This window comes from Rattus norvegicus, chromosome 15, assembly GCF_021556685.1.
Source record: "Rattus norvegicus strain SHRSP/BbbUtx chromosome 15, alternate assembly SHRSP_T2T, whole genome shotgun sequence".
NCBI classification, from domain to species: domain Eukaryota; kingdom Metazoa; phylum Chordata; class Mammalia; order Rodentia; family Muridae; genus Rattus; species Rattus norvegicus.
The window spans coordinates 77,436,164-77,580,342 of NC_141548.1; the positions used below are offsets into that span (position 1 = coordinate 77,436,164).

Below are 144,179 nucleotides of genomic sequence, written 5' to 3' on the forward strand. Positions count from 1 at the left end.
TAAACAAATTAAGATAAAAGCAAACATTAAAATAAAATAAACTGAACAGGTCAAATTATTTCAGTATCAAATTATATATATATATATATGTTTTGTTTTAAAGTATGTGATTTTCACTTTTATGGAATGAGTAAAATGAACTAAAATATGGTAGTTCTCTGGGTCACAAATTAGTTACTGGGCAAAGTAATGTCAAATCATGGGTACAAGTACAATGACATGTAAAGATTAAGAAAAAAAGTATACAATATACATTTTCATAAAAGCACCAAACATGGATTACACAACATGGTTGCCCAAACATGAGCCGAACTATGATGTCAAAAATGAACTTGCTAAGCTGCAGGGAGAAAAGCCAGCATAGCCTCAAACTTACACAAAGAACTATAGGCAAATGAGGAAAACTTGAAGCAAGAGAGGGGATATGGATAGATTGATTGTATGGACTGGAAAGTTAATTAGGAATGCATATGTATGCACATATATACATATATAACAATTATTGAGAAAAGAATCCATGAGTTGGAAGGAACATGGGGAGAGATTTTTGGGAGGGTTTAGATGGAGGAATGCAGGGTAATGTGTTGAAATTAAATTATAAGCTCAAAACAAAATAATTGTAAAAATGAATAAAATTTTAATATTTGAATTTTTAAAGAATTTAAAGAATAAATGCCTTTGGCAAAATATGAAAGAAATTCTGCCACTGAGAATAGTTTTTGTTTTGTTTGGCATTATTGCTAAGATTGTAAAGAACTGGTTAGAAATCTTACAAGACATAGAATAGAGAACAAAATAAGAAAAAGTAAGCAATAACAGAATATTATGGAAAAACTGTCAATATGCCTATAATATTATAATTTATTTGGATGGAATCTTTTTTGTCCTTTGAAAAAGAGATAATCTGTATGGTGGTGAGTGAAATTAAGACTTCCATTAATCAATCTTATTCTGAGTATACTAAATGTTTACAAACACGCAAATATGTGAAAAACATTGATTTTCTAACTCTCCTGTTTCATATAAAAGCAAACTGCTAGAGACGAAGGATATAGATCAAATATGTTTTGGGAAGATTCTAACAGAAAAAAATTGACTATTGAGCCTACAAAACAAACAAAAACTCAGAAATCTAAAACTTACAGTCTCTTATGAATAATCACAACAGATATATAATCATAAGTGCAAAGTTCTATTAGTCTTAGGAAGCACACATGGTAGTGAATGCCTTTAATCTCAACTCTTGAGAGGTAACATCAGATGGGATCACTGAGAATCATCAATTTAGACTACATGGGGAGTTCCAGGACAACAAGCACTACTTTCTAGAGAGAGCCTGCCCCCACCCTAAGTTATAGTGGAGGTATATAGAAAAACAAATAAAATTACAGGCTCTTTATTTCAATAATGAAGTGCCTGAGGAGGACCAGCAGTCTCAATTAACTTGGACTCCTGGGGTCTCTCAGACACTGAACCACCAACAAGGCAGCATACACCAACTTATAGAAGGCTCCCAACACATATACAGGAGAGGACTGCCAGGTCTGTGTTAGTCAGAGAAGATGTACTTAACCCTCAAGAGACTGGCGGCTCCAAGGAGTAGGGAGGTCTGCTGGAGTAGAAGTTGGGGGGAGGCATCCTCATGGAGAATGGGGAAGGAGGTGGATGTGGAACAGTCAGAGGGTGGACAAAGAGGAGGATAAAATCTGTAGTATAAGAAAGAACATTAAATAAAATTTAAAAAAATTTTCAAATGTAAAATAAAGGAGATAACTTGTTTAAATTATTAGTCTTTTTATCAATCATTTTATTTATTCCTGGTAAAAGAGTCAATTTCATAAAAAAACATAGATATCAAAATGTTTATTTGACAATTTTCTTAAATAGTGCTATTGTAAAAATGTTCTAAAATAGGAAATATGAATTATGAGTCTAGATAAGTCTAAAATTAATAGTGAATAAAATATTACAACTTTAAATTTTTGCATGTGATAAACATTCGGCAAATATTTTAAGAAGTATATTATCACTGCAATTTTTGCATGATTCTTAAGACTATAATGAGCTAATGAATATAAAATACGTTTTTATACATAAAATAAAAAAAAGAAGTCATTAAGATCATAAGGATTATACTTTCATTCCTTAGAAAAACCTAACCCAGCTAATTATTTGACCCAAAGTATTACAGTACCCATCATAGCGAATGCATGATTTCCAAAAACATACTGGATAGTTCACATTTCCCCATATTAAAGGGAGACCCAAAAGGCACCAATTAAAATAAAGATTAGAAAACAGAAATTTACATATAAATATTTATCAGCACCAGATGGCTCACAGGTGAAATACACATAACCTTGGATGATTTTATAACTCAAATGGCTTAAAATATTTCAGGTTTAAGAAAGAAAAAAAAATAACAACCATCTTTTACTTATCTTTGAACATTACTAAAACTTTGCAAGTATAATAAAAGTCAAATTAATAATTAAATTTTGGACTAATTAATGTAAAATATTTTTAAAAATTCTAAAAGTTGGTAAATGTGCCTATAACTCTACTGGGATCCCTGCCTGACTGCAGGATGTGGCCTCTTCAGGTTCCCTATCTCCAATACTGTGAGTAACAGCTGAAGTCACCCCCATTGATTCTTAGGCATCTCTCTTATCCCAGGATTCTTTCATATCCTGGAGAAGCCCACTCCTTTCAGTTGCAAATTTACATTCATTATCATGGCCATCTGTTCATCTCTTCTCTCCCCTCACTTGATCCTGAAGTCCCCATCCCATTCCCCTCCCCAGCCGCTCTCCCACCCAATTACATCTCTTCCTCCGACTCTTATGACTATTTTAGTTCAACTCGTAGGTGAGATTCAAGCATCCTTGCCTGTGTCTTCCTTCTTGTTGAGCTTCTTTGGGTCTGTGGAGTGTAGCATGGGTATCTTGTATTTTATGGCTAATATCCACTTATCAGTGAGTGTCTGCCATGTATGACCTTTTGGTACTTGGTATCTCACTCAGCATGATGTTCTCAAGTTCATTCCATTTGTCTTCAAAATTCATGATGTCTTTGTTTTTTAATAGATTATGTAGAGATACCGCATTTTCTTTATCCATTCTTCAGTTGAGAAGCCTCTAGTTTGTTTCCATTTTCTAACTATTAAGAATAAAGCTGCTAGGGTCACAGTTGAAGAACTGTCTTTGTGAGATGATAAAAGGTCTTTTGTGTATATGCCAAGGAGTGGTATAGCTGAATCTTGAGGTCGAACTATTTCCAGTAGTCTGAGAAACTGCCAAATTGATTTCCAAAGTGGTCGGGCATATTTGAATCCCCACCAGCAATGAAGGAGTGTTCTCTTTGCTCCACATCTTTACCAGCATGGGGTATCACTTAGGTTTTTGATATTAGTCATTCTGACCAGTGTCAGATAAAATAGAGTTGTTTTGATTAGGATTTCCTTGATGTCTAAGGACTTTCTTAGACATCTAAGCATTTCTTTCAGTGCTTCTTGGTCATTTGAAATGTCTCTGTTTAGCTCTGTATTAATTTTTAATTGGGTATTTTGAGTTCTTGATGTCCTTCTTGAGTTCCTTATAAATTTTGGATATTAGCCCTTTGTCAGATATAGGGTTGGTGAAGATCCTTTCCCAATTTGTAGGCTGCCATTTTGTCCTGTTGACACTATTGTCTTCATGTGGGACCTGTACAATGGGCTGGGACTATCCCAAAAGCTGTTACCTATATGTGAGATATGATTTTTTTTTCAGGCTTGGCTGCCTTGTCTGGCCTCTCTCCATTGAGAGGATGTGCTTAGCCCTGCAGACACTTGTTCCAGGATGAGATACTCACATAGACTCCCATCTTGTCAGAGGGGAAGGGGAAGGGTGATGGGAAAAGGAATGTGTGAAGGGTTGACCATGTGGGGGCAGGGAGGGAGTAAGTGCAATGTAAATTTTAAAAAAGAATGGTAAAAGTCATGTCTGTTCCTTGCAAGTATTCTATTACAGTTAGGAAAGTGTATTGTTATGCTATATTATAACTAGGAAATGGGATCATGTGTCCTGGTATAGTTGGTAAGTATGTCTTAGTGACCCATGTTTTAAAGCCTTTGTTCCCCCTTTATGCTGTTAATCTTTGGATGTTTAAACTTTAGGAAGAGGGAACTGGGAGTAAGAAGAGAGTTCATTTGAGGAATAGATATGAAGGAAATACTGGACAGCCATGTTTCCCTCTCTCCCTTCCCTTTCTCTGGGATCTCCACCTCCACCTCTTCTTTCATGTCTTTTACTCTCTATCTCTTCTCCATCTTATAACTATGAGGTAAGAAAGCAACAACAACAACAACGACAACGATGACAACAAAAAAATAAATAAATAAATAAATAAAAACAAACCAAAAAACAAAAACAAACAACCGATGGCTGAAATTTCAAAACCACTAAGTCAGCCATACTATTTTTTTCTTTTTTAATAAAGCATTTTCTCACAGCAACTGCTAACACATTGAAACTATTGCCAATCGATGTAAAAACACTCTTAAATCCATGACCCATGTCAAGATTACCCCTCAAGTAAGTTTGCAACAACATAAGGCACCAACAAAATGTATTTTTTTTAAAAAGTCCAATTTATCATGTTCTAATATTACATCACATGAAACTGCAATTTAGTCAAGGTTGAGCAAAATAGCTTTGAATCAGTAAGAGCCTTAACAGGTTCTAACCAGGAAGCAAAGATTATATACACAGAAAATCACACAGAAAATGCAAAGCATGTGAATACAGATGTACATTTGTGAATGGTTTGCTCTGTATTATAAATATGCCTCATTTTTGCACTAAGTTTTGTAGTTTAAGGTTTTCCACATGACGATGGAATATGCATAGACCTCTTAAAATAATTATGGCAATAGAGTTAATTCTTTTATAGTTAAAATTTATATGTAAAAAGGACAGTAAAGCTAACTTTTTCACAAGATTTAGATATGCATTTAAATGCATAATTTGAAATTTTATAAAATTAAAGTATTTGTGAAAAAAAAGTGTTGATATATTTTATGACAATGGCTGTCTGAAGATAGTGATACAAGTTACACCATTAAATCTACTTGGCCTTTGCTGTACCTTCTCTTCCTGGGAGCCTACAATGGTGTCCATGAAGAAGGCCATGTTGATGGTCTTGGTCTACGCTGTTGCAATCGAAGACCAAGCCAAAGTCCTTGGCAGGTGGTGATGCTGGAGACCATGTGGATGTCCCTGGTCAGTTCTGTTATCAAAGAACATTCAGAAGCCCAGGATCCAAGTTTCCAGTCACTATAAAGGTCAAGGAGAATATTTTTGCGATGGTATTGATGACTAGAGGCACACAATTGAGAAAGAAGGACATAGAATGCTTCTGTGATAACTCTTACCAATATCCTCTACAAAAAAAGTTACTACCTGAAAATGAAGTCATCAAAGAGAACTCTTTAAAAATTGTGATAAGGATAGAGAAGTGTAGCCCCCCACAACTGATGCCTAGTGATTGGTGGAGGTGAAGGTGGAGGTAGAAAAGGAATCAGTTTTCTACCAGTCAACTGGGAGTTTATATGGTGTAGTAAGTATATGTGCAACACAAATTGAACTACTTTTTCTGTCTTTCTTTCCTTAGGGGAATCTCAAATTTGTGGGGCAGATATAAAAGGACAGGAAAGTGAGTGTGATCAGTTTGCATAATGTGAAATTCACAAATAATAAAGAAATTATGAGGGCAATTATACTCAATGATAAAAATCATATATTTCAAAACAAATTTTTCTCCATGATATTATATGTATTATATCAGCTGGTTTTTGGAAAACACACACACACACACACGCACACATACACACACACACACACACACACACACACACACACACACACACACCTGTAAATATGTGACTTGCATCTCTCCACAATATCATAATTCAGTGAATAATGCCAAACTCACAAGATTTTAGCAGTTTGAGTGACACATTTGTCATAAAAATCAGCCTACCTTGGTAGCTTGGCCCAGACAAATGCAAGATAACTCATATTATACATCACAGAACACAAAACTAAATATATTTATATTTGTATGTACAGGTTTAAAAATGAAAGCAAATTAAAATAGTCTGCATAGAGCTCAAGAGAATTCAAGTATATTAGAATAATCCATACTGATAATGTGATAACAATAGTAGTGCCATTGCTGATGGGATTCAGGAAATGGCTGCAGGTAAGGACATTGTAGATCTACTCCTGGGGATTCTTGGCTGCTCATGGAGCTGCAGCTACTGGCCTGGCTGCTTGTGGGACTGTCTGTGGGAATGCTTTGGGGACTGCATGTGGGGCTGTAGGTAACATCGCAGGTAGGCACTACCAGGGACATTCATAGCACAGCAAGTAGTGAGGTGGTACACAGAGTTGAATGAAGGTCAAAGACTGATGGTTTATAGCCTTTTAACTCTCTTAATGTCCTAGAAGTTGACAGCCCTGGAAACTTAATTCTTAACTGTTCTGTTCCACTAAGAGCTGGTTTCTTTTAAACTCTTACTACTTTGTGTGAATTAAAGCTACTTTCTTTGCAGCCTAGGGAGAGAGGCTTGTACACATTAACTCCTTGTGAATCAGGAGGAAGAGAAGAGAAGGGAAGTGAAGGGAAGGGAAGGGAAGGAAAGGGAAGGGAAGAGAAGAGAATAGAGGAGAGGAGAGGAGAGGAGAGGAGAAGAGAAGAGCAGAGCAGAAGGGAAGAGAGGGGAAGAGAGGAGGAAAGGAAGGGAAGGGAAGTGAGAAGGGGAGAAAAGGGGAAGGAATGAAATTGGAGAGGAGGAAAGGGAAGGGAAGGAGAAAGAAGGTGAGGGTAGAAGAGAAAAGGAAAGGAAGGGAAAGAAAGGGGAGAGAAGAAAATTTCAGAGGAGAGAAGAAAATATTTTACATAGTTCGCAAAAGAGGAGTTACAGAAGAAGGTTGATAGGCAGCACAGTGTTTCAAAGTTTAAGCTCATTTTAAGTTCAAAACAACAGTTTCCTGTGGCCTAACTTTATCATAGCATACACCTGTAACTTCATCCTTGGATCTGACTTAGAATGAATATTTTTTGTTGAAGAAAAATTTTTCCCAAGCCTGCTTTCCTTTTAGTGTGATTATGAAAGTTCATTATATTTCTCATTAGTCAGATTTGATTTACTATTATGCTCATTCTATTCTTGATTCTATCTATTCTATTTATTATTTTTTCTGGCAAAAAACCCAAAACAAACAAATTACAAAAAATGGGGAAAAATCCTACAACCATTACTTAGAACTTTCTTCCTAAGGCTCTGCCAGAGCTTGATCAATACAGATGTGGATGCTCACTGCCAACCACTGGACTGAGCACAAGGACCTAAATGGAGGAGTTAGAGAGAGGAATGAAGGAGATGAAGAGGTTTGCAATCCCATCAGCAATAGTGACTGGGTTTGGTGGCTGCATATGGGATGTATCCCCAGGTAGGACAGTCTCTGGATGACCTTTCCTTCAGTACCTGCTCCATTCTTTGTCCCAATATTTCTTCCCGTGAGTATTTAATTCCCCCTTCTAAGAAGGACTCAAGCATCCAAATTTGTTCTTCCCTCTACCTGAACTTCATAGGGTCTGGGAATTGTTTCTTGGGTATTCTGAGCTTTTGAGGTAATATCCACTTATCAGTGAGCACATACCATGTGTGTTCTTTTGTGACTGGGTTACCTCTCTCAGGATAATATTTTCTAGTTCCATCCATTTGCCTATGAATTTCATGAAATCATTGCTTTTAATAGTTGAGTAGTACTCCTTTGTGTAGATGTACCACATTTTCTGCATCCATTCTTCTGTTGAAGGGTATCTGGGTTCTTTTCAGCTTCTGGCTATTATAATAAGGCTGCTATGAACATAGTGGAGCATGTGTCCTTGTTATATGTTGGAGCAACTTTTGGGTATATGCCCAGGAATGGTATAGCTATCAGGGATTCCTTAAATCATTAATTCATACAAACATAATTAACCCATGAAAGTTCATTTTTATGTTGATCTGCAGGAAGTCTACTCACTAGAGTAGGCAAATTCCAAGGAATCCTTAGGCTATGTAATAGTGACAGGAAAGGCATATCAGGAGCAAGAAGCAATCATGGAACAAAATCTCCAAGGACTCTGTATTTTTTTTTAAGTAATTAGTTTATTCTCAGTACTTTTCCCAGTACTCTCCTGTTCCTAAGAATCAGTCATTACTGAAGTTGTCAAACCAGACAGAACAAGAGGTTGTTTCTTCCAAAGGGAATAGTCATTCTCTATTGAAGTCCAGAATAGCCAAAAAACCACAGTTCTTTAGGCATCTGCCTGAAACCAACAGCCACTGTACAATTGCTGGTCTTCAGTGAGAGCCATAGGACTCTGCATTTTTTTTTTGTAGTGTTTCTTTCTTTTTTTTTTTTTTGTTTTTTTTTTAATTTATTTAATACTTAATAATAATTCTTTGGTTTCCGGGCAAACATCCCCCTCCCCCCTCCCCTTCCTTATGGGTGTTCCCCTCCCAACCCTCCCCCCATTGCCGCCCTCTCCCCAACAGTCTAGTTCACTGGGGGTTCAGTCTTAGCAGGACCCAGGGATTCCCCTTCCACTGGTGCTCTTACTAGGATATTCATTGCTACCTATGAGGTCAGAGTCCAGGGTCAGTCCATTATAGTCTTTAGGTAGTGGCTTAGTCCCTGGAAGCTCTGGTTGCTTGGCATTGTTGTACATATGGGGTCCCTAGCCCCTTCAAGCTCTTCCAGTTCTTTCTCTGATTCCTTCAACGGGGGTCCTATTCTCAGTTCAGCGGTTTGCTGCTGGCATTCGCCTCTGTATTTGCTGTACTCTGGCTGTGTCTCTCAGGAGCGATCTACATCCGGCTCCTGTTGGTCTGCACTTCTTTGCTTCATCCATCTTGTCTAATTGGGTGGCTGTATATGTATGGGCCACATGTGGGGCAGGCTCTGAATGGGTGTTCCTTCAGTCTCTTTTTTAATCTTTGCCTCTCTCTTCCCTCCCAAGGGTATTCTTGGTCCCCTTTTAGAGAAGGAGTGAAGCATTCAAATTTTGATCATCCGTCTTGAGTTTCATTTGTTCTAGGCATCTAGGGTAATTCAAGCATTTGGGCTAAAAGTCACATATCAGTGAGTGCATACAATGTATGTCTTCCTGTGATTGGGTTAGCTCACTCAAGATGATATTTTCCAGTTCCAACCATTTGCCTACGAATTTCATAAAGCCGTTGTTTTTGATAGCTGAGTAATATTCCATTGTGTAGATGTACCACATTTTCTGTATCCATTCCTCTGTTGAAGGGCATCTGGGTTCTTTCCAGCTTCTGGCTATTATAAATAAGGCTGCGATGAACATAGTGGAGCACGTGTCTTTTTTATATGTTGGGGCATCTTTTGGGTATATGCCCAAGAGAGGTATAGCTGGATCCTCAGGCAGTTCAATGTCTAATTTTCTGAGGAACCTCCAGACTGATTTCCAGAATGGTTGTACCAGTATGCAATCCCACCAACAATGGAGGAGTGTTCCTCTTTCTCTGCATCCTCGCCAGCATCTGCTGTCACCTGAGTTTTTGATCTTAGCCATTCTCACTGGTGTGAGGTGAAATCTCAGGGTTGTTTTGATTTGCATTTCCCTTATGACTAAAGATGTTGAACATTTCTTTAGGTGTTTCTCAGCCATTCGTCATTCCTCAGCTGTGAATTCTTTGTTTAGCTCTGAAGCCCATTTTTTAATAGGGTTATTTGTCTCCCTGCGGTATAACTTCTTGAGTTCTTTGTATATTTTGGATATAGGGCCTCTATCTGTTGTAGGATTGGTAAAGATCTTTTCCCAATCTGTTGGTTGCCGATTTGTCCTAACCACTGTGTCCTTTGCCTTACAGAAGCTTTGCAGTTTTATGAGATCCCATTTGTCGATTCTTGATCTTAGCGCATAAGCCATTGGTATTTTGTTCAGAAAATTTTTTCCAGTGCCCATGTGTTCTAGATGCTTCCCTAGTTATTCTTCTAATAGTTTGAATGTATCAGGTTTGATGTGGAGGTCCTTGATCCACTTGGACTTAAGCTTTGTACAGGGTGATAAGCATGGATCAATCTGCATTCTTCTACATGTTGACCTCCAGTTGAACCAGCACCATTTGCTGAAAATGCTATCTTTTTTCTATTGATTGGTTTCGGCACCTTTGTCAAAAATCAGGTGCCCATAGGTGTGTGGGTTCATTTCTGGGTCTTCATTTCTATTCCATTGGTCTATCTGTCTGTCTCTGTACCAATACCATGCAGTTTTTATCACTATTGCTCTGTAATACTGCTTGAGTTTAGGGATAGTGATTCCCCCTGCAGTCCTTTTATTGTTGAGGATAGTTTTAGCTATCCTGGGTTTTTTGTTATTCCAGATGAATTTGCAAATTGTTCTGTCTAACTCTTTGAAGAATTGGATTGGTATTTTGATGGGGATTGCATTGAATATGTAGATTGCTTTTGGTAAAATGGCCATTTTTACTATATTAATCCTGCCAATCCATGAGCATGGGAGATCTTTCTGAGGTCTTCTTCAGTTTCTTTCTTCAGTGTCTTGAAGTTCTTATTGTACAGATCTTTTACTTGCTTGGTTAAAGTCACACTGAGGTACTTTATATTATTTGGGTCTATTATGAATGGTGTCGTTTCCATAATTTCTTTCTCGGCTTGTTTCTCTTTTGTGTAGAGGAAGGCTACCGATTTATTTGAGTTAATTTTATACCCAGCCACTTTGCTGAAGTTGTTTATCAGCTTTAGTAGTTCTCTGGTGGAACTTTTGGGATCACTTAAATAAACTATCATATCATCTGCAAATAGTGATATTTTGACCTCTTCTTTTCCGATCTGTATCCCCTTGACCTCCTTTTGTTGTCTGATTGCTCTGGCTAGAACTTCAAGAACTATATTGAATAAGTAGGGAGAGAGTGGGCAGCCTTGTCTAGTCCCTGATTTTAGTGGGATTGCTTCAAGTTTCTCTCCATTTAGTTTAATGTTAGCAACTGGTTTGCTGTATATGGCTTTTACTATGTTTAGTTATGGGCCTTGAATTCCTATTCTTTCCAGGACTTTTATCATGAAGGGGGGTTGAATTTTGTCAAATGCTTTCTCAGCATCTAAAGAAATGATCATGTGGTTTTGTTCTTTCAGTTTGTTTATATAATGGATCACGTTGATGGTTTTCCATATATTAAACCATCCCTGCATGCCTGGGATGAAGCCTTGATCATGGTGGATGATTGTTTTGATGTGCTCTTGGATTCGGTTTGCCAGAATTTTATTGAGTATTTTTGCATCGATATTCATAAGGGAAATTCGTCTGAAGTTCTCTTTCTTTGTTGGGTCTTTGTGTGGTTTAGGTATAAGAGTAATTGTGGCTTCATAGAAGGAATTCGGGAGTGCTCCATCTGTTTCAATTTTGTGGAATAGTTTGGATAATATTGGTATGAGGTCTTCTATGAAGGTTTGATAGAATTCTGCACTATACCTGTCTGGACCTGGGCTCTTTTTGGTTGGGAGACCTTTAATGACTGCTTCTATTTCCTTAGGAGTTATGGGGTTGTTTAACTGGTTTATCTGTTCCTGATTTAACTTCGGTACCTGGTATTTGCCTAGGAAATTGTCCATTTCCTGTAGATTTTCAAGTTTTGTTGAATATAGGCTTTTATAGTAAGATCTGATGATGTTTTGAATTTCCTCTGAATCTGTAGTTATGTCTCCCTTTTCATTTCTGATTTTGTTAATTTGGACACACTCTCTGTGTCCTCTCATTAGTCTGGCTAAGGGTTTATCTATCTTGTTGATTTTCTCAAAAAACCAACTTTTGGTTCTGTTGATTCTTTCTATGGTCCTTTTTGTTTCTACTTGGTTGATTTCAGCTCTGAGTTTGATTATTTCCTGCCTTCTACTCCTCCTGGGTGTATTTGCTTCTTTTTGCTCTAGAGCTTTTAGGTGTGCTGTCAAGCTGCTGACATATGCTCTTTCCTGTTTCTTTCTGCAGGCACACAGCACTATGAGTTTTCCTCTTAGCACAGCTTTCATTGTGTCCCATACGTTTGGGTATGTTGTACCTTCATTTTCATTAAATTCTAAAAAGTTTTTAATTTCTTTCTTTATTTCTTCCTTGACTAGGTTATCATTGAGTAGAGCATTGTTCAATTTCCACGTATATGTGGGCATTCTTCCCTTATTGTTATTGAAGACCAGTTTTAGGCCGTGGTGGTCTGATAGCACGCGTGGGATTATTTCTATCTTTCTGTATCTGTTGAGGCCTGTTTTTTGACCAACTATATGGTCAATTTTAGAGAAAGTACCATGAGGAGCTGAGAAGAAGGTATATCCTTTTGCTTTAGGATAGAATGTTCTATAAGTATCTGTTAAGTCCATTTGGCTCATGACTTCTCTTAGTCTGTCTACGTCTCTGTTTAATGTCTGTTTCCATGATCTGTCCATTGATGAGAGTGGGGTGTTGAAATCTCCCACTATTATTGTGTGAGGTGCAATGTGTGTTTCGAGCTTTAGTGAGGTTTCTTTTATGTATGTAGATGCCCTTGTATTTGGGGCATAGATATTTAGGATTGAGAGTTCATCTTGGTGGATTTTTCCTTTGATGAATATGAAGTGTCCTTCCTTATATTTTTGATGACTTTTAATTGAAAATTGATTTTATTTGATATTAGAATGGCTACTCCAGCTTGCTTCTTCTGACCATTTGCTTGGAAAGTTGTTTTCCAGCCTTTCACTCTGAGGTAGTGTCTGTCTTTGTCTCTGAGGTGTGTTTCCTGTAGGCAGCAAAATGCAGGGTCCTCGTTGCATATCCAGTTTGTTAATCTATGTCTTTTTATTGGGGAGTTGAGGACTCTGCATTTTTATAGCTGCATTTTCATGCAAAAATATTGGAAAGCTCACCTCCTTGAATGTCACCTGTTATCATTAGCATTTCTAGATGGCTACTGACAGGGTTGCTAGAGGCGATGTTATGGGGCTGCAGGTGGGGCTGTTGTTAGGTTTGCACCTAGATTGGATCGAGTTTCTGGCAATTACTAATAAAACTGCTATGAACATAGTAAGTGCTCTTGTGATAGGATGAATGTCCTTTTGGTTATATGATAAGGAGTATTGTAGCTTAGCCTTGAGGTAGTAGACTCCTAGTTTTCTGAGAAATCACTCTTTTGATTCCAAAGTGGATTACATGTCCCTCTCATATGTAAACCACACAAAGAAAGAAAAATTCAGACCAATTTCTTTTATGATTATTGATGCAAAAATTCTCAGTAAAATACTTACAAACATGCAACACTGTAAGCCATCCTATTAAAAAAAATCCTGAAAGAAAAAATACCACATAATCATCCCATTAGTTGCTGAAAAGGTCATTGACAAAATTGAACACCTTTCATGCTAAAAGCCTTAGAAAGCAAAAATAAAATTATATAACTAAATAATTATAGTTGCATAACTATGTAATGAATGCAATATACAGCAAGCAAATAGCCAACTTTTAAATAAATGTAGAAAAACTTAGAGCAATTACATTAAAATCAGGGACAATGATAGTAGTTGAAGTTCTAGCTAAAACCATAAGGAAACAAAAGGATATAAAAATTGGAAAGGAAGAAGTCAATACTATTCACAGATGATATTAGAGTATACATAAGTGAGCCCCAAAATTCCACTAGAAAAATTCCTAGAGCTGATAAACATCTTCAGCAAAGTGTTCATATATAAAATTAGCTCAAAACAAGCAAACAAATGATAAACATGCAGAGAAATAGATAGGGAGACAATACCATTCATAATAGTCACAAATACTACAAAATATCTTGGTATACTTCCAACTGAATAAATGAAAGACTGGGATGACAAAAACTTCACATTTCTGAAGAAAGATATTTAGTAAGATATCAGAAGATAGAAAGATTTCCCATGTTCATGGATCAGTAGGATTAATATAGTGACAATGGCTGTCTTACCAAAGCAGTCTACAGAGTCAATGCAATTCCCATCAAAATTCCAACCAAAAATTTTACAGAATTTGAAAGAACAATTATCAACATCATATGGAAAAGCAAAAAAATAAAATCTAAGACAGTGAAAACATTCTTGAACAATAAAAGAACCTCTGGGGGCATTAGCACCCCTGACTTCAAGTAGTAGTACACAGCAATAATCATAAAACTGCATGGTATTGGTATAGAAACAGGCAGGTTTACCAATGGAATTGAATGAAAGACTCAGAAAGAAACCTACATACCATACCTAAATAAACTTTATATTTGATAAATAAGTCAAAACATATAATTAAAAATGGAGACTATAATCAACAAATATTGTTGATATAACTGGATGTCTGCATGTAGATGAATGCAAATAGATCTATATTTTTCACCCTGCACACAATTCAAGTCCAAATGGATCAAACATCTCATCCTAAAAATAAGTACACTAGATCTAATACAACAGAAACCTTCCAAAGGTCAAGGAAGAACCTTGACTAAAAATAAAATGCCAGCCTACAGATTGCAAAATGTTCTTCACCTTCATCTGAAAGAAGGCTAATCTCCAAAATATAATAAAAATTCAAGAAGTTAGATACCAACAAACCAAATAATCCAACTGAAAAATGTTGCACAGACATAAACAGAGAATTGTTATCAGAGGAGTCTTGAATGGCAGGTAAACAGTTAAAGAAATGTTCAACATCCTTGGTCATCATAAAAATTCTAATCAAAATGACTCTGACAGTCCACGCTATACCCATGAGTAAGATCCAAAGCTCAAGGGACAGCAGGCTGGTGAAGATGTGAAACAAGGGGAGAACTCCTCCACTGCTGGCGGGATTGTAAACTTACACCTCACTGGAAACCATTTTGACAGTGTCTCAGAGCATTGAGAATAGTTCTACCTCAAGACCATCCTGAGTGTATTACTCTAAAGGTGATCCACCACAGCCCAAGGAAGTATGTTGAACTTTGTTCAAGGCAGCTTTACTCACAATAGCTAGAAACTTGAATCAACCAAATGTCCCTCAATTGAAGAATGGATAAAGAAAATGTGTTCCATTTACGCAATGAAATACTATTCAGCCACTTAAAACAAGGACATTTTGAATTTTACCAGACAATGGATGGAACTAGAAATATTCTGACTAAGGTAACCTGGACCCAAAGCCCATGCTTGGTATGTACTCACTTATAAGTGCATATTAGACATAAAGTACAAGATAACTATGTTATAATCAACAAGATCCAAAAGAACCAAATAACAAGGAGAGTCCAAGGGAATATGGTTGAATATCCTACATACAGGGAAATAAAATAGTTATTGGAAGTAGAAGGAGAGAGGGAACAGGGTGGGAGAGGAGATGAGGAGAAGAGCAGAGAAGGGGGCAGATCAAATGTAGGGTGATCAAGAAAGTGTGGATGAAATTTGGAGCAGGGGCCAATCTCTAGATTGTGCTAGAGATCTGAGATAGAAGGAGGCTCCTCAGGGGCTATGGAGACAACTCTAGATGAGATTTGAAATCTGAAGTGGCCATTTCCTCTAGCCAAGAAGGAATCCCAGAGGAGGGATAAAGACAGCAACTCCCCTCCCCCCCCCCAAAATCTGTCTGATCCAAAGAGTTTTTTTCCTACAAGGTGTACAGGGGCAAAGATAAAACAGAGACGGAGGGAATGGCCAACAAATGACTGCCAGAAACTGAGACTCATCCCATGAGTAAGGACCAATCCCTAACACTATTAATAATACTCTCTTATGTTTGCAGACAACCTCGCATACCTATCATCTGAGAGACTCCATCCAGCAGCTGTTGGATGCAGAGATCTACAATGAAACATTGGACAGAGGTCAGGGAGGCTTGTGGAAGAGTTGGAGAAAGGATTGAGGGATTGGAGGGGATAAGGATAGGCATGCCAAAAGAAGATGGAGTCAAGTAACCTTGACTCTTGGTCATTCCTAGAGACTGAGCAATCAACCTAAGAACAAGCACAGGTTGGACCTATGTAGCAGAAGTACATCTTTGTCTTCGTGAACAGTTATGAACTATTTTAACACGGATTAAGAAAAGAGAAAATTAATCTGTTCGTGAAAGGAATATTGGCCTACATTGACAGAGCATTTTTGCCTGTTAATTATACAAACTAAAATTGGATTCCCTCTGTCCCAGACTCTGAAAGCTTGAAATTTTTATTTTCTTGTTCAAAAACTATGTTTGGCTATGACTATTTTATGTTTTAAAAGTAATATGTGCTTATCTTACACATAAAATTAGAGAATTGTATGCAGTTGAATTCTGTCATAAAGGTTAAGCAGAATGTGTCAATGATCCCAGAAAAAGTCTATGATCATAAGAACCCCAGGAATGAAAGTAGATTCTCTTGAAGGCATGTGGTGGCAAAAGGAGGAATAATTTTCTCCTTAATTAGATAATATAATCGTCCTTCACTATAACCTCTCCCTCCAAGGACCTCTTCAGAGGGCCTAAGCCTGTTTGCTCTTGGAGTTGTAGCTCATAAAACTCTAACTCTTCCCTGCCTTATTTTCCATTCTGATAATGAACAAAACTGACAAACTTTTCAACAAACTCTATGCTTCTTCATTATTTCTCCACTGACCATATCCATTGATACATATCCATTGCCAACTTCCATTGCCGAATGTGCCATCTTTTAAGACACTGAATCAAACATGTGTTTCACTTTTTCATCATTATCTCCTTCATTCCAACAGTTGCCAAAATGTACAGCTTGCCTATGCTGTTGAATTTTTTTCCTTCTCAAATTCCTGTAAATTTTTTGTAAAGTTTCTTCCAGAGACATTTTCTAAGTTGTCTTGTTAAAAATGTGAAGACGTCCAAATGTAAGCCCAATTTCCTCAACCTTGATTTTGTTCACCATTGATCCAAGACTTTGGAAGAAGATATCCTATGTTTTCATACAGTCCATATGCACATGTTAACAGAATCCTGATGCTGGGTCTATTTGGTTATTGTTATCAGTGCTGCAATAAAAATAAATATGTAGGAATCTTTAAAGTCTGATGTCTTAGATTTCTTTTGGTACCTAGCCAGAAAACAGTAATGAACTGATGATGCTAACTTTGCCACTTTTATTAAATATAGTTCATAATATACTAATAAAACAAAAATAAAGATAGTAAAAGTTATAAACATGGGAGAAATAAGTCATGTTATGCATATTTGCAAAAAATATAATCTTTGCATGAGGCACAGATGATTCTGCTAGTAAAGTATTACAAGTAATAAACAATTCCAGCCAGGTAGCAGGATCTGAACTTAATGCAGTCATGCTTTTCATGAATCATCGATATATCAGTGTGTTTGTGAGTTTCACATTTCACTGTAGTGCTATGTATTTACCATTGACACAAAGGGGGAAGGAAGAATAGTGTTTTGGAGACAAATGTGGAAAAATGGCACAATATTTACTGAACTACAGAACACATCTTATTAAAATAATAGGTCACAAATTCGATAACAATAATGAAAACAACAAAAAAGCAAAAACGTATCAGTGTAATGAACCCTAACGTGGTCAGTGTTAATATTGTCAAACTGCTCTTTCTGTGAACCTTTCTCATTTACAATATGAAATAAATGGAAAAAAATGCTCAACCATAAAAACATATAAAAATATAATAAACATCTAATTATTAGAGCAAATAATAATTATACTGTCACTTAATTGTGTTCAAATGTGTACTTTATTTCATGAATAGACTTTCTATATTTGTTTGTGGACATACATGTAACATTTTTTATTAGGAGTATCAAACAGCAAAATAAAGCCTTTCTATTTGATGATATTGAATTAAGATACATTTAGCAGAAAAATAAAGAGGTAATTATACCAAATACAAAAATAACCTATCTAAACAATATTATATTTACTATTCACGGTAATTACCAAAACAAATTAAACTGAAGGAAAACATTAGCAGTGTATGAACCTTAAAAGTGCAATTTTCCTTCAGGATTTCACACTTAAGAGATAAATAATAATTAAAGAGAAAAGTCAAAGATAAAATAACAAAGCCATTCAAAATAAATATGAGACTAGAAGTTAAATGCTTTTATTTTTATGAGTATACAAATATCAAATTTCCAAGGCTCAATTCATGTAGAGATCATATTTAAAGAATCTTAATGAAATGAAAGTGAAATGTGCGTCATTTGCATGTACTTTGTGATCCTTAAAAATTCTGTATGTAAAAAAGTTCATATTTGTTTTATTAAAATCACACTATTTTTACTAAATTTGCTCATTTAAAATACCATTTATTTTCTTAAAAATGGCACAATCTTTTCAAACCATTACTCAAAACACTTTATTGGAAATTAAATTTATACCACATTCGCATTATATATTTTTCATTTATAGTTCTCTAAATTGATCCCCTAAACATGTGACCATAGGAGTACTAAAGTTATACATGAGAATGAATTCACTTGATAGTTAAATGAGTTTGATTCTTTTGAATAGATTCCATGAGATGGTGTATATTATAATTTTGATTTCTTGTTGAGGAATGGCCATATGACTTCTTTTTCCTCTAAATTATTGGCAACCTTTACTCTTTATTGTTTATTATAGCCATTTCACCTGTGATGAGATAGAATCTTAATTTTTCTGACAGACAAGGACATGAAATATTTGTTTAGCAGAATTTGTTGTCTTTTCATTTTTATTTGAAAATATTTTTGAATTTTTGTTAGGACATATTTTATTAAACTATTGATTCAGTTTTTGAATTATTTAGTTTTTCTTACTGTTAATTCCCTCTTTCAGATAAATAGATGACTCAATTACTTGCCTCTTTTTCAACTTCTTTTTTTTTTTTTATTAACTTGAGTATTTCATATATACCTTTCGAGTGTTATTCCCTTACCCGGTTTCCGGGTAAACATCCCCCAAACCCCTACCCTTCCTTATGGGTTTTCCCCTCCCCACCCTCCCCCCATTGCCACCCACCCCCAGCAGACTAGTTCACTGGGGGTTCAGTCTTAGCAGGACCCAGGGCTTCCCCTTCCACTGGTGCTCTTACTAGGATATTCATTGCTACCTATGAGGTCAGAGTCCAGGGTCAGTCCATTATAGTCTTTAGGTAGTGGCTTAGTCCCTGGAAGCTCTGGTTGCTTGGCATTGTTGTACATATGGGGTCTCGAGCCCTTTCAAGCTCTTCCAGTTCTTCCTCTGATTCCTTCAACGGGGGTCCTATTCTCAGTTCAGCGGTTTGCTGCTGGCATTCGCCTCTGTATTTGCTGTAATATGGCTGTGTCTCTCAGGAGCGATCTACATCCAGCTCCTGTCCGTCTGCACTTCTTTGCTTCATCCATCTTGTCTAATTGGGTGGCTGTATATGTATGGTCCACATGTAGGGCAGGCGATTAATGGGTGTTCCTTCAGTCTCTTTTTTTATCTTTGCCTCTCTCTTCCCTGCCAAGGGTATTCTTGTTCCCCTTTTAAAGAAGGAGTGAAGCATTCACATTTTGATCATCCGTCTTGAGTTTCATTTGTTCTAGGCATCTAGGGTAATTCAAACATTTGGGCTAATAGCCACTTATCAATAAGTGCATACCATGTATGTCTTTCTGTGATTAGGTTAGCTCACTCAGGATGAAATTTTCCAGTTCCAACCATTTGCCCACGAATTTCATAAAGTCATTGTTTTGATAGATGAATAATATTGCATTGTGTAGATGTACCACATTTTCTGTATCCATTCCTCTGTTGAAGGGCATCTGGGTTCTTTCCAGCTTCTGGCTATTATAAATAAGGCTGCGATGAACATAGTGGAGCACGTGTCTTTTATATATGTTGGGGAATCTTTTGGGTATATACCCAAGAGAGGTATAGCTGGATCCTCAGGCAGTTCAATGTCCAATTTTCTGAGGAAACTCCAGACTGATTTCCAGAATGGTTTTACCAGTCTGCAATCCTACCAACAACGGAGGAGTGTTCCTCTTTCTCCACATCCTCGCCAGCATGTGCTGTCACCTGAGTTTTTGATCTTAGCCATTCTCATTGGTGAAAGGTGAAATCTCAGTGTTGTTTTGATTTGCATTTCCCTTATTACTAAAGATGTTGAACATTTCTTTAGGTGTTTCTCAGCCATTTGGCATTCCTCAGCTGTGAATTGTTTGTTTAGCTCTGAACCCCATTTTTTAATAGGGTTATTTGTCTCCCTGCGGTCTAACTTCTTGAGTTCTTTGTATATTTTGGATATAAGGCCTCTATCTGTTGTAGGATTGGTAAAGATCTTTTCCCAATCTGTTGGTTGCCCTTTTATCCTAACCACAGTGTCCTTTGCCTTACAGAAGCTTTGCATTTTTATGAGATCCCATTTGTCGATTCTTGATCTTAGAACGCAAGACATTGGTGTTTTGTTCAGGAAAATTTTTCCAGTGCCCATGTATTCCAGATGCTTCCCTAGTTTTTCTTCTATTAGTTTGAGTGTGTCTGGTGTGATGTGGAAGTCCTTGATCCACTTGGACTTAAGCTTTCTACAGGGTGATAAGCATGGATCGATCTGCAGTCTTCTACATGTTCACCTCCAGTTGACCTAGCACCATTTGCTGAAAATGCTATCTTTTTTCCATTGGATGGTTTTGGCTCCTCTGTCAAAAATCAAGTGACCATAGGTGCGTGAGTTCATTTCTGGGTCTTCAATTCTATTCCATTGGTCTATCTGTCTGTCTCTGTACCAATACCATGCAGTTTTTATCACTATTGTTCTGTAATACTGCTTGAGTTCAGGGATAGTGATTCCCCCTGAAGTCCTTTTGTTGTTGAGGATAGTTTTAGCTATCCTGGGTTTTTTTGTTATTCCAGATGAATTTGCAAATTGTTCTGTCTAACTCTTTGAAGAATTGGATTGGTATTTTGATGGGGATTGCATTGAATCTGTAGATCGCTTTTGGTAAAATGGCCATTTTTACTATATTAATCCTGCCAATCCATGAGCATGGGAGATCTTTCCATCTTCTGAGGTCTTCTTCAATTTCTTCTTCAGTGTCTTGAAGTTCTTATTGTACAGATCTTTTACTTGCTTGGTTATTGTCACACCGAGGTACTTTATATTATTTGGGTCTATTATGAAGGGTGTCGTTTCCCTAATTTCTTTCTCGGCTTGTTTCTCTTTTGTGTAGAGGAAGGCTACTGATTTATTTGAGTTAATTTTATACCCAGCCACTTTGCTGAAGTTGTTTATCAGCTTTAGTAGTTCTCTGGTGGAACTTTTGGGATCACTTAAATAAACTATCATATCATTTGCAAATAGTGATATTTTGACCTCTTCTTTTCCGATCTGTATCCCCTTGACCTCCTTTTGTTGTCTGATTGCTCTGGCTAGAACTTCAAGAACTATATTGAATAAGTAGGGAGAGAGTGGGCAGCATTGTCTAGTCCATGATTTTAGTGGGATTGCTTCAAGTTTCTCTCCATTTAGTTTAATGTTAGCAACTGGTTTGCTGTATATGGCTTTTACTATGTTTAGGTATGGGCTTTGAATTCCTATTCTTTCCAGGACTTGTATCATGAAGGGGTGTTGAATTTTGTCAAATGCTTTCTCAGCATCTAAAGAAATGATCATGTGGTTTTGTTCTTTCAGTTTGTTTATATAATGGATCACGTTGATGGTTTTCCATATATTAAACCATCCCTGCATGCCTGGGATGAAGCATACTTGATCATGGTGGATGATTTTTTTGATGTGCTCTTGGATTTGGTTTGCCAGAATTTTATTGAGTATTTTTGTGTCGATATTCATAAGGGAAATTTGTCTGAAGTTCTCTTTCTTTGTTGTGTTTTTGTGTGGTTTAGGTATAAGAGTAATTGTGGCTTCATAGAAGGAATTCGGTAGGGCTCCATCTGTTTCAATTTTGTTTAATAGTTTGGATAATATTGGTATGAGGTCTTCTATGAAGGTCTGATAGAATTCTGCACTAAACCCGTCTGGACCTGGGTTCTTTTTGGTTGGGAGACCTTAGTGACTGCTTCTATTTCCTTAGGAGTTATGGGGTTGTTTAACTGGTTTATCTGTTCCTGCTTTAACCTCGGTACCTGGTATCTGTCTAGGAAATTGTCCATTTCCTGTAGATTTTCAAGTTTTGTTGAATATAGGCTTTTATAGTAAGATTTGATGATTTTTTTAATTTCCTCTGAATCTGTTGTTATGTCTCCCTTCTCATTTCTGCTTTTGTTAATTTGGACACACTCTCTCTGTGTCCTCTCGTTAGTCTGACTAAGGGTTTATCTATCTTGTTGATTTTCTCAAAAAACCAACTTTTGGTTCTGTTGATTCTTTCTATAGTCCTTTTTGTTTCTACTTGGTTGATTTCAGCTCTGAGTTTGATTATTTCCTGCCTTCTACTCCTCCTGGGTGTATTTGCTTCTTTTTGCTCTAGAGCTTTTAGGTGTGCTGTCAAGCTGCTGACATATGCTCTTTCCTGTTTCTTTCTGCAGGCACTCAGGGCTATGAGTTTTCCTCTTAGCACAGCTTTCATTGTGTCCCATAAGTTTGGGTTTGTTGTACCTTCATTTTCATTAAATTCTAAAAAGTCTTTAATTTCTTTCTTTATTTCTTCCTTGTCTAGGTTATCATTGAGTAGAGCATTGTTCAATTTCCACGTGTATGTGGGCATTCTTCCCTTATTGTTATTGAAGACCAGTTTTAGGCCGAGGTGGTCCGATAGCACACATGGGATTATTTCTATCTTTCTGTACCTGTTGAGGCCCGTTTTTTGACCAATTATATGGTCAATTTTGGAGAAAGTACCATGAGGATCTGAGAAGAAGGTATATCCTTTTGCTTTAGGATAGAATGTTCTATAAGTATCTGTTAAGTCCATTTGGTTCATGACTTCTCTTAGTCTGTCTAGGTCTCCGTTTAATTTCTGTTTCCATGATCTGTCCATTGAAGATAGTGGGGTGTTGAAATCTCCTACTATTATTGTGTGAGGTGCAATGTGTGTTTTGAGCTTTAGTAAGGTTTCTTTTACGTATGTAGGTGCCCTTGTATTTGGGGCATAGATATTTAAGATTGAGGGTTCATCTTGGTGGATTTTTCCTTTGATGAATATGAAGTGTCCTTCCTTATCTTTTTTGATGACTTTTAGTTGAAAATTGATTTTATTTGATATTAGAATGGCTACTCCAGCTTGCTTCTTCCGATCATTTGCTTGTAAAGCTGTTTTCCAGCCTTTCACTCTGAGGTAGTGTCTGTCTTTGTCTCTGAGGTGTGTTTCCTGTAGGTAGCAGAATGCAGGGTCCTCATTGCGTATCCAGTTTGTTAATCTATATCTTTTTATTGGGGAGTTGAGGCCATTGATGTTGAGAGATATTAAGTAATAGTGACTATTCCTTCCCGTTATATTCATATTTGGATGTGAGGTTATGTTTGTGTGCTTTTCTTCTCTTTGTTTTGTTGCCAAGATGATTAGTTTCTTGTGTCTTCTAGGGTATAGCTTGCCTCCTTATGTTGGGCTTTACCATTTATTATCCTTTGTAGTGCTGGATTTGTAGAAAGATATTGTGTAAATTTGGTTTTGTCATGGAATATCTTGGTTTCTCCATCTATGTTAATTGAGAGTTTTGCAGGATACAGTAACCTGGGCTGGCATTTGTGTTCTCTTAGGGTCTGTATGACATCAGTCCAGGATCTTCTGGCCTTCATAGTTTCTGTCGAAAAGTCTGGTGTGATTCTGATAGGTCTGCCTTTATATGTTACTTGACCTTTTTCCCTTACTGCTTTTAATATTCTTTCTTTATTTTGTGCGTTTGGTGTTTTGTCTATTTTGTGACGGGAGGTGTTTCTTTTCTGGTCCAATCAATTTGGAATTCTGTAGGCTTCTTGTATGCCTATGGGTATCTCTTTTTTTAGGTTAGGGAAGTTTTCTTCTATGATTTTGTTGAAGATATTTACTGGTCCTTTGAGCTGGGAGTCTTCACTCTCCTCTATACCTATTATCCTTAGGTTTGATCTTCTCATTGAGTCCTGGATTTCCTGTATGTTTTGGACCAGTAGCTTTTTCCGCTTTACATTATCTTTGACAGTTGAGTCAATGATTTCTATGGAATCTTCTGCTCCTGAGATTCTCTCTTCCATCTCTTGTATTCTGTTGGTGAAGCTTGTATCTACAGCTTCTTGTCTCTTCTTTTGGTTTTCTATATCCAGGGTTGTTTCCATGTGTTCTTTCTTGATTGCTTCTATTTCCATTTTTAATTCCTTAAACTGTTTGATTGTGTTTTCCTGGAATTCTTTCAGGGATTTTTGTGTCTCCTCTCTATGGGCTTCTACTTGTTTATGTTTTCCTGGAATTCTTTCAGGGATTTTTGCGATTCCTCTCTGTAGGCTTCTACTTGTTCTCTAAGTGAGTTCTTCATGTCTTTCTTGAAGTCCTCCAGCATCATGTTCAAATATGATTTTGAAACTATATCTTGCTTTTCTGGTGTGTTTGGATATTCCATGTTTGTTTTGATATTGGAATTGGGCTCCGATGGTGCCATGTAGTCTTGGTTTCTGTTGCTTGGGTTCTTGCACTTGCCTCTCGCCATTAGATTATCTCTAGTGTTACTTTGTTATGCTATTTCTGACAGTGGCTAGACTGTCCTATAAGCCTGTGTGTCAGGAGTGCTGTAGACCTGTTTTCCTGTTTTCTTTCAGCTTGTTATGGGGACAGAGTGTTCTGCTTTCGGGCGTGTAGTTTTTCCTCTCTACAGGTCTTCAGCTGTTCCTTTGGGCCTGTGTCTTGAGTTCACCAGGCAGCTTTCTTGCAGCAGAAAAGTTGGTCTTACCTGTGGTCCCGAGGCTCAAGTTTGCTCGCAGGCTGCTGCCCAGGAGCTCTCTGCGGCGGCAGCAACCAGTAAGATCTGTGCCGCCGTTTCCGGGAGCTTCAGTGCACCAGGGTTCCAGATGGCGTTTGGTGTTTTCCTCTGGAATCCCTTTTTCAACTTCTTAATTGACTCTTTCTGAGTTCAACACCATGTGCCATTTTATTGCATACTTTTCCTTACATTTGTTTTGCTTTCCATTACAAGATCAGACATCTGTTATGTTAGCACAATTAAAATTGATAATATTGCTTCCATTTCTGGAACTACATGAGTCTTCTTAAAATCATCTCCCGTGCTTCCATCTGGAATGACCATCAGAAATTAGAGTAGGGTACATGTTCTCCACGATGCATGTGATACTCTGCAGCAAAAACTACCAGGGTTCACAGCCCTGTTTTACCTTCCTATTTCTCACTTAAAATTTAATAGTAACATCCATTCATTTAGTATCTTCCCTGAGACTTCAGAAGGCTGGGATGTATAATTTTATAGTTCCCATGGAAACTGTAATCTAGACATCCATCAACAGATCTAACAATGCTGTAAGCCCTTTGTTTCCAGGGTTTGGAGAACATTGAGTCTCAACTACAATCTGCATTACTGTGGCTTGCTGCTTTGGATTCCTGTCAGCAGAGAAGCCATCTTGAATTGCTTCCTTGGTATTTTAAACTAGTAGTCTCAAGAATTTTGCGTACAGAATTTTGTAAAGACTAAAAGATAGGCCCCTGAAGTCTGAGTCGTTAACTGACAAGCATACAGTTTTCTACACGTTCATTTGTTAGAGAATCTGTACTTTTTAAAATAAATTCAACTTTACAAAAAAATACGGTGGCTTTAGCTACTTATATTGTCTCTGAAGCTTATATTAACTTTTATTAGTCTACATTTGATTTTTTCTTTATATCGTGTAATCAAGCTTTTCCTAGGAAAATGTTAAAAAATACACATTTATGTACAATATGACACTAATAGTACACCAAAAAAGTAATCCTGTCAAGTATAGCTTAGCAAACCAAGTTGTACATCCAGATACTCAATGGGACCATCAATGAGATATTTCCAGCAATGGTCAATGGTTCGAAGGCATAATACTTCAATGAAAAGCCATTCACAGCCCTGATGTTCCCAACTCTACTGTCAGCTCCATCAGCAAAATTAATTTCCCTGGTAATATTTCTTGCTTTTTTAAATTTGAGAGGGACCATTTTAATCTAATAACTTTCCAAACTTCTTTTTTTTTTTTTTGGTTCCTTTTTTTTTTTAGAGCTGGGGACCGAACCCAGGGCCTTGCGCTTCCTAGGCAAGCGCTCTACCACTGAGCTAAATCCCCAACCCCATCTTTCCAAACTTCTTGACTCCTTCAGGTTCATGAGATCCTTTGACTTTTATGTGACTCCTTTCTACTTCCAATGTGAGGATGTTTCAATTTAGAGGAAGTAGATTAAACAGATTTCTTGGATGAACCTGTGTGGAATAACATGAAAATACATACTGAGCTATTGACAGCATATCTGCAGAGTGCTTTTTACTTTGATTTTTTTTTCTGTGTCTATATAAAATGCCATTTCCATTTCTAGGAAAAATAAATTTAACATAAACATGGGTATAGCATTCCTTTAGGTAGCATGAACACTGTAATAGTATTATTTCTGCCAAATCATAAACATGTAAGTTCTTGCCATTGTCTGTTTTCTTCAACAATCTCTTTCAAGTTTGTTTTTAAACTTTTCATCATAGATGCCTTTAATTTATTCTTTATTTTGTACTTTATTGCTTAAGCTTAGTATTTTATTTGCTTTGAGGCTAATAATATTAAATTTATTTTTACAACATGTTTTCGTGAAGTCTGTCATTCATGTAGAGAAACACTACTAATAGTTTTTTTTGTACCATGCTACTTTGTTAAGTTTGTTATGCAAATGTAGCTTCCTACTTTGGAGGTGGACATTTTTCTTTCTTTTTTCTTCAATTATGGATCAAATAATTTGTATAAGTACAGGATTTAAATTTTTTCCTGTGTTCTTTGTATATCTTTATTTCTTATGGAAAAGGAGGTTGAAAGAGTGCAACAGCTAGAGAGACTGGAGGACACTGAAGAACGTGGTTCCAAGAATAAACTTACTATTTAAAAAATGAATGAAAAAAAACTTGGTTTGGTTAGTCTTCTGACAAAAGCTTGAAGAGTTGATATAAAAAGAAACCTGAATTTACTCAGATCATAGAAGATGGGAAAGATCTCCCATACACATTTATTGGCAGGATTGGTATAATAAAAAAGGCCATTTTGCTAAAAGCAATCTATAGATTCACTGCAATTCCCATCAAAATTCCACCTCAATTCTCCACACAGGTAGAAAAAACAATTTGCAAATTCATTTGCGATAACAACCCAGGATAATGAAAATTATTTTCAACAATAAAAGAACTGCTGTGGGAATTACAATACCTAACCTCAAGCTGTATTACAGAGCAATAGTGTAAAAACTGTATGGTATTGGTATTGAAACAGGTAAGTGGATCAGTGGACTACAATTGAAGACCCAGAAATGAACTCACACACATATGTTCACTTCATCTTTGACAAAGGACCTAAAACCATCCAGATAAGTGGATATTAGGATATATTAGGATATAAAGGAGCTAAAACTCACAGATAAGTGGACATTAGCCCAAAATCTCAGATTACCCAAGATACAATCCATAGACCACATGAAGCTTAAGAAGTAAGAAGACTAAAGAGTGGATGCTTCAGTCCTTCTTAGAGGGTGAACAAAATATTCACAGGAGGAAATAGAGTGACAGAGAGTGGAGCAGGGACTATGTGAAAGATCATCAAGAGATGGCCCCACCTGGGGATCCATCCCATATACTGTCACCAAACCCATACAGTCTTGTGGATGCCAAGACGTTCATGTTGACATGACCCTGATATAACTGTCTCCTGAGATGCTCTGCAAGAGCCTTACTGATATAAAGGCAGGTGCTTGCAACAAACTATTGAATTTGGAATGGGGTCCCTAATGGAGTAGTTAGAGAAAGGACCCCAAAGGAAGAACAACAGTATCAACCAAGCAGCCCCCCAAGACACTAAACCAACAATCAAAGAGTATCCCCATGTGTACTTCATTGGTGTTGGTTTAATCCCTGGGAGTATTGGAAGGTCTGGTTGGAGGCTATTATTGTTCTTTCTATGAGGTTTCAAAGCCTTCAGTTCCTACATTCCTTGCCCTAACTCCTCCATTGTGGTCCCCACACTCAGTCCAATGTTTGGCTGCATGCATCTGCCTCTGAATTTGTCAGGCTCTGGCAGAGCCTCTTGGGGGATGGCTATATCAGGCTCCTGTCAGTAAGTACTTCTTGGCATCAGCAGTAGTGTCTGGGATTGGTGTATGCATATGGGATGGATTCCTAGGTGGGGCAGTTTAACACATTGGCGAATATTTTATTTTAATTATTCTTCCCAATTAAATGAAAACAACTTAGATGTCAAATAAGCACACACATATACACAGGCACACAAATACACAAGACAGAACCCATAAAAACATAAAGTCAGAAACCATAGTATACAAGCAAAAGGAAAAAAATAAATAAATTGCCCAAACTAAGTACTATGAGACTTCCTACTCACCTTCTTAAATCTACAGAAATGCCGTTAATTTTTATGCAGGTTATCTACTGCTGAGCATGGGTCCTGCCCTTAAAAATTATATATATATATACATATATATATATATATATGTATATATATATGTATATAAAATGTTTCATTGCAGAAAACTATTTTTCCTTCGTAAACACTTGTCAGTTGGAGATAGTCTCTTGGTTGAGGTGGAAACATGGGTTATAATCCAATTTCATCCTCAAAGCTGAGACCTCATCTGACTTGCTGCCCTGAATAGACTGCCACAATCACAGTGAGTTCATTTGCACATTAGTCCTGTTGAGTCTGGAACACATGGTTACCTTGATGTGATTCATCCACTCTGTATCTTACAGTCGCCTGCCTCCTGTTTCATATGGCTCCCTGATCCCTGAGGGAAGGGGATTGACAAAGACATCCAGTTTTCTTCTGAGTACTCTGAAGTCTTTTGCTCTTTGCACATTGCTGAAATGTGGGTTTCTATATTACTTCCCACCTACTGTAGAAGGAAGTTTCTCTGCTGGAGAGTGTACAAGATACTCATTCATGGACATAGCTGAACATCATTAGAAGTCTTTTATTACTGTGTTCCTTCAGTAGAATCATAGCCTATGGAATCTCAGGATTTTGACCTCCCTAGCATAAATTCCAACTCATGGGGTGGCACTTAAATCCAATCAGATGTTTCTGTACAATTATTAGCTTTATTTGAAACAATATCCCTGTTTAGCATGTTCAAATGTGAAATCTTTATTTCTTTATTTTATTTGCATGTTTCAGTCATTATTGTGGATTCACCATCTTACCTAAGTGGCAGGATAGAGGAGTGGATATTTTATCCCTTTAATGTAGAAATAGCAAAATCGCTCTTCAGTTTATGTACATTCTTGATCTTGAATATGTAAACCAAGAATATGCCACATTGATCTTTCATCAAGAACATACAGTTTATCCAAAATCTTTGCACATTTTACTCTCTATAACATTTGTTCTCCTGATTATATTTTGTTATAAATGTCTGAATGACAAATATTCCCTGATAACGTTTTTATTTTATTGCTATACATCTAAATCTAATTGTCCCACAACATCAGCTATTACCTTATCAAAATATCACTGCCTTCCAAAATGAGCTAAATATCTTTAAGAGCAGCCTATTGAGCTTCAAAAATATTTCATCAAAAATGCATCATTCATTGATTTACAAGTTCATATTAATTTTAAAATCAATTTCTTTGTGTTTTGAATCGCATGTATTTTACAATACATAATGTAATATTCAAGTGAAAATGCTACATTCATTTTACTTAGAAATGACAGTGAATTGCAATATATAATTGATTTAATGACAGACTTATTATGTTCAGTATCTCAATTAGATTGATTCAAAAGATTTTTGCATTATAACTGATTTATTTGAAAGTCAAACAATACCTTCACTGAATACTTAAACTGTTAGACTTTGTAATCTTTATAGAATACTATTATATTAATTGTCTGAGATCAACTTTTCTGTTTGATATGTGCACTTATTATGGTAGTTACATTATTGTTGTAGTGGTACTTCACTCAGTTCAAGTTAAAATATTATATTTGACAAAAATATATATTTATTACATATTGATCTATTTTAAAGCATAACCTTTCTCTGTTTGTAAATGATCCATATATAATACTGACATACTTCAGTTAAAACTTACCATCGTATTAGAGTCTAGAAGACAGGAACTGAAAAGATGAGATCCTGGATAAAAATTCTTGCTGGCTTTCACAGGACCATAGTTTACTTCCTAGTACCTGTTTGATACAACTGCCAACTGTCAAGCCAACTGCAGAGAATCTGACACCTACTTTTAGTTTCATCAGTCATAATCACACACACACACACTCACACACACACACACACACACATACACACACACACACACAAACACACACATACCACAGTGCATGTACACATATTCAAACACATTCATACTATACATCTTTTTATTAATATTATTTTTATTTTTTCACCATCTTTATTAAATTGGGTATTTCTTATTTACATTTCAATTGTCATTCCCTTTCCCGGTTTCCAGGCCAACATCCTCATAACTCCTCCCCCTCCCCTTCTCTATGGGTGTTCCCCTCCCCATCCTCCCCCCATTACCGCCCTCCCCGCAACAATCACATTCACTGGGGGTTCAGTCATAGCAGGACCAAGGGCTTCCCCTTCCACTGGTGATCTTACTAGGATATTCATTGCTACCTATGGGGTCAGAGTCCAGGGTCAGTCCATGTATAGTCCTTGGGTAGTGGCTTAGTCCCTGGAAGCTCTGGTTGGATTCAGAGAAAGGATTGAAAGAGCTTGAAGGGGCTTGAGATCCCATATGAACAACAATGCTATACATCTTTTAAATTACTAAAAATATAGACAGACAACTCATGAACATTGTCATATTGTTCTTTGTAGACAACGACAGATCTTACTCTGTATACTTTTATTTAGGAAGTAAAGGTTTCTTTATATCCATGCATACAGCTATTTACCGAAGGCAACTACCATATCTTAATAATTCAAAAGTTATGTAAATGCCCATATCCATAAATAATTCGGTAGTGGATTTTGACCGAGGACTCTTCTGTTTTTGTTATCTGCTTTTAGTCATGCTTGACCAAACATTTCAGAATTGTTGACTAGGTTTCTTACTCTTATTACAAGATCACTCACTCCTTTTGATCGTCCCTTAGTTTGTACTTTCCCCACATTCTCTAACCAATTTTTATCAACCTTCCCTATTTTAATTTCCACTGCTTATCACATGAATCTGTGCTATGATTTTTGAATCCCAGTCATAGTTCGTTTTAGCCTGCATTGTTGGTGGTGTGTAAGGGAGTGTGCTTAATTTCTTCATATGTATTACAATGTTTATTAGTATCGCCTGATTCCACATACAAAGTGAAAGTAGCAAATCCAGGCCTCCGTGGAGAGTCAGAAATATCTCTAGATATTACTAACTGCTACTTGAGGGAAAATCACATTGAAAACCACTGATCTACGTTTCTATGACAATGATTCAATCGTAACTTTTCTTGGTTTCATTATGTTTAGTGCCTGGAAAGTTTCCTTTGTGCAGAACAGACTCATTGTGTGCTTTAAAAAAAATGGAGCTGGTGAAAGAAAACATGGGCACTCCACAAGTTATGTAAAAAGTGAGCCTGTTAGTTCTAGGTAACTTTGAGAGATAAATTTTATCAATAATTTCCTGCAAACTAGACTTCATGCCTCAAGATTTATGTGGTTGAGTTTTCTGTCTCGGTATAACATCCTATTTTTATCCTGTGCCTATGAAGCTCAAATGACATTCACCTCAGCTTGTCTTTCTTAGAATCATAGCTCACAGAGAATGCTTTGAAACAAAGCCTTCTTCAAGCAAAAAGAGAAATACAATCGAAACCGTACATATTGTTCTAATATATCTAGATATATTACAATCCAAAACAGTATTTTTAAAAAGGACTAGCAACAAAGTAAAGTAGAGATAGTTCTGGGCTGACTATGTATGTGATACAGATTGTACCCCCTTCCCTGTCCAACCTTTGACTGTTCCACATCATGCACCTTCTTCCCCCATCTCCACAAGAATATCCCCACCCCAATCCCCCACTACAGGAGACCTCCCCAATTCCTGGGGTCTCTAGTCTCTTGAAGATTAGGTGCATCTACTTTGACTGAGTCCAGTCCTGGCAGTCCTCTGTGGTACATGTGTTGGAGCATCACATCAGCTGGTGTATGCTGCTTGGTTGGTGGTCCAGTGTCTGAGAGATGTTGGGGGTCCATGTTAGTTGAGACTGTTGGTTCTCCTACAGAATCACCCTCCTCAGCTTCTTCCAGCTTTTCAATAATTCAAGCTCAGGAGTCAACAGCTTCTGTCCATTGGTTGGGTGTAAATATCTTCTGACTTGTTCAGCTGCTTGTTAGGTCTTTCAGAAGGGAGTCATGATACTCCCCCAAATCTTTGAGTACATCATAGCCTCAGTAATAGCATCAGGCCTTAGGGCCTACACTTGGGGTGGAAGCCACCTTGGACTTCCTACTGGATCTCCTTTTCCTCAGGCTCTTCTCCATTTTTGTCCCTGCAGTTCTTTCAGGCAAGAAAAATTATGGGTTAGAGTTTTTGACCCATCCCTCACTTGATGCCCTGTCTTTCTTTCTTTTTTTACTTTTTTAAATATTTATTTTACACCACAGATTTTCCCCCTCCTGGTCCACCCACCCTCCAACTGTTCCACATCCCATACCAACTCCCTACCACCCCACCAGACCTCTAAATTTCTTGGGGCCTCCAGTTTCTTGAAGATTAGGTGTATTTTCTCTGACTGGACCAAGTCCCAGGAGTCCTCTGCTATTTACATGTTGGAGGGCTCATCTTAGCTGGTGTTTGTTGCCTGGTTGATGATCTAGTGTCTGACAGATCCAGAGGTCCAGGTTAATTGAGACTGCTCTTCCTCCTACAGGTGGCCTTCCTCCTCAGCTTCCTCCAGCTTTTCCCTAATTGAACGGAGAGCTCAGCAGCTTCTGTTCATGGTTGGGCACACATATCTGCATCTGACTCTTTCAGTTGCTTCTCGGGTCTTTTGAAGGGCAGTCATGCTAGGTTCCCTTTGTGAGCACCCCTTGAACTAGATTCCACTTTGGGCCTATTGCTGGACCCTCCTTTCCTCAGGCTCTTCTCAATTTGCAACCCTGCATTTCTTCCAGACAGGAAAAATTGTGTGTAAGTTTTGACTGTGAGATAGCAAGTCCATCTTTCACTTGATGCACTCTCTTTCTGCTGGTTGTGGGCTCAACAAATTCCCTCTCCCCACAGTAGGGCATTTCATCTAAGGTACCTCCCCACTTTGAGTCTTGAAAGTCTCTCACTTCCCAGGTCTGTAGTATATTCTGGACGGTCCTCCCAACCTCCTTCCTCTGCCCGTTTCCATTCTTTCTGCTGGCCTCCAGGGCTTCTGTCCTGTTCCCACACCTGATACCTGATCATGTTCCCTTTTACCATGCACTGTCCCCTTTCCCACCCAGGTCACTCCCTCTCCCTACTCTGATTGTTTACTTCTCCCTTCCAAATGGGAATAAGGCATCTTCACGTGTGCTCTTCCATTTGCTAACCTTTCTGATTTCTGTGGATTATATCCTAGGTATTCTTTTTTATGGCTAATATCTACTTATTAGTGAGTACATACCTTTCATGTTTTTTGGGTCTGAGTTACCTCTCTCAGAATATTTTCTAGTTCAATCAATTTGCCTAAAACTTTCATATCATCATTGTCTTTAATAGCTAAGTAGTACTCCATTGTGTAAATGCAACACACTTTCCATATTCATTCCTCTGTTGAAGGACATCTGGGTTCTTTCCAGCTTCTTCTTTATAAATAAGACTGGTGTGAACGTAGTGGAGCATGTGTCCTTCCTTAGTTCACAACAAAGAACTCTACAGAGAAGCAGGCAGATAATACTCCATTTTGAAGGCCCCCAGGTCTTTAGCCTTCACAGAACCAAATGATTCTCCTTCATTTGTTGCCAGATAATCTCATCCTCTGCTACATATGCTGCTGAAGCCATGGGTCCCTCCATGTGTACTCTTAGGTTGCTGGTTTAATCTCTGGGAGCTCTTGGGTATCTAACTGGTTAATACTGTTGTTCGTCCTATGGGGTTGCAACCCCCTTCAGCTCCTCTAGTCCTTTCTCTAAATCCTCCATTGGGGTCTCTATTTTAAGTCTAGTGGTTAGCTGCAAGCATCCTCATCTTTACTGGTTCTATGTGTAAATAAACCACATTTTCTATATCCATTCTATTGTGGGACATCTGGATTGTTTCTAGCTTCTGGCTATCACAAACAAGACCCTCATGAACATTTTAGAACATATGCCCCTGTGGCAAGGTGGGGCATTTTGGGTATATGCCCAAGTGTGAAATAGCCCGATCTTGAGGTAGATCTATATCCAATTTTATGAGGAACCTCCAGTTTGATTTCCAGAGTAGTCGTACCAGTCTGCAATCCCACCAACAATGGAGGAGTGGTCCCTTCTCCACCTCCTCACCAACATGTGCCATGACCTGAGGTTTTGATCTCAACCATTCTAATTGATGTAAAGTAGAATCTCAGGGTCATTTTGACTTGCATGTCCCTGATCAGTGAGGCCTTCATACATTTCTTTAAGTGATTCTCAGCCATTTGAGATCTCTTTGTTGTGAATTCTCTGTTTACTTCTATGCCCCGTTTTTTGACTGTGTTGTTTGATTTTTTGGTAGTTTAGCTTCTTGAGTTCTTTAATATTTTGAATATTAACCCTCTTTCAGATGTGGAGTTAGTGAAAATTTTTCCCAATCTGTAGTTTGCCTATTTGTCCTATTAACTATATCCTTTGCCTTACAGAAGCTTTCCAGTTTCGTGAGGTCCCACTTATCAATTTTTATGCTTAGGGAATATACTATTGGAGTTCTGTTTAGGAAGTGGCCCATTATGCCAATGAGTTCAAGGCTCTTTCCCACTTTCTATTCTATTAGATTCAGTGTATCTGATTTTATTGTGAGTTGCTTGATCCCATTGGTCTTGAGCTTTGTGCAAGGTGACAAATATGAATCTATTTTTATTTTTCTACATACAGACTGTCCGTTAGACCAGCACCATTTATTGAAGATTCTTTCTTTTTTCCATTGTATATTTTTGGCTTCTTTGTCAAAGATCAAGTGTCTGTAAGTGTGTGGTTTTATTTCTGGGTCTTCAGTTATACTCCATTGATCAACCTGTCTGTCTCTCTACTGATACCATACTGTTTTTATCACTATTGCTCTGTAGTAGAGCTTGAGGTCAGGGATGGTAATTCCCTCAGAAGTTCTTTCCTTGTTAAGAATTGTTTTCACTATTCTAGGTGTTTTGATTTTCCAGATAAATTATTCTTTCTCCATTTTCTGAGATTGTCAATTTCTTTCTTGAAATTATAGTCATACTGATCTTTCAGTTGTTTTGTTAGAGTTACCGTAAGATATTTTATATTATCTGCAGCTATTGTGAAGGAAGTTATCTCTGTAATTTCTTTCTCAGCCTGTTCATCATTTGTGTAAAGGAAGGCTACTGGTTTATTTGAATTAATTTTATATGCAGACACTTTGCTGAAATTGTTTATCAGCTGTAGAAGTTCTCTGGTAGAATTTCTGGGGTCGCTTAGGTATAATATCATATTCTGTATGTGCCTTTATGCAACAGATGTTTAAGGAATACTTCTCGTTTTAACCTCTTTCATTAAAATCTTGTTGATATGAGTGATTGTATTTATGAGTTATATAGAAATGTTTACCAAAATAGAAGAGATATTTTCTCTAGATTTACCTTCTGTCATTCATTACTCTAGTCAAGCATACATTAGATGACCATCTGGCCCAAAATTTAAAACAAAACAGAAAACACTACTATAATGAAGCAGTTCTCTTTATTTTTGTTACTGTATTATTTTGAGATTATAATCACAATATTTCTATTTTCTCTTCCTTCCATCTAAATCTTCCCATATACCATCCTATATTCTCCTTCAAAGCCATAAGCTCTTTTTCTCCTGATTGTTATTGCATGCAGAGATGAATATGCATATACATATATATTGCATAATATATAACCTGTTTATTTGTATGCAGATTTTCAGGGCTGAACATTTGGTTCTGCGTAAGCAACTGCTGCTTTTTCTTTTGTTATTTTGTTTTTTTCTTGATAAGCTAGTGAGCTAATAGATGACTCAGGATGAAGCCAGAGTCAATGAAAAGGTCTACAAGATTCTCCTTTTGCATCTTAACAATATAGTGAGTTTGATGCAGATTTCCTTAATTAAAATGTTTGATTCAATATTATAAAACATATTATAAAATATATAAAGAACACTGGAATTGGGGTGTAATATGTGAGAGGATAATAAATGAAAGACAAAAAGAAAGAAAGAAAGAAAGAAAGAAAGAAAGAGAGAAGGAAAAAGATGATTGAAGGAGGAAGAAAGAAAGGAAGGAAGGAAGGAAGGAAGGAAGGAGGGAGGGAAGGAAGGAGGGATGAAACTACACAACTGGCTAAGATCAAGATTCTAGTCTAATTTTTAGGGGTTGTTAGAAGCTGAACATTCTGTCATGGTGAACCAAAGTGCCTACCTTCCTGAATTTGTCTTGCTGTTAAATAAACTAGCATGTTTAAACTCCAAAAAGAAACAGTCTTATACAATTCATTCACACCATAAATAAATTCAAACCATCTATTCTTTGCACAAATGAGTGCTATAATCAAATTTCACTGTGAAGATTTCTGCCCAATACTTTAAAATTTAAGACAGTTTGACAACTGGTGAAATAACCAAGGTATGTGATACAGCATAATACCTGATGAGTGCAACATAGTACGAGGTTACCAAAGAAAGCTGAGAATTCAAGGTCATAAAGCAATATGAAGAGCAAGCTCTAATAAATATGTTTGTCAAATTCACAGTAATGAGACATAAAAAGCAAATGAGGAAAATGATGTAAGGAAATGTCCACCGTGGGCAACATTTAGAAAATTCTTTATTCCTATTTCAGTTCAGTTCATAATTATCAGCTTTCCAGAAAAGTGACTTTTTTCCCTTTGAGGCAAACAATTATAGGACTCAGACTAGCACCCTGTGGTGCCATGTCTGAGGCAAGCCTGTGATCATATCTTGAGATTATTGTGGAAACACATTGCAGTCATATCTCATTTGCATCCTTGAACTAAGTGACCCATCCTAAAATAGCTCCATGGAGATACACTGTCAAGTTCAGTGGCATCTGTCTTGTACATTGGTCCTTACAATTCTTTTCCTTTAGAATCCATGTTTAGTCCTATGCCTAACCATTGTAGTAAATAATAGAGAGATGTGGTTATGTGAATGAGAGATCCTCTCTTTTGTGCTTTTATATAGTCTGTTATTTTACCACTGTCATTTAAAACTTTTGACATAACTGCTCATCACATCCTCATTTCATCCTCACATTTATTCTGCAGCCCATATCAGATAAATAATCTTCTACCCTTTCAAATATTTATCTCCTTTTATTTTGATTATTAAATGTTTTGAGTAATTTAAGAGTCAATGTGACTCAACACGTGAGAATAAGAATATATAAGACCTAGAAGTGTCAAAGAGGTTTATATTCATTTCTGATCTCTCTGTTTCTCTGCCTCTGTCTTTGTGTCTCTATTGCTGTCTTTCTGTCTCTGTCTCTGCTTCTCTCTCTCTCTCTCTCTCTCTCTCTCTCTCTCTGTGTATGTGTGTGTGTGTGTGTGTGTGTGTGTGTGTGTTTGTGTGTGTGCATCCATTTGTAGATTGGTGCTGCATGTGTATACATATGCAAGTACTAACCTGGGGTTAATTTTAAAGTCTTCCTCAAATACATTCCTATTTCATTTTTGAGACAGTATCTGGTTCTCACCATTTGGCATAAGTAACTGGTATCCTATAGGCACCCACCTTCCTTTATCCCTTTTGATTGGTATTATTGTGCCCCAACTTCTGTGACATAGTTTATACTTGCATCCTCATACATTAGCATCATACATTTTACCAACTTAGATTTCTCCATTGTCTAATTGTTGATCATGATTGTTGCAGAATAATTGATCACACTGTGTTGTTACCTGGAAAAACATATTTCTAGTTGTGGTGTGCCTCATCCTTAGTATACCTTTAAATCCTCTGCCAGGAATACAGACAAACACTTAATACACATCCTTAATCCCAAACAATGAAGGAAAAATTAGTTTATAGAAATAAGTACCCATGTTCGAAAGTGATGTCTAACTGACTGACAAAGTGACAAATCAGAGAAAGATTTGACAGGATATTTCCAATGTTCATGCGAAGAGAGAAGAAAGGAAAGCTACTTGAGGGGCAATGGGGGGGAGAGAAAGAGAGAGAGAGAGAGAGAGAGAGAGAGAAACAGAGAGAGAAACAGAGAGAGACAGAGAGAAGAGGAAGATGGAGGGGGTAGGGAGAGAGGGAGGGAGGGATTTACCAGGACAGTGATAGAGAGAGAGAGGTTGCAGAGTGTTAACACACTAGTATAGCTAGAGAAGACAGAATGATCCAGAAAATTATAAGGAGCCAGAAGACTGGAACATATTGCCAAAGTTAGTATGAGGCCAAGGAGAACAATTTAGTGAGAAGCTGAGAGAAGCCAGACTGAATCAGGCAGCTTGGAGAGGAGTTTGAGCCAGAACAGCTGAGTTAAATCAGCTAGCCAGAGTTCTGAAAGAACTAGAAAGGGTGAGCTTATTCAGCAGTAAGTCTCAGAGGCTGAAACATTTTGGACTTGTTTAGATAGAACAGATGCTAGAAGCTTCCAGGACTAGGCCTAAATTAGCAGAGAAGGCAGTAAGCCTCCAGTTACATCAGGTGAATACATGTTACTTTAATACATGATAAGAATAAATATACTATCTCTCCCATGCTCAGTATCCAGCATCCCTGAACCCCTGACAAGAGTCAGCTCTTTTGTCTTGACATGTGGAGCTTCAAGGCTCAGCGTCACCTGGTGGTAGCACAGGCCATGGACCTAGGAGGAATCACTGGCTACTCCATTGTGCCCACATCCTTCTGTTTCTTTTTAGCTTCAATTGCTCTATCATTTATTTGTTCCTGTATTGATGCTCAGGGTCTCTGAGTGCCTGTGGCCATCTCAGGAGTGATCTAAGGGTGCTATGCCCTGACTGAGCATCTGGCATTTAGCAGGAATCCTCTCAGGCATGGTCTGCCCTTGGTCCAGGCCTGTGCAGCACCTGGCTGTGGTTTACCTCAAGCTAGCTCCCACACGAATCTCATGGCACTGGTGTAGTAGTCAGCTCACTCTGACTATTACTTTGACTATCTAGCTCACTCTTCTGAGGTCTCACAGCGCTAGGTGGTTTGTCTCTGCTCTAACTTGTTCTCTTCCCCTACAGTAGAAGCCTTTCCAGGCTAGCGCAGAACTGGACTGGTGCCTGTTTCAGGCTAGCTTCCTGCCCAGGCCCCCGGCACTGCACTGGTGGTAGTTTCAGACTAGCTCTCTGCACATTGATCTCTGATCTCTGGTGCTGGAATGGTGATAGTCTCAGGGTCACTTTTATTTTTTTCAGAGAGCCAGGCTCGTCCCTTGTCTGCCGTGTGGTGTCATGGTTGAGGGAGAGATGTCTTACTGTCCACCAGCAACAAGGGAGAGTGGAGCTTACAGCTGGACTGGGCTAGAGCTGACCCTGGTTGCAGGTGTGACGCCTCATAGCAGCCAGACTAACTACTCATTGCAATGAGTATTTAGGAGCAGAGAGGTGTGGATGAAAGGGTATGTTGTGTAACACACTGTGACACATGACGACTTTCACAATGAGATTTTTTTTTTCTGGTGTTCCGGGGGGGGGTCACAAAAGTGGCGCAGGTGTGAGGAGAAGAGGATATGAGTGGGACTGAGTGAATGTTCTAAAAGTCACAAGCAACCAATAAAAAAGTTTAAATAAATCATTGAATAAACAAACAAAACAAAGTCGACTGAATTGATATGGAATTTTTATAACAAAATGCTAATCATTTCTAATATAGCTTCAGCCTTAAGCCTAAAACAGTGTTCATTCCTAATTAAGACCCACTTTTAGATTTCCACTGCAATGGAAGTAGACGTTAAATTAAATCTATTTAGCTTTGATTTTAATAAGACTGAATTTTGTACGCATATGAAAATTGTCAAAGAAAATACATTAATCTTTAAGGACAAAAATAATATGCATTTATACCAAGAATAAAATAAAAATATCTGTATAGAAAATCGCATGTGTGAGTAAACTAATAAAATAAATTGGCAAAATAAAAGCCAACAAAAATATGGGGGCTTGGAAAATTCCCAAAAGAATATAGTTTATTTTTTAGCCCTTAACTACCCAAGCTGCACAGGGTCATCCAACAAAGGAGAGTATGGTAATTTGCTCTATCTTTGAAGCATACTGTGAAAGACAAGTATTCACTCGTCCTTTATTAAATGTGTCATGTTGTAATACCCTGAAATTTAGGGGAACAAAAAGGAGTTGTTTTTAATTGATGGTGGTTTAAAATCCTAGAATAATTTATGGCAATATGTACAGTATAAGTTCTAAAAATTTGACCAACATCTAATTATAGTGTTCAGGATTATTATTGAGCTGCAATTCTCATAAACAAGACAATCATGCAACTGTACAATACAGATTAAAAACATGCAAGTTTACTATTTGTCCTGATGTATAAATTCCACTGTGGCTGGATCCTAATACAACCCCTAAACTACCAACAACTCCCTAAAGAGAACACATGTATGAGACCATGTATGACAGACAAATGTGGTGGATTTATGTTCTTAAACTACTTTCTCAACTGTATTTTCTTTTGTGGTACAGAAAACTCTTAGTCTGATGTAGTCCCGTTTGTCGTAGTTCCAGGCTTCTTGTATGTAGTCATACAATGTAGAGGCTTCTTTGGCTGCAATCTTTACTAAAGATGTTAAATGTAAAAACAACTTCAGACCATCAATATTTGTCAAATTTCTTAAAGCAATTAGACAATTATACATTCTAATGAAATGCCTTAGTTTTGAATACAAAACATTTATTTAGTACTGCATGATACACAACATTACCTTAAAATATTTATTGTGCTTAGGTATAAACAGAACCATGGGCAAAAGAGAATCACAAGGATAACTTTATATTCTAATAAATCAACAAATGGAAACCTATAAGAGAATACTGATGAATAACATATTGATCTTTTATAAAAGTTATGTATAAAGCTACACTTACTGCAGCTTATATTTCATTTTGACAATTTATCACCTGTAACAAAATAGACCACATTTAGGTATAGTCTAAAGACTTCTGGGGCTGGATAAACAGCTCAGTGGTTAAGAGCACTGACTGCTCTTCCAGTGGTCCTGAGTTCAATTCCCAGCAACCACATGGTGGCTCAAAACTATCTGTAATGGGATCCACTGCCTTCTTCTGGTGTGTCTGAAGACAGCTACAGTGTACTTATATTAATAAAAATAAATCTCCAAACAAAAAGACTTCCAAGTTGTTTCAAAGGAAATTTGAGCTTTTACTCAAAATTAAAACATAATTTAAGTAAATTCATACAAGAAATGCACTGGACTCCTTAGTATGTTAATAAAAAGCATAACATCAGGTTTATATCCAGTTATTACATATATTACATTTTATCTTATTTTGATGTGGTCTTGTGTGTTACACTTTCTTAATTGATTAACAAATGTACACAGCAGGGAGTCAATGCTAGGAAGTTATCAAGGACGTTGAGAAACTGGTAATAAATAGCATCTACCTTTAACTAAAATAGGATTGCTTCCTAAATACGGGACTGAATATTAACTTATGAATTAAACTTCAAAACTTACCAAAAGTATAAATAAATAAATATTTTATCAGTAATCATCTATTTTGATACTGAGTTTAGAACTACATTTATAAAGGGAGAAACATTCTATGGGTCAGATCACATGAAGTTAGGCTTGGTGAACAAGCAAATATGATGTCAATTCTGGAGTCCATACATGACAGGCAAATGTGGTGGCTTTCTATTCTTGAACTATTTTTCCATATGATTTTCTTTTGTTATCCAGAAGACTGTCAGTCTCAGTAGTCTTGCTTGTTTGCTTGTATTTTTGTACCGTGTATTTTTGGTGAGAGATCAAAAATTTTCAAGCCGTATTAGGCTACATAGAAGCTAAAACAACAAAAACACTGAAGAAAAGTTTACATAAAAGTATAGTAGAAATTTGGTTTTGAAAAAAAGGATACCTAGGATGATGGTAATGGAGAGATAACAAAGTATTGCAAAATTTCTTTTCCAGGATAGCTGAGTTTCAAAGTCTATTTCTTGAGGGCTAATGACACTAGTCCAGGTCCATATTCTAGAAATTTGATGATAGAAATTTCATAAACTTAAACCAGACACAGAAAAGGTATCACATATGAAAAACTGTACATGGGGAAAATTATTCAAGAAATAGCACAAAAATACAAGAATGATTTTTTTCTCTTCTCATCAGAGTAAGTTATAGAAATTGAGGATATACACATGTGTTTCACAGAGAAATATATGCAGCTTATATTATTTGAAAATGTGTTTGAGATAATCTTAAAGTCTTTACAAGGGAGCCAATAACAGCTCTATGTACCATCATATAGAAATAGGCTATTGTTAAAGCAATGAATTGCTTATATATTTAGAAGTTATGAGGATTAAACTAAAACATGTATACATGCTTGGCCAGAACTGTACGACGAGGTTACCTTCCAAGGCACAGCTACTGATTTTGTACATGAATTCATTAGAGAAGAGTGTTGACTCTTAGGTTTTCTCAAAGGTGAACATGAGACTAATGTTTTAGTAACTGGAGCAAAGTACAGAAACTTTACAGAGTGAATGGCTTTGAACAAGACAGCTCTGCTAGTTTTGGGTACATCTCAATTTCTGTGAATTTTTTTTTACTATTTTTCTAAATAATATATTCTATAGATATTGATTTGTATGCTGCATTGTCCTTAAATCATATAATCAGGCTATTATAGTTTTCTTTTGAAGGCTACAGTAAATTGTAGGAACCACTCACAATCTTTACTTCCATAGAAGAGTTGTAAATTAATAAAAACAAAATGACCAAAAGAAGATATCAGGATCAAGAAGACAGCAAAGATGGCAAAGTGGGCAGCCTCCGAACAAACGGTGTAAACTGAACGCACAAACTTCATGAATGTAGAATGAATTAATACTTGAAGCAATTCAAAATGTCCACGAGAATAAAAAGGTTGAAACTTCAATGAGGCTCTTGGCACTGTTGATAAAAATCCATTAACTAAAAATAACAGAATTGAAATTGTAGTCTATGGAGGTATCATCCCTGAGTGATCTGATTCCTAAAACATCTGATGTCTACATAGAAAATTGTGAATGAGAGGAATGTATTTATGAGCAACTACAACAAATATGTTTTACTTCATCACCAATAATTGCAAGTTTTAGAAATACAACATTGAGAGCCCCTTACAGAAGCACACAATGTGTGAATTCAGAGAATGGAAAATAAAAGTTTAAAGATAAATCTTAATGCTAATCAAGAATTTAGTAAAAAAAAAAGAATTTAGTAATAAGCCACAATTCTGAGAGTAAACATGAAATAAATCTGGCACAATGACAACTTTTCTCAAAAAAAGCCACAGAAGGAACAAGTCCCTACGTGGATGAGCATGAAGCATATTCATTTGCAGACTGCTCACTTAAAACTTGCAAAGCAATATGTCATCATTTGTTTATGCCTTGAGATAGTAGACATTTACATGGCATGCTGACAGCAGTATGAATTAGACTGATTTAAAATTTGGAATGTTCGGAGAGACAAGAGAAAAGCAAGAAAGATCATGGTTAAGTGTGTCTAAGAGTACAAGTCTTCAAATATATGAATCAAATACAATAAAATGTTTATTCTGTTAGCTTATATTGAATATTAAACTATTATTTGTATAGGTGAATAGCAGGACTCTGAATTATATTGTTATTTCTTTTTCTGGGTCTTTTTTTAGATCTTTTATAAATGCAAGAAAGTAATGCTTACAGTTCATTTAGTAACAAAAGTTGCTAAATGTTGTTCTTTCATGAAGAGTCTGGTATTTATCATTTTGGTTCTTTGGGCTTTACTTGAATATGTTCAGAGATCCTGGTCTTACTTTTCAGTTAAACTCTAAGGCACCGCAGGAGCCTGTTTCTGTGGTATGCTCTTCCTCTACACTTTCTATGTAGAGACCAACCATTTCTTTTTCTAATTTGCAAATCTGCACTTACATTTATAATGCTTATCTTATGGAATCTCATTATAATCTTGTGGAACAATATTTTTTTTCAAGGATGCTCAGAACAGAACAGATACTCTTCCAATGAATGAGAGTTTGATCTTTCAGACTGAAATTCCTAATGTTCTGGGTCACTGTAGCTATAAGCACAGGAAGACAATTACTCAAAACCAAGAAATGAAAACAACATATATAATTAATACTTTATTTAGTTTATGTACTATTTTATACTTGTGACTTATGTCTACATAGATCTATTTGTAACACATGTGTGGTTAGATCCTGTAAAGATTACAATAGGACCTCAAATCCCCTGGAAATCAAGTTATGGACTGTTGTGAAACCCCAAGTGTATGCTTCATAGCAAACCCAGGTTCTTGGGCAGAGTAACACCTGCTCACAAGCACTGCGCCATCTTTCTACTCCACAACTAATTCAATTGATCTGTGAAGCAAACCTTAAAAATATTTCATGTTAGTCCTTGAGGTTATAATAAATTACACAATTCACTTTCTTTCCTTTCCTTTTCTAGACTCTCTCATACACCCTTCTTTGCTCTCCTTCAAATTTATTGCCTCAATTTCATTAGTTATTCACATACATGTGAACATACATTATATTAAATATTTAACTTTCTCTGAATCCTACTAGGTATACTGTTCAAATTTGGATGTATTTCTTGAAATAAGAATATATTTGACGTCTACAATCGATGGGATAAGAGAGGGTAGGAGCACAGAAGAAACAATATACGAAACTTGAACAGATTGGGATAGTATAGTGAATTAATCCATGGAATTAGAAACCTGTCCCATGGCATTTACCTAAGGATCATTAAGATATTTCTTTTTGTTGCCAAAAAGCACACTGAGGTAAAAGAAGTCCAGTATAAGTTACAGTATGCAAGTTACACATATGTAAGTTACAATAGACAATAGGACTAGCTAGAATTTGATTGCAATGTTTTTGAATGGGAATTCCTCAAAATGTTATTAGGAGACTTACTACATCCTCTTGCGCATCTACTCCCTCGAGTATTCAAATTATGAAAACTTGGAACTTTAAACCTTGTTTGTATGTTCATAGCATTATTATTCACAATGATCAAACAGAAAACAGAATCCAAGTGCCCAAAATCACTGTTAGTATAGACAAAATGATAGAACGAGATGGGGGAGGGAGGGAGATGGAAGGAATATAAGGGAGTGAGGAAAAGGGAGGATGGAGAAGGAGGAATGGAGGCAAAGAAAGATTCAGGATTTAAAACTGCTTACCATTATAATTGGAAAGCATTTATGATAGTTAAGTCAATACAGATGAACCATAAGGATATCATTTGAATTCAAATAAACCATACATAAAAGAAAATATGCTGTACTGTTAATCACATATGAAGTGAAATATTGTGATTTGATTTGACAGAGGTGGAATGTTTAAGAGGAGCTCGAGGGAGTGTAGAATTAGAGTTAATTGATGCAGAGTCTTAGGTATATAAGGTGAATGGCATTCTGGTGATGAGTCTCAAAGGGTGTACAATGAGTGAACTTAATGACAATAAATTAGACACCAAAAGTATTTCAAATATAAAGTTTAAAAAGTTAGAAAGCCAAATGCAAATAAACAAAAAGTTTATTAAATTACCTCTCCTAACTAGTAACGGTTAATAGAGGTTGGATGATCAAAAAGACAGTGAAACAATAAACCTCTCTTTTGTCTGAGTCCCCATAAAAGTAAGATGTTCTACAAAAGAAAAGATGATTTCAATTTAAAGGTATTTATAGAATGGGCTCCAACTTCATCGCAAGATAACTTATCTTGTTCTAAAACCCATTCACTTAAATGTCAATATGTCCCAAAATAATACATATGATAGAAAATGTATAAAGTTTGAAACATGTTTTAAAAATCTCCAGATGGTGCACAGATGATGTGCAGGTGTCCAGAAGCTCATTCTCTTTCCTTATGGAACAGCACAACACTACAGAATACTATTAGAGAGTCTTTCTATGTCATGAGAGACAGAATCCATGAATACTGAACATTTTGTTGTACAGAGACATGAAGATGGTCAAAAGCAAGGAGTACTTGCTTAATTAATGATAGCAACAGATGTGTAGACAAAGAAGGTCATGTTCATAGACATTAATAACAGATTTTAACACACCACCTGTGAAAAATACGCATTGCATTCTCATACCATTGATTATTAATATGATATTTTATATGATACTATGGAATTTTTATTGGATATTTTCTTTATTATATTGCAAATGTTATTCCCTTTCCCAGCTTCCCCTTCGGAAACCACCTACCCCATCCCTTCTCCCCCTGCTTCTATGAGGGTGAGCCATGGAGCCATGGGTTCCTCCCTGTGTACTATTTGGTTGATGGTTTACTCCCTGGGAGCTTAGGGTGGTTAATATTGTTGTTCTTCCTATGGGGTTGCTAACTACTTCTGCTCCTGCAGTCCTTTCTCTAACTACTCCATTGGGGACCCTGTTCTCAGTCCTCTGTATTTGTCAGGCTCAGGCAGAGCCTCTCAGGAGACAGTTATATTGTGTTCCTGTCAGCATGCACTTCTTGGCACCCACAAATAGGGTCTGGGTTTAGAGTCTGTATATTGGATGGATCCCCAGGAAGGGGGGGCAGTCTCTGGATGGCCTTTCTTTCAGTCTCTGCTCCATACTTTGTCTCCATATTCTTTCCCACATTTTGTTCCCCCTTCTAAGAAGGACTGAAGTATCTACACTTTGGTCTTCCTTCTTCTTGAGCTTCATGTAGTCTGTGAATTGTATCTTGGGTATTCCCAGCTTTTGGGCATATCATCTATGTATTCTGCTAAACTAATTCATTGTATTTATCAAATATATAAGAGGTTTATTAACCTACATTGACATATCTATATTTAAATAGCTAAACCAGTATCTGGCAAATTTCAAATTAAGAAAAACAATATACTATACATTTATGCTTGCAGTCTGAAAGTACATTTAGTTTAGTAAAATTCAATTAAAATACAATTTTCTGGGTTGAATATGCTCCCGAAAAATAGTTATATTATATGTGCAATTAGATAGAAAAGGGTGTTAGTGAATCATAGGCTAATTCCCTGGTGCTCACCAGTTCCCACTAAAATTTGGGTGAAAATAGAGTTAGATTCTGAAATAAGAAACAGAGGAGCAAATATTTAACTTGATGGTATTGTTTATGTGAAATGTCAATGTTTTTCCAGGGATACAACTAGAAGACCGAGTACAGAACTTTATTATTTTTTTTTTCTGGACAGTAACTCCACAGTAATAAACTCTTTAACACGTTTCCTTACTTTGCCCTTTGGTGAGAACTCATTTTTAGAGTGTAGTCCAACTTCACCTTTGCTGGTGAATGCTAATGCTGTCCTGAGAAGCAAGGAACTTTGATCCTCTGGGATTACTGCTCTCTTCTGGTTTCATTAGAGTTGAAAAATTCTCAGTGGGCACAGTGAATCCCAGGTCATTCTTTGAAGATCATTTATGAACAAAGTGAACCTAGGCACTCCCTGGGAACTCTTCAATATAATATTGGATTTTGATGTCTGGCAGATAATTGATGATGAATCTTACTGGATTAGTAATCTGTAATATATTTTGTTTTCAGATGGCATAGTTCTTTTTAAGGGTATACACTTTCACACTGACTATAAATTCAAATAATTTCTCTCATATTTTCAAAGACAGCTTATATTTATGTTCTTCATTTTAGCAAAATGTATACATGCAGTAAGTCATTTAATTATCATAAGAGGGAGCAATAAATATTAAAAAGTGATTAAGAGTAATACTAAAATATACTTCCAAGTTTTCAAAATAATGAATATCTAAGATTTAAAGCCAGGTTATTTGACTTAAGTGATCTTAGCTTTCTGCTGTATATCATAGCATTCCTATTTACATGAGTTTGATGATAAATCTGAAAGTAATTCAGAAATCCGATTACACACAATTAATTAAACATGTTACTTAAAGTTTTAATCTTGACGTACTCAATAAGATATGAGTAGAAGCCTAATTGCCTTTGCGTGATTTATAATTTGTCGCCTTGGAACTCTCTTAGTAAGTGCTTGTCCTTAGGGGTAATTTAACTAGAAATGATCTTCAGAATTTGGCTAAAGTTCTCTCTTGATGCTCTTGTAATAGTGACACTGGCAAACACACATTTGAATCCATCTCTTTCAAGTGTGTCAACAAATTATCACTAGTTAATAGAGCAAGTCTACATGTATATTGTTAACATGTAGAGAGCTTTTAGATTACTGAGACTGAATCCAAGGCATCTGAAATGTAGGAGGGCAGAAGAGTCCATGATTTTGTTTTTGCTTCTTATTTACTAGGGGAAACACTAATTACTCTCTGTTTGAAATTGGCTATGAAAGGCAGCAATCCCATGAATAAATACCTCTGCACAATTTTGCCATCAGTTCCCTTTTCAGTGAAGGCGAATGTCCCTCTGTTAATATAGTATTCATTGGACCTGAAAAAGAAGTAAATTTGAGAACTACAGACTTGAAGTTGGAAATATGTTTTTTAAAAATGTTATGTTTGGGGAGACCTGGTGGGGTGGATTTGGGGTGGGGACAACCTCTTGGAGACAGAATGAGGAATCAAATGAGAAACTGTAGAGGCTAGACGTGGGGTTGGGGGGAATAACGACAGGACTGTTAACAAAATAAAGATAATTAAAAATAAGAATATGATAAGATTTATTGTATGAAAAATTAATGAAAGTATTGTAAAATAAAAATGTTATTTTTACTACAAGGATACTTTTGTGGGAGATGTACAAGTGTATATATTTTATTTGGGGGAGCTATTATTTGTATTAAAAGCTCTGATGAAGAAGAGTTAAATAATAAATCATTCTAGCCAAGTATTTCATTTCTAGTGAACAGTGATTCCTTTAATATAAGTAAGGTAGTAAATAGAACAAAGTGATACTGTATCAACTAACATTATCCATGATATTTTTAAGATACAGTACTAAATAAAAAATGAACAACAAATAAGAGGTACAAAATTACAATAAGTATATTGTACTAAAGAGCACAGAAGTAGAGTATTTATATTTAGATGAATGCATTTGAGAGGCACATGAATGACCTCAGGTACACAGAAATATCCTGGAGAAGATACAGTACCAGATTTTTTAATTGTAATTATTTTTCATTAAGTAGTTTATCTATTTAGTTTACATCCCATATTGCACCTTCCACTCCCTCCCTGCTCCCATCTACCCTTCCTTTTGTTCTCACAGCACAGGAGGTCTACCATGGACATCAACACTCCTCCCCCTATATAGTTGCCAGGACACAGGAGCCAAGCATACTTTCTACTGTTAATCTTGTTTGTTGTTTACTAAAATAGTGTTAATGGATGTCCTTACCAGCATACCTGTACAGAAATACCAATTCTGCCTTGTTAGCGCACCTCATATATGGTCTCTCCTGTTAAAGCATATGAAAAAACAATAAAGCAAAACCAGAACACCAGCAGCAACAGCACACCAAAAACAAAATAAAACAAAGAGGAGGTAACAAGAAAGAACCTGTAAATACAGACACTGGTCAGTGACAGGCAGGCAGCAAGGAAGACAGGCTCTGGGAAGGCAGCCTTAAAGAATTAGTTTTTATTTCTTTTTTATATATAAAATTTTATTCCCTCTTCTGGTTTCCTGTCCATAAACCCCCTATCACTTCTCGCTCCCCCTTTTTCTGTGAGGGTGCCCCTACCAACCATCCATCCCTTCCCACCTCCATGCCCTGATGTTCCCCTACACTGGGAGATCCAGCCTTGGCAGTACCAAGGGCTTCTCCTCCCAATGGTGTTCAACAAGGCCATCCTCTGCTACATATGCAGTTGGAGGATGGGTCTGTCCATGTGTACTCTTTGTATGGTGGTTTAGTCCCTGGGAGCTTTGGTTTGTTGGTATTGTGCTTGTGGGGTTGTAAACCCCTTCAGCTCCTTCGATTTTTTCTCTAACTGCAATGTGTACCCGTTCTCAGAATTAGTCTCTTTTTTCCTTCCATTTTTATTAAGTTGGGTATTTCTTATTTACATTTCAAATGTTATTCCCTTTCCCAGTTTCCTGTCCTTCAGCCTCCTAACCCCTCTCCCTTCCTTTCTATATGGTCTCTTAATCAATTGTCCTGTAAGGTTTGAATTGGTTTCTCTTCCAGACAGGCCTTTGAAAAATAGATCTTGGATGAGAAATTTAGACAGAAAGCTAATTCAGCAAAATTATGCATAAGCCCACAAACCAGAAAATAATGTGCTTTGACAAATTTTAAGAGGATGATTGTTTCCAGAAAGACTTCAGAAGTTAAAGTTTAATTTCAATTGTAATTTAATAACAAAAGCAAAACATAAGAATTATGATGTTTTTATTTGGTCTCTGGCAAATAATTAGGATCCCTATTGGATTGGCTCAGCTTCGTAAAGAATAGAAAAACCAAGGTCAAATACTCCCTGTCTCTATCTGCAGCATGCCACGTACTATCTGTAGACTGTCAGCAACAAAGCATCATCAGACAGTGTGTGCTTTATGACACATACCTTTATATTCATAACAGTAAATCAGATTTCAAAATGAAGAACTATTCTAAACAGAAAGAAATGTGAGAAACATTACTAGGTACCTCTTTTTTGTATTTTCTCTTTTATAATATGTGGAAACATTTGTTCAAATTTTATTTATTACATTCCCTTTGTTTCCTTAAGAATTATGGAAATAACAAATATTGAGTCCAAGTAAGTCATTGAATTGAGTATTTATGTCACTAGTTTGTGACTTCACATGAAAATGTGTGCTTCACATAAAGTGTCCAAAGGATGGATTAACCAATATCTGGGAACTTTCACACAGTTTCAGGTTCTTTCTAGCACGAATATGCAGAAAAGTCCCAAATGCCTATAATTCAAGCTTCAAAGTTTCTCATGCCAACTAACTTTGCAGACACTGGACACAAGGGTAGATAGATAAACACACAGAGGATATAAATATATATATTCTTAAGAAAACAATTGCAAACGTTGTTTTCAAACACCTGCTAATACAATGATCCATTCTTATTTTTTATTATATTATATAATATTTTTATTATAAATCCTTCATAAGCTCTTACACAGATATCCCAGATATGTGGGGAAATTGGTGAGATGATAAATACATTAGTTAGTTTTGTTCGGTAATAATTATATATGTGTGTGTGTATGTGTGAGTGTGTATGTATAAGTTTTCGAAGAAATCACAATAAAGCTATAAGAGCATACCACAGATGTTTCTCCTTGCAAACAGGAGTGGGAACATTAACACATTTGTTGTTCTGTTAACCTGCTTTACATTTTGATTCTTGCTGCGGGCAAAACAATTAAAGAGCAAAGAACAAGACAATGAAAGGAAGAAAGAATTTTTATAAAACAACAGTAAACCGTTTTCGTGCAGAAATTGCTTAAGTTTTAGTTGCACAGTTTAATATTTCTCAGTGACAGTCCCTGACCAGCAGTGACCATGATGAGTTGTGAACTTGGGATGGTGAGAGAAACCTGATTAAGCCCTTCTTGCTGTACCCAGTGAGGCTTCATCATATACTTCCCAACAGAGCTGAAATGAGGAAACCGAGATGAAAAGTTTCTAACATGGAACAAAAGGCAGACAAAAGAAAATAGACAAAGGGAATTGACAAAAGGCCTTTTATGAATAAGGATATGCTATCAGGTAGCAGAGGTATGAACCTGTTCAAGCTTCATTCTCTCTCACTTGGTGCATAATGCTTGGGAGAAGAAAAAGATTTACATGTAAACTAAATAAACACCTTGAAAGAAACAAGAAAAGATACCAGGAGAATGAAAAGACCAGATATGAGAAAATGTATAGAGCGAAATAAAGTTTCATGGATGTATCTAATAACAAAACTGATTCTGCCAAAGGATAATTTGATAAACTTAAAAATGCAGGTCAAAGTTTATTTCCCAAAACTCCTTAGAAATATATTAGAAATGAGTCTTTTATGAGAAAACTCACATATAAAATATAGAAGAAAAAAGTGCCAGCATTCATATTAAAGGAATCCCAGCCTAGAACAGAAAGTTTGATACAGTGAGAAATTCTTTTTCAGTCTAGCTGAAGACAATCATGGATGGATGCCTTTATGAACAAATTTGTAGAATGTGCAAAATTTTAATAAATAGATATCAATGAAGAATATACATAATTGCAGTAGACAATAGAAAATATGTTTTTGAAACCATCATGGGCATTAAAAAATTAAACTCCTAGTTGGGAGCCATGTTGAACCATAAGTAAATTAAAAAAATAGCTTCAAATTTCTAGAAGGTGGGTAATCTTCCTTACCTCTATTATATATCTACCAGACTATCAGTCAACCTATTAAATGTCTTTAACAAGTTCACATTCATATGAAAAATCTACAAAGTAGACATATGACAGAATAAGTGTGCTTCATTTACATGTTACAAACAAAATCTTAAAAAAGTAAAATAAAACCCTTTTGAATAAACTGAGCATAAAAATATGATTCATGTATAGGACAGACAATGCCAGTCAGTACTATTATGTACTGTTGGAAACATTGTAGATGTGCTAATAAATCCTGAATATAGGAACACTAATCGTCATGCGATAACATAGCACACTTGCATTCAGATAAAATTCATCTACTAATTAAGGGACCAAATAATCCACTCTATTAATTGTCTTATGAAAGTTTTCTTTTATAGTGAACATTTGCACAGAGAAACAGAACAGAAAAATCATATAATAAGAAATATTTTGAGAGCATAGGAGAATTACAGAAAATATGTTTTGCACATGTGTGATGTTACAAAGATTGCAAAATGACTTTAAAATCACTTAATCACTTTCATATTTATATATAGACTGTAGCATAGGCTTATACTTATATAAGAAACTATAAATAAAGAAACTATAAATAAAGAGAAATATAATTTACTATATTGGAAATAGTTTTATTGAATTTTTATTATTTTTGAAGATACTACTGTCCTTAGGATAAACGTTTAAGTGTTAGGTAATTTCACCAACTGTCTACAAACAGAGTAAGTAAAGTTATTGTCCTATTTTGGTTTCATTGCTGAAAACTCTAGGGAAGAAAGAGATTTTTGTTTGTTTTATTTGTTTTGTTTTGTTTTGTTTTGTTGGCTCACAAATTATACTCGATTATCTTGCAAAGGCAAGGCTGAAGCTTGAAAAGACTGTTTCTCTCAGCTTGCTTTTCATACCTCCTAGGAGCTGTCCAAGCTGACCATGATGGGCTTGTCCCTCCTACATCAATCACTCAGAGAAAGGACTGAAAGAGCTTGAAGGGGCTTGAGACCCCATATGAACAACAATGTCAACCATTCTGTCTGTTTTGCTTCCAGGGACTAAGCCACTACCCAAAGACTAAACATGGACTGACCCTGGGCTCCAACTGCATTGGTAGCAATGAATAGCCTAGTAAGAGCACCAGTGGAAGGGGAAGCCCTTGGTTCTGCCAAGACTTTAACCCCAGTGAAAGTGATTGTTGTGGGGAGGGCGGTAATAGGGGGAGGATGGAGAGGGGGACACCAATATAGAAGGGGAGGAGGAGGGGTTGGGGGGATGTTTTCCTGGAAACTGGAAAAAGGAATAACAATCGAAATGTAAATAAGAAATACCCAATTTAATAAAGATGGAGAAAAAAAAGAAATCTCTCAAATCTCTCTCTCTCTCTCTCTCTCTCTCTCTCTCTCTCTCTCTCTCTCTCTCTCACACACACACACACACACACACACACACACACACACACACACACACACACAATTGTCTGCTGATAACAACTATTACTGAGATTCTTAACAGCTGCCAGCAGCAAGGCTAATACTTTCCTTCTGTACTGCTTCTGTCTGTTTTACTTAAATGAAATCTACTCTTTTTAATGGACTGATTAAACACAGGGGACATCAGTTTTCCTTTTCAAGGCATGCAACCTTCTTTGAAGATTTAATGACCTAACCAATGTATTTCTTAAACAGTGTGTTTCTTACTTGATAAATCTTTCAGATGTAAACTTCTTCTCCATCGAACTGTCCTCTTCCTTCATATTCCGACGTCTAGATTGAAACCTTGACCTGGCTTTCTTTTAAAACAGGAACCATTTCATGTCGCCCTCAAAGTAGATGAGTAAAGCTGTTTATATACACTTCTATTAACTTCAAAGTGATAATATTACAGGTATGTTAAATAATAAAATGCACTGAACCCTACCTATATAAAACATATGCTGTTGGTTGAATAAAAGTTAGTACCCAGTACAATGTCCTAACAATTAACTTAGAGAAAAGAATATGCTAGGCAACTAATCATGATACATGTCATGTCAAAGTGTAATAAGGTCAAAAATCATAACTGATTAAGATGTAATATAGTTTGCTAAATGAAAGTATGACTGGCGATGCCCTCATATTTCTCTTCTGAGTTATGAAATTATGATAGGATATCATAAATAATCTTTAAATTTCTCCTCATTAGAACTTGGAATCTTTCATGTAGATTTACAATGGCCTCCAAAGACTTGCTGTTTTATGCCTGAACATCATGAAATATTCACGGGTCAGCATATTTCACATTGAACTGAAATTCTGGTATTGTCTAAAATAATCATCTAATGCCTCCTTAGACGTAGATTTTGTGTCTGACTTTTCTTTTTTTTTAATTTTTTTTCTTTTTTTTATTATTAACTTGAGTATTTCTTATATACATTTCGAATGTTATTCCCTTTCCCGGTTTCCGGGCAAACATCCCCCTCCCCCCTCCCCTTCCTTATGGGTGTTCCCCTCCCAACCCTCCCCCGATTGTCGCCCTCCCCCCACCAGTCTAGTTCACTGGGGGTTCAGTCTTAGCAGGACCCAGGGCTTCCCCTTCCACTGGTGCTCTTACTAGGATATTCATTGCTACCTATGGGGTCAGAGTCCAGGGTCAGTCCATGTATAGTCTTTAGGTAGTGGCTTAGGTGTCTGACTTTTCAACATCACTTCTTTGATGTCTGTAACATGTCCATCACCCTGAGATGTGACCTAAGAGTTGTAAACTAAAGAAAACATAATACTGTCGAGGTTGTTTACAGTCATGGTGACTCATGACAACAACAGAAACCAAAGGCAATGCTACATATTAACTTATTTATCGCAGGTTAATTTTTTTATAGTTAATTTGGAAGCATCTAGCTTGAGGTCATAGCTGACTAATTTGAATGGTTGATATTGCCGTGAAGCATTTCTTAAGTATGGAGATGTTCTTTTCTCTTCCATACATACTCAAAAGTAGAATGGTTAGATTCATGGCATAATAACACTATCAAATTGTTGTTACAGATTTTTTGTTATAATTGATTTTTAAATATATCAATAATAAATGTTTTTGTTTGATAAAATTAAGAAGTATCACTATATACCATATTTTGTATGAAACTAAAATATTCCATACTTCCATTTATAAAGGAGAATCTCTTCTCAAGAATACCGGATAACTTATAATAATATCTACTGTTTCAGCTACATCTTTCCACCTCAAGATACTGTGTGCATCTGCAAAAAATTACTTCAGTACTAATTGCAGTAGGCATTTTAGTATGGAGAGTCTCTTCATTTTGATATTTATTTTTTGTGAAATGTGTATGCAGCAAATCTGAGAAGTAAATGATAAAATTAACAGAAGTCAAAGCAATGGTTGATAAAATTTCCTTGTCATGATGCAATAGATCCTGTTCAGGATGGATGAACACTCACGTGTTATCTGGCTACGATTTGCAAATGAAGCCAACACACTAATATTTGCAGGAGGAAAAGCATGCAGGGCTTTGATGAATTCCCTGAGTTAGTGAGGGAGCTTGAAGGTCACTGAGTCTCAGGAGTTGTTCAGGGAAATAATATATTTTCCTTACAGTTTAAATAAGTTCATATAATGGTTGTTTATCTTTTCTTCTGCTAAAATATTGCTACTCATTCAATAGGAAGACATAATAAAGAACAAAAATTTATCAGAAAATTTCGAAAAGGGGATAAATATGAACATGATAAGGAGGTCTGCAACAGAAATACAAAAACATAAAATGGAAAGGGAAATGATTATATATATATATATATATATATATATATATATATATATATATATATGAATGGCACATGTATGGAATGGCACAAACAAATCGAAATACCCAAAATAACAATGAAGTACTGACCACATTTCACTTAGTGGTATATTGTGTTCTGTTTCCTTAGAATTATCAGGGGAAAAATGTATACTTATTCAGTTGTAGCAAAATATAAAAATAAATAATTTGTCATTTTACTCAGAATAGCAAGAATATAAGTTTAACAACTTTAATTAGTGATACAAATGTTGCTATTATAAGCACTTTATGAAAAGGAAGGAGTCAAATACCTTTAAAGTGAAAATGATTATATTTTGATAAAAGATATTTGATATAAATACCAACAATTTCAGTATAAAACTACTGGAATACAAAATTTAAAAAAATATAAGTCACATGAACAAAAGCAACCACAACTTATGGCCTAGCCTAGACCATCTTTGTAGTATTGTGTTTCTGCCAAATGGTAGGTTTAGAACATGATTTACTGAAGATATTAAAGGCCAAGCCCACGTGAACAGTTTTCATGCTGTGTCCTAGCGATTTTTCCATGTTAAAATGTCCCACTCATTCTTCAGTTTTGATATATTAAGTATCATATATATATATATGTATATGTATATATATATATATATTTGTTATCCTTTTGGGACTTAGTAATTACATTAAAAGAACACTGTGTTAAATTGCAGAATTTTGAGTAGAGGAAGGCTAATAGTACTATGAAACAAACAGGAACCAGTTGTAGAGATTGTCCCCTGTACATCTGAAGTCACTTGGAATTATTTAAACTACCAAACGTATAATGTCCATTCTTCCTCTACCTTCTTTGCCTATGGAAATACCAACATAGTTAATAAACCCCATTCGATTTAAATGTGGTCCACAGTCCTGTATTCTGCATACTGAGCATTTGTTTGCTTCTCCAGAAGCACTATGTACTGTATTATTACCCATTATTCTAGAAGACAGCAATGACATATTACTTTAAGTGGTGATAACGTTCATGTGTAAACACTGAGTTATATTTTCATAAATTAATACCAGGTATAATTTTAGCACACATAGCACGGATCTTAAACGTGATAAAATGTATTTTATCATTCAAAGATGACAGACTTTGGTTGAAGGTTATGTAAATGTCAAGACTATGGATGGCTGTTTGCTTCACCTCTTCTTTGTTGGTTTTACTAAAATCAGTAACAATCAGATTCACATGACCCCTTGCACTCAGGCCTGACATGTTTGACAAGTTCAAATGTGATAGAAATCATGACCTAAGAACTTGGAGGCAGGATTGAGAAAGACATAGAAAATGATTGCCAATATATTTTGTCTCTCCAGGATGATTTTGATAATAAAAAGCAAGAAGTAACAAAGGATTCTCGGTTTCAGCAGGGAAAACTCAATTTATAAGGAGGCAAGAGTTTTGACTAAACTACTGGAAATGTGGCAGATTAGAAACTGAATCAGAACACTCTAAAATTAAAACATTAAAGTGGATTTTTCGATGTAATATTGTAATAATTTTTAGTTGTACAATGCTTGGTTAATCACAATTCAAATGATAATGAGTTTTTAAAAGCACCTGTTTATTTTATAATTTCTAAAACTTTAACATGAAACTTTGTTTAATTTTTATTTATATCCATGATATACTTTTTTGCATCATAGTCCCAATAAATGCAGAAATTACTATAATGTTTTTCAAGAATTCCTCATGACAATTGGCAATGATAAAATGCTTAACTTCAAAGATTAAAAGATATTTCAATGAAACCCTACTGGCCAGATTTTAACTGAGGAATTCTGTTGCCACAGTGTTTTCAAGCATTTGATAAATAATAAAGCATCAGATAGGAATGTCAGGATGAACCATTGTCTCTGTGTGGAGGAGCTGTGAACAACCTTTTTCCCCACACTTCCTTACAGCACAAGAAAAGAATAATTTCTCTAACATCCCATGCACAGGCCTCCTGGCTTTAATGTGTTATTCTTTTCTATATCTGTGATATGTCAGGGAAGAAACCACCGGGCATCAGGTCTACAAAATGGAAAGAAGGCCACTTTATGTATATTGACTTAACAACAGAATGTACTGTCCTCTGTCACTTAAAAACCTGACATGCTTGGAGCTAGGGAAAGACAAAGATACAAGAGTTTGAGAAATTTGTAGAGCAACCTCTGTTGCCCTTCAAGGTGAGACAATATATTACCGAGCTCTGTTTCCAGCACAGATCTCATAATTCAATGGATATTTAGTAGAAGTTGGAAGTAAAAGTTTAGCTCTACAACCCACACCTTAGTTTTTCCTTTTAAAATAAGGAAAACATCACTCTTTAAAATTTAAAATCTAAACAAAAATTGTTGACTAGCTGAGACAGTCAAACACCCTAGTGTTTCCTCCCTTCTGAGTAAATTATGGATGTCTGAAATTCTATTCTTAGCTCATGATCACATATCAAGGCTGTCTTGGGCACAAAATAATTGACCTTTTTTAAATCTATATTTAAGTTTTCTTCTCCTTTATTGATGTCACAGTTTTATATTTTTCATTTGTTTATTCTATTATCATTCACAACTTTCACTGGAATTCCTTTTAGATCTAACTGGAACTAAGGTTTAGGAGCAAAATTTTCAGTTCTGTTTTTGTCGTGCATGAAGAAGAACCTTTTAGGAACTTAGAAGCATTGGATTCTTACCTCCCTTGGAAACCAGCAATGTGCCATCTAGTACCTGAACATATATCCACAAGAAAGAAGCTTTTTAACATAGGTGAAAATATGTACTCATCTTCAACTTCTGAAAGGCAATCAAGAGTAAAGACATTTGGGAAGTCTTTTGTTTTCCCTTCACCAATAACTCATCTGTGACATTCTCATCCCCAACACTTGGATTTTTTTTTCAGATAATATATTGGGATTGGGTGGAACATTGTCAACCGAGTTAGAAAAAATTTATTAAAACTATTTACAGTTACGTATATACAAACACATACACTTATACATGGGAATACACATACATATACAATGTGTATATATATGCAGATATATTTACATGTTACTTATTACATACACACAGGCATATATACAGCTATTAAAGAAAAAATAGTACAGTGGCATAAAGAGTATATATAGTAGTTGTTTGAGTAAGGAAAGGGAAATATCATAATTAGTTTCAAGGCTAACAAAATGCCTATAGTGATGGTTTATTGGTAAAGATATCTGCTTTCTCCTAGGAACTCAACACAGCACCACCATGTCGACTAACAACTAGGTGTCACTAGACTTTCAGGGGGTTTAGTAATCAATTTCCTTTGGTGTCTGCAGCCACCAGGCATGCACAGAGTTAAATTTAAGTGAAACCTATACAAATGAAAACATAACAATATAAATAATTAAATGAACAAGTAAAATAACTTTAAAAGAGGTAGAAGTATCTGAAAGCATACAATTTCAACTGCATGAAGGTTTATGGCGTTACATATTTCTAAATCACTTTTGAAGATGGATACCAGGCTTTATAAACATCTCTCTAGAAATTTGCATCTACATAGTTATTAGATAAAGTATGTAGTTAGAATTATATGACCAAACTCAAACATATATTCAGAATTCTGTACACTTACATTACAAAGTCTTTATGAACGACTACTGTCTCAGCCTAATGTGTCACTTATTAAGCTTTTGGATTTCTTCTTCTCTTCTTCAAATATGCTTTTCTAAGAACACATAATATTCATGTCATTTTACTATCATTACGGCATATTGCCAAAAGGTAGATTTTACATATTTCATTTTCTATTCAAATAAATCTCAGGTGGAGTAATATTATAAAACACAGTCTGTACCAATAATTCCTCCCTACTTTACAGGAACTAAAGAGAAGATGGAAACTTATATTTAAAGCTGAAGATAAGCATTAGATGTTTATAATATTATAAGGAATAAAAACAGGAACATGGGAGAAGTCCATAAATTAAGGCTTTTTCTCTAGGTTTGAGTACTTGTTTTTAATAGAATAGTTCAGAACAGGCTAGTAGGAAATAAGAAATGAGTCTTAGTTTTGTGGAAACTTGATTATAGATTTCTTTTTCTTGTTAGAAGCACAATTTACTGTGATCTTGATTCATAGTAAAGAATCAAGTTCTTTAAATTAAAAAAACAATGTTCAAAGGTTGAGCATAAAAATCTGACATATCGAGGATGAGAAATTTAGATAACATTTCACAAGAAATATTTTTAGAGTGGATTTTCTGAATTATAATCTTTTATGCAGGCATTTTTAAGACACGTTTTCTTGCCTCTGCTAGACTGAATCCCCAAATACATAAATCAATAGCACCAAAACACAAATCATAGAAAATTTATTTGGTATCTTAAGTAGTAAGAATAGACAGGGTATGGTGTACAAAAATGTATGTGTAAAAGTTAATAATGAACAAGTAAAAATATATTAATGGCAAAATGCAGTAATATATTTTAAAATATTTTTAGATAATAAAATTAAATATTTCCCAAGAGGAGATTTAGAGAAAATCCAATTAATAGCAAGGTTTTATTTATAGCATTATACATTAGGTTCTTTTGCAATTAATGAACATTTGTTTATCTTTAATCCATATAATCTATGACATATGATTTGTCTGTGAGACATTGAGTGGATGTTTATAGCAGGAAAGGAATGCGTCAGGCACAGCGATTGGGGAGATTTTGCATCCTGACTAGTCATCAGAGTGCTTCTTTACCTATACAGAACTCAGTAGTCAATGATAGATTCATGTTTTTCCAAAACATAAATTATACCATTTCTCCGAGACACTTGTTTTAACTTCCTCTTGGTCATAAGTTTAACCATCATTGATAAACCGTGACAGAACAGAGTTATTTTTTATAATCATTTTCCCACAGCTTGCCCATAGCACAATATGTGAGAATCTTGTGTTTGCAAGGGCACTAGACAGAAAGAAAATCTCCAAGCCAGACTGGGCCTATTGCCAATGTCCTAGGCAGTGCATTATTAAGTCTTAATGATCAGACAGTATATAGTAAGAAGAGGCTTTTAATCTGATATGCTGCCAAATTCCCACCAAATCTTTTTTACCTTTTTAAGTTTATTTTGTTCTAATTATCTTGTTCCTTAGTAAGTAAGGGGCAGATGTTCATAGAGTTTCTTGGAGTCATTGCCTCAGAGGGAGCTCTCCTGCATCTTTATTTGAGTCCTGAACTCTCAGGCATAAGGAAAACCTTCAAGTAGGGTAAATGAGAGGATCTCCCTAAGAACTTGAGGGTTAATGTTCTCACAACATTCCTGGGGATGCTTAGAAGCAGCCTGGGGAAAGGAGTAAGTGATTCATAGGAAATTTCCCATCAATACAATATCCCAAATTGAACAATTATTAAAAACCTTCCCCCAAGCATGAGACATGTAGAGATCTTGATAAAAAGTAGAAGCTCTACAATAGCAATTACATCAGTTCACTGGGCTTGGCTTTATGACTTTCGCTGTTCCCGTTATTTATTGATTTAAGATACATTTTACAGTTCTAGGCTCAACAAACAAATTTGTACTGCTATTTTTCAAAAAAATTGAAACTAGTATTTGTATCTCCAAAATAACTCATCGACTAAGGTAAATTTAGATTCATCCAATCTAAGTTTTTTCTGAGTTTAGGATATCTTTTTGTCAGACCTCACGGTGTAACACATTTACAAATTTAAATTTTTGTAAAATGTATACAAAAAGTTTAAAATTAAATAACTTTTTTCTTCTTTCTGCATATTCTGAACATTTTTAGACTTAGTGGAATTCATGATCTAAGTAGGTATATGACAAATAATTGTTAAAGCGTTTAAAGGGATATCAAAACTATCAGCGAGTACCAAAATACTTAATTTTGTTATGCATAGGGTATGTACTCATGTTACAATCCAAATGCTACAGTATAATTTCTCCTAAGTTTATCCCATCACTCAGTGATTTTATTTGAAAAAGTTTAATTTATAAACTTTGTCTGGACCATCTTATTTTGTTTCAGAAAGTTGGACTGTATTTCTAGCATCATCAAACATTTCATTCAGCATTATATTAATCATTCCCAATGAATTGTTCTGCATTTTTAATGTGTTATATCTTTGTCTACTTGTGATCTGAATTATTAAATAATAAGATTCAGTGTCTTAGTCAGTGTTCTATTGCTGTGAAGAGACACCATGACCACAGCAAGTCTTAGAAAGGAAAGCATTTAATTGGGACTTCTTTATGCTTTCAGCGTACTAGTTCATTGTTGGTATAATAGAAGGCTTGGAAAGATGCAAACAGATACCACGGTGCAGGAGCTATTCAAATTTCTACGTCCTGATCCTCAGGCAACAAGAAGACGAGACACTGGGCCTGACCTGAACTATAAAATACCCCAAAGACTACCCACAGTGAAACACTTCCTCCATCAAGGTTATGCCTAGCCCAACAAGGCATACCTCCTAATTCATCTCATACAGCCCTACTCCTTAAGAAATAAAGACTCAAGTCTCTGAGCTGATGGATGCCATTCCTATTCAAATTCCAACAAGAAAGTCTATGCATATATATATATATATATATACATATATATATATATATATGCTTTCTATTTCATTTCATTTTTTTAAACTTTTGCTACATTTGTCCCTTAGCTTTTGTGCCACTGGAATATAGTATTATCTTTCAAAAGAAGTAAAAGTAAGAAATATATTCTATTTAAGAGCACCTCTATGGTATGGTTTAAGTGTAACATTCTGCAATGTTAGACAAGAGTCACATAGACTGATGAAAGAGCTTTTGTTTTTAAAATAATGAATTGTTATTTTATATTAAAAGTTAGAAATATTGGAGTAAAAACATCTATGTGGCATGTGAGATATCATTGGCAGGTTTAATGTATAATTTGTTTTACGTACTGCAGACACTGCTTGGAATGTAGAGCATGATATAAAGATTAAAAATCTTCTTTGATACCCCTAATATCTAAAGGTTTTAGTATTTGACAAATGGGGATATGGTAAGTATTACATTAACAGGGCTAATATCTACATTCTGAGGGAAGATTTCCAGCAGCTTAAGTAGTGTGATGGTTCAGTAGATAAGTTATTTGGATGCTCTAATACATGATGATGCTTGCCGTTACTAAAGCTTAAAGATATGCTAAATTTAAATTAATCTAATATAATTTTCATGCTCAATTTAGAATATCTCCTTGCTATACCTCTTGGTATATCATATTAATTCATTTGAAAATTGTATAATAATTAAGAATATGTAAAAGTTCAGAGAGGAAAATATAAAAATTACTTTTTATGGGCTTTTAATGACCATTTAATTAAGTAAATGGAAAGGGCATCCAATTGATAATATTTATATAATTTATATCCATTAATGCCATGGTTGATATCATGCACACATCAAAAACACTTGCGTACAACCCAAACTTTTTTAAGGTTTTTTTTAAGCAATATTAATTTTGGTCTTTTTGAAACATCTGTATACCTCAAAGTAAAAGACAAAAAATGTGTATGTCGGATTGTAGAAAAACAGTCAAAAGAATTAACTAATAATATAATTTAAATTTACTCTCAAGGTAGCCTCAATATAAGTTTCCTCTGTTTTAAAGACAGGTATTAGGTCAATACAAGCTCCTGAGACTTTGCCAGTAGTTACTTTGTAGTGTATATCTGACTTCATACTATCAAAATCCAAGAGATAATAAGTCTGTCTGCCTCACTTGGATGAATAGTGACTAAAGTTAGTATCATAAAAGATTGAGGGTTGTGGTTTACACATACTGCCTTCAATGATTTGTGCTATGGTGATGATATTAAGTTCCTACTTACAGTTTTCAGTACTGGGAAGGAAAATGACAAAACAGGCCATGGAATTGTCCTGATTTCGTTAAAAGTCTATTAGAGACAGCATTTTATTGCATAAAGTAAAAAGTTCCAATGACTTGAAAAGAAAGATGACACAAGAAAGAATTAAAGAAGTGAAAAAAGCAAGATAATTGAGTAAGCGAAGCTAATTGTGGTAGTCGGGTTTCTGTTACATCATTGCTTTGTGAAGACAAAGGGATTGTTTGGATCAAAGTTTCAGAGATTGTAGTCCTTGAGAGGTTGCTATTTTCTCTGTGTCTGTGATGAAGTGGGGTATCAAAGACCAATCATGAGGTACAGCAAAACTAATCACTTGTTGTTTTGGTCATACACTGTAGTAAGCTATAGCTGTAATTATCTATCTCTTAATCCCCTGCAGTGGATTGTGTGAGAAATGCTCCACTCACAGATGCATATATTCGATTATCTGTTCCTCAGTGGTGACAATTTGGTATGTTGTGGAACCTGAATAGTCTTGATGGAGAATGCTTCTAACCTTGACTCTAAACCAATTCTTTCATTGGGAAGTTGTCTTTGGATTTGGCTTCTAGTCACAGCAACAAAGGGGAAGTCATGTTTACACTCCCAGCCCAGATTGTCTCCACCAGTCATCCCTCTGAAGGGTCAAAAACCCTCACAGTACAGTGGAGATTGGCTTTACACATGGATTTACAAAGAGACATTTAGTAGGAAATTATAGCAGAATGTAATTTTTGACAAAATTATGGTGAATGCTTTTGTAGACACACTTAGAATTTAGAAAACATATCGTGACAAGTATTTGGAGTGTAGCCTCAGTTTGAGGGACATATACAAGTTGATTGGGGACCACAGATGTTGCCTTCTAGCATTTCATTTCTATCTGACTCACAAGACTATATCTTTGGTATAAATCTAAGATGTAGTTTAAATAATGCACTAAACACCTTACATAATAATAGCACAGAGATTGAAATAGTGAGGATAAAAAGTAAAAGTAGAGAAATAGTCTAGGAAGTTTAGTTGCGCACCAACAAACAGGAACCTAAGTTAATCATAAACTTATGATATCCTAATTCATGTTATATTACATCATTTTGTTTTATATATATATATATATATATATATATATATATATATATATACACATATGATGTCATTATGCAGAAAGGCAGGTCCAGGATAAGGCAAAGTCTATCATTGGATGAGAAGGAACAGTTGGTGGGGGAAAAAGTCTAGGAAGGGAGAGGAGGAGGAAGAGAAGTGACGGAGAATCGAGATGGATACAGAGAAGGATGATATCTGGCTAGTCTTGGGTTGCCAAGGCAGTTAGGATATATTTCTGTAGGCAAGTTTATCATATCTAGGTGGGTGGTTCTTATTAATTAGTTGGATATATTGTGGGTTGAGTGTTTAACATATAAATCTGAATGGTAAATTACAAGTTTCTAGAACTTTGATTTTACCGGGCTACAGGGGATTTGAGCAAAGTTCCCAGCAGGAAGAGAGACAGCCTGGAGAGGGCAGCTATAGAGTCCCTGGGGCTAGTGCAGCATGGTGCTACACTAGAACGACTGCGGGACAAAATGTATGTGTCAGGCATGGTAACAACTCACCAAGGGGACAGTGTGAGAAAGTGGCTGACAGAGAGATAGCCAGAGCGTGTGGTTCCCACAGACCCACCAGATCTATTTTTTTCTTTTTTACCACAACATATATTTCTATGGGTTCAGTCATAAAGCAGTCTTAAACCCGGTACAATTAAAAAGAAATTGAAATGTAAAGAGAATGGAAGGGTTGCTGTTGTTGTTTTTTTGTTTTGTTTTCTGTTTTTTGTTTTCTGTTTTTTCCCCCCTTTACCCTCTTAGGAATAAGAGTAAGATTACAAGATCTTTTAAATCCTCCTCAGGGCTGTACGAGTACTGGGGATTATTGAAAACGTGACTGAAAACCGGTCATGCTCTTTCAAGTTCTGTAGGAAATTCTAAGGATAAGGATATTGTCAGTTGTCACGGGTACTGGGTCAAGCGTTTATCTGAGGCAACTCTTTCTGAGTAACCTGGACTTTCTTAAGGGTTCTCCCATCATTCATATATATATATCCCTATAATTTCAATAAATGTGGGTGTTTTCATTTTTTTTTCAGTCTATATTAGTATTTTGTCTGGTGTGAATGGACACTTGTTCACGGTTGCCCTAAAAAAATTCACACAGCACAAGCCAAATCTTCATGGCCAAATTAATTAAAGCTAACAGCTAATTAAAGCAAGCTTTGTTTATCCATGAACACAGGCTTTCTGTATGTAAATATGGGGACCAAAATTTAACCAATGGACTTGCAGAAAACAAGGTTTTTATATGTCAGGGCTAGGAATTTTGGCCGGCAAAATAGGCAGGGTTACAGGAGCAGAAGCATAAGAAGAGCAAGTTAGCCATAATGGCTTCCTGAACATGACTGCAAGGTAGTTGGAACGAGATAGTCATAACAACAGGTACTCATAATGAAGAAGTCATAACTTCATTTGAAACAGACATAGAGTTGCAAGATGATTATAATAACTTTTGAAACAAAGATATAGTGGGTAGTTCCTGAAATGGTCAGTACAGAAAACTTTGTACTTAAGGTTACAACTTGGGTATATCCCAACATTTGAGAAACAGAAGTTTAATCATAAACAGGACCGAACCCTGTTTGTCTTTACTGTAAGATCGCTTTTAGCTCTAAAGTGGAGGCAGACTGCTCTATCACATGTCCAAGGTTCTGGGATGTAATAAATTTGAGAATCTCACATGACAAATTAAATAACCAACTTAAACATTATGCAGACATACACATGCTCAGAATTTAAATCCTGAGTTGTTATTTTATAAGGAAGGGATGCAGTCGCAAGTGTGTGAAGAAGTAAAAAGAATAACAAAACACACAGTGAGCCAACAAACCAAAACAAAGAAGACAAAATATTTCTAATATTATTTACACGACTAATATCAATATTGAAATGAAGCTCCGGTTTCTCAAATTCTCATGAGTCCACAAATCCAGCATTCCTCAGGAACTCACGAATCCTGTTCACCTCTACCATAGGAGCCACGTCTTTATTATTAGCAAGAGGAACAAATAGCATTGTGTGTTGCTTATTCACATACTAAAGCACATCCTAAAACACATCTGGCCTCTAAGCTGTCTCAGTATCATCCCAAGTACCTGTTCTACTTTCCACAGTCCAGAGTAGCATCCTGGTTCTCCTCAGTTCATCTGACCTCTCTTTCTCTAAACTTTCCTAGATCCCAAGCTTCCCTTCCCTGGCTATTCATTCTTCTAAATAACTCTGGTATATTGGATATGCTCTCTCTCTCTCTCTCTCTCTCTCTCTCTCTCTCTCTCTCTCTCTCTCTCTGTTTGCCCAACCACACTTTATCTTTCTTAATCCTTCTCCTTCTCCCTCTCCTTCTTCCTCTCCCTCTCCCTCCCCTCCCCCTTTTCCTCAGCCTCTGCCTCTCTTCCCCTTCCCCTCCCCCACCCCGCATGTCTCATGGCCAAGTCCATTCTGTGGACCATACCCCGACTTTCCATGCTGATTTCTTCTAGATGCCTCTGGGTGATCTCCCTTTGATATCTACATTAATTACAACACGGAATAGTCATGTATTTCATTTATACAAAAGTTGTGTTATAAGTGTTATACTGCTCATACAACTCAGAATTTTCTACATATATGGACATATGCATGTTAATAGAATAAGATTATATATATGGGTGTGTGTAAGTATAATTAATTAAGAATATATTTCTGAACTGCACTGTCTTCCTGTCAATACACTAAATTCTCTGTGTACTATAATATACATTTGCTTATTTTCCATAGTTATGCCATTAATAAGTAAAATTTTAAAAATCACTAGAAATAATGTGTCACTATCTCATAGTTCTTACTGGAATCTGAATAGAAGTTAATTTTCCTGGTTTACTAGCTATTTCAGATGACTTTTCTTCACAGAATGTGTTATAATTATTCAAGTAGTATTCTAAAGTGATGGAACCATAGGTACATAAAAAATCATAAATGAGAAATCATCCATAGAACCTAGTTTAGATTTCATTCATAGTCTCCCTGTATTAATGAATGTATTTTTAAATATTATCATTAGAAATTGTTGTTTTTTCCTGTAGATTTTTCAATTTATGCATATCATCCAGTTCCAGCATTCTAAACAATTTTTAGATAAAAGTTTTGGGAAAATAAATAAGAGCATGGAAATGACATTACTGCTTAGAGTTCTTTGTTCAAGTTTTGAATTTCTTTGGATACTTTTTGCCCTTGTGCATTTTTCATAGTCTTTGCAGAATTGATCTGAGAAATTCATCCAAAAGGTTGAATTCTAGGCTGTGGGGAAATTAATCCCTAATGGGTTTACATCACCTTGCAGCACCAGAATTTCAAGATACAATAATTTAATCAAAAACGAAAATTTGCATTACATAAAAGGAAAATATTGCTGCCAATATTGGAATGTTAGACTAGAATTATTTAGAAATAAATGCTGACAAAGAAAATTTGTAATATATATTGAATATCATCTCTGTGTCTAATAAAATCTTCAGTATATTATTTGTATTGCATTATTTGAGTATTTTAATGTGTAAACTTATTTAAATATATAATTAGTATTCAGTTTGAATCCTCATAATATATTAGAAACTCAGTAAATAAATAAAAATAAAATAATATAAGTAACATTTCTATTAAAAAAGGATGTGCTGGGCAATGATGTCACTGCCTTTAATCCCAGAACTTAGGAGGCAGAAGGATACAGATTCCCAAGTTCTAGGGTAGCCTGCGCTATAAAGCAATATCCAGGGCACTCAGTATTACACAGAGATATCTTATTTGGCAAACCAAAAATCAAACAGAAAAGAAAGAAAAAAGACAGAAAGACAGACAGACGGATAGAAAGAAAGAAAGGAAGGAAGGAAGGAAGAAAGAAAGAGAAAAAATCAAACGGATAAAGGGAGGAAAGAAACAATAATATAATAACAAGTAATAACTGGATAGTATTAAGAAAATCTTGAAATGATCTAAGAAAAAAAGATATGTCATATTTTACATTTATGAAATAAAGTATTTTTATGTTTTGTACATAAATAATTATGTATATTTATAACCTTGTAAATATTTATGTATTTAACAAGATAATTATATAATGTTTGATTGTTATATTACAAGTAGCCAATTTAAATAAAAATATCCAACACTGAATATTAATTGTATAATGTCTATTTAAACTGTACTAAGAATAGGGTATGAAATGTTCTCTTTCTGTGTAAGGTTGTGTCTCTGCATGCATTAAAGTTAACTAACTTAATGTTTCAATAAAAAGGGCCACATACATGAGCCAAAGACAAACAGTACACTGACAACATCTCTGTGCTAGTGAATGTCCTATTTACCTTGGCTGCAGCATCCCATTAAAAGCCATATAAATTATTATCCAGTTTTGCTCCAGTGATTCAAAATATATTACTTACACATCTCTTAAGGATTAACTTATCTCAGCATATACCTATAAGTCACGCAGAAAAATCAAATTATCCTCAAATGCCCATAGACTCAAATTCTTCATTTATAATGACACACATTTCATGTACAGACATTTAATGGTGTAGCACAGTTAATATGTTTCCAAGATGACCCTATAACACTCAGGATTATTAACTACAAGAACCGAGCAGCAATTCAAGGCTGGTAGTTACTTGACAGTATAATAGATCATTTTAATACAAAGTATACCTGATAAATTTCTGCTACTCTACACATCAAAATACTCTTTCTTTTGCCTTCTCCCTTTAGAAACAATAAAAGAAAAATTTTAATTTTCCTTTACTTATTCTAGATCAATACTGCTAAAATCTACCCTGCTCCATAGATATTTTTCAGCTTTCTAAATGTATTCCCAAAGTACATATTACCAACTTATAAAAAACAAAACAAAACAAAAAAAAAAACGCAAAGCTGTTACTTTTGAAAACACATTGCATTTTTATTTTACTTTAAAATAATCTCGTGGTAGTATTTCTGTCAGAGCCATCAAAGTAAACTTGAGAACCATACTGAAACAAATAGAAATGTAATTAACATGATCTGTTCACTTAAACTTACATTAGATAAAATGTATATGAATTAAAATTACAAATATACACTAGAACTTCATTCAGAGGTATATATGTGGTACATAAGTTCTTAATTTCCTAATTCTTAGGAACTAGCTATAAAGAAAAATAAACACAAAAATTGTCAATGAAAGTATTATGGATTTATCTCTGATAAAATGTTTATCCTGCTGGGGATCAACTGTATACTGTAGACATTGAAAACAAGTACTCCGAAACTGAGAGATCTACCATTTTGTTTCAACATGAATTGTAAGCATTCTATGTATTTCTCATTTTAAAAAACCATTTATTTCGTTAGTTTTATATGTTTTAGTACATAAATGGGTATGTGTATTCATGTGTGGGTGTGACTGTGTGTGTGAGTACTTGCTTGCTTGCTTGCTGTCAGCGTTAGCATGTGTGCATGGGCATGCCTCTGTGTGTGTGTGTGTGTGTGTGTGTGTGTGTGTGTGTGTGTGTTGTATGAGTTCCTGCTGTATGTATGTGTACCTTATGCGGTGCCTGTTTGGTGGACCTGGAGCTCTGAAAGGCTGTCAGAAACTTTGAGCTCTGGTTACAATCTGCAATGATAGCCATGGAGGGGCTAGGAATCAAATCACAGTTAACATGTAATACTCATTTCCAGCATCTTGATTCATGATTAACAGATGTTTAGATTTCTGCATAGCTCTAAAAATAATACAATATTCTTCAAAATTATTTTCAACCTTAAGAATTAATTATATAATGAGAAGAACGGTAAATGTTAAATGAGATTCAAACATGTATCATAGAATGTATAGAACATTAGGAAAATGCAATAGCAATGGCTAAAGGGATTCACTAATAATAAACAAAATATTCTTCTTAATTTCCAAGAACATAAGACACCCCAATGAAATTTTGATCCTGAGCCTTGATCATATTTTTAATCAAGAAGCAAATTGTTTCATTAGCAGATATTCTACTAATAGCTAATTTAAAAGTCATTATATTATTTTTCCCTTTAAAAGTCACATGCACATTTTAATATTTTGGTGTAACATTTAGATAAATACTAATAGATTGACTTCAGCATGATTTTATTATACTAAAAGCAAGTATTTAGTCTGCTAAAGTGTGATAACTTTACTAAACACATAGATTTATTCCGAACAAAATTAGTGGATAAATGAAAGAGTCAAAAAATGGGTAATAAAGATAATTTGAAAGAAAGACTTTTATAAGAGGCAATAAAAAAGTGAGTAATAAATGTTTCATTATATCTATGATCAACATACTAGTAGCATACTGGTTCATGTTTAGTACTTCTTAGCATGGTGAACAAAATATTCAGGAGGAAATACAGAGACAAAGAATGAAGCAGAAACTGAAGGAAAGGCCATCCAGACACTGCTACACATGAGAATCCATCCCACATGCAGTCCTCAAACCCAGTCACTATTGTGGATGCCAAGAGAAGCATGCTGACAGCAGCCTGATATAGCTGTCTCCTGAGAAGCTATGCCAGAGCCTGACCAATACAGAGGCGATGCTCACAGACAATCATTAGACTGAGAACAGGGTCCTCAATGGAGTAGTTAGAGAAAGGACTGAGGTAGTTGAGGGGGTTTGCAACCCCATAGAAAGTACAATATCAACCAACCAGACACCCCAGAGCTCCCATGGACTAAACCACCATCCAAAGAGTACACAGGGAACTACCCATTGCTCCAGCCACATATATAGCAAAGCATCATGTGAAGAGAGGCCCTGGGTACTGTGAAACCTTGATGTCTCAGTGTAGGGGAGTGCCAGGGTAAGAAGGCAGGAAGTAGTGGGTGAGTATGTAGGTGGGGGAGCACCCTCATGGAGGCTGGGATGGGGTAGTGGGAGTCCCTATCTCTGAACTCAAGCAGTATTACACAGCAATAGTGATAAAGACTGTATGGTATTAGTACAGAGACAGGCAGATAGACCAGTGGAATAGAACTGAAGACCCAAAAATGAACCCACACACCTATGGTCACTTGATTTTTGACAAAGGAGCCAAAACCATCCAATGGAAAAAAGATAGCATTTTCAGCAAATGGTGCTGGTTCAACTGGAGGTCAGCATATAGAAGAATGCAGATCGATCCATGCTTATCACCCTGTACAAAGCTTAAGTCCAAGTGGATCAAGGACCTCCACATCAAACCATATACACTCAAACTAATAGAAGAACAACTGGGGAAGCATCTGGAACACATGGGCACTGGAAAAAATTTCCTAAACAAAACACCAATGGCTTACGCTCTAAGATCAAGAATCGACAAATGGGATCTCATAAAACTGCAAAGCTTCTGTAAGGCAAAAAACACTGTTGTTAGGACAAAATGTCAACCAACAGATTGGGTAAAGATCGTTACCAATCCTACAACTAATAGAGGACTCATATCCAAAATATACAAGGATCTCACGAAGTTAGACCGCAGGGAGACAAATAACCCTATTAAAAATGGGGTTCAGAGCTAAACAAGAATTCACAGCTGAGAAATGCCGTATGGCTGGGAAGCACCTAAAGAAATGTTCAACATCTTTAGTCATAAGGGAAATGCAAATCAAAACAACCCTGAGATTCCACCTCACACTAGTCAGAATGGCTAAAATAAAAAACTCTGGTGACAGCAGGTACTGGCGAGGATGTGGAGAAAGAGGAACACTCCTCCATTGTTGGTGGGATTGCAGAGTGGTACAACCACTCTGGAAATCAGTCTGGAGGTTCCTCAGAAAATTGGACATTGCATTACCTGAGGACTCAGCTATATCTCTTTGGGCATATACCCAAAAATGGTCCAACAAATAACAAAGACATGTGCTCCACTATGTTCATAGCAGCCTTATTTATAATAGCCAGAACTTGGAAAGAACCCAGATACCCTTCAAAAGAGGAATGGATATCGAAAATGTGGTACATTTACACAATAGAATACTACTCTGCTATCAAAAACAATGACTTTATGAAATTCATAGGCAAATGGATGCAACTTGAAAATATCATCTTAAGTGAGGTAACCCAATCACAGAAAAATATATATGGTATGCCCTCTTTGATAAGTCGATATTAGCCCAAATGCTCGAATTACCCTAGAACATATGAAACTCAAGAAGGATGACCAAAATGCAAATGCTCCACTCCTTCTTTAAAAAGGCAACAAGAATACCCTTGGGAGGTAATAGGGAGGCAAACTTTAGAACAGAGGCTGAACAAACACCCATTCAGAGCCTGCCCCACATGTGGCCCATATATATACAGCCACCAAACTAGGTAAGATGGATGAAGCAAAGAAGTGCAGGCTGACAGGAACCAGATGTAGATCTCTCCTGAGAGACACAGCCAGAATACAGCAAATACAGAGGCGAATGCCAGCAGCAAACCACTGAACTGAGAACAGCACCCCCCAGTTGAAGGTGTCAGAGAAAGGACTGAAAGAGCTTGAAGGTGTTTGAGACACCATATGAACAACAATTCCCACCAACCAGAGCTTCCAGGGACTAAGCCACTACCTAAAGACTATACATGGACTGTCCCTGGACTCTGACCTCATAGGTAGCAATGAATAGCCTAGTAAGAGCACCAGTGGAAGGGGAAGCCCTTTGTCCTGCCAAGACTGAGCCTCCAGTGAATGTGATTGTTGGGGGGAGGGTGGTAATAGAGGGAGGATGGGGAGGGGAACACCCATGTAGAAGGGAAGGGGGAGGGGTTAGGGAGATGTTGGCCCAGAAACTGGTAAATGTAATAACAATTGAAATATACATAAGAAATATCCAATTTAATAAAGATTGAGCAAAAAATACAAATAAAAATAAAAAATAAAAATAAATAAAAACACTTTCATAAAAAGAAAAAAAAAAAGGAGCCTCTCTTGCAGTTTTCCATTGCCTGCACATTTTGACGGTTTTACCAGCTATTTCCCCATCTGTAAGGGGATTCCAGTAAACCCAATATTGGGCAGGACTCCAATACTAATTACAGCAACTGGATGTTCAAACTGCACATTCCTCAATTCTACCTATTCATTGAGCTGGGCAAATTTCCAGAAGAATTCATGATTTGATGACTCGAACTCAATTTACAGAGACATTTAAACACTATTTACACATAATAATCTATGTACCTATAAATTAATTTAAGGAAATATTCCTAAATTTATACATTTGCATTGTTGCCTTGGCTCATTTTTTCTTCTTAATGTTTCTCTGAAGAAATTGAAATTATTCACACTATTTTATAAAATAAGATCTCACTAATGCAATACTTTGTAAATGGCAATCTTGTAATCTCTTAAGTATATGAATATATGCTATTGATATCCACATATCTGCTGCATAGATGAGTGAAAATGTATTTAATGTGAGGCACACTGATACTCCCTTGGATCTGGCTTGCCATTGGTAGGCCTTCTTGAGATACAAAATTTTACTTACAAATTTAACAAACTAATAATATTTCAATCAACTTGTATACTTACAACCAGCCTGAGAAGTGGGTGGAGTAAAAGACAAAGGAGCCAGTCATCTATGATGTTATAGAACATGTAGGGTTTAATATTTAATGAATGAAAAATGGAAATAATTAATTCAGTTACAGCCCAGTGAGCTGATCTTCACCCTGTGAAAGTAATGCCGTCTATGGAAAGCTAATGGATGAGAAAAGTGAGCCTCAGAGGAATAGTTTGTGTTGTTCCAAGTTGTAGTTAACTACAACGATAAAGTTGTCACACATCTATTTTTATCTTAGGAAAAGAAAAACAAAAAACTATAATCTGCCAAAATACTAGCCAGTAACACCTTACTATAAAATAACAGTTTATTACTAGAAAGCTTCGAATACAAACTTTATGATTTAGGAGTCATATGATCTCATTACAGATAATTATATAGAGAATATTTTCTCTGTGTCATTATGGGACATTATTAAAAGTGCTGAGCCACATTTATTTAAAAGATTTCAGGATTTTATACTGTAAAAATTTCTTTTGGGGGGTTAGAGGAATTCTTTTTTTTTTGGAAAAAGATCTCAGTATAATAAAGCTGAGGAAAGCAATATTTTGCTGCAATTTTTTTCTTCAGATTGATTTCTTATACTCTACAAGAACCCAGCAAATGATAAACAGACTGTTGGATAAATTCCCCATAAAAAAAGCAGTATCATTTACAAGATCGCTGCAGTGACTAGCAAGATATCGTCCAGTCCTGTGAATGGTGAGTGGTTACTTTGTAGGCTGCTTGGGTACACTGTTTTGTGGGATATAGCAACGATTTTGAACATTGTTCAATTGCACTATTTCTTACACATATAGGTAACAATGGTTCAATATTTGCTATACTATTTTTATTTGCTATATTTTCTTTTGTAAAATTCAAAATATTTTCTCACTTTGGAAACAGTTTTAACTTTTCTTTGAGAAATGTTCTTATTTCTTCTAGTGCTTGGCCATACTCTGCATAGGAGGCAGAAGCAAACCAAAGGACAGATAACAGTGTGCAGAGAAATGTTGTTTTTAAATGTACAAGGTCATGCCAGTCCCTTTAAAAGAGGACACTCTCCTTTCTAAAACATAATTCACTTTTTCTTTCATGAAAACCCACATAATCCACATATAAAAGCATGTATTTCTCATGTAAAATTGCTTCTCCCATGATGCACGTATTGTTCCTCGGCTTCATTCTTTTTGTCTATTTTATCCTGCATTTTGCCAACTTCTGGAAAACTGTGAATTGATTCCTTTGAGACAGCTGAGATTCATTTTTAGACTATTAATAAAGCATACATAAATTTTTGGCACTATATCAATTTTGGTCAATGTTTTTGAAAAACGCATTTGTGATAAATAAAACCATTTTAGTTTAAAAAGGGCTTTCAGCAAAGTTTTCAGCTTACATCGAACTTTTTAAATTTACATTCCAGTTGTAACATCCTGTCCTCCCTCCCACAATTCCTCACCCCATTCCTCCTCCCCCTTGCCTCCAAGAGGGTGCCCCCCCAGTCCATTTGAGCAGGAATCTCCCTTCCCCGGGGTTTCAAATTTCTCAAGGATTAAGCTCATTTTTCTCCCACTGAGGACAGACTAGGCAATCCTCTGCTTATATATGTGCCAAGGGCCTCTGACCAGGTCTTAAGTGCTGCCTGGTTGGTGCCTTGGTTGGTATCTGATAGCCCCTCCCCCATGCAACCCCACTCCAGTGCTAACTCCTGTTCCCCAAGCCTACATAATTCCATTCATTCTCTTGGCCCTCTGTTCTTCTCTCCTGTTTTCCCCATAACTAACCCTGTTCCCCCTTTGGCTTTCCTCTCCCTTCTCCTACCCAGGTCCCTCCGACCCTCTGCCTCCTATGATTATGTTCTTTTCCCTTCAAGTAAGTGGAATTGAAGCATCCTTACTTTAGGTTTTCTGCTTCTTAAATTTCTTATGTTGTGTGGGTTATATCCTAGGTATTTTGTACATTTTGGCTATTATTCAGTTAGAAATGAGTACAAACCGTGTATGCCAGCTTGAGGCTGTTACATTACACAGGATATCTTCTAGTTCCATCCATTTGCCTAAGAATTTTATGTAGTCATTGTTTTCAATAGCTGAGTAGTACTCCATTGTGTAGATGTACCATATTTTCTGTATCCATTCCTCTGTTGAAGGGCATCTGGGTTCTTTCCAGCTTCTGACTATTATAAATAAGTCTGCTAAGAACATAGTAGAACATGTGCCCTTGTTTTATGTTAGAACATGATTTGGGCATATGCCCAGGAGTGGTATAACTGGGTCCTCAGGTACTATTATGTCCAATTTTCAGAGGAACCTCCTGACTGATTTCCAGAATGGTTGTACCAGCTTGCAAATACCACCAACAATGGAAGAGTGTTCCTCTTTCTCCACATCCTCGCCAGCATCTTTTGCTGCCTGAGTTTTTCAATTTAGTCATGCTTACTGGTATGAGTTAGAATCTCAAGGTTGTTTTGATTTTCATTTGCTTGATGGCTAAGGATGTTGAACATATTTTAGGTTATTCTCAGCCATTCAGTATTCCTCAGTTGAGAATTCTGCATCGTATTGGTTCAGAGATAGGCAGGTAGATCAATGCAATAGAATTGAAGACCCAGAAATGTATTCACACACCAATGGTCACTTTATCTTTGACAAAGGATCTAAACCCATCCATTCGGGAAAATATAGCATTTTCAACAAATATTGCTGGTTCAACTGGAGGTCAGCATGTAGAAGAATGCAAATGGACCCATTTTTATATTCTTGTACAATGTGCAAGTCCAAGTGGATCAAAGACTTCCACATAATACCAGATACACTCAAACTAATAGAAATAAGGGGACTGTGGAGAACCTTGAACACGTAGGCACAGGGGAAACTTTCCTGAACAGAACACCAATTACTTATGCTCTAAGATCAAAAATTGACAAATGGGACTACATAAAACTGCAAAGCTTTTGTAAGGCAAAAGACACTGGTCAATAGAACAAAACAGCAGCCAACAGATTGGAAAAAGATCTTTACCAAGACTACATCTGATAGAGCGCTAATATCTAATTTATACAAAGAACTCAAGAAGTTATACTTCAGGGAACCAAATAATACTATTAAAACATGGGGTACAGATCTAAGCAAAGCTTCTTGCACCTTTATTGTCATCTTCTTTATGTTAGGACATTTTTTATTTGCTTTAAATTATTTTCTGGTCCTTTGAGCTTGGAATTATTTCTTTCTCTTAGTTTTATTATTCTTAGGTTTGGATTTCTCATAGCATCCCAGAATTCCTCAATTTTTTTGGGTCAGGAATTTCTTTTAGATTTAATATTTTCTTTGACAATAAATCAAAGTCTTTGTGAATGTGTGTGTGTATGTGTGTGTGTGTGTGCGTGTGTGTGCGTGTGTGTGTGGATGTGTGTGTGTAGTGTTTATACTTTTTATTGGTTATTTATTTATTTACAATTCAAATGTTATCCCCCTTCCCAGTTTCCTCTCCACAAACCCCCTATCCTATCCCCCTTTGTCATTTCTTTGATGGTGCTCCCCACCCATCCATCCACTTCTGCCTAGTACCTTCTCTGCCTGTGATTCTCTCTGCTATCTCTTCTACTGCATTGGAGATTCTTGTGTCTGTCGTTCCTTTGCTTGGGTTCAGCTTTGTTGGAATACCCAGGCCTTGCTGTAATAGTGGAGTTGGGCTCTGGTGCTGTCTTATTGCCCTGGCTCTTGTTGCCTGTTTTTTTATGCATGCCTTCAGTCATCTGATTTGTAATGATTGTAGGTGTTGGTACTGATATCTGAGATAGTCTTTTCTGGATGGATTTGGGGGAGTGTTAATTCCCTTGCTTTCTATTTTGTTTCTGGATTCTGGTCTGAGTGATTTATTGTTCTGGGGACCGGAGTCTTCAGAAAGTAGCATGTCTTTATTGAGGTTTGACTAGCATGACCTCTGGGATTCTGAAGTGCTAGGGTTAGATATAGCCTCTGTGGTTCTAGATAATAGAGTGAGTTCTTGTGCTCCAGGTACCCATATGGTTTCTGGAGTTCTGAGTAACAGATTTGCCTCTGGGATTCCTAACGCTTGGGCTACTGTAGAGCACTCTTCTTTTGCCAGATTTGTGAGCAGGGTTATGAAGCATTGAGGTGGTATCACCAAGAGTTATTTTATTTGATGTACTGTGATAAAGAAAGAAAAGCAAGACCATTTAATGAGAAAATAGATTACAGAAAGGGGATACAAATAGATTACAGTGAAACGAGGGAAGACACCTATATTTTCAGCTCTGAGTTTATAAAGTGTTAGAGGTCCTATTAAAAGTATAATAGTAACAGTGTCATAATATATTAAATCTCAAGGGTAACCTCTGGTTTTACCACTGAACCAAGAATCTTTCCATTTCTATGTTTCTCTCTCTCTCTCTCTCTCTCTCTCTCTCTCTCTCTCTCTCTCTCTCTCTCTCAGTGTGTGTGGGGGTGTGTGTGGGGGTGTGTGTGTGTGTGGGTGTGTTGCTCTTTCTGCAAATTTTTTCAGAAGATACCATAAGAAAATTTAAAAGACAGGTTAGGCAAATTCATAGGCGAATGCCAGCAGCAAACCACTGATCTGAGAATGGGACACCCGTTGAAGGAATCAGAGAAAGGACTGAAAGAGCTGAAGGAGCTTGAGACCCCATATGAACAACAATGCCAACCAACCAGAGCTTCCAGGGACTAAGCCACTAGTCAAAGGCTATACATGGAACTACCCTAGCTCCAACTGCATAGGTGGCAATGAATAGCCTGGTAAGGGCACCAGGAGAAGGGGAAGCCCTTGGTCCTGCCAAGGCTGGAACCCAGTGAATGGGATTCTTGGGGAGAGGGCAGTAATGGGGGGAGGATGGGGAGGGGAACACCTACATAGAAGGGGAGGGGGAGGGATTAGGGAGATGTTGGCCTGAAAACTGGGAAAGGGAATAACAAGTGTAAATAAGGAATAACCAATTTAATAAAGATGGAAAAAATTAAATTAAAAGAAAAAGAAAGAAATGGCTAATAAAAAGACAGGTTAGTGATTGAGATAAGATATTTATAACTCATTTAAGAAGCAAAGGATTAAGATTAGGAACTTATATACAAAAATAAAATTTCTGTAAAACTAAGGGACAAAAACCAGTCAAGAAGAAAACAACCATAACCTACAAGCCTATGCAAATATGCCTACTAATGCCTAAAGCTGAAGCAGTGATAAGATATTCCAACAATGCTGCCATCATTTTAGAGTTAATTTTTTAAAGAGAAGGTCTTGTTTTTCCACCTATAGTGGGATAATTTAACTTTTTGGCTGCAGTGATCCTCTGTCTCAACATTGTAAATGGCTGGAACTATGAGTGTATGCCACCCTTACTCTAACCACGTGATATATATAGTTTTAACTTCACATTGTAATGATGGATGACAAATATTTTAGTATTAATATATAAATTAGTTTATAATTTTGAGAGCAATTTGCAGAATCTGCCTGATATTCAGACACTTTTACGAGGAATGTAGACTTTCAGAAAAATTTTTGTCTAGAAGTTTTGGATCAATGGATTGGTATAGGACAGAATGGGTCCTCGTGCAGTTGTGTTCATATAGATATACGTAAGGTTAACTGAAAACAGTGTCATAACAGTTGGGAAAATTAGAAGTCCAGTTTTAGGCAAGTTGGGTGTAGATGCTACACCCATATTCCTCAGTAATTAAAAAGAATCAAGTAGGCCAGATATGAACACCTAAAGAAATGAACAGCTTGCTAGGTTTGCATAATTAAAGCTGCAGGAGTAAAGTCCACAACATCAGCACATTAAAGCAACAGCTGATTATATTTTTGTTTACAGTTTCTAGAAAGTTCTAGATGCTGACAGAATGTACTGTGCAAATATAAAGGGTCTCAGAATCAAAAGCCAGCTGTATGGTCTCTGGTTCATGCTGGTTGGTGATAATCAGATAATCTTAATGCACTTACTTGAAGCAGTTAAATATCAAGAAAGAGCCTTTTTGTTTTTTTTCAAAATAAAATTTTTTTATGATATAACAAAATTTTGTCATTTCTGTCTTCCCTTTCTTTTTTCTAGAACCCTTTATCATTGTCAGTACCATGCCTTTGTGGTAAAAGGCCTTGTGTCTTCAAAGCCTACAATTTTTTTTGTTTAAATAAAGACAAAACAACAAAAAACAAACAAAATCGTTGAGTATTTCCACAACTTCACATATCTGATCACTCGAGTCTTAATTTTACTAATTGTAGAATTGCCTTCTTGGCAAGAATAAATAGAGAAAAAATAAAGTATTTCTTTATAAAACCACAAATAAATCTGAATGTGTATTTATTGATCTAATGTAGTTAAAATACTACCATGGTATAATAGATACTGTATATGCTGGTTAGCTTAATATCAACTTGACACAAGTTAGTCTTATCTGACAAGATGGACCCTCAATGGAAAAAAAAGTCTTCATAAAATCAGGCTGGAGGCAAGCTTATAAGACATTTTCATAATTAGTCATTGATGGGTAAGTGTCCAGTACATTATGGGTGAAGGCATCCCTGATTTTATGATCCTGGAGTCAACAAGAGTACACACTAAACAAGCCATAATGAATGAGTCAGTAAACGGCACTCCTCCACGGCCTCTGCATCACATCTTGCCTCCAAATTACTTCCCCGTTTGAGTTCATGTCCTGATATTTGCAATAATGAACAGTGACATAGAGTGTAAGCCAAATAAACCCTTTCTCACTTAAATTGCTTTCATCATTGTGTTTCTTCACAATAATAGGAGACCTAAGTAAGAAACTGGTCATGTTTTCATTTCAATGTCCTTTAGCTTACTTGAAGTCCTATGGCTATGAATTATTTATCAATAATCTTTTTAAAGTAGTGTTTGAAAATGTAAAGACCCCTAAAATGCATTTTGCCTTAATATAACAAAGAAATCTTGCCAAGATGCAAATGACATGGCATATTCTTATTGAACAATACTTTTCTGGACACAATAATTAGGAAGGTTATTCAGCAATTTTTCTTTTTAATTTGGATTGTTTTTAGCCCTTGTTATTTAACAACAGAAACTGAGGAATTCAAAAAATCATCAGATCCTACTACAAAAGCCTATACTCAACAGAACTGAAAAATCTGGATAAAATTGACAATTTTCTAGACAGATACCAGATACCAAAGTTAAATCAGGATCAGATAAATCATCTATACAGTCCCATAACTCCTACAGGGACAGAAGCAGTCATTGAAAGTCTTCCAACAACAGCAACAAGACACCCAGTCTTGGAGGGGAATAAAATCTGGAGTATAAAAATAAGTAAATAAATACAGAAAGAAAGGAAGAAAGAAAGAAAGAATAAAAGAAAGGAAGAAAAAAAGAAAGAAAGAAAGGAAGGAAGGAAGGAAGAAAGAAAGAAAGAGAGAAAGAAAGAAAGAAAGGAAGGAAGGAAGAAAGAAAGAACAACCCTGAGAATCCTCCTCACACCAGTCAGAATGGCTAAGATAAAAAAACATCTCATGTGACAATAGATGCAGCCCAGGATGTGGAGAAAGAACAACACTCCTCCTTTGATGGTGGGATTACAAGCTGGTACAACCACTCTGGAAATCAGTCTGGATGCTCCTCAGAAAATTGGACCCAGCAATACCACTCCTGGGCATATACCCAAAATATGCTCCAACATATAACAAGGACACATGCTCCACTGTGTTCATAACAGCCTTATTTATATTAGTCAGAAACCGGAAAGATCCCAGATGTCCCTCAACAGAGAAATGGATACAGAAAATGTGGTACATCTACACAATGAAGTACTACTCAGCTATCAAAAACAATGACTTCATGAAATTCTTAGGCAAATGGACTGAACTATAAAATACCATCCTGAGTGAGGTAACCCAAACACACAAAAAATAATCATACATGATATGCAGTCACTGATAAGTGGATATTAGCCCAAAAGATTGGATTACTCAAAATAAAATCCACAGACTATATGATGCTCAAGAAGATGTATGACCAGAGTCCAGATGCTCAGCCCTCCTCAAAAGGGGGAAACAAAATATTCACAGGAGAAAATACAAAGTTTGGAGCAGAGACTGAAGAAAAGGCCGTCCAGAGACTGTCCCACCTGGGAATCCAGCCCATAACAGCCACCAAACCCAGACACTATTATTGATGCCAAGAAGTACATGCTGACAGGAACCTGATACAGCTGTCTCCTGAGAGGCTCTGCCAGGGCAACACAAATACAGAGGCACATGCTTGCAGCCAACAATTGAACTGAGTATGGGGTCCCAGTAGAGGAGTTAGGGAAAGGATTGAAGGAGCTTTAAAAGGGTTTGCAACCCCATAAGAACAGCAATACCAACAAACCAGAGCTCCCAGAGACTAAACCACCATCCAAAGGATACACATGGACAGACCCATGACTTCAGCTGCATATGTAGCAGAGGATGGCCTTGTGAAGTAACAGTGGGAGGAGAAGCCCTTGGTCCTGCCAAGGCTGGATCCCCAAGTGTAAGGGAATGTCAGGTCAGGGAGGCAGGTCATGGGGGAACGTACTCATATAAGAAGGGTAAGGGTGGGAAGGGATAGGCAGTTTATAGATGGGAAGCTGAGAAAGCAGGTAACATTTGAAATGTAAATAAAAAATTCCAATAAAAAAGTCGATTTCACTCAATGATTTCATATACATTTCTCTTATTCACACTAATACTTTCAATTTTCTTCACACACACACACAAAAGCACATACAGACACACACATGCACATACAGACACACCTACACACACACACACACATGCACTGGTATGCATACAGGGGTTTAAGAAAAAGAAATGGAATAAGTAAAAGAAACAAGAAGTACTATATTACCCAGAAATATTATTCTATGATACACTTTGTATCAATATAACATATATTACTGGCCCATCTACTTCTCTTACTGTTATCATTAAGAATTATAGCAAATTATGAAATCATGAAATCAACCTAGGAATCCATAAAATCCAATAAATTGAAAAGAAAAATATATGCTGAGAACCTAGTGGTTGCCTCTGTGATTGCTGCTTTGGTCACTGTGACCCTTTATGATACCTTCTTAGTTGATTCTGTGGGATGTGTTTTTCTGTTGTTTTCAGCCCCTCTACCCCCTACATTTATTTCTCACCCTCTCCTAAGAGGTTCCAGGCACTCTAAGAGGAAGGACACTGTGAAGAGTGCTTCAATTTCAGATCTGTCTTCCCCTACTGAATGGCTTTGGGTTTCTACTTCTGCTCCAATAGCTAGTACAGGAAGCCTCTCTGATGACGATTCAGCTATGCACTAGATTTATTTGTACAGCAGAATGGCCTCAGGAGCCATCTTACTGGTTAATTTTCTTCCCTGTTTCTCTAGCTTCCGGTTCCTTGTCATCATGGTGGTGTCAGACATGGCTCCATCTGGTGATATGGGCCTCAAATTACGTGATACATGGAGTGACCACTCTCACAAGTTTTGTGCCTCTATTTTCCCAGCGCATCTTTATAAGAAAGATTGAAGGTTTGGGGCTTTGATGATGTCCTTATCCCAATAGTGGAAATCGCTAGATTACAGAAGATAACCCAGTTCAAATTCTGCACTCCATTACTTGAAGTCATAGTAAAAGTCACACTCATAGAATCCTGGGAATTTCAACTGCACTAGGTTTTGACATTGCCTCCAAATGCCCTCCAATTTCAGTTGAGTAGGTGACATCATGTTTGGTAAGAGAAAATAAATTTTCCCCTTTTATTTTTTGAGATTACAATAAAATTACATCATCCCCCTTTATCTTTCTTCCCTCTGAAACTTCTCATAAAGTTTTCCTTGAACATTTTCAAAGTAATGGATTTTTTACATACACATATGTATTCCTCATATATTTAACATATATTAATTATACATATATTAATTATACACAATTGGCAAATGAATGTGTTTATATATAATTAAATATAATTAGTATTATACATTCCTAATATATATTTCTAAATACAGTCTTCTCTGTCAGTATAATTTTACTGCAAAGTATGTTTGTAGAGCTGACCCTAGATACCATTTGTTATGCTCAAACTTCTTAGAATTCTTTTAGGGTCTTAGAAATTAAAATGATTGATCCTTCTTACTAGGGTGCAAGTATTATGCATTAGTCCTCTTTAGTAATGGATCAGGGATGCTAATGTGAAGATGACTATCAGTTTAGTCTTCACACATCAGGGACTCTTCCTGTAGTCTTCCTTCAAACTCTCTAATAGTGGACACATACTGCCTATTTTCCTGGAAAAGAGAATTATGTTTTTGAATCACAGACAGTGAAATGAAAAGGAGCTTTATCATTAATTAGGAACTTTGTATTATGAGCACAGTTCTATTCTTTGTAGCAGCCTGCCTTCAGTGTCTAATACTTTTCATGTCTGAAAAGATTATTTCAAAGTTGAAATGATACTTGTACTGATTAGAAGGGAACAGATTTGTAATGAAAGGCCATTGATTCAATGGAGAAGCCTCCTCTCTTTAAATATATATCACCATCTCATTTTTGTATTCACTGAAACACAATGTCAAATTATTATTGTTCAAAATCCCAGCAGGTCTATATTATACAAGGGAATAAAAGTTTTCACAAATACATTTGTGGAATGTTGAGTGAAATCTCTGTGTTTTTATTAATTTTTTTTATAAAACACCTTCAACATATCTGCTTAATGTAGTTTCCCAAAGTAAATGAATGCTCAAAAAATAATGAAATTATTAAATATGAATGAAAAATATACAAAATGTGAAAAAATACATGAATAACCCTGTCACAGAAACTCATCCTTGAAAGAAAAATTTTAGTATGACTATTTCTTCTTATCCTTCTTTCATTTATTCTTCTCTTCCTCTCTTTGGGATATATACAAAATCCTATATTATGTGCTATATATTACATGATAAAAATTACCATAAAAGTAATCTAGTTTGCTAAATACATGTATTATTCACAATTCTCTAAAGTAATAGAACTGAAAGAATGAAGATATTTGTTGAACTTATTACAATGATTTATAGGGTGTTGTCCATCTGGAGGTCTCAGAATTCCTAGTGTTGGAATCCCAGAGAATTACACTTAAATAAAAATGACCCACATAAATAGAAAAAGAAATGATTTTAGGTCATTTAGTTAAATACTAAAAATAACTAAAGAGGAAAATTTTGGAAATGTAAACTTACATTCAACTCTTGGAAAAGCCATAAAATACATAAATTATAAAGTAATGCAATTAAATAAAGATTAAGTCAAATGTAGTAGTCATAGAGCCCAGTTTCCACAAAAAGCAATGGATAGAGAACCTGTACAATGGGATCTGCAAAAGCATAGGAGATTTGAATTCCAATGTTCCTGAGCTTAGCTTCGGTCAGGTAATGGGTAAGTTCACATCTCTTCTATTTGCAGACCCTTACACTGTTTCTAAGACTCTTCCACAAAGTTTTCTGAGTATTAGAGATGTTGACATTTAGAACATTCCACACAGTCTGTATTTTCAGGACCTTAAGCATCCATAGATAAGCATTCATCCCTAGTGAGTAATATGATACATGTCTCTGATTAAAGTTAACATAGTATTCTATTATACATATATCAAATTAGATATTAGATGCTAGTTTGAAACTATGACAAAAAATAATTAGTATGTTGCCGCTGGAACCTATGTATTTACAATATTAGTCATAGATTCCATAGTTTGGTCAGAACTCAAATCTAAGCATAGAGCTGGTAGTTAATCTTTAGGTTTATCATGGGTTTATCTTGATCTAGAAGTAGGAATTGTAGTTAGCATCTTTGATGACAATTTATGATTTACCTACCCTAGTAGTCTGCATAGAAATACAAAGCTAGCAAGGAAGATGATGTCTCAAAATTAGTTCCAACTTGATTTGTCATTGTGATCAATGATTATTAGCAAACAGGCCTAATCAACTAGTTCTGATGGGAAATCAAGAAGAGTGTTATAATCAGCAACCTGTAGCAGCTGGGGTTACCTAAACTGGGTTTGCATAAGACTGGCCCTGTCAATTGTCATTCATAGATGGAGGAGATATCCATATAACCATGCCCCTCACTGTTGAACTATAGGGTCATGAAGTTTTATATTTTGTTTTATGTGTATTAGGTCAGTGTCTTGTCTATATGTATATCTATACACTAAAATTATGGTATGTCTATGGAAGCCAAATGAGGGCATTGGATATGAAATGGAGTTAGAGAAAGTTCTAATCGACCATATGGATACTGGAATTGAACCAAGATACTTTCCAAGTTAATCCCATACTTTTAATTGCTGGGTCATGTTTTCTACCTTAGAAGTGTGTCCTTGTTTTCTGTTACATGGCTATTTGTAATACTACTGGGCTACAACAGATATTGTAAAACTATAGTTGCACAAATAGCCCTTGTTAAACTCAGTGAAACACAAGCAAATAGATAGGAATGTGAAAACCAGAATTTTTGAAGGTGAAGGGGATTTGATAAAAGTGGGCTGGAGATAGAAGTGGTTATCACAATAATCAGAATGAATTATCTACATACATTAAATTGTCAATGAACAAATTCAACTAATAAAACAATAAAAACAGGTATATCACACACTCACAGTAGTTTGATAATTTCTTGAGGCACCTGTTAAAAATCATAATATCATATACATAATAATCAAGGGAGCTAATAATAGACACAATACACAGACCACATGAAGCTCAAGAAGAAAGGTGACCAAAGTGTCTTCAGTCCTTTATAGAAGTGGGACAAAAATTTCCATAGGAGGAAATATGGTGACAACGTTTGGAGCAGGCCATCCAGAGACTGCTCCACCTGGGGATCCAGCCCATATACATATAGCTGCCAAACCGAGACAATATTGCTGATGCCAAGAAGTGCATGCTGACAGGAGCCTGATATATCTGTCTACTGAGAGGCTCTGCCAGGGCCTTACAAATAGAGAGACAGATGCTTGCAGCCAACCATTGAACTGAGAATGTGGTCCCCAGTGGACGAGTTAAAGAAAGGATTGAAGGAGCTCAAGGGGTTTGCAACCACAAAAACAATACTGACCAACCATAGCTCCCAGGGACTGAACCACCATCCAAAGAGTATACATGGGCAGACCCATGGCTCCAGCTGCAAATGTAGCAGAGGATGGCCTTGTTGGACACCAGTGTGTAGAGAAGTCCTTGGTCCTTCCAAGGCTCAATGCCCCATTGTAGGGGAATATCATGGCAAGGAGGTAGGAATGGCTAGGTGCATGGGTAGGGGAACACCCTCATAGAAGAAGGGGGAAGGCGATGGGATAGGGGATATATGACAGGATACTGGGAAAGGGCATAACATTTGAACTGCAAATAAAAATATATCCAATAAAAATAAGATAAAAAGGAGAGCTAATGACAATAAAGAGTTTAAGTAATATTAAGAAATAATAATGCTGTTATTTAGCAACATGTGTTTGTCAATAAGGTGTAAAAATAAAACTAATGTTCAAAGTTTCAAGGAAAATTTGATTAGATTAATGAAATAATCTCACCCCTGGAGGTGAGAGACTCAAAGGGAAGAACCTTAGATGATCTGCCCAATAGGGCAGAGAGGGAACTTGTTAAGTTTACCTGAAGTAGAAAGACGGGACATCATGTAGGGAATGGAGTTGCCATCCCTCACTCAAAAACTCTGGCCCAGAATTATTCCTGTCTAAAAGAACTGCAGGGACAAAAATGAAGATGAGACTGAAGGAAAGGAGGTCCAATGACAGGCCCAACTTAGAAAACCCGTCTCAAAGGGATGCCCCAAGGCCTGATACTATTGCTGATGTTGTGGTGTGTTTACAGACACGAGTCTATCATGGTTGCCCATAGAAGGGCCCAACAAGCAGCTGACTAAGACAGAAGCAAGTACTTAAATCCAACCAACTGAACTCACAAAGATCTCTGTAGTGGAATTAGGGAAAGGCCTGAAGAAGCTGAGGAGGAGGGCTACCTCATAGGAAGACCAGCAATTTCAACTAATCCTGTCCCCCAAGATCTCTCAGACACTCAACCACCAACCAGGCAGTATACACTAACTGGTCAGAGCCCCCACCACCACCCTTGATACGTTTGCAGCAGAGGATTTCCTAGATCGGTTTCAATAGGAGAAGATATGACCAACCCACGGGATACTTGAGGTCCCAGGGAGTGTGGGAGGTCTGACAGAGGTAGACGGAGGGACATCTTCTTGCAGACAGGGGAGGGGGAATGGGATGAGAAACTGTTCTAGGGCAGAACGAAAGAGGAAAAAGGCTGTTCTGTAAAAAAAGATTAAAGATAAAAAAGCAGAAAAGAGGACTGAAAGTGAACCCAAATTTCTCTACTATGTAGCTGTACAGCATTTTCTACTTGAAATATTTTTTTTGAAAACTGAAAACAAATGATAGATTGTGGAAAAGAAAATTGTTGGTGAAAATATATAGAAAGAGAATATATGTACTGTTGTTCAAAGAGCGAATCAGCATGGGTTCTTAATTATTTTTAAACAGAAATGCCATGATTTAATATTTAGATATATACGAAGTAGAAAAATCCTCATTTGAAATTTTTTTAACCTTTTAGTGAGAACTACGACTGTCCTTGAAATTGATTTGTGGGGTTTGACAATGGTTCAATTGGTAGCAGTTGAGGCTACCAAGCCTGACAAGCGAGGTTTGATCCTGTTGGCCATGGAATACAAGGAGAGATCCAACTCAGGCAAGTTTTTTTCTGACCTCCACATGCATACCATGGCAAGTACACACATGCAAAGACCCAAATAAATGTGTATTTAAAAATTGGATACTTTGGTGGATTTAGTTGCACATATTTTATATTCAATAACATTTCTGAGTTCTTGCTTACCGAGGTGAGAGGTTTCTGCATAGCATTGGACGGTCCAAACTCAGGGTCCTCACCGATGACTGGAGTGCAGCATATCAAACATACTGTGTCTTAATCAGGGTTTCTATCCCTGCACCATCATGACCAACAAGCAAGCTGTGGAGGAAAAGGTTTATTCAGCTTACCCTTCCATGGTGTTGTTTGTCACCAAAGGAAGTCAGGACTGGAACTCAAGGTCAGGAAGCAGGAGCTGATGCAGAGACCATTGAAGGATGTTTCTTACTACCTTGCTTCCCCTGGCTTGCTCAGCTTGCTCTCTTATAGAACCCAAGACCATCAGCCCCAGGATGGCACCACCCACAATGGGCTGGGTCCTCCCGACTTGATCACTAGTTGAGAAAATGCCTGACAGCTGGGTCTCCTGGAGGTATTTCCTCAATTAAGCTTCCTTTCTCTGTGATAACTCCAGCTCCTGTCAAGTTGGCACATAAACCAGCCATTACACTCTGCATTCACTATGTACTTGTGTTCTGTTTTGTTAATTTCTGTCTTTAAAATTTTATATATTATGTCAGCTACTGAAAAGCTTTGCTCTACCATGCAATCCCTTCACTATATCATTAATTGCTTGTAAAAATTACTTTCATGTATTTTCTACTTGGGGGAATCTAAAGCTACATATGTATAGTCTGCTTAAGTATTTGCTTTGCCCCAAATTTTCACCCATGTAGCTTGATGAAGAACATTTAGTCAATTTACCTCTCTAATCTTAAGAAAATTCTTAAGTCAACTTATAGATTTACTTTAGTGAGCAAATATAATATATCCAAAAATATGAATACTTATTATTTAGACACATGGAATTAAATTTGTAGAAAATTTTTTTCTTTCTTTGATGCATCTTCAGAACTGTGATTTTAATTTGAAGGTTCTTATTCCCCAAGACCTTCCATTAGAAAATTAAATATATGTATATAGGTAAGAGAATAGGCAGATTGATAGATTTGAATATAACAAATCATCATTCTTATTTTGAAACCAATTCATGCATAAGTATAATTCACCATTAATCTAATTATCATGAATTTAATAATCAAAACATAATTAAAATGATTATGAATGTTAACAGACTTCTTTACCATATAATAAGAAACAATTTTAGTTTTCTTTTCCATTTGGTTACTAATGTTAGTGATTCATTTATTTTTAATTTATACAGCTTTTCCCATTTGGCTTTGGCATTTTAGTCTCTAATTAGGAATTAATGTACGGTATGTGGGGAATTAATAAGTGTTTTCATGATGCTAATGAATACACATTTGCTAGGGAATTAGTTTCATATTATCCCAGCTGCAGAGTGGATACATACAATCTGCATAATCCACAGAGTCCTGAAAACTAGGAATAAGGTTTCTTATTATTATTCCCTTTAAAAACATAAAAATTGTATTACTTTATAATAATATAACATTTTATGTTACAAAATTATGACTATCTTCTAATGTTTCTGTGACTAAGGATAATTTATGACTTAGTTCAAAATTTATGAGATTACAATATCTTTTGGAAAAACATGTTTGATGTGGTCAGAGTGAACAAAAATTTCTGACTATATTTTTGCTGAATTTATTTAGTTTTGTATTGCATATAAATTCTATGTTAATTTATTAGATTTTGATTTGTTTTTGCTTGCTAGGAATGAAAGCCAATGCTTTGAGAAGAGAGTGCAATTGTTTAAGACTGGTACACATCTCAGTCCTGATTCATTGTTCTTTAAAACAAAAATAGTTTTGATTTTTAATTAAGAACAGCTCAGTCTCCATATGGGTGCCCCAATAACTGTATTTGGAATCTTTCCCCAACAGAGCTGCATTGTCTGGCCTCAGGTTGCACCTAACCCTGTAGAGACAATGCTCCAGGGAGGGGTGGTATGCAGGGTGGGGTGGGTTCCCTCACATTGAAGAAGGGGAGGGACTATATGACAAGGTAGGCAGCAGACCAGGAGGGGGTGGTGGTGATTGGGATGGAAAGAAAGAAAGAAAGAAAGAAAGGCAGGCAAGGAGGAAGGAAGAAGGAAAGAAAGGAAGGAAGAAGGAAAGAGTTGTCTGGACCCAATAAATCACTGAAAATTACTGAGTAATTTAATTTGATAAGGATAATTAATAAACATTTTGGAGAATGCAAGCATTGTACTTATTTTTATATGCAGCACTTCTTGATTTAAATTCTGTAATACTGTTTAAACTTATGAAATGTTCTATCACTGATGGACCATTGTTCCAGACAATGAATATATCATAAGAACATATCTATCAGAAAAGTCTAACATCTAGTGCTTACAATATTATAAAACACCATTCCAGGTTTCAAATATTTTGAAAAGAACAGTACTTCAATGAAAATATGGATCATTCACATAAAAGTTCATATATATATACATATATACATACACATGTATTCTATATTAGTTTGTGTATACATACATAAATATTCAATAATATCACTTAGTAGGACTACATATGTGTGTATGTTGTGTCATAACTGTTGTTAAGTAGGTAGTAAAAAGTTATTAAAAACAACTATAAATGTGTCTTAATAAATATTAGATAGTATTTAATGTTTGTAAACAAGTAAAATTCACTGACAACTAAGCTCCAATGAAAATAGTAAGTTAAAAAAGTACCAAAGGAACTTCTAAATTTTAAATTGTGTTAAGAGTAATAATGATATTTAGAAATAAAATTAAAACGACATAATAACAATAATAACAACAACAACAATAACAACACAATGGATTAATGATACAGAGTTGATTCTTTGAGAAAATGAATGATTTAGAAAAAATCTTATCCAAGTTACCAAAAAGGCTGAGAAAGCATAACTGAGAAAACAGAATTAGAAATGAATGTGGAGACTTAAGAACCGTATGAAAAAATTTAAAGAAAAGGAAATTGTTCTGAATCTACCTACAAAAGTTAAATCAAGATCATATAAGTAAATCTACCAGACCCGTAATCAATACTGAAACAAAAGCAGCCATTAAAAGCCTCCCATCCATAAAAACCCATGTGCCAGACGGTTGTACCACAGAATTTCTGCAGACTTTCAAGTATGTACTTAATGCCACTATTCCTCAAAGATTATTCCACAAAATAGAAGGAACACTGAAACAGAAGAAACATTGCCACAGTTAATTTTATGAAGTCACAGTTACCCTGATTCTGAAAAGACATAGTGACCAAAGGAAGAAATTTACACGCCATGTTGTCGTGTGAGCATAGATGCAAAAATTATCAATAAAATACTTGCAAAGTAAGTCCAAGAACACCCCTTGCCCTAAAAATGTACTATGAAGAAATAGATTTCATCAGAGATGCAGGGAAGATAAAATATATGCAACTCAATAAATGTAATTTAATACACATACACACACACACTCACACACACACACACACACACACACACACTCTTTAAAAAATTTAATCGTCCCATGAGATGTAGAGAAGACCCTTGAAAAAATCTTACATTCCTTTATGATAAATTTGCTACAGGGATGAGGACTACAAGGACCATACCTCAGTATAATAAAGTTAATTTCCAGCCAGGCATAACCAACATGAATAAACTTTTGTGAAGAGAAACTCAAAAGTAATTCCACTAAACTCTGAAACATAATGAGGTTTTCAACTCTTTACATACTATTCAATACAGAACTTGAGGTCTTAATTAATCAATAAAACAAATGAAGCAGGTCGAAAGGCAGACAGATTGAAAGGAAGAAATCAAAGTTTATTTTTGCAGATGATATGATGGTATATATACATGACCTGAAAAATTGTCCTTATAGCTGATAAAAACTTTCAATAAAACAGCTGGATACAAAATGAACTCTCAAAAGAATCAGAAGACTTTCTTTCTTTTTTTTTTTCTTTTTTAAATTCAGACTTATTTATTGTTTAAATTCTGTCAGTTTTTTTTTCTTTATTAACTTGAGTATTTCTTATTTACATTTCGAAAGTTATTCCCTTTCCCGGTTTCTGGGCCAACATCCCCCTAACCCCTCCCCCTGCCCTTCTATATGGCTGTTCCCCTCCCCATTCTCCCCCATTACCACCCTCCCCCCAACAATCACTTTCACTGGGGGTTCAGTCTTAGCAGGACCAAGGGCTTCCCCTTCCACTGGTGCTCTTACTAGGCTATTCATTGCTACCTATGAGGTCAGAGTCCAGGGTCAGTCCATGTATAGTCTTTGGGTAGTGGCTTAGTCCCTGGAAGCTCTGGTTGGTTGGCGTTGTTGTTCATATGGGGTCTCGAGCCCCTTCAAGCTCTTCCAGTCCTTTCTCTGATTCCTTCAACGGGGGTCCTGTTCTCAGTTCAGTGGTTTCCTGCTGGCATTCGCCTCTGTATTTGCTGAATTCTGATTGTGTGTCTCAGGAGAGATCTACATCCGGTTCCTGTCGGCCTGCACTTCTTTGCTTCATCCATCTTGTCTAATTGGGTGGCTGTATATGTATGGGCCACGTGTGGGGCAGGCTCTGAACGGGTGATCAGAAGACTTTCTACTTACTAATGACAAATAGACTGAGAAAGAAATCAGAGAAAAACACTTACCACAATACCATCAAATAATATAATATATCTCAGGATAGAAAGATGCTTTCCATAAAATCTTCAAGGCTTTGAAGAGAAATTGAAGAAAATAAAAGAATATCTCTCATATTCATGTATAGATAGGATTACCATAGAACAAAACAGCCATCCTGCCAAATACTATCAACAGATTTAATGTAATCCCAGTAAAAATTCTAACATAATTCTTTACAGTTTTTCAGAGTATGGTTTTTTTTAATTTTGTTTCAAAAACTTATAATAGGTACTATATTTATAAATAATAAATTAATTCTTGGCAGTATCTCCAACTCTCTCCTCAGATTGTACTACAGAGCTATAATAATAAAAACAGTAGTAGCACAAAAACAGACATGTTAAAAATGGGATAGGATTCAGAACCAGATATAAAATGAAGCACCTATGGATATTTGAATTATTTATTGGACATTTTCTTTATTTACATTTGAAATGTTATCCCCTTTTCAGATTTCTTCTCCAGAAATCGCCTATGCTATTGCCGCCTTGCTTCTATGAGAGTGCTTCTGCACCCACTCCTTCTTACCTCCCTGTGCTAGCATTCCCCTACACTGGGGTATCTAGTCTTCACAGGACCAAGAGCCCCTTCCCCCATTGATGCACAACAAAGCCGTCTTCTGCTACATATATGGCTGGAGCCATAGGTTGCTCCAGGTACAATCTTTGGTTGATGATTTAGTCTCTGGGATATCTGGAGTGTCTGGTTGCTTGATATTGTTCTCCAAAGGTGTTACAAATCCCCTCTTCTACTTCATACCTTTCTCTAACTAGTCCATTGTAGCCCCATTATCAGTCTAACGGTTTGCTACAAGTGTCCACCTCTGTGTTTGTCAGGCTCTAGCAGAGACTCTCAGAGACAGCTATATCAGGCTTCTGTCAGCATGCACTTCATGGCATCAGCAATAGTGTCTGAATTTGGTGACTATACCTAGTATGGATTCACTGGTGTGGCAGTCTCTGGATGGGCTTTCCTTCAGTCTGTTTCACATTTTGTCTCCATATTCCCTCCTGTGAGTATTTTGCTCTGCCTTTTAAGAAGGACTAAAACATCCACACTTTGGTCTTCTTTCTTCTTGAGTTTCAAGTGGTCTGTAAATTGTATCTTGGGTATTCTGAGCTTTGCGGCTAATATTCACTTATCTGTGAGTGCATACAATAGGTGTTGTTCTGTGATTGGGTTATCACACTCAGGATGATATTTTCTAGTTCCACCCATTTACCTAATAATTTCATGAAGTCATTGTTTTAACGAATTGGGTACTCCACTGTGTAATGTACAACATTTTCTGTATCCATTTTTCTCTTGAAGGACATCTAGGTTCTTTCCAGGTTCTGTCTATTACAAAATGTAAATGAAAGGGGGAAGGCGGTAATGGGGGGAGGATGGAAAGGGGGAACACCCAAAGAGAAGGGGAGGGGGAGTGGTTAGGGGGATGTTGACCTGGAAACCGGGAAAGGGAATAACAATAGAAATGTAAATAAGAAATACCCAAGTTAATAAAGATGAAGAAAAGAAAGAAAGAAAAAAAGGAGCTTGCAAATAAATAAATAAATAAATAAATAAATAATACATACATACATACATACATACATACATACATACATAAGGCTGCTATGAACATAGTAGGTCAAATATCCCATTTACATATTGGAAAAACTTTTTGGGGATATGCCCAGGAGAGGTATAGCTGGGTCTTCAGGTAGTATCATGTCCAATTTTCTGAGGAACATCCAGACTGATTTCTAGAGTGGTTGTACCAGCTTGCAATCCCACCAAAAATGGAGGAGTGTTCCTCACTCTCCACATCATCACTAGCATCTGCTGTCACCTGACTGATTGGTGTGAAGTTGAATATTAGAGTTGTTTTGATTTGATTGCCCTGATGACCAAGGATGTTGAACATTTTTTTATATGTTTCATAGACATTTGATTTTCCTCCGTTGAGAATTCTGTTTACATCTGTACCTCATTTTAATAGTATTATTTGATTCTCCTAAGTCTAACTTCTTGAATTCTTTGTATATATTGGATATTAGCCCTCAATCTGATGTAGAATTGATAAAGATCTTTTCCCAATCTGTTGGTTGTCATTTTGTTCAATTGACAATGTCCTTTGCCTTACAGAAGATTTGCAATTTTATGAAGTCCCATTTGTCAATTCTTGATCTTAGAGCATAAGCCATGGTTCTTCTGTTCATGAAATTTTTCACTGTTCCATGTGTTCGATACTCTTCCCCACTTTCTCTTCTGTTAGTTTCAATGTATATGGTTTATTTGGAGGTCTTTGATCCACTAGTACTTGATCTTTGTACATGGAGATAAGAATAGATCTATTTGCATTCTTCTATATGCTGTCCTCCAGTTGAAGTATCACCACTTGTTGAAAATGCTCTTTTTTCCACTGGATGTTTTACATAATTTTCAAAGATCAAGTGACTATAGGTGTGTGGGTTCATTTCTGAGTCTTCAATTCTATTCCATTGATCTACCTGCTTGTCTCTGTACAAATAACATGCAGTTGTTAGCACTATTGCTCTGAAACGCAGTTTGACATCAGGGAAGATAATTCCCCCAGAAGTTCTTTTGTTGTTGAGAATAGTTTTTGCTATTCCATGTTTTATGTTATTCAAAATTGATTTGTGAATTGCACTTTCTAACTCTATGGTGAATTGACTTGAAATTTTGATAAGGATTGCATTGAATCTGTAGATTGCTTTCTGCAAGATACCCATTTTTACTATATTGATCCTACCAATCCATGATCATGTAAGTCCTTTCCATTGTCTGAGAGCTTCTTAGATTAGATTTCTTTCTTCAAGGACTTGAAGCTTTTCTCATACAAATCTTTTACTAACTTGGTTTGAGTCACACCAATGTATTTTATATTATTTGTGACTATAATAAAGTGTTGTTTCCCTAATTTCTTTCTCAGCCTGTTTATCCTTTGAGTAGAGGAATGCTACTGATTTGTTTGAGTTAATTTTTAAATCACACCACTTTCCTGAAGTCCTATATCAGGTTTAGAAGTTCTCTGGTGGAATTTTTGAGGTCACTTAAGTATACTATTATGTCATCTGCAAATAGTGATATCTTGACTTCTTTCATTCAATTACTACTCTTTGAACTCTTTTTCTTGTCTAATTGCTCTGGCTAGGAATTCGAGTACTATATTGAGTAGGTAGGTAGAGTATGGTCAGCCTTGTCTAGTCTCTGATTTTAGAGGGATTGCTTCAAGTTTCTCTCCATGTAATTTGATGTTGGCTACTGTTTGCTGTATATTGTTTTTACTATGTTTAGGTATGGGCCTTTAATTCCTGTTCTTTCCAAGACTTTTATCATGAAGAGGTGTTGAATTTTGTCAAATGTTTTCTCCGCATCTTATGAGATCATTATGTGTTTTTTTCCTTGAATTTGTTTATATAGTGGAACATGATGATGGGCGTCCTTATATTTCCCTGTGTCCATGGAATGAAGCCTACTTGATCATGATGGATGATTGTTACAATGTGTTATTGGTCTCGGTTTGTGAGAATTTTATTGTGTATTTTTCAGTTGATATTCATCAGGGAAATTGGGCTGAAGTTCTCTTTCTTTGTAGTGTCCTTGTATGGTTAGGTATAAGTGTAATTGTGGCTTCATAGAATGAGTTGGGTAGTGTTCCTTCTGTTTCTAATTTGTGAAATAGTTTGAAAAGTATTGTTATTAGGTCTTCTTTGAAGGTCTCATAGAATTCTGCACTGAATCTATCAGGTCCTGTGTTTTTTTTGGTTGAGAGAGTTTTAATGACTGTTTCTATTTCTTTAGGTGTTATGGGACAGTTTAAATGGGTTATCTGATCCTGATTTAATTTTGGCACTTTGTATCTGTCTAGAAAATTGTCCATTTCATTCAGATACTTCAGTTTTGTTGAACATAGGCTTTTGTATTAGGATCTGATTATTTTTTGAATTTCCTCAGTTTCTGTTGATATGTCTCCCTATTTATGATTTTGTTGATTTGGACACTTTCTCTGTGCCCTCTGGTTAGTCTGACTAAGGGCTTATCTATCTAGGTGATTTTCTCAAAGAACCAGGTCACGGTTTTCTAGATTCTTTATATAGTTCTTTTTGTTTCTTCTTGGTTGATTGTAACCATGAGTTTGATTATTTCTTTCACTCTACTCCTCTTGTGTATATTTGCTTCCTTCTATTCTAGAACTCTCCGGTGTGCTGTCAAGCTTCTATTCTGTGCTCTTTCCAGCTTCCTTTTGAAGGCTTTCAGCACTAAGACTTTTCCTCTTAGCACAGCTTTCATTGTGTTCCATAAATTTTAATATGTTGTGTCTTCATTTTCATTAAATTCTTAAAGTCTTTAATTTCTTTCTTTTTTTTTTTCTTGATCAAGTTGTCATTGAATAGAGTGTTGTTTGGCTTCCATGAGTATGTGGCCTTTCTATTGTTTCTTTCCCAAGGTAATATGATAGGATGCATGGTATTATTTCAATTTTCTTGTATCTGTTTATGCCTGGTTTATGACAAATTATTTGATCAATTTTAGAGAATCTAAGAAGTCCTGAGAAGAAGGTATATTCTTTTGTTTTAGGATGAAATGTTCTATAGATATCTGTTAAATTTATTTGAGTCATAACTTCTGTTAGTTTCACTGAGTCTCTATTTAGTTTCTGTGTCCATGATCAGTCCATTTGATGAGAGTGGGGTGTTGTATTCTCACACTATTATTGTATGAGTTGCAATGTGTGCTTTGAACTTTAGTAAAGTTTCTTTATGAATGTGGTCACCCTTGCATTTAGATCACGTATGTTCAGAATTGAGAGTTCATTTTGGTAGATTTTTCCTTTGAAGAGTATGATGTGTCCTTCCTTATCATTTTGATAACTATTGGCTGAATGTTGATATTATTCAATATTAGAAGACCTACTCCAGCTTGTTTCTTAGAACCATTTGCTTGGAATTTTTACACTGAGGTAGTGTCTGTCTTTGTCACTGAATTGCATTTTTTGTGTGCAGCAAAATGCTGGGTCTTATTTATATAATCAGTCTTTTAGTTTATGTCTTTTTTTTTCTTGGTTGTTGTTGTTAGAGGTGGAATTATGTTTGTGTGGCTATCTTCTTTTTAGCTTGGTTAAAGATTATTTTCTTGCTTATTCTAGGGTGTAGTTTCCCTACTTTTGTTGGAATTTTCCATCTATTACCCTTTGTAGGGCTGGATTTGTGGAAATATATTGTGTAAATTTGGTTTTGTCATGGAATATTTTAGTTTATCCATCTTTGTTAATTGAGAGTTTTGCTGGATATAGTAGCCTTAGCTGGCATGTATGTTTCTTAGGGCCTTATTACATCTGCCCAGGATCTAACTTTCATAGTCTCCGGTGACAAATCTGGTGTAATTCTGATAGGTCTGCTGTTTTACGTTACTTAACATTTCCCCTCATTACTTTTAATATTCTTTGTTTTGTTCATTTGTTATTTTGACTACTAGGAAACAGGAGGAATTTCTTTTCTGGTCCAATCTATTTGGAGTTTTGTAGGCTTCTTGTATGTTCATGGGCATCTCTTTATAGTAGGGAAGTTTTCTTCTATAATTTTGTTGAAGATATTTACTAGTCCTTTAATTTGGGAATCTTTGCTCTCTTCTATTCATATTATACTTAGGTTTGGACTTCTCATTGTGGACTGGAATTTCTGAGTGTTTTGGTTTAGGCGTTCCAATGTTTTCTAAGGTATCTTATGCACCTGAGTTTCTCTCTTCTGTCATCCCAACTTTTTTGTAAACCCGAAATACAGATTGGAACAGAAAGAATATCTTTAAGGAATGTTGTGGCTCAACTAGATGATGTCATCCAGAAGAATCTAACAATATATGTATAACTATCACCCTATATAAAGTATAACTTCAAATGGACTACAGACTTCAACATGAAATCAGATACATTGCATATGTTAGAGGAGAAAGTGGGAAACTGTTTGACCTCACAGACACAAAACCGAAAATGACTTTCTGAACAAAATATCATTAGCACAAGCACTGAGATAAACAATGAAACTGAGAATTGTTGTTTTGTAAACAACACCTACAGAATGGAAAAATATTTTTACCCAGTACACTTCTAATAGAAGGCTAATATTCAAATATAAAACTTGTGACAACTCATGATATAAAGAATGTGAATTAAAGGAAATACTCAACATTGTTTGTGGAGTACAAACTTATCCATCTACTGTGGAACTTAGTGTGGCAGTTGCTCAAAAAGAAAATTTCTATCTACTGTAATATCCAGCTATAGAACTCTTGGATATATATTACAAAAGCCATTTTAAAAAATGACATCATTCACAGATAAGAGGATGGAAGAAGAAACAAGAAATCATCCAGAGTGAGATCTCCCAGATACATAAAGACAAATACTGTATATATTCGCTTACGTATATAAATTTACTGTTAAGTCAATGATATCCAAGCTATTATCATTGGAAACACAGAGGTTGGGTATAGAATAAGAGAGTAGGAGACAGGAAGATCTCCATAGGAAAGGGAACCAGAATAGATAGGGATGGAGCGAGGTATAAGAACCTCATGGTGAAGTGGGAAAGAGGAAAGAAAACTGAGATGCTGAAGGCAATACAGGGAAGTGCAGCTTAAATTAAACGGCATTTGAAAAAGTAGTATAGAAACTTTATAGAGTAGAAGCATCCTAGAATATATCGATATATGAAGCAGCTCTAAATGAAGTTTCCAAATAATGTGGGAGGCAGAGAACTAATGGAACATCTCTCATCACCAAATGAAGCGTCCAATAGTAGAACTGTGTAGCATTTAATTCAGTGATTAATTAAAGAGATCCCAAGGGACCCCTTTAACCTAAACCCAGCTCACCCAAATCCAAGGTTGTTGGCAATGCTATAGGTTGCTTTGCACAAAATATGCCACCAAGGTTCTACTCGTGAAAACAATCTGACACTACTCAAGAAACATGGTGCTAACAAAGAGACTTCACTCCTACTTTCTAGTATTTTTGGTACAAGAAGTGACTCTAAATGCTATAAAAGGAAAACATAAATTAAGTCACATACTCTTTTTTGTTGTTGGATATAAACTTGAAGCAATCCCACTAAAATCAGGGACTACACACGACTGCCCACTCTCTCACTATTTATTCAATATAGTACTCGAAGTCCTAGCCAGAGCAATCAGACAGAAAAAGAAGGTCAAAGGGGTACAAACTGGAAGGGAAGAAATCAAAATATCACTATCTGCACATGATATGATAGTGTACTTAAGTGAGCCCCAAAGTTCCACCAGAGAACTACTTAACCTGATAAACAACTTCAGCATCCTCTATAGTGGTTACATCCTCTATAAGATAGTGTCCAGAAAAACATTACATGACACAAGAGAGTCCCCAGAGAAACCAGAAATTTCTACTTCACTAAGGTTGAATTGCTATTTTCCTTTGCATTCAATGTATTTAAATTAAAAGGTTACAAATTGCCATGAAATCTACTCAGCAGTGGAACAGCACTAGGAATATCACAGTGCAGATATTATTACCTAAGATTATATGGAACAGATAACACAGCATTGAGACCTTCAGAACTGATAATATAAATCAGGTACAGGAAGACATTTCCTAACACTTTATTCTTTGACTTGACTACTGATTCCATTTTATATTAAAATGGTGATGATATGATGGACACCTTCTGCAATTGTCCCACATCATCTTCCCTGACATTTTCTAGGTAGGAGAGGAAGACAAGAAGCCATCCTCAAAACTCACTTCATCTACTATGCAAATTACGTTGGGAGATCAGGCATGTGCACATACTCCTTCAAGGATGATAATCTCCAGGGATTGTTTTGTGTCTGTAGGTGACAAATTAGAAAATTATCCTTCTTTTTGAAAGAATTCAAAGACAAATGTAGAAGCAAAGACTAGAGTTGGACAAAAATTTATCAAAGAAAATTATGACATTTGGCTATGAATTCATGTAAGAGAAATGAAAGCAAAATAATTGTTTCTTATAAACCCAAAATTAACTTGACACCAAACTGCGAGAGACACGATTATAGAGATGTTCAAGGAATATTTGAAGCATAAATATCTGCTATTGCTGAGAGGAACAAAGCATAGAAATAAGCAATTTTTATCAGTGTCTTAGTTGTATGTAAGTGCTCCCTCCCTTTTTGGAATTGTGGCTAACAAAGTTAGATACCCACATGTTAAGTCAAACAGAATTAACAGAGAGTGGCAGTCATTATTAGAAACATTTGTGCTTTTCTTTTAGTCTTGAAAAGGATAGAAATGACCAACAGGAGTGCCAACATTGGCTTCACGCTGAGTAAGAGCTCCTCTTACAATAAGAAGAAAACAGTTTCAGAATAGGCAGTGATCACACCCTGTTATTCTGCCAGAGTGGATTTCAGGAGGTCATGCAGGTAATGATCTTCAATGTGATAATAAAGTGAAATATAAGGCTTACTGTTTTTACTGTTTTTATTTTCCGTTTGTAAGAAAAAAAAGAGGAAAATATGAGGATACATGAACAAGAACAAAAAAGAAATCCTGAATCTGAGAACATATAAAGCAATTAGTGGTAAACTTGAAAGAATATTTTATGAATGTTAAAACCATCAAAACAAATGTCAGCTAATACTGAGACTGGTTACTTAAATGTGAGGTTATTTGCTAAAGGGAGAATTTATTTATTTCGATTTTACAACACAGTATGTATATCTGGCTAGTGATATATGTACAAAATTTTAATATGGATTTATGTAAAAATAATTTAATGCCTCAAAAATATTTTCTTTCTTTTGTTCCAGAATAACCCTATACAATGGTTTATAAATTAATAATATAGTCCTGTATTCTTTAGAATAAAATTTGAAATGGTACCATATTTTAAAACCATAATTTTCTCCTAGAATTCAGTATGTCAGACCCACTTTAAGCTGCATCTTCCTTTGAACAAGCTCTTTGGTATGTAGAGATTTTCGTTTCCTGCTGTCTTTTTGCAGCACGTGGGAATCTGTATTAATTTAAGACCAGATCCCTTTGTTCTGTCCATTTCATGCTCCACATCCAAAATATTAACCTGCGGATTACGACAATTTTCCCTCCCTGAGAATGCGTTTTCCTGTAATACAGAAAGGAAATGAAGAAAGAAATTCGAAATGTCCAGCTGTTTAAAAGCCACAAAGAAGCAATTTGCTTTAGCACAGAATGTATGTGTTGTCCTTGAGTGAAGATTAGGGCAATTAATTTTGGTTGTTACCTTACCTGAAAAATCAATCAGGCAATGATGATATCATCGTGTCCATCAAAGGTTTTAAAGAAAACACAGTAAACAAGACTTAATTACCTCACTCACTACACAGGGGTTCACTCTAGGAACCTAAACTATGAGGCAGATTAATTTTCCTCTTTTTACTTTGCTTTCCCTGTAGAGATTGCTATAGCAACAAAACTGAAAAGCATGTGAGGCCAACATCTGCAGATTTTAAGGCAAATAGCTACTGCCTTGCACTTCGAGGTTTTAGTGCTAAAGAATCAATAGTCATCCCAAATGTTGAAGGATCCGCTCCAAAAAAGGTGCGGTTTAATGTGTATTTAATATATTTTATTGTTTTAAAAGATAAAATCTTTGAAAATTCAATTGCGTTTATGGACATTGCACAAGTGGTTGCTAGGCAAAGAGTTCCTTCTACAGAAAGTGTAAAAAGAATGCAACCTGCTCTACAGAACGAATTAAATATAACTGTAGTATTATTTTGGCAAGGTATTTTCCCCTCAATAAAACAAACTCCAGAGAAAGTAGAGCCATTGGAATATATATATATATGCATATATAAAATATATAGTATATATGCATATATAAAATATATTATATATGCATAATATATAATGAATTTTGCTTATTAATTTATTTATACAATATAAAAATTTTGAAGAATATGTAATATACTTAATATATGTTATGGTTTTTTTTTTTACATTTTTTTTTATTAACTTGAGTATTTCTTATATACATTTCGAGTATTATTCCCTTTCCCGGTTTCCGGGCAAACATCCCCCTCCCCTCTCCCCTTCCTTATGGGTGTTCCCCTCGTAACCCTCCCCCCATTGCCGCCCTCCCCCCACCAGTCTAGTTCACTGGGGGTTCAGTCTTAGCCGGACCCAGGGCTTCCCCTTCCACCGGTGCTCTTACTAGGATATTCATTGCTACCTATGAGGTCAGAGTCCAGGGTCAGTCCATGTATTTATGTCTTTAGGTAGTGGCTTAGTCACTGGAAGCTCTGGTTGCTTGGCATTGTTGTACATATGGGGTCTCGAGTCCCTTCAAGCTCTTCCAGTTCTTTCTCTGATTCCTTCAACCGGGGTCCTATTCTCAGTTCAGTGGTTTGCTGCTGGCATTCGCCTCTGTTTTGCTGTATTCTGGCTGTGTCTCTCAGGAGCGATTTGATTGTACTTAAAAGATACTTTATCAACATGAGAAGAATCTATGATTAATGTTTGTGGAGATAAATATAGTTTGATTATATTTTATCTAATATTATTTACAAATTTAAATTTGTAAAATTCCAATTTTTTCTTCCTCTTCCTCTTTTCCTCCTCTTCCTCTTCTTCTTCTTTTGAGACAGGATTTCTCTCTGTGGGCTTGGCTATCCTGAAGCTTGCAGACATTGAACTTAGAAATCACCTGCTTCTGCCTCCCATGTACTTGGGTTAAAGGTATGTGCCATCAATGCCCAACTGAGAAGAATTCAATTTTGCAACAAAATTGTTGTATCTGTCTGAGCTGGTATTAGATTAGTTTTGAAGCCAAGTCTTTTATAGAAATGACAGTTCATATCCTTTTGGAAACATTAACTGGAAATGAACTGCAGCATTTGCAGAAAAGTATAGGCAAATAAGTAAAAATACACAAAAGTTTTTGATGTTTTGTTACATGACCTAGGAAATTTTAAAATGTTTGCTTTGAACTTGTTACTTATATCCATATATATTCTTGATGGTCTAACATCTTTATACTCCTTTTCTCCTACAGACCTTATAATATCTCTCTCTCTCTCTCTCTCTCTCTCTCTCTCTCTCTCTCTCTCTCTCTCTCTCTCTCTCTCTTCCCTCTCTCTCTCTCTCTCTCCCTCTCTCTCTCTCTCTCTCTCTCTCTCTCTCTCTCTCTCTCTCTCTCTCTCTCTCTGCCTTTCTTTCTTCCTTCTTCCTTACCCTCTGGTCAGTTTTTATTCTCTCCCTTCTTTCCTTCCTTCCTCCACTGATTTCTGTGTATTCCTCTTCTCCTTCTTTCCTCTCTTCTCCTTTCCTTCTTTCCTTCTTTCGTTTCGTTTCATATTTTATCTTCCTGAAACACAATGTAACTAAGAAAAAGACCACTTTTACCACCCCAAGCAACACTCTTGAGATCTTTTCTGGGTCTCATACTTTTTCTACTGCGTTTTACGAAGCAACACTTCCATAGCATAACAATTGTATGTTTTAAATAAAATTTACATCACATCATACCTAAGGAACCCCCTATTAAACTAGGAAAATCAGAATTATTGCACACCACTTGTCATCAAAACGTTTGAGGCTTATCCTAAAACAAAATGATAAGTTTAGGTAAGTTTACCTATCAAGATAACATTTGGTTTTAGTGAATCATAGATGTATCATCATCATCATCATCACCACTACCACCACCATCAACAGCAGCAGCAGCAGCAGCAGCAGCACCCCACAACCACCACCATTACCACCACCAACCCCAGAGAATAACTTCTTCATATTACATCCCCTCACTTATGAGGTTGTAATAATGATATTGATTGAGCAAAAAGCATACTCTATCAAATAAATCTCCTATATTATTAAAGTGCAGATAAAAATAAAAATGGCTTACAACTTCTCATGACACTCTGGAAATCATGGGTCATTAAATCTTCTACTTGATAAATATAAGTATAAAATCATCATTAGTATGTTACATTTCTAAACATAGATATGGTAGTCTTTATTGGATGCTTTTGTGTGTGTGTCTGTGCGTGTGTGTATGTGTGCGTGTGTGTGTGTGTGTATGTGTGTGTGTCTGTATAAGTGTCTAATGACCCCAAATGATTCAGATGACTAGCTAGCAGATATCCATATATCAAGCTTATGAAGAAATTTCAATTTCTTGAAAAGCAATGCAGTGAATGCTCACAGGAATTTCTCCACAGTCAAAGCCAGTGCTGGGGATTAATTTTGTCATCCCATTCTCAGTCCCTGTAACTCCTTATCTGATTGACCTTCTCTCTTCATTCAGGTTTTATCTTTTTTAGAAAATCAGAAAAGAGGACTCTTCAACAAGTGGTCATTAGAGACAGACTCCATCATCTTACCCTTTAAGATTTGCAAATATTTTTATATAAATCAGTGAAATCTGATTTGGCCAAATATGTTGGTACATCTACAAATGAGCATCCTTAATATTCTGAAACGTTTGATTTAATGAACACACTGCTTTCTTATATTTTTTTAACTTCACCAGGATGATATTTGATGGTTCCAGTTGTTTAAATTTTGAAATAGGAGTTCTGTAGTCATTTATGTACATGATTTTGTGTAATATGTTTTGTATAACACTGTTTGCTTTTCTTTGGTTCATTGTGACAACTGAGACTATTGACCCATTAGGTAGTAAAGGAATCACCTTTCGAATAGTAATCCTTAGCTTTGTCACTCAGTGACAATATAGGTTTGTACTTTCAGAGTTACAAGCCATTATTTTCCTTGTTATGAATCCACAGTAGTTCACTTGGTATTACAAAAACACAAATATTTCTAATTTCTTTGTATTGAAACCTGTGTAGATTTCCTTCCTGATAAAGAAAGTCACTTGATAGCTTTCTCTGTATTTCATATCCTTTTTATCTTTGTCTTATCTTTCTTCCTTTTTTGTTTTGTTTGTTTCTTTGTGACAGTCTCAAAATGCATGACAGGCTGCCCTGGAACATACCACCAAACTGACTTTTATTTCACAGATATACTCAGTTTCAGGTTCAATTTATATCCCGTAAACACAGTAACTTATTACCCATGGGAGACTGTGGTACATATTTCTAAGATGTTTTTGACAAATATTAGTTAAATACTAGTAAGGGCAGTTTGCTACCTACATTTTTCTCATGCCCTTTAATTCTTCTTTTTAGACTTCATTTTGAGCAAAATGTAAATGGATTGATAAGAATGATTTATTCAGTTGATCTAAGTTGTTAAATACAAACGTACCAAGTTCTAGGCAGTCCGTGCTGATGACTTTAGTCCCCTATTGTTTGTCATGGTATCTCCATACTCATTCTTCCTCTTCGTATGCATCACTTTCTTGCTCATTATGTCATTCATGAAATCTATCAACTGAATTCAGTAGACCAACACATAATTGCTGTTATTTCTATCTATGGGTTTTCTTTCTGCTTCACTTATTTTCACATCTATTTTTAATCTCTTTCTCGGGACCTTCTTAAAATTAAACATCATATTGCTCACAGGAGACCCTGTATCTTCTTTGTTTTAATCATTTTCTGGCACGCAATTTTCTCAAGGCACTGGTTAAGCATAATTCTACAAAATTTTATATATTGTAATTCTATGGTTATTCAATTCAAAGTATTCTCTGGTGTCCTTCAGAAAGAGCCTTGATGGCTTTCTAAGTACTTTGAACTGAGGTGTTATTTTATTTCAAGTGTTTGGAGAATTTTCTTTGTGATTTTTATAGGTAAGATTGTGTTTTCCAACAAACATTAATTCCTATCACCTTTCATTTTTTTGATGCCACAGCTAATATTTCTTTGTTGAATGCCTTTGCTAATTATGTCATACACTTTGGTTTTGATTTTGTCTCTTCATGTCACCAATGCTTTGTCCAGTTGTTCACCCTTTTACATTTTTACTTATTTAAATATTTTACTTGTAATATCAACCAAGTCATTTTCATGAGCTCAATAATATTGTACAAGTCACATTAAATATTTTTATAGGTATGATAGCTACTATTTATTATCAGCATCCCAGGAGTTACAACTACCCAAGGGACAAACCTTTGGATATGTCTTTGAGGGAGTTTGTATATTGTGTTAATTAAAGTAAAAATACCAACTTTAAATTCAGCACCATTCCATGGGCTGAATTCTTGATCTCAATTAAAAGGAAGAAGCCGATTGAGCAGCATTTACTTCTCTCTGCTTCCCGTTGGTAGATGCTGTGTTATAAACCCCTGCACTTTGTGTTGCTATGGATTCCTTGCACAGATGAGCTGTAATCCTTGAAAACTGAGATGTTTTCCCTCTATTAACTTTACTTTTTGAGATTATAGTTTAACTTAAACATTTATTCCTTCCTTTTATTCCCTCCACATTGTCTCAAATGGTCTTCCCACACTTTTCAAATTTATGGCCAATTTTAATTAGTTTGTATTACATGCACATATGTATTTGTGTGGATATATAAATATATTCCTATGTATAAACTATAGAGTCCCCCTTGGTTGCAAGAGAAGAATGTGAACTAATATTTATTATGCCACATTTTTGTGAGATACAATATATTATGTTTATATTAAGATAAGTATTTTATATTTACTCCAAAGTATATCTTTAGTTATTTTCAATATTACCCTAAACATCTTTTCAAATTTAATCCTTACTTATTTCTGTCATTATGTTCTTCTTAAATTTGGCAGTTGTTAGTAGTTTTGCTGAGATTTATAGGAATCTCTTTAGGATATGTTTGGTGAATGCTTTTCCATTGGGTAGGGTATTAAATTTTTAACTTTTCTGAAAATTAGCAATAATTTTATATCAGTAGTTGAATTTGACTGATATATCTGATTCAGACACTATGATAGTTATTTTTTAATGTTGACTAAATCTTAAAGGCTTTTCAGTGCTCCTCTGACTCGTTTTACATTAATCCTATCTGGGAGCTACACTGCGAGCTGAAAAGTTGTTTTATTCTTAGTCTCATACATTGAACTCGCTTAAAGATAAATAAAACATGTGATTTTCTAGGGTTTCGTTTACACAATCTCCAGTGGAGTCAGTTGGTATATATCCTGTGATTCTTCTTCTCTTCCATTCCCAGTACCAAGCCCTTCTGGCTCCTTTAGAAAGAGGTAGTAGATTATAACAGACATCTCCCATAAAATATTACAGTTCTCCTTGCCGTATCAACTCTGAAAAGAAGCAAACAAAACTAAATCATAGTTTTTATTCTGATGTGTTTTGTTTGTTTGTTTGTTTGTTTGAAATTTAGCTTATTTTTGGCTTTTTAGATTTAGTAGTAATTTCCCATACTTACACACATGCATACCATAGCTACTTACAGTGATAGTTATTCTTTCAAAAATAAAATTAAAAACAAAAAACATTTTACAGCTCTCCTGATATTTTTGCTGACTTTGTTGATGACAAATTTGAAAATTTTGGAATATGGTGGAGACCTGTCTGCCGACCTGAGGGGAATATAAAGAACCTCAGGGATATTCAAAAGTGTTTCCTAGCATGAAATTTCAGTCACCTCTCCTCTGTCAACCTTCAGGCCCTTCTATCACATCTACAAAGCTTGACATGTTTTTATATCTATACTTATTGATGGAGAAATAGTGCATTATTTTATGTAACCTTCAAGTTACTGACCTTTGAACCTACCGAATTATATTTTCCTCCACATAACATGTTATAATAGTCTGATATGGCAATTTCTATGCCAGAAAATTACACACATCAGCTTTAATTAGTATGCCCAGGAGCTTTCTATGCATGATTCAAATGTCTAAGTATAAATGAGTACCTGTTTCTAAGAGACTACACACTTAATGGGGCTCTGACAATGTAGGAAGCAAATTCACCAGGGTTTATTTATATCAGCATGGTCATTTTGAAATTATTCAGAAATGAGTTTTTTGATAACAATCATTTCTAATGCCAGATGTATGAACTGTCTAGTTTTGAGCACAAAAACACATACCCAAACAAAATCAAACCTTAGCAACGAGAGAGTCACTTAAATATAATTAGTCTGTGCTCAGAATTTAGGTTAACAGAAAACATATGAATAGTTCAATAGAAAGAATGGAACGAAATGTCTGAGCACCTATGATCTCCATCACAGAAATCTGAAACCTGACATTGAATAATAAAAAAAGAAATGCTGGACTAACTAATAGTATTTTAAAGAAGAAATGAGGAGACCTATGCTTGTTATAATCTATCCATATGCCAAGGCAGGAAGAAATGCTAAACTTAACCAAGTTTCTATAATTCCCTAGAGTAGTAATTACCTTATGACAGCCACGTACTGCATTCACTTTGTGTGTCTAATACCTGTCTGTTTTGTGATGGAAAATGTAACATCATTTTCTAGAAGATAAATTCATTTTGACAGTCTCAGTTTGCTTCACATAAAATAATCTATCATGTAAAATATTTTCTAGTGATCCTCGGCATCCTTTTTAACTTCCACAATTGTAAACCATCTCGACATTGGAGGATATAGAACAGTTGCCATTGATCATAGTCCATTAGGATCTGTGAACTGTCAATCCAAAGTTGATAAGACACTAATATGAACAGATTCAGATATTCGTCCTTTGCACATTTCATGATACAATGTGTGGCTAGAGTCAGAAAAGTACCAATTAGTGCTTGTCTTAGGAGAATAAAATAGGTCTTCCTTCATAAAGGTCATACAATTGCACTTTCACTGCAATATTCTGTAATGTTTTTCATTAGTTTTGGATTAGGTAAGGAGCCTTATTTCTAAATAGTAATTTGTTTTATGAAGTTTGAGAGAATGTGTATTTGGTTTAGTAATACGGAGATGGTTTTGGGTATTGCGAACTGTCAAGAATGTAATACAGAAAAATTGGAATCTTAAAATAATGTGGGAAAGCCCAGGTGCAAACACCAAAAAATTCATAACTGCCGTTAAAGTCATCAGGAAGCTCCCATGGTACAAGAAGATAACACGTGTAGATCCAATGCCTCTTGTGTCCAGCTGGAGGGTAGATATGAGGTTATTCATAAGATACCAGCATAATCTTCAGTCATGTCAGATCATGAGCTTACTTATTACTTCTAAAAGGGGTAAATTTGGTAAATTTAGATTCTAATTTTTGAACCTGTGTCATTTAACCATAGATTAAACTTAATTTCCTTCAATCACAGTATAAGCAAGGATTTACCAATAAGAAGTTGTGGTAAGGACCAACAGACAATAACATGCTACTTCATACTTCCGAATACTGTTCTTCTTATATTTACATGTAAAAGAATTAGCAACATACCATATGCTTTCTAGTTTTCCTACTTTTGTAAAAACCCGTGTACTAAAGTACCACAAACTAATTGGTTGAAACAACAGAAACTTATCTCTCCCTTAGTTGTGGGGACTGAAGATTTTAATTCAGTATCCAGCAGGTTTGGTCTCTTCTAAGAGTTGTGAAGAACCAGCTTCAGACTGACTGTCTCTGGTCACTGGATAAAACTAGATTTTTATGCAGCCAGGAAAAGAAAACCTATGAGCACTTTCATGAAGGAAACCCATTCATTTGGAAGCTATCTTTTTTAATAGAAAAAATATCTCTTATGATGAAAAGCATCTATAACTATTGGATCTCCTATCGTGAAACCTCTCCTTACAAACAGTGGCACTTTGAACCTCTACATTGATCATTTACTCTTATAAGTTGGGATCATCAATGCTTTACAGAGGGAAAGTTCATATAGGGGAGTCTATGTAACATACACACACACACAAGTATATATATATATATACACTTGATATCTTACATATTTTGTTTATGAATTTATCAAACTCATACCAACACAGCTTGGAAACAACACTGCTGTCTTCAGAGAGTATCATCTAATTTAACTCATTATCCAGGGACTCATCATAATTCAGGGAGATTTAAAATAAAATAAAAATACTATTATAAATTATATCCTTTTGACAGATCCATTCACTTATATTTCCCAGGAGTTCCACTCATTCATTTCTTCAATATTATTCCTTATAAGCAATTGACCATGTAGTCAAATGATTAGCCACTCGAAATGACATAAATTAGATCTGACCCGTTCATCATTGGACAAAATGCACACCAGACATGCATTCCAGGATAACTCCTGTGACGTTTTGAATCCTTTAAGATCTTGCACATCAGCTGCAAACTTCTAATTAGATTAGTGCAATAGTTTCACCCTAGGTGATGCTAAATTTTAAATGGCTTTAATATTATTGTATTAGTATGTAAGAATAATAGCTCTCATTTTTTGGTATTTATATTGGTAATATCAAAATCATTCAGTTAGTAAATATTATGCTTATAAATTACTAAAATAAGACCTATTTGTCAGTTTTATGCTATGAGTAATATCTAGGGAATATTATTTCTTTTGTTTCTTTTTCTGTTTTTATCCAAAATCAGAAGTATATTGACTCTGTGCTTCCTATAAAATAATTTAATTTGTTTCATTCTGTTTTTATAGTCATTGTGAAAATCTTAATATATTACCTGAATTATTAATACATACATCATACACATAAGTTTTACATGTATTAACACATTTTTCTTCAAAAAATCACAAACTTAAAATCTTTAAAATGTGAGTAAAATATATTCATTTCTCTCATTAGCCCTGGACGGGCACTTCTTCAGTTGTTTCATGTGTATGTGACATGTTTTATATTTTAAAAAAACTCAGGATTGCTCCCACTTTTGTCCTGAAAAGTGGCAAACATTTCAGGCTTTATTGATTATGTGGTCATTGTAATACACATTTACACATTGTAGCTGTGTAAAACTTAACGCCCATTGAAAAAATTAAGAATGATATCTGTCACTAAAACTTTTCTGTTGTTGTATTTCTGGACATGGTCTTTTTGTAGCATGAGCTCAGAGCTGGGATTTTGGTGAGAATGGAGTTAGATAATGATTAAGTAATTATGGGTCAATCACTGTGAAATAAACAGTTTCATTCGTGTCCTTGGCTAGAGGGACAAATCTATAGTTGTTTATAGATTTGTTTTAAGATTTGTTTTAGATTTGTTTAAAGATCTCTCTTTTTTTCTCACTTCCTAAATTTAACACCCCTTCCTGGAGGTTATACATGAATGAGTGACTTAAATTCTGGTCCAGGTACTAATACCTTATAGTGAACATCTTTGTCAAAAGAAAGCTTGAAAACGTAGGGCAAAGCAGAAACAGAACCCACAGAGATGCCTAGGAATTCACTCCTGACACCAGCATTGGAGTGCCGATCCAGATTTCACTATTCAGTTCAATAAGGTATATACAACTTTTCAGCCAACAAGGGTATGGTTATGTAACCAAAAGCCAACCAGGTCATTAAACAAGCTGTCCTGCTGAAATTAATCTTGTCAGTAACTCTGTAGGGTAGGGGGTCGATCCTGTAGACAGTAGAAGTGGCCATTGCCCTGGGATTGGCTCCTTTGTCTCACTGGTTTGACAAAAGCCATTTCAGATATTGGCCCTGTAGGGCTGGATTAACAGGCACAGAGGATCATGCTGTTTCTCTCTCCATCCCACTTTTTCCTCCAGGACGTTTATTCCTACATCCCCCATGTAGCTTAGAAAACTGGTCTCCAGGTCTTCATAGAGAAATTGAGTTTCAGCTGTTCTCTAATTTCACCCTTTCTTTTAATGATTTGATGGAATCTTGAAGGCTGGCTATTACAGGTTGAGTACTAAAAGTGGAGGCCATTGAATTTATACATGTAGTCTTGAAACGAGTATAGGAAAGATATTACTTCCTGGTTAAAAAAATAGATTCTGTCCCTGTCAGGTCTACTCTAGTGTAATAATTAGAATATTATTCTAATTGTTAAATTGTATTCACTGAGTCAATATAAATATGTAGATATTTGTGAAAAATATTGTTTTTCTAATATCCCATAATATCTAGGATCATATATTAGAATTACATAGTTTATTTTCATCACTTTCTCCATCTCTCTCAAACCTACATTAATCAGAGTTTACTGATTAGAATAAGAATTTTCCTAGATAATCTATACCTCCTTGGGGAATGCATTGTTACCCCAAGTTAAATATCTTCATTCAAACTACATATACTTAGCTGCAAATACATACATATTTTTAAAGTAAATGTAAAGTAGCCTGTGTCCTTATGAATTAACAAAAAACTCTTAGTGTTTGTGTCCCTCTTTCCTTATTCTGTGTATTGTCTTCCCTCCCCTTCCCATTCCTAGTAAGATTCCTCCTCCCATTTCTTTCTGTTTTGCTTTGTTTTTTAACCTATTTCTCTTTCTATAGCACATGAGTTCTCCTACTCTCTAATCTCCAGCTCCCTACCCTGCTATAAGGTTTCTATTCAATTTCTCTGTTTTCTGTGTTTGTTTTAGATTATATATTCATACCCAACAGTTTGCAGTAGACTCCACAAAGAAGAGAAAATGTTTGATATTTTTTAAATATTCTGACTCATAGATTTCAATAAAAGGTAATCTCTCATTCTAATAGAATTGCTAGTTATGTGACATGGGTTGTTTCTTAGGATCCTCCCTTTTCATTATTTATTATATGTTGTGAGTGGTTTGTTTTCAGATTTAATCTGATAATGAACACTGTGCTTCTTGTATTTGTGTGGATATGCACTTTTGTAATTTGGGGAATTGTTTTTTGTTTTAATTTTGTTTGTTTCTTTTCCCCCTATACAACAGAAATCTGATATATACCACTGACCCGAGATTCTTCATCTTCATGATTCTTATAATCAGAAGATGTTATATTTTTTGTGTGTCAAATATAATTTCCCCTAATCTCTGTATTTTTCTTCCCAATGATGTGTGTGTGTGTGTGTGTGTGTGTGTGTGTGTGTGTGCGCGCGCGCGCGCGCGCGCGCACGCGCGCGCGGAATACTTGAGTAACCAAATTTTCTACTTTATTTTAAATTTCCATATTCTATTTGAATGATTTTATTTGAAAGACGTTCCTCTAATTTCCCTAATATACCACTGAGGTTTTCAATTCTATCTTTATTTTGACTTGACATCTATTAAATATTTATAGATGTACTGAATCAAGCCTTTAAATTTTGAATTATCTTTGTTATTTCATATTGATGTGCACTTGTTTGTTTTGGGGTAACAGAACCATTAATATTAAACTTTAAATTCATTAAACTGATCATTCAGGCCTCCTTTAATGTTCTTGAATTCTTTGATTTAGCTTATTATTGATCTTTTCAATTCTGTGCCCTAGGGTTCATGTAAGTAATTCTCATTGGAGAACACTTCTGTAAGAATAGTGTGCCTTTTGTATATATTGGATAGTAGCCCTCTATCAGATGTAGGATTGGTAAAGATCTTTTCCAATCTTTTGGTTGCCATTTTGTCCTAATGACAGTGTCCTTTGCTTTACAGAAGCTTTGCAGTTTTATGAAGTTCCATTTGTCAATTCTTGATCTTAGAGCATAAGCCATTGGTGTTTGTTCAGGAAAATTTCCCCAGTGCCCATGTGTTAGACGTTCTTCCCAACTTTTTCTTCCATTAGTTTGAGTGTATCTGGTTTTATGTGAAGGTCTTTGATACACTTGAAGTTGAGCTTTGTACAGGGTGGTATTCTTTTATCTGCTTATTGCCAGATTAAGCAGCACCATTTGTTGAAAATGTAGTCTTTATTTCCAGTGGATGGTTTTAGCTCCTTTGTCAAAAATCAAGTGACCATAGGTGTGTGGGTTCATTTCTGATCTTCAATTCTATCCCACTGATCTACCTTCCTATGTCTGAACCAATATCATACAGTTTTTAACACAAATATTTACAAAGAACTCAAGAAGTTAGATTCCAGAGACTCAAGTCACCCTATTTAAAATTGGGATCCAGAATTAAACAAAGAATTCTCAGTTTTACGGTAATTCCAGTGTAAGGGTATTCCAGTGTAGGGAAGTGCCAGAGTGGGGAGGTGGGCAGGGGTTGGGGGACACCCTCCTAAAAGAAGGATAAGGGGGAATGGAATGGAGGGTTCATAGATGGGAAACCGAGAAAGCATAACATTTGAAATGTAAATAAAAAATATCCAATAAAGAAGGAGGGAAACAAAAAAAATTGAATTGTTAAAAAACAGAAACAGAATAGTGTGTTTTGTGGTTGAGCAATGTGACCTGTTATATTGACTTCTTTCCTTGGATGCCAGGCTAATGGGAGATGTTAGCCTGCTATGTTGATACCGGTGCACAAAAAGGAACATGGAAAAATAAGTTGTTGTTGCTTTGGTTTTAAAACATTCTTCAAGCTCAATTTATGCTGTTAAAAGACTCATAGGAATGGGACCATCACATCAAACATGAAATGTCTATTGAGGTGGAGGTGTCATTCCCATAAAGCAAACTGACTTTCCCTCTCCCAGCAACCACGCATTGTTAATATCTCCTGGTGGAACTCCACATTCATATCCTTAGTCAATACTTAGATTTTTGTCTGTCTTATGATTTTTCAGGTCTTATGCGTGGAGTGACAATCACCACTGTGTGCAGAATACACTGTTTCTTTATCATCCACCAGATCTGACTCTTCCAATCTCTATGATCCCTTTCATGAGGTCTCTGAGCGTTGGGAGGGGCAGTATGCCAATTTTTTTTTTGTGGCAGTATGACATGCAATGGTGATGATTTAATGATCTCTTATTATCTACATGCTGAACAGTTGTGTGGCTCTGTGTTAATTACCATACGGCGCAGGTAGAAGCATCAGTAATGAGCATAAAGGGATGCATTACTCTGAAGATAATGTTCAGTCATTAGGATTTGTATATCTTTTTTACAAATGACTTTATTGAGTTTTAACCTTAGAGACTATGATCTTTCTAGTCACTGGATCTTTCAGTTAAAGGCATTTGAAGAACAGACCCCAAGTCCAGTCAGAAATGCTATTCTCATAACATTTGTATACGTACTGAGCCAATGGGCATATTTTGCTATTCCATTTACAGTTACAGTGTTAACATGAAAAATCTGACGTTTTTTGGGTGTGTGGCATACATATCATCTTCTGGATCTATGAAAGCTAGCCAGAAAGGTTAAGGACTCCATGTAAGTACCAAGTTGATTACTGCATGTTTTCTATCTCAAGTATATGGTATGGTCAGCAAAGGAGTCTTACCATCAACTTTGTGAAGGACAACCAAGAAAAGTGGCATTAGTCTCTAATATTTAGATTTCTGAAGGTTTGTTTATTCTTGAATCTGATTTCTTCTTTTGATTGTTTATATTTAGTATTTTTAGAAAAAGCAACAAACATGTTAGAAAAAATAAATAGGAAAAGGTAAATGCTTATATAAAGATTTTATGTGTAATCCTGTATACCCTTTGATTTTCAATTAGGAATGATTTCTATTTTGAATATCATTGAAACATCTTTACTTCTTTAAAATGCATCTTTTGTCATTGTATTAGTGACCAAGGCAACTGTGGTAATTAATCTTGATTGTCCATTTGATGAGATTTACAGACACATTGGAAACCTACATTTGAGTATGTCTGAATCCCATTCTACTTGAAATTTCTTTTTGTCCAATGTATTGATATAGAAAAAAAGAGTATAGCAACTTAAGGGAGAAAGGATTTTTGAAGCTCAACACTTTAAAGATGCATTTTATTATGGTTGAAAAGCATAACAACATGTTGCTTACTATGTATCCCCAGGAACCAAAGTTGATACATACACAGGCTTTTTTCTGACCTTACTTTCTCCTTTTTATTCAGTATTGACATTACCTCTTTGATGGTACAATCCAAGTTCAGAGTGACATTTCCATGTTCAGCTAAACATTTCTGAAAACACCCTCATTGACAGGTCTAGAAGCATGTCTTCAGGGTAATTATAAATGTCATCGAGTTGACATGAAATATTAAGTATCATAATTATATTGTACTGAATATTATGGGTACATGTGCAGTTCTTTCATGTGGCCATTTATGAATTCTCTTCAACTTAACTTTTTAACATAATAAGCTTAAATCTTTTCCCCTTATCTTCAGGTTTTTCAAACCCTGAATAATAATTAGATAGAAATTATATTTTTATTACATTCTTGCTTGATAAATATTTTAAATATTTTTAATCTCTTTTTCTCTGCACCTTGTTTTTGCTTTTTAAATTTTAACTGGAAATGTCATGTACACAATTTACCTTTGCTGCAGTCACCCTTCCACCCCATCCTCCTCTCCTCTTCAACTCGTCATATGTATATCTGCCAACTTCATTTTTTCCCTTTATTTATTTTTATTTTTCACTTTTCAGCCTATTGGGTATGTTTAGTGTTGTTGATATGGTCATGGATTTTGGAATGGGCAATTTAATAGCAGCCATACTTTTTTTTTTTTTTTTGGTTCTTTTTTTCGGAGCTGGGGACCGAACCCAGGGCCTTGCGCTTCCTAGGTAAGCGCTCTACCACTGAGCTAAATCCCCAGCCCCAGCAGCCATACTTTTAAACAATGTGACACTATCTTCTCAGATTCATCTATTTCCTGTAACTTCTCAGCTCCCTGTGGATCCTCAAAAATCCTTTCTGAACAATATATGCTAGAATTCGTTCTTTCTTTCTTTGTTTGGAAGAAAGGATTTCTCTGTGTAGCCCTCAAAGTCCTGGGAACTCATTCTACAAACCAGGTCGCCTCAACTTGGGATGAAGAAAAGATGGAAGATCGGAGCAGTGCGTGCACAGTGGACAGAGTCAGAAATGGAGCGTCAGAAGGCAGTGACGGGTGGTGAGAGAGGGCTGAGGTCGAGGGTAAACATATTGTTAGCCATGCTTGAGCTGTGCAAACACAGACTCAAAACCTGCTTGGTTGCAGGATAACCCTGGCTTTGGGCAATGACAGAGGCCTGAGATGAGGAATGGTTCACTTCCTGTACTGTAACTCTTCAAAGGTCTACCATGGCCCATGCTACTTCCTAGAGCCATATGAATTTGAGAGTGCATAGGGTTGCCTGGACACTTTTAGCCAGAGAGTTATATATGGCTCTGGGTTCATACTGCTGCCTAGGTCTTTATTAATGTCCATGTCCTGTAATAAAGCTGAAGACCATGCAGATGTCCATATTTTGTGATGTAGATGGAAACCACAGGCTGTGCTTCTTTCAGGGGTCATATTGCTCTGAGTAGCCTGAACTGCCACCTCAGGTCATGTTGATGTCTATGGTCCTGGCTGCCTCTGAGAGCATGAGACTGCATTCATGATCTGTGCTGCAGTAGAAACCACTTGGAAAAACATATTGCAGTTCATGGTCCACACTCCCTCTGACTGTAAAGAGCAAGGAATCTCCTTTGCCAGTGATATTAATGACTATAGGTGCGCAGCAGAGAAAGAAGGACATGGAAGTCTTCTGTGACACCCCTCCAACCAAACCAATATCCTGCCACCTTCATGTCCACCACTCCTCCTCCTCAAAAAAAAAGAAGAAAAGAAAAGAAAAGAAAAAAGAAAAAAGTACCAGTTTAAACCAGAAACCACTGATGAGAAATCTTAAAAAGTGAGATAAGGATGCTGAATTGTAATTGATGGTTTCCAGGCAGTGTGGGAGAGGAAAGACACAGCTCACTTTGAGGGGTAAGCTACTTAGAGTTTGCCCATGCCCCAGTGAATACAAAGATAATAGAAATGGGGAATAAAAAAAGACATCTAATTTCTTATAATTTCAGAAGGTTGGACTATGATAATCATGGAAGACAACAATGTGGTGGCAAACTGGAAGGCATGATGCAATTTTATTAGCTTAGAGCTTACCTTCTGATCTGCAGACATCAGGCAGAGAAAAAAGGGAGAAAGAGGAGGGAAAGAGGTGGGGAAGGAGTGGAAAGAGAGAGAGAGAGAAAGAGAGAGATAGAGAGAGAGATACGGAGAGATACAGAGAGACACACAGAGAGAGACAGAGACAGAGATAGACAGAGAGAGGAAAGAGACAGAGAGACAGAGACAGAAAGAAAGACAGAGACCTGTCTTCGGCTTCAGAAACTTCAAAGCCCACCACCAGGAATACACACACCTCCAACAAGAACACACCTCTTCTAACAAGGTCACATTTCCTAATCCTTCTCTACCAATTCATCAACTGGGAAATAAGCATGTAGATATATGAATTATTAGTATCATTCTCACTTGCACCACTATATATGGGCTGCATCTGTTAAAACTCCTCTTAGAAAACAATTATAATTTAATTGACTATCTAATATTCCATATGGTTCGTAAGTAGATCATCAACTTTAGTTAATGTCCCTCACCCATAACTCCTTACCTAGATGTCCCTGATCTCATCCTTTTGCTTAAATTTTGAGTTCTTTAGTATTTCCTTCTGTTTTCTGAACATGCTTTGCTGCATACATTTCTCTTCCCTGGCTTTTGTCTCCCTAGTGATTATCCATTGTTGATGTTTACTTACTTCTAATTTTAAATATATATGTTAATATTTTAAAAATAGATTTAGAGTGATAGTAAAATTGCAAAACAAATGATATTAGCATTTCCAACTTAATTTTTTATTAGCAATGTTTGATAGTGAAGACTGATTGTTCCTATAATGAAACATCTTTACAGTACTATTAAAAAATGGTCCATACTTTATTCCGTAGTCCAGTACCTTCATATATTTTGTCATGTGTTGGTTAGTTTTTGCCAATTTGACACAAACTAGATTCACCTGGGAAGAGGGGAACCTCCGATGAAAAATAGCCTCCATTAGGTTGTCCTGTGGGCATATCTGTGGGGACACAGTCTTGATTAACGATTGAAGTAAGAAATCCTGCCCTTGGTGGGTAGTGACAGATGTATTAGGAAACAAGTTGAGCAGTCCATGAAGAGCAAGCTACTAAGTTGTGTTTCACTGAAGTTTCTGGTTCACTTATATGCCTTGAATTACTATCCTAACTCCCATAGATGACAGGGAGGCACTTGTTTCAATGTTTTTTGCCTAAAGTTTCAGAGGTTTAGTCCATTATCATCAGGGTGTGGTCATAGTCGCAGGCAGAAAGACATGATGCTGGACAAGTAGCTTAAGGTTCTTCACTGGGAACTGCAGGCAGAGAAAGAAAATGATACTGGGCCTGGCGAGGGCTTTTGAAACCACAAAGCCCAAACCTAGGGATGCGCTTTCTCTAACAAGCTACTCCACCAAGCTCTGGAACCTCTTAATCCTTTTGAGGTAGTGCCAGGACCTCATGCCAAACATCCAAATATATGAGCCTACCGGGGCCATTCTATCTTTTTAATTTATTAATCATTTTATAAGTTTATATTCCAAATGATATCTCCCTCCTTGGTTTCCCCTCTGCAAACCTCACATCCTTCTTTTTTTGATAGCATCACAAAATTAAAGGGAAATAAGCAATACATTATACTTGCCTTTTGCAAAAAGACCACGACAATAAAGATGTTTCCATTAAATTATATCAAAGTCATGTAAATTACACGGTTGATCACTTTCAGAATTGTTTTTGTTATTGTTGATGTGGTATTGGTTGTTGTTGGTGGTGGTGGTGGTGGGTGGTAGTACTGGTGTTGGTGATGGTTGTGTTGGTAGTATTGTTGTTCTTGATGTTCTTGTTGGTGGTGGTGGTAGTGGTGATGGTGATAGTAGTTGTTGGTTGTTTTTTTGTTTTGCTTTACTTCATTTTGCTTCGTGCTTACAGACAAGTCCCTGCCATGCCATTCCATGGCTGGACAGGAAGAATATGTATAGCAGACTTGCTTCAAACGTTTAGAGAAATAATTGTGTCTGTTTCTCAAGTGCTTGGATTAAAACCAAGAACTGCAATGTCTGCTTTGGAGTTGATCTTGAAACCTGAGTCATGTGGTACTTGATATGTTATTCTGTCACTGTCTGCTCATCATTGTTGATCCCAGCATTCCTATTTGTTCTTGGATCATCTTTTCTATACTCTGCTTAATCCTACGCCAAAAACATTTTAGTTTTCTGTGGTATAGTTGATGTAGTCAAGTAATGTTGATTCTATTCCTTCCTTGTCATGTCCTGTCTACAAATTAATATTACAGAAGACATTCAGTTCCAACTCATGGTGATTAGTTTGGGATGTGATGCTAAATCATTCTTATGACTTAGGTCTAATTATTCAAAGAGGTATTTTAAATCTAGTATTTCTGTATAATTACCTTTTGAGAGAATCTCCTGAAGCACACCTTTGTTCTCAACCCTGAAGTGTGATTGTTTTCTGTGACACTCAGCTTGTTCAAGATACTGAGGACGGTCACATCTACCTAGGGAATCAAAGATAGTCGGATAGAAAGCCTCCTGAGTTCAATAGATACATTGTCTCTAGCACAAACTCTAATTCCTTGCTGATGCACATAAAGAAATACTGGGTGGGGGGAACACCCTGATAGAAGCAAAGTGAGAGGGGATGAGACAGAGGGTTTGCTGATGGAAAAGCAATCAGGAAAGGGGATAATGTTTGAAATGTAAATAAATAAAAGATCCAATAAGGAAAGAAATATTACTAAACTAAATTTATCACATCTATTTACATTATAACCAACCAAGCTAATCTTATATTTACCACTGCTGTAATTACTATAACGTCTTAGGGTGATGAAGAAGACTATGTAATACAACTTTATATTTTGGCTATTTTTTCTTTATTTTTAGAGTGTTTTGTTCCTAAGATGATTTCACTTGATTTTGAAACTATTGGGTATAGTGAAATACTTTATTAATTTAAGAAAGAAATCAGGGTATATTAATTATCATTCCATAAATTTGTGAGAGAAAATTAGGTTTAAGCAAATGTCTAATATAAGGACATATTACTCATTTATTTCTAAGAAGACTTCTCTAAAATTATCCAAACTGTTTCTTTTAAACTTTTTCAGTACTTTTAAATTAATTAACTTTATGTACCAGCAGAAAGAGTACCTCAAATGAATGTTAGCATATTTTCTCACCTTGAAAACAACAATCAAAACTTTATCTGTTTAATTCTAAACCACATAGGACTACTTAGAAACTATGTTTTAAATGAATTATGAAAGTTGTACCAATTATATAAGTTTATGTCATTGTTCTTTGAATTTACAGTTACAATTGTTAAATGAATTTGGAAATGTTTTCCTTTATTAAAAATCTCTCTGGAACTGTGGATTTGTGGTAACGATGCAAAGGGCCATTCATTTATATCTCATAATTCCTGTTTCCATAGCTTGTCATTTCAATATGTTTCAGTGCTGAGTCATGAGGATGTATATCCCCTTTCATACAGCCCCTCATCTGAAATCATTATCTTCTCTCAGTTGCACTAGGACCTACACTTTGTTACCCTGAAGGTGAAATTCTGAAATCAACAAGCAGCACAGTTACACTTTGTGTGCAATGTGGCATGTGAAACATAATTCGGAAAAGACCATCTTTCATTTTAATTTAAACAAAAGGATAAAATGTCCATTGCTATAAAATTTATTTGAAACATGACACATAATGCTAAAATTTAGTTTTTACTACCTCAGTGTTTGAACCATTAATAATAGGTAGAGTCAACATAAATTAAGGCAAATAATTGAGATTATCTAGTATATTCCTAATATATTGGTATTTAATCCCTGTTGTGGTGTTTTGAATCACAAACTAACCTAAATAAAAACATATAAAGCTGAACATGTAATTACTTTTTACATTTTTTACAATCACATACACATTCTAGAACATTTCACATATAAAAATATTTTATTAAATAATCCAATAAAGGTTATTTTTCTTCTAAAGACAAATCTATTTAAATGAATTGCGTAGGTTCTGTGATATTGTACATACCAGAATATACCTCTTAAATTGTATTTTTTCCTTGAGGATAAACTTTAAGAAATGATAATAAAGGAAATATTTTTTAAAAGATGTAAGGTACAGTGGTAACATCATGTTAGAATATTTGCTTCCTCCAAATGTGAAAGACTAAAGGGAAATTGGAAGAATGTCTCCCTTCCCTAACCCTTCTTTCCTCTAGGGTAGTTTCCCTGGTCTAAGGCTTTGGGGCCGGAGAACATGCTCACCTAAGAGCAGCTTCGTAATAAAACTGCCTTTAATATAGTCAAATATGGCTAGAATTGGCACATGTAAAATGTGGTAGATAAATAACCTATCAGTATTTATTTGCTTATAAGTGGATATTAGCAATTAAAAACATGATAACAAAGCTAAAATCATAAAATCAGAAGCATTAGGTAAAAGGAATGTTCTAGGGAGAATTCATGGATCTCTGAGGGAATGGGAAAATCTCCGAGGGAATGGATTTTATGGGTAGACTGAGGCAGGTGGAAACAGCACTGATGGATCAGATCAAGGGGACAAGGCAGAAGAAGAGGTCAAAGAGAGAGATTGCTAGAATTTGGGGAGTCTTGGGGGATGCATGACAATCTAGACCAGTATAAAGTTTCTGGAATGTATGAAGGAGATACAAGTGAGAATTCCTAGTGAGAAAGAATAAGGAATCAATCTGACAGTTCCTCAGAAAATTGGAAGTAGTTTTACCTGAAGTCCCAGCTATACCACTCCAGGGCATATACCCAAATGATGCTTCAACATATAACAAGGAAACATGTATCACTTTGTTCATAGCAACCTTAATTATAATATCTGGAAAGTGGAAAGAACACAGATTTTCCTCATTAGAAGAATGGACACAGAAAATATACATTCACACAATGGATTACTACTAAGCTATTAAAAAACAATACTTTCATGAAATTCTAAGGCAAATGGATGGAACTAGAAAATATTACTCTGAGTGAGATAACCCAAACACAAAAGAACACACATGGTATATACTCACTGGTAAATTGATATTAGCCCCAAAGCTCACAATGCCAGGATAAAACTTACAAACCATATGGAGTTTAGGAGGAAGACCAAGCTTTGGATGATTCAGTTATACTTACAGGAGAGGAACAGGATGAAATCTGGAGGTAGAGGAAGGGGTCCTGAGAGGGAAAGAGGATAGGGAGAGAAAAATGTTGGAGAAGATCGGTACTGAAGGAGACAGGAGAGAGGTAGGGTCAGGAAATCAAATAAAAAATATGTAGCAGTGCATGAGAATAGGAAAATTTTCCATCTTTGTAGATCTTTTTCAATTTCTTTCTTCAGGGATTTGAAGTTCTTGTCATACAGTTCTTTCACTTGCTTGGTTAGAGTCATACAAGGTATGTTATATGATTTGTGACTACTGTGAAGGGCATCATTTGCCTAATTTCTTTCTCAGCCTGTTTTATCTTCTGAGTAGCAAGAAAGGCTACTGATGTTTTTAAATTTATATCCACTATGCTGAAGTCATTTTTCAGCTGTAGGGGTTCTCTGGTGGAAATTTTTGGGTCACTCAAGTATACCATCATATCTTCTGCAAATAGTGATATTTTGACTTCTTTTCCAATTTGTATCCTTTTGATCTCCTTTGTTGTCTAATTGCTCTGGCTAGGACTTCTGTATTGAATAGTTAGGGAGAGAATGGGGATGGTCCCTGATTTTGGTGGGATTGCTTCAAGTTTCTGTCCATTAAGTTTGGTGTTGACTACTGGTTTGCTGTATATTGCTTTTACTATGTTTCAGTATGGATCTTGAATTCCTGTTCTCTCCAACACTTTTAACAGGAACGGGTGTTGTATTTTTTCATATGCTTTTCAGCATCTAATAAGATGATCATGTGGCCTTTTCTTTGAGTTTGTTTATATAGTGGATTATATTTGTTGATTTCTCTATATTGAATCACCCTTGCATCCCTGGGATGAAGCCTACTTTTTCATGATGGAAAATTATTTTAATGTGCTCTTGAATTCAGTTTGTGAGAATTTTTTGAGTATTTTACATTGAACTCATAAGTGAAATTACCTTTCTTTGTTGGGTCTTTACGTTTTAGCTATGAATGTAATTGTGACTTCTTAGAAGAAGTTGTGTAGTGTTCCTTCTGTTTCTATTTTGTGTAATAGTTTGAACAGTATTGGTATTAGGTCTTCTATGAAGGTCTGATAGAGTTCAGCACTAAACCCATCTTGTCTTGGGCTTTTTTAAGTTGGGAGACTTTTAAGGACTGCATTTAATTCTTTAGGGATTATGTGACTGTTTAGAGGGTTTATCTGATCCCGATTTAACTTTGGTACCTGGTATCTGTCTAGGAAATTTTCCATTTCATCCAGATTTTTCAGTTTCATTGAGTCTAGGTTTTTGGAGTAGGATCTAATGATTTTTAAAATTTCCTCAGTTTCTTTTGTTATTTCTCCCTTTTCATCTCTGCTTTTGTTAATTTGGACACTCTCTGTGCCCTCTGGTCATGCTCATGGATTAGAAGGATTAATATAGTAAAAATAGTAATCTTTCAGAAAGAAATCTACATATTCAATGCAATCCCCATCAAAATTCCCAATTGGAAAAGACCACCAATCATGGAGAGTACAGGCAGGGATGCATGGACCCAGACACATATGTAGCAGAGGATGGACTTGTCTATTATCAATGGGAGAGAAGGCCCTTGGTCCTGTGGAGGTTTAATGCTCTGGTGTATGGAGATGCTAGAGAGGTGGGGCAGGAGTATGTAGGTGAGTACCTTAATAGAGGCAAATGGGAGGAAGGAGAGAGCAGATGGTTAGGGAGTTTGTGGAGGGGTAATGAGGAAAGGGAATATCATTTGAAAGAAATGGTATAATTCATATAAAAATAATTAAAAATCCTATAACCTGTAATCAGTCCTGCATACAAAATATTCTATGACAATGGTGGCATAGAATTGTGGAAGTAGTTAATCAATGTCTGATTTTATGTAATATCTGATTCATGAGAGTGAATCTGTGCCCTATAAACTGCTTAGGTAACCAAATATCAGAGACTAGATAACACAAAGACCTAGGGTAAAAACAAATACTATTAGTTAAAAGGATAGAGGAAGCAGAGAAGGAGAAAAGAAGAGGAAGAGATAGAAGAGGAGGTAGAGGAAAAGGAAAGGCAATAGAAAAGAAAAGAAATATATATTCCTATAATATTCTTTTAGTTTGAAAGATTAGTGCCTTATCCTACCATCATAAAGAATACTACCTCTGTAGAAGATGGCAACAGATGGAAGGAATCACAGGTAGACAGTGCAAGGAGAGTCTAAATGTTAAGTCTTCAACAAGTTCCTCTCTTAAGAGATCCTGAGGAAGAGGAGGAAAAAATATTAAGTGTAAAAGCCAAAGGCAATAGAGAACAACAGGATAGCAAGGTCACCCAATTCTACTAAGCAAGCACCTATGAGATGACAGAGACTGAAGCATAGCTATATTTCCTACATGAGTCTATACCAGGTCCTCTACATATCCTAGTGATTCACTTAGTATTTTTATGGGCCTGATGACTGTGATACTGAGTGGGTCACTGACTATTGTGCCTGCTTTTGAGACTCTTACCCTGTTTGTTCCTCATCCACCTTTGGCACTAGAGTTTTTGCATATATATATATATATACATATACATATACATATATACATATACATATATATATATATATATATATGTTGTCATGTTTGGTTGTTATCTTGTGGAAGCCTGCTTGCTTCTAATGAGAGAGAAAGAGCATGTAGATCCTGAGGACAGAGAGATAGAGAGGGACTGGAAGGAGTAGAGGCAGGGAAAACTATAATCAAGACTACTGTATAAGAAAATAAACTATTTTCAACAAAGGGGGGAGGAAAACAAAAAGAAAAAGTATTATCTAACCACGGGAGAATTTATCTTGCTTTTAGAAAACATAATACTAAATTTCAAGTATAAAATGGATATTTGCCAGTGACTAATAACTGGATATTACTTCAGGGTTAGGGATAGAGTTTGTGTCCACTTCTCTCAGCCCTGAGATTGGATGTGGTACAGGCCTGTACAGGTTTGTGCACATGCTATTCTGTCTGTGAGTTAGCATGTTCATCAGGCTTCTTGCCTTGCTATCCTATGTCTTCCTTTTGACTTTTTCCTTGTGCTTTTCTTCAGTTCATTTTGTTCTATGTGTTTGTTTTTTCCTAGTCCAGTGAGTTTAGTTTACTTTAGTTTTTTTTTTTTTCGATTCATTTTTAATTCATTTTTTTTAAGCTGGTAAGTAGGATTTCATTTCAATACCAACAACACTGAACACAAACAAGCAACCAAACAAAAATTAAAGCCAAATCACTGGACATTTTCTCTGGGTTTGGGAAGAACAACTTGGTGGAGATGGTTAAACAAGATCAAAGGACTTTCGCTTTCTAAATTTGCTGATTCTTTAAGCCATCTTTCCCATCTCTTTTTTTTTTCTGTTCTATTTTTTCTTTTTTTTTAAATTTAGAGAATACTTTATTAGTTTTTGTAATCAAACTCACGTAGATAAGACCTTACATATTTAATACAGTGTGTTACCCCTGTACAAATGGAAAAAACTTACGTTCAACATTTCTAGACCAATATGGCTGTTAATTTCTGTACAGTGCCAACTCAACACAGTAAACGGGGATACTTTTTTCCAAAGTTGACAGCACAGCTAAAGTTTCAAAAAATTCAAATTATATATCTGTATATATATATTTATATTTATATAAAAAGACCAATAATAGCAGTGTGTTATGCATCAACAGCAGCAACAGCTTTTCCAGGTTCTGCAGTCATCTGAACAAAACTGTAGAGACATCCAGCACACTCCATTAAAAAAAAAAAGTAAAAAAACAAAACCCGAGAAAACAGCACATTTCTGTTACTCTTGTGGTACCTGGCACCATTTTTTTTAATTAGCTTCTCAATCATCATCTGGAAAGAAAACATTCTGAGCAACATCATTAAAAACAGCTCTGATAAAGCACGGTCACTACTACGTATCATAAAGCAGGTACAAGCTATTTTACATCCGCAGAGGTATGATACAGTACTGTCCTACATCTATAATACTTAGGATACAATTTAAAAGGCATTATTTGAGACTTGATTCTACTTTTCCAGCAGAGGGCCCAAAGGATGGTGTGACACAGCTTTGTAAAGAAACATACTCTAGACAGGATTTCCTTTCACTAGTGGCACAATTCTAAGGATTCATTCTCTCCATGAATGTCAGCTAAAACCGTTATTAAAAAAATGAAATATCCCTAGAACAAAACCGTATAACCACTGGATTCACATGAAGATGACCTAGTGGAGACAAGCTGGACCTCACCTTACCAACAAGCTATCAAATCTGTTATGTTTAAACAGTGAGACCTCCAAGGAAGGAGATGCCAAGTAGTGCTTCAAAGCTTCGGACCACAATCAAACACAGCATCCTTTTCAACAGAAGCAGAATCTCATCTGAATATGCTCAAGGATGCTGACATCAACATTTAATCATCTCCTCACTCATCCAGGAAGAAGGGGAGATCAGTTACTACTGTACTTTATTGTGTTCAACCAAATCACCATGTTACAAAAATAGCAAGCTGCCATAATAAAAAATAAGGCTCCTCTATCCAGCACCAGATAGCATCATTTTACTTTCAAGCCTAGAAATTGCACACTTGTATATAAACCAACCGAAGATGAGGATTGAGAGTTGATGTTTTTCCATATATTAAACCATCCCTGCATGCCTGGGATCAAGCCTACTTGGTCATGGTGGATGATTGTTTTGATGTGCTCTTGGATTCGGTTTGCCAGAATTTTGTTGAGTATTTTTGCGTCGATATTCATAAGGGAAATTGGTCTGAAGTTCTCTTTCTTTGTTGTGTCTTTGTGTGGTTTAGGTATAAGATTAATTGTGGCTTCGTAGAAGGTATTCGGTAGTGCTCCATCTGTTTCAATTTTGTGGAATAGTTTGGATAATATTGGTATGAGGTCTTCTATGAAGGTTTGATAGAATTCTGCACTAAACCCATCTGGACCTGGGCTCTTTTTGGTTGGTAGACCTTCAATGACTGCTTCTATTTCCTTAGGAGTTATGGGGTTGTTTAACTGGTTTATCTGTTCCTGATTTAACTTCGGTACCTGGTATCTGTCTAGGAAATTGTCCATTTCCTGAAGATTTTCAAGTTTTGTTGAATATAGGTTTTTATAGTAAGATCTGATGATTTTTTGAATGTCCTCTGAATCTGTTGTTATGTCTCTCTTTTCATTTCTGATTTTGTTAATTTGGACGCACTCTCTGTGTCCTCTCGTTAGTCTGGCTAAGGGTTTATCTATCTTGTTGATTTTCTCAAAGAACCAACTTTTGGTTCTGTTGATTCTTTCTATGGTCCTTTTTGTTTCTACTTGGTTGATTTCAGCTCTGAGTTTGATTATTTCCTGCCTTCTACTCCTCCTGGGTGTATTTGCTTCTTTTTGTTCTAGAGCTTTTAGGTGTGCTGTCAAGCTGCTGACATATGCTCTTTCCTGTTTCTTTCTGCAGGCACTCAGCGCTATGAGTTTTCCTCTTAGCACAGCTTTCATTGTGTCCCATAAGTTTGGGTATGTTGTACATTCATTTTCATTAAATTCTAAAAAGTTTTTAATTTCTTTCTTTATTTCTTCCTTGACCATGTTATCATTGAGTAGAGCATTGTTCAATTTCATAGTATATGTGGACATTCTTCCTTGATTGTTATTGAAGACCAGTTTTAGGCCGTGGTGGTCCGATAGCACGCATGGGATTATTTCTATCTTTCTGTACCTGTTGAGGCCCGTTTTTTGACCAATTATATGGTCAATTTTGGAGAAAGTACCATGAGGAGCTGAGAAGAAGGTATATTATTTTGCTTTAGGATAGAATGTTCTATAAATATCCGTTAGGTCCATTTGGCTCATGACTTCTCTTAGTCTGTCTACATCTCTGTTTAATTTCTGTTTCCATGATCTGTCCATTGATGAGAGTGGGGTGTTGAAATCTCCCACTATTATTGTGTGAGGTCCAATGTGTGTTTTGAGCTTTAGTAAGGTTTCTTTTACATATGTAGTTGCCCTTGTATTTGGGGCATAGATATTTAGGATTGAGAGTTCATCTTGGTGGATTTTTCCTTTGATGAATATGAAGTGTCCTTCCTTATCTTTTTTGATGACTTTTAATTGAAAATTGATTTTATTTGATATTAGAATGGCTACTCCAGCTTGCTTCTTCTGACCATTTGCTTGGAAAGTTGTTTTCCAGCCTTTCACTCTGAGGTAGTGTCTGTCTTTGTCTCTGAGGTGTGTTTCCTGTAGGCAGCAGAATGCAGGGTCCTCATTGCATATCCAGTTTGTTAATTTATATCTTTTTATTGGGGAGTTGAGGCCATTGATGTTGAGAGATATTAAGGAATAGTGATTATTGCTTCCTGTTATATTCATATTTGGATGTGAGGTTATGTTTGTGTGCTTTTCTTCTCTTTGTTTTGTTGCCAAGATGATAAGTTTCTTGCTTCTTCTAGGGTATAGCTTGCCTCCTTATGTTGGGCTTTACCCTTTATTATCCTTTGTAGTGCTGGATTTGTAGAAAGATATTGTGTAAATTTGGTTTTGTCATGGAATATCTTGGTTTCTCCCTCTATGTTAATTGATAGTTTTGCAGGATACAGTAACCTGGGCTGGCATTTGTGTTCTCTTAGGGTCTGTATGACATCTGTCCAGGATCTTCTGGCCTTCATAGTTTCTGGTGAAAAGTCTGGTGTGATTCTGATAGGTCTGCCTTTATATGTTACTTGACCTTTTTCCCTTACTGCTTTTAATATTCTTTCTTTATTTTGTGCGTTTGGTGTTTTGACAATTATGTGATGGGAGGTGTTTCTTTTCTGGGCCAATCTATTTGGAGTTCTGTAGGCTTCTTGTATGCCTATGGGTATCTCTTTTTTTAGGTTAGGGAAGTTTTCTTCTATGATTTTGTTGAAGATATTTACTGGTTCTTTGAGCTGGGAGTCTTCACTCTCTTCTATACCTATTATCCTTAGGTTTGATCTTCTCATTGAGTCCTGGATTTCCTGTATGTTTTGGACCAGTAGCTTTTTCTGCTTTACATTATCTTTGACAGTTGAGTCAATGATTTCTATGGAATCTTCTGCTCCCGAGATTCTCTCTTCCATCTCTTGTATTCTTTTGGTGAAGCTTGTATCTACAGCTCCTTGTCTTTTCTTTTGATTTTCTATGTCCAGGGTTGTTTCCATGTGTTCTTTCTTGATTGCTTCTATTTCAATTTTTAATTCCTTCAACTGTTTGATTGTGTTTTCCTGGAATTCTTTCAGGGATTTTTGCGATTCCTCTCTGTAGGCTTCTACTTGTTCTCTAAGGGAGTTCTTTATGTCTTTCTTGAAGTCCTCCAGCATCATGATCAAATATGATTTTGAAACTAGATCTTGCTTTTCTGGTGTGTTTGGATATTCCCTGTTTGCTTTGGTGGGAGATTTGGGCTCCGATGATGCCATGTAGTCTTGGTCTCTGTTGCTTGGGTTCCTGCGCTTGCCTCTCGCCATCAGATTATCTCTAGTGTTACTTTGTTCTGCTATTTCTGACAGTGGCTAGACTGTCCTATAAGCCTGTGTGTCAGGAGTGCTGTAGACCTGTTTTCCTGTTTTCTTTCAGCCAGTTATGGGGACAGAGTGTTCTGCTTTCGGGCGTGTAGTTTTTCCTCTCTACAGGTCTTCAGCTGTTCCTGTGGGCCTGTGTCTTGAGTTCACCAGGCAGGTTTCTTGCAGGGGAAAAGTTGGTCCTACCTGTGGTTCCAAGGCTCAAGTTTGCTCGTGGGGTACTGCCTAAGTCCTCTCCGCTGTGGCAGCAACCGGGAAGATCTGCGCCGCTCTTTCCGGGAGCCTCTGTGCACCAGGGTTCCAGATGACGTTTGGTGTTTTCCTCTGGCGTCTGGATGTGCACAGAGTGCAGTCTCTTCTGGTTTCCCAGGCGTGTCTGCCTCTCTGAAGGTTTAGCTCTCCCTCCCACGGGATTTGGGTGCAGAGAACTGTTTATCCGGTCTGTTTCCTTCAGGGTCCGGCGGTGTCTCTGGCACAGGGGTCCTGCCGCTCCTGGGCCTCCCCTACGGGAACCCAGAGGCCTTATACAGTTGCCTCTTGGGCCAGGGATGTGGGCAGGGGTGGGCAGTGTTGGTGGTCTCCTCTGCTCTGCAGCCTCAGGAGTGCCCACCTGACCAGGCGGTTGGGTCTCTCTCCCACGGGGTTTGGGAGCAGAGAGCTGCTGCGGGCTGGGATCCGGGGGTGTGGGACTTCCGGTAAACACAGGGAGTGCCTGGTCCTAGAGGAATTTTGCCTCTGTGTGTCCTGAGTTCACCAGGCAGGTTTCTTGCAGGGGAAAAGTTGGTCCTACCTGCGGTTCCAAGGCTCAAGTTTGCTCGTGGGGTACTGCCTAAGTCCTCTCCGCTGTGGCAGCAACCGGGAAGATCTGCGCTGCTCTTTCCGGGAGCCTCCGTGCACCAGGGTTCCAGATGACGTTTGGTGTTTTCCTCTGGCGTCTGGATGTGCACAGAGTGCAGTCTCTTCTGGTTTCCCAGGCGTGTCCGCCTCTCTGAAGGTTTAGCTCTCCCTCCCACGGGATTTGGGTGCAGAGAACTGTTTATCCTGTCTTTTTCCTTCAGGTTCTGGCGGTGTCTCAGGCGCAGGGGTCCTGCCGCTCCCGGGCCCTCCCCTACAGGAACCCAGAGGCCTTATACAGTTGCCTCTTGGGCCAGGGATGTGGGCAGGGGTGGGCAGTGTTGGTGGTCTCCTCTGCTCTGCAGCCTCAGGAGTGCCCACCTGATCAGGCGGTGAGGTCTGTCTCCCATGGGGTTTGGGAGCAGAGAGCTGCTGCTTTTAATTCATTTTTATTGTTAACATGTTTGCTTATTTTCAAAAGAGAGATAGGATGGACATGTGTGGATTTGGATGAAGTGGAGGTCAGGGAAACCTGAGAAGTCCTGACTGTGGGGGCCAAATTTAGAATATACTATATTAAAATTGATTTTCATTAAATAATTACAAAGGGCATTACATAGCGATCAGTGTTATAAGAAATGTTTGCCTGAGAGTTAACTATTTTATCTAAGGCAGTGTTTGATAACCCCAGGAAGCCCTTGAAAAATAGGTAATTATAAGTTTTTCGTTTTGTGTGTTAGGAAATATTCAAGAAGGTTGTACAAATAACACCTGGGTTACTTAACAAACTGCCTCACTATGAATAAGGAGATTTATAATAGCAAAGGACATATTTAAAGTTTAAACTACGTGATCTAACTTATTGACAGGGCTGGTCCCCAGTGTCAGTAATAAACACAAAAAGTAATTAGACAGGACCAATCAATTGCGTTGACAAAGACTCCTATTGTTTTCACAATGGATTCTGACAAAGTAACAGGAAAAGATGCAGAATGCACAGTAATTCCCTCTTGATTGCAAGGACTGATAATTCAGAAGCTGTAAGAGAAATGTGTTCCTTCTCAAAGACCTTCAAAATTGAATGATGCTCCAGCTGAGGAAAATAATGACAATAAGAAAGAGCAAGACAGTCAGGGATTATGCTATCCCCTGATAAAAGACAATGCAAATACAATAAGAAGTCTCTGAGAATTAGTGAGCCTGGTGGGTTTGAAAACACTGGGTGACAGAGAAATGGAATACATGGTTAAGAGGGAAGATGTCTCAAAACTATATATATATATATATATATATATATATATATATATATATATATATGAAAATTCCTTAAGAAATTCTGCTTTTGTATGTAAATTAAACATAAATATATAAGCACATCAATCTTCGCATTCCTCTTGATATTTTAAAAATCAATTTCTATCACTATATCTGCAAGAGGACTCTAAATTCATTAATATTGGTATAAATGAAAATTTCCATCCTGATTCCAAGTGATTTTTTTCAATGTGTTGATGTACTCTTCTACTTATATTTTATATTTATAAATTCTTTTTTACTTATATTTTTGAAACATGTACTATTTGTTTCACAATTCCACAGAAGCAAAAGAATTTTGCTTCAGGCAAGTGGACACAAAGCCTCAAATGATTTATGAGTTAAAGAGAATTTTTTTCAGTTGGATATTTTTTAGGTAAGATTAGAGTGGATTAAGGATCTTGAGAATGTTATGATGGAAAACTATATTCTGTGTGAGAGAAATGTGTGCTACGAAGACTTTAGAAGAAAGGCTAATTTGAATTAAATTTTGAAGTCAGCCATTTCTCAAAGTTTAAAAAAAAATCTGGGAATTTGTCCTGCACATAGGATGGTTGCAAGCTTAATTAACTGTGGACAGAAAATGAAGTTTTTTGATCTTCAAGGAGATCCAGAAATTGACACTTTATTTCTTTCAGTTATGGCATCAGTGCTCAGCAATCCACTTTCCTGAATAAATTGCAGTGCTATGCATTACAGGAATTAAGTTCTCATATCACTTGTACATATTAGTTGATTTTCTATTCAACTAAGTTTATAGAATTTTAAAGAGAACATATGTGTCATAAATCCAGACACCCTGTCATATCTGTAAGAGACAGATTCCTAGATCCCTTTGGGTGTGTCTAAATCCAAAAATGTGCAAACCTCTGCGTAAAAGTATATTATATTCCACTTTAACCTGTGTCATTGATATATACATATATATATACATATATATATAATATTGTGCCACTGAGATATATATTCTTTATAAAATATTCACGGATGAGAGAGTAGGTTTTTTTAAAGTACAAAGAAATATTTTTATTTTCATAAATGTTCTATTTTCCATTTTTTAGTGATGTAGACATGGAGGCCACAACTGTGAAGATCTGATTGTGGGTAATAAAGTTCTAGGCAAATGTTTCACAAACATTCTTTGTAAGTATATATATTTCAGACTACAGACATTAATAAATGTAAGAATTTACAGATGAAATTCCAATGAGATTTACATTTAAATTCAGTGTCTATGTTAAGTTGGATAGACCTGATATTTAGAGAGATCTATGACAAACGTAAAGGTATATTTTTAATTTATTCTTGTTTTACATATTAATTTTATCATGAACTTATTGTCAGTCATGTTTATAGACTTTAAATGTTTTCATAAGACATTTAAATTTTGTCTCTTATGAATTAATTTCAAATATTTATACAGCAATCAATACTGAGGTATAGACCTGTTTGTATGGGCCCTTATACACATATACCTTTCAATTAGTAGAAAGAAACAATAACTGAGGGTGTTAAGAACCTCATACCTATATTATTTACTAAACTCATTGATTTGTACTAAAATAATTTTATTTCATGTCTCTATTATCAAATTATCTACTAAATAGTAACAATCATTCCTTTTATTTTGTAATTAATTAATCTGTTTATTAATTTATTTATTTATTCCTATACTGAGTTCAGTTTTCCCTTCAACGTCTCCTTTCAGTACCTCCCCTGCATTTCCATTCTTCCATCCACATCTAGTTCTCCATTTGTCTTTAAAGGTGCAGGCCTTCTATCAATATCAACCAGCTTTGACATACTAAGTGGTAGCAAGACCAGGCACCTCCTCTCCTATTATAAAGGTAGATGAGATAGGCAGGCAAAGGTGTTAGAGACAGACTGTGGTCTCACTGTTAATATTCCCACAAGACTGTAGCACATGCAGAGAGCCTAGATCAGACCCATCTAGGCTCCCTGGTTGGTAGTTCAGTCTCTTTGAGCCGCTATTGGCCCTCTGGCTTTTGCAATCCTTCCTCCCCTCTTATCTGTGTTTCTACCTAATATTTCGCTGTGTATCTCTGCACCTATTTCCATCAATTGCCGGGTGAAGCCTTTTGGATGACAATTGCGCTAGGCACCAGTGTAGGAGTGCAGCAAAATATCATTAGGAATCAGATCATTGACTTTATATAATTTATTGTTTTGTCAGTTGTATTTGATTCTATTTTAGGTCTCTGGGTTCTTGGGCTACGTAGCATCTGGGACTTGGCTCTTCATGGAGTAGTGTCAGGATCGGGCTCCCACTCATGCCATGAGGGGGAGGCTCAATCTGGACCAGTCATTAGTTGGGCCACTTCTACAATTTCGGTGCCATTATCCTGCAGAACCTGCCGGTCAGTAAATTCGAGAACCAAGACTTGGGAAGTGTGGAAAATTATAGGGAAGATAGAAAGAAGAGACAAGAGACAGAGAAAGAAGCGCTGCTGGTGAATACCATGCCAGCAAGCACGTGTACTTTTTCAATGTCTTTTAAAGGCAAGCAACACAAACCATGACCAATTTCAGGAAACAATGATCACAAATCCTTAGGTGGCAAGGTTATAGAACACCATATCTATGTTTGACTAAGGCTGTATCCTTCAGGCTAGAACATTCTCTCAAGAACATCTGCATAAAGCAGAGGAACTTGTCAGGTTATAACGCACGTCTTAATTAAAAACAAAGACAGATGTCGGCAGACTCATTCATGATTCATCACAAGCAAGAAGTCAAAGTTAACTCCGGAAATGCTCCTCACACATCCAGATCTTGGCTCTAACAAATAACGCTGCTATAAACATAGTTATACACGTGTCCTGGTTGAATGGCGCAATGTCCCTTGGGTATATATGACCAGGAATTGTATAGATGGATCTCAACACAGATCAGTTCTCAATTTTCTGAGAAACTGCCATATTGGCTTCGAAATTGACTGTACATGTTTACACTCCCAACAGCAAGAAAGGATTATTCCCCTTGCTCCACATCTTCAACAGTGTGAGCTATCACTTGTTTGTTTCATTTTAACCTTTCTGAGAAGTGATGAAGTCTGAGAGTTGATGTGATTTGTATTTCCCTGATGGCTAAGAGTGTTGAACCTGTCTAAGTGTTTCTTTGTAACTAGAGATTCCTCACAGAAAATTCTGTTTGAAATCGTACCCCATTTTTAATTGGATTATTTGATTTGCTAATATTATATATATATATATATATGTGTGTGTGTGTGTGTGTGTGTATGTATATGTGTGTGTGTGTGTGTGTGTGTGTGTGTGTGTGTGTGTGTGTGTAATTAACCCTCTATACAAATGTGGGATTGGTTAAGATTGCTTTACCAATTTGCAGCTTACCTATTTGTGCATTGGACAGTGCCTGTTGACTTACACATACTTTTCTATTTCATGAAATTCCACTTTTTAATTGTTGATCTTAAAGCCTGTGCTGGGTACTCTGTTCAGAAAGTGATCTCCTGTGCTAATATATTAATGGCTATTCCCCACTTATTGTTCTATCAGTTATAGTATATTGTTTTTATGTTGACATCTTTCACCCATTTTGACTTAAACTTTTCTGCAAGAAGACAGATATATAAACTTATCTGCATTTTTCAACATGGAGACAAGGAATAACACCAACATCATTTGTGGAAGACACATTCTTTTTTCCATTGTGCAATTTTGGCTTCTTTGTCAAAAATAAAAGGTCCAAAGGAGTGTAGATTTACTTTGGGTCTTTGATTCCATTCAGTTGATCTGCCTGTCTGTTTTATGCCCATCCCATGTGTTTTTATTACTCTACCTCTGTAGTAGTGCTTGAAATCAGAGAGGACAACACCTTTATTGAAATTCATCTTTTGTGCAAGATTGTTTTTTAGCTATCCTGGGACTTTTGGTTTTCAATAAAGTGTTGTCCTTTCAAGGTTTGTTAAAAAACGTTGGAATACTGATAGGAACTTTTTTGAATCTGTAAGTTGCTTTGTGTAAGATGGCCATTTTTAATATGCAAATCCTACCCATCCATGACCGTGCGAGATCTGTTCATCTTCTGATATTGTCTCAGATTTTTCCTTCAAAGACTTACAGTTCGTGTAACATAGGTCTTAGATTTGCTTGGCTGGAGTTACACCAAAATATTTGATGTTATTTGTGGCTATGGTGAAGACTGTTTCCCAGAATTCTTTCTTAGCTTGTTTATTGTGTGTGTGTAGAAGGGCTATTAAATTTTTTCCAGTTAACTTTGTATCCAACTACTTTTTTGAGTTTGTTTATTAGATATATGAGTTCCCTAGTAGATACTTTAAGGTCTCTTATGAATACTATCATAACATCTGAAAATAGTCTTTGACATCTTCCTTTCCAATTTGTATCCCCTTGATCTCCATTAGTTGCCTTATTGGGTTAGCTAAAACTTCAAAACTATATTAATGAAATATAGAGAGAGTGGACAGTCTTGTCTTGTCCCCACCTTCAGTAAAATTGCTGTAAGTTTCTCTCCATTTATTTTTATGTTGGCTATTGGCTTGCTTTACATTGCCTTTATTTTATTTTTATTTGTTTGGTATGTCCCATGTATACATGATCCCTCTAAGACTTTTATCATGAAGGAGCATTGGATTTTGTCAATGACTTTTTGAGCATCTAGTGCCATTATAATTTGATTTCCATTTCAGTTTTTTACATGGTGGATTACATTGAAACAGATTTTCATATGTTGAAATACTCCTACATTTCTGGGATAAAGCCTACCTAATCTAGGTAGATGATCCTATTGATGTATTTGTAGACTAGGTGTGTGAATATTTTATTGAGTATTTTTATATCTATGGTCATGAGGGAAATTTGTCTGAATTTCTCTTTGTTTAATCTTTGTGTTGTTTAGGTATCAAGATGCAATTGAGTCATAATAAAGAGTTATTTCTCTGTATAATTTCTGTCTGGATGAACTGTCCATTGGTGAAGTCTGGTACTGAAATCTCCTATTATTAATGTATCTGTTTCCTTCTGTAATTTATGCTTTAGTAATGTTTCTTATACAATTGTAGGTGATTGCTCTAGCATTTTTCTGCACAGACATTGCAAATTGAGATGCCATCTTCATGAAATATCCCTTTGATGAGTCCTTTCCAATCTCTTTTGATTAATTTTGGTTGGGAGTCTATTTTGTATGATAGTAGAATTGCTATTCCAACTTGCTTCGTGGGTTCATTTGCTTGGAATTTTTTTCCAGCCCTTTATTCTGAGGTAATACCTTTCTTTTATGTTGAGGTATTCTCTGTAGCAGAAGGAGGGATCGTGATTCTGTTATCCTATATCTTTTTTTATTAGAGAAGGAGACCTTTGAAGTTCAGAGATATTAATGAGCAATGATTGTTAATTCTTGTTATTTTGATTACTGTAGTGGGTTTTATTGTTGTTGTTGTTATTGTTGTTGTTGTTGTTGGTGGTGGTGGTGGTGGTGTTGTGTGTGTGTGTGTGTGTGTGTGTGTGTGTGTGTGTGTGATTTCCTGTGTTATCTTGGGTGTAGTTAATTTACGTGGTTTGCAGTGTCACTTTTAGTACCTTCTGTTGAATTGGATTTGTAGATAGATATTGTTTAAGATAGTTTTTGTTTCTGATTAAATATCTTGTTTTCACCATATATGGTAATTGAAATTTGGCTTAAAGCACTAGTCTGGGCTACCTTCTGTGGCTTCATTAGGGGCAGCGAGGCATCTGCCCTGTCCCTTCTTGCTTTTAGAGTTTAGGTTGATGATTTGGGTATAATTCTATTAGATCCACCTTTTTTATGTTACTTGTTTTCCTCTTGAAGCTTTAAATGTCCTGTCCTTTTCTGTACATTTAGGATTTGGATGATTTATGTGGTGGGGCATTTTCTTTTCTGGTCCAATCTATTTGATGTTCTGCAAGTATCTTGTACATTTATAAACATCCTTTTAGGTTAGGGGACTTTTCTTCTATGATGTTGAAAATGTTTTCTTGGACTTTAAGTTAGGAATCTTTATCTTTTATTCCTATTCTTAGGTTTGGTGTTTTCTTAGTATCCTAGATTTCCTGAATGGTTTGAGTCACAAAGTTTTCATATGTCATATTTTCTTTGAAGTTGTATCAATTTCTTCTATTGTATGGTCTACACCAGAGATTCTGTGCCTAATATCTTGCATTTTGTTGTTGATACCTGGGTCTGTATTTCCTGTTTACTTATCTTCATTTTCCATATTCAGAATTTCCTTAGTTTACATTTTCTTTATTGCTTCTATTTCCACTTACAGGTCTTGAACAGTTTAATTCCATTCACTTGTTTGTTTTTTTCCTAAATTTCTTTAACACATTTATTCCTTTCCTCTTTAAAGACCACTATTTTCTTCATAAGATTGGTCTCAAGGTCATGTTTGTACTTCAGCTGTGTTGGAATTCCCAGGGCTTGCTGTAATAGGATAGCTGTGCTTTAGTGGTTACAATATTGCCCTGGCCTCTATTTCAGAGTAAAAGGTTATTACAGATTTAGGTGCTGATTTTGCAAGCTTTATTAGATCAATCTTTTTCCACTTTGGTTTTTTCTTGCTCTTTTGTCTTCTAGCCTGAGTGAACTGTGGTTCTGCTGGAAAGGAAGTCTTCTGGTCCAGTAGTGTGTCTCTTCTGGGAAATATAAGACTCAGGGGAGATGGTCAGGTTGAAATGCATTAGGTAGTATTTAAGGAGTGTTAGGAGGTAATAAACAGTGTGTTACTTAGTACCCCTAAAAGCTGCTATGTATTCTGGGCAAGCAAAAGATTTTTACAGAAATTGTGGCCCAAAATGTAGTACGGATTAGAGTGTGTGCAGTTTGGTTCTATATGTGGGCTTGAAGGAGAGTTAGTGGGTAGTAGATAGTGTCTTATATGGGGTCCCTAGTAGCTCTGTAGCCTCTGGTAAACCAGCGAGGGTTGCTGGCTGTAAATATATTTTTACTCTCACATGGGGTATATTTTCTATAGTATTTTTTTCCACTTCGAAAATATTGAATATTAGAAAGAGTGAATTTAGTTTGTCTAGTCAATTGTTGAGAAGATAGAAAGATCTCCAAAGCTCATGGATTGGCAGGATAAATATAGTAAAAATGGCCATCTTGCTGAAAGTTATCTACATATTCAATGCAATTGCCATTAAAATTCCAGCTCAATTCATTCATATAGTTAGAAAGAGAAATTTGCAAATTCCTTTGGAATAACAAAAAAAAACAAAAATCAAACAAACAAACAAACAAAAAAAAAAACCGAAGAGCAAAATCTAATCTCAATAATCCAAGAACTTCTTGGGGAAATCACCATTTCTGACTGCAATCCTGAGGGTAATCTTGATAAAAGCTGCATGGTATTGGTACAAAGACAGGCAGGTAGATCAATAGAATAGAAATGAAGACGTAGAAAAGAACACACACACATATGGTCACTTGATTTTTGACAAAGTAGCTGAAACCTTCCACTGAAAATAAAGACAGCATTTTCAACAAATAGTGCTGCTTCAACTGGAGGTCAGCATGTAAAAGAATGCAAATCAATCCATTCTTACTACCTGTACAAGGTTCAAGTGCAAGTGGATAAATCACCTCCACATAACACCAAATGCACTGAAACTAATAGAAGAGAAAGTGGGGGAGAACCTAGAATCCTTGGGCACAGGGGGATATAACCTGATTAGAACATCAATGGCTTATGGTCTAAGTTCAAGAATCGACAAATGGGATCTCATAAAACTGCAAAACTTCTGTAAGGCAAAGGAAACTGTTGTTGGGACAAAATGGCAACCAACAGATTGGGAAAGGATCTTTACCGATCCTACAACTGATAGAGGGCTCATATTCAAAATATACAAATAACTCAAGAAGTTAGACTGCAAGGAGACAAATAACCCTATTAAAAATGGGGTTCAGAGCTAAAAAAGAATTCACAGCTGAGGAATGCCGAATGGCTGAGAAACACCTAAAGAAATGTTCAACATCTTTAGTCATAAGGGAAATGCAAATCAAAACAACACTGAGATTTCACCTCACACCTGTGAGAATGGGTAAGATCAAAAACTCAGGTGACAACAGATGCTGGCAAGGATGTGGAGAAAGAGGAACACTCCTCCATTGTTGGTGGGATTGCAGACTGGGACAACCATTCTGGAAATCAGTCTGGAAGTTCTTCAGAAAATTGGACATTGAACTACCTGAGGACCCAGCTCTACCTCTCTTGGGTATATACCCAAAAGATACCCCAACATATAAAAAAGACACATGCTCCACTATGTTCATAGCAGCCTTATTTATAATAGCCAGAAGCTGGAAAGAACCCAGATGCCCTTCAACAGAGGAATAGATACAGAAAATGTGGTACATCTACACATTGGAATACTACTCAGCTATCAAAAACAATGACATTATGAAATTCGTAGGCAAATGGTTGGAACTGGAAAATATCATCCTGAGTGAGGTAACCCAATCACAGAAAAACACACATGGTATGCACTCATTGATAAGTGGCTATTAGCCCAAATGCTCGAATTACCCTAGATGCCCAGAACACATGAAACTCAAGACAGATGACCAAAATGTGAATGCTTCACTCCTTCTTTAAAAGGGGAACAAGAATACCCTTGGCAGGGAAGAGAGAGGCAAAGATTAAAACAGAGACTGAAGGAACACCCATTCAGAGCCTGCCCCACATGTGGCCCATACATATACAGCCACCAAACTAGACAAGATGGATGAAGGAAAGAAGTACAGTCTGACAGGAACCGGATGTAGA

At 36.0% G+C, this 144,179-nt stretch overlaps 1 pseudogene; it reads right to left on the reverse strand.

Moving 5' to 3' along the window:
- Positions 1-8,281: 8,281 nt before the first annotated feature.
- Positions 8,282-8,409, reverse strand: LOC120097225 (small nucleolar RNA SNORA2/SNORA34 family; annotated as a pseudogene).
- Positions 8,410-144,179: the final 135,770 nt, after the last annotated feature.